This window comes from Parus major, chromosome 2 (genome assembly GCF_001522545.3).
Source record: "Parus major isolate Abel chromosome 2, Parus_major1.1, whole genome shotgun sequence".
NCBI classification, from domain to species: Eukaryota; Metazoa; Chordata; class Aves; order Passeriformes; family Paridae; genus Parus; species Parus major.
Window position 1 is genome coordinate 28,880,957 of NC_031769.1, and position 128,332 is coordinate 29,009,288.

The 128,332-nt window shown below is 38.6% G+C and overlaps 3 protein-coding genes and 1 long non-coding RNA gene across 5 annotated transcripts; 3 read left to right on the plus strand and 1 right to left on the minus strand.

Moving 5' to 3' along the window:
- The first annotated feature begins 13,909 nt into the window (after positions 1 to 13,909).
- On the plus strand, positions 13,910 to 31,959 carry LRRC72 (leucine rich repeat containing 72). Of its 2 annotated transcripts, XM_015617283.3 has the most exons (9): positions 13,910 to 13,970; positions 15,490 to 15,563; positions 18,989 to 19,058; positions 21,105 to 21,186; positions 22,433 to 22,546; positions 26,723 to 26,812; positions 28,742 to 28,906; positions 30,104 to 30,131; positions 31,579 to 31,959. In XM_015617283.3, the coding sequence occupies exons 1-9, from the start codon at positions 13,941 to 13,943 to the stop codon at positions 31,742 to 31,744; spliced, it is 819 nt and encodes a 272-aa protein (XP_015472769.1). In that variant the 5' UTR covers positions 13,910 to 13,940; the 3' UTR covers positions 31,745 to 31,959. The 2 variants fall into 2 exon arrangements, with proteins under 2 accessions (XP_015472769.1, XP_015472771.1); XM_015617285.3 differs by lacking the exon at positions 22,433 to 22,546 and having other exon boundaries at positions 13,912 to 13,970.
- A 690-nt stretch (positions 31,960 to 32,649) lies between these two features.
- Positions 32,650 to 57,205, minus strand: ANKMY2 (ankyrin repeat and MYND domain containing 2). Its single transcript, XM_015617273.1, has 10 exons — positions 56,980 to 57,205; positions 53,648 to 53,712; positions 45,359 to 45,497; positions 43,488 to 43,586; positions 41,253 to 41,413; positions 39,948 to 40,162; positions 38,768 to 38,903; positions 36,903 to 37,031; positions 36,349 to 36,490; positions 32,650 to 34,160 (listed from the first exon to the last, which is right to left on the minus strand). The coding sequence occupies exons 1-10, from the start codon at positions 57,188 to 57,190 to the stop codon at positions 33,937 to 33,939; spliced, it is 1,521 nt and encodes a 506-aa protein (XP_015472759.1). The 5' UTR covers positions 57,191 to 57,205; the 3' UTR covers positions 32,650 to 33,936.
- A 209-nt stretch (positions 57,206 to 57,414) lies between these two features.
- BZW2 (basic leucine zipper and W2 domains 2) lies at positions 57,415 to 114,375 on the plus strand. Its single transcript, XM_015617280.1, has 12 exons — positions 57,415 to 57,520; positions 77,442 to 77,506; positions 83,709 to 83,885; positions 84,987 to 85,090; positions 88,221 to 88,286; positions 94,889 to 95,024; positions 98,995 to 99,104; positions 100,876 to 101,046; positions 101,438 to 101,584; positions 105,708 to 105,846; positions 112,169 to 112,291; positions 113,919 to 114,375. Exons 2-12 carry the CDS (start codon positions 77,449 to 77,451, stop codon positions 113,945 to 113,947), a joined length of 1,260 nt encoding a protein of 419 aa, XP_015472766.1. The 5' UTR covers positions 57,415 to 57,520; positions 77,442 to 77,448; the 3' UTR covers positions 113,948 to 114,375.
- A 4,387-nt stretch (positions 114,376 to 118,762) lies between these two features.
- LOC109022373 lies at positions 118,763 to 120,560 on the plus strand. The gene is made up of 2 exons (XR_004495800.1): positions 118,763 to 119,147; positions 120,348 to 120,560. It is a non-coding gene; the product is annotated as an uncharacterized LOC109022373 (long non-coding RNA).
- Positions 120,561 to 128,332: the final 7,772 nt, after the last annotated feature.

The following is a 128,332-nucleotide window of genomic DNA, read 5'->3' on the forward strand; positions in this document are numbered from 1 at the left end:
GTTTTGTAGCCATCAATAGTCTCATGCTAATGGTAAGGAGCAGTATTCTGATGAAAATTCTGAACAAGCATGGCCTCTAAGTAACTCAGACAATCAAAGACCTTTGTGCTTAAAGTATTGAAATGCAACTAATTTTAAGTGTTGATGATACCCACAGCAGCAATGACTGACATTTTAGCCTGTGCTTCTGCAGTATTTATCATGCTTTTATTCATATCACAAAGCAATCTCAAAGCATAGAAACCAGGTAGCTTACAGATAAGATTGATCCACAAGATATGCTCCAAAAACACACCTAATATTCTCCAGCCACAGATCCAGACTGTCTGTCTGTCTGTCTGTCTATCTATCTATCTATCTATCTATCTATCTATCTATCTATCTATCTATCTATCTACCTATCCCAGAAATACCTTCCTGAAATGTGTGATGTGGCTGTTAAGTTCTCAGCACTAACTCATGCCATACGTTTCCCATTAGCCTGCACTGCTCACAAAAGCACACATCATTCATGTGACTCACCTCAACCTACCTGCAGAGCAGATATTACCCAGATGGGCTTTGTGAATCTGACTGAAAATTTCAGCCCATCCAGCAAAGTGAACTATAAAATGGAAACAGAAGTGGGACAGGCTCTTCTATGCTCAAGGATTCATTGCATGTACCTAATGTGTGTAATGTAGTAGCTAGGAATAAGCCCTGGATCAAAACTTTTCTCTTTAGCCATAGTTCAGAACAATTAATTTCTAGAATATGTGCTTTTTTTGTACCCTTGGTCATAGGATGAATGTTTTGAGAGATTTCCTTAGAAGCAGGGTATTCTACTGAACTTACCAGTAGCAAAAAAAATAAAAAATAAAAAATAAAAAATAAAAAAAAATTTGAAGAATTTTGAAGACAGCATTGTTGACAAAGTATGTTACACATTTGTCTGAAAAATGCATTTTGTCTGCTATGTTTATATTTCTCATGAAGCAAGCAAAGGGAGATAGGGTGTCTTTCTTAATATATATTAAAAAAAAAAAAAAAATTGGAGACAGGATTGCATCTGTGTATAATTATAGCTGATGTGCTGAAAATTTGCAGATCTATTGTGAGCTCATCCTCAGCAAAACCTCACACAATCACCCCTTTTTGTGCCAACAAATAAGTTAAATATCATGGACTTTTCCACATTGCAGCAGGGTTGGGAAATATTATCAACACTACTATATTTCTAAAGAGCTATAATACATTTCTGTATGCTGGTTTCTAGGTTAAGTTTGGCTGTAAATTTGTAAGCATATGCAACCATGTAGTACTTTCCCATTATATGATACAATAAAGAATCTTAACACACACAAGTTGTATAAATTTGTAAAACAAAGTAACCACAAATTCTTACTATTCAGAAAGCAGCAGTACTCCTGTAAAGGGAGGACATAATTTACTGAAATTATTTTTATTAGGCAAGCCAAATTTTGACTTTTATGAGGCCAAGATAAGTAACATGGATTTCTCAAGTTATTTTAACAGCAAGCTGAACTATTCAAGCTTTACATTCACTTTTCGGATTAATAATGCCTAACAGATTAATCCTTACATTTATCTAAAGCTCTTAATTTCATTTTAAGAATATAAGAAAGGTTTTACTGGGTCAGATCAATGGTGTATCCAGCCAACTTTTCTGTCTTCAGCAGTGTCAATAGGAAAAGCTATTCAGAGATTAACAAACTCAGTTGTTCTCAGAGATCCACCCCTCTTTCTCTTTCCGTGGCACACACTGTTGTTTTGTCAGGGCTGTCAGAGGTACATCCTCATCCTATTGTAATATTGTCCATCCATTTGTCTAATTCCTTTTGGAACCTCTTGATGTCCTGAAATCCCATGTGATAGCAAGTGCCAGAAGTCCACTGCTTTCTGTTTAAATAAATGCTTTTTGAATTTTGTTTTAGGCTGATTTCTATTATTTTCAAATTCTCATATTATAGGATAGAATGAACAGAAATTTTGCTTCTACCTTATCCAGAATTTTCATGATGTCATCACTTCTCTTCCCCACCTTCTCTTTTCACTGCTGAAGACTCCCAATCTTTTTAGTCTCTCCACAAAAGGTAGCTGCTGAATTCCATATTAAGTTCCTCTTAAAGCTATATGTTTTATACAGAATGACAAGACCTTTTTTAATTTTCTGAAAATTTCTCATCAACTTTGTAATTCAACTGCTATATTGACAAAAAGAAAACAAGCTTTTCGTATTATCAACCTGATAGTTGCTTTTCAAGCCAGACAGGTAATTTTCCTATTGTTTATTCATAGAGGTCCAAAAATTACTTCTGGAGAATACAGTTTGACTTTCCTCCTAACTAATTTCCAACAACTATTTTATATGTAATGCTTTCATTAAATTAAGATTTAGTATTTAAACAGGCTCTATTATTTATATAGCAGGATGATATATTTAGCTGTGCTTCAGTAATACATACACTTTCCTCCAGTGTGCTATTTGCTTATTCCTTTAGTTATCTTTAACTATCATTTATCTATATCTACAGCTCTTTAAATTATCTACGGCTCTCCTGGAATGTCTTTAAAGTGTTGCTCAAAGACTCTGAATAATGTATATTCGTTTCCTTCTCTGACACTCAGTATTTCTTCTGCTCTAGCAACTTCGACTGAATACTTTCCACTTTCATTTGAGGGGGGCTTTTTCCACCTCATCTGCTAGAGATTTAATTTTACATTAGTAACAGGTATTATGTACAAGCACAGAGGCTTATGGCCACAGGTAGCTATCTTTTTTTTCTCTCAGGAGAAAAATACAAGCATTGTGCTGACTGTTACAGATTTATAGAACACAAAGGCCTCATTCATTCTCATTTCAGGGTCATCGCTGTGTGATCTTCTTTGAACAAGTTGCAGATAAGCATCAAGAAGTCCTCATGAATAACAATGACTAAACTGTCAAAGCAGTAATAGCATGATTGAAGAGAGCAACCTCTAAATGCAACACATAGAAAGGAATGTGGAGAAAACTTCCATGCCTTACAGTTGTGATAAAATAGCAAGTGCCATTTTTAATATAACTGTGAACTGGAATATTGATTGGAATCAAGTCTTAAACAAATGGCTTATTTAACCAAGAAGAGAGCTGGGTTGCATTTTGGATAAAGCAGAGTGATGTGTGGGAAGCCAAAGAATATAGTATCTTTCTTTGGCTCCTTTATTCCTCTGTGGGAGGCCACTTTATAGTATTCAAGGAAATGCCCTGATGGTGCTGCTGAGTTTCATGTGAGCACATTGACAGGATGCACAGTTTGGCACAACTGCCTATTTCTAATCTGAATTACAAATAGCAGTGATGGCAAAGATCCAAACTGACCTATACTGGTGGAATAATTCAAGTAATTATTCAGGAAACTGTAATGCAAACACATTTAGTTGTTTATTTCCCTGTGGGGTTCAAAATACTGCAAAAATCTCATGGTAGGCATGTTACACAATCATGAGTTCCATGCTGCACGCATAGATTAATAATATGGTGAGGTATCTCATGAGATGGAGACAAGGAGATACATACAACAAGGTTCTAGGGGGTGATAAACTGGGTTTATTTAATTCCTGGATAAATTTCACAGAAGTAGGACACATGTGAAAATTGGATGGTAAAGATTCCCATGCCCAGATCAACTAGGAATGTCATGTATACTAATTAAGCAAACAGAAACAAGAAAATGGTTTCTATGTATTTTTGAGGTGCATACAATTCACAATAAGACAGGTTTCCAGTCTCGGTGCCAGATAAGCCTAGTCAAAAAAGATAATTGATTGGTTTTATGCACCATTGCACACTGTCTAAAGGCATTCATAATCTATGGTTGATTGCATTTTGAATATTGCTAAAATGAATACAATCCCCTCACTGTTGGACAAGATCACAATATTTATATTGAAAATGGAGAACTTTGAATAATACATGGTCTCATCATCTTTTCTATAAAATTAAGACTCTTTTATGTATGAAATCAAAACCAGTCCGAATAGTTAGGATTTTGACAGCATTTTTTAATTAAAATTGCTTATTTGTGTAATTTGTGCCTTTGTCATATAAATATGAAAATACATTCTCACAGTATGGACTTGGACTCAATTCAATTTCCAGTTTTTCTTAAATGTTCTTAGAGTAAGCTGTCTGCCCTTACAAAATGAGATATAAAGGAAGTTCTTAGTTTGTGAAACTGAGAGGAAAAAAACAATGTTCTCATTTAAAAATTCTTTCTCAAAAGTTAGTGTTAAATATGGAGACACCTTTCAAGAGTGACCACATCCACTTTGCCATAGCACAGGCTGAGGGAAGAGTATGTTCTTTCTCTGAAAAATGTCCTGCTTCTCAGTCAAAATTTGGAATAAAAAGCTATTTAAACATTTCTGAGGGAACATGGGAACTATCACTATAACCTGTGAACATCCCAGCCAAGCAAGAATGCTAAATCACTTATAACATACCCATTGTCAGGCACTTCAAAGAATTATTCTCAGGCTCAAACTTCACTGTATGCATTCAAGTATTTAAAAAGTTCTTAAAACTATTTTATTAAAATATCTTTCAAACCACTTCCTTTTTCCCCCCCCTTCTAAGTGCGGAGAGCTCTGCTATTTGGGCATCAAGATGAGAGGCAGTAGATGTTAGTTTTGTTTCCATCATTACTATTTTGTGCTTTGAATTTTACATTGATAAAATAAATTATTTAGTATAAAGCTTTAGGATTTATTGATGGAAATATCTATTCACAGAACCCAATGAGACTAATTTTGGTTGCTGGCTCCCAAGAAAAGCTCTAAGTTATCTAGATACCCTACAAGAAATTTGTGACCTAAAGCCATAAGTGGCATAGGTTCATGGTTGCAGTATATCCAGTGAACAAGCAATTACATTTTGCTCATGGAAGCCTTGAACTGAAATTCCTACCACAAATCTGCCAGAGGAGCAATTTGGAGTCCTTTATACTCATTGAACTTGGGGCATAAATGAGTCCCTCTCAGAGGAAAGTACACACAGAAGAACTGATGGAACTGGCATGTTGTGCTGATGCTGGAGAGCCTCTGAGACATGGGCAATCCCACTGGGTACTGGTGCCACTGCCCAAAAATGACCTCTGAATGTTCTCCTCATTCTTTACAGGCAGAGGAAGAGAGTGCTGGGGTGCTTTGGTCACCTAGCAGATGTCAGAGCTGCAAATTGCATCTTTCTGTTGGCTAGCTCATTGTACAATGCACTGTGAACTGATTTCAATTAATTCCCTTCTGGACAGCTAATTTTTACAGCATGGCAAGTTCATTCAAAATTATGAATTTCTGTAAGTGAGAGGGTTTTCATGAGTCAGGCATAGCAATCCTAAGTTTCATAACTCCTATGTTTCCCTTTTATAAGTCTTTGGCTTGTGAGTATTGAATAAAATTTTCACAAAATTACATTTCATAATGGGATTATTAAGCCAGGGACACTTATTTCTGGTAGGTTTGATCCTATCTTTTATCTCTGTTGCTTAATTTTTTTCCTTTCTTCTTGTCTACTGTTTCTCCAATATCCTTGTGATACAAAATTACATGGGTCATATCACATAAGGGATGATGGATTGCTGATGAAAATGTATTGCTGGTACTCAGGGTATAATGAGAAGCTGCACAATTAAGAACTTTAAAGCCTAACAGTGAAGTTCTGAAAGCCATCAGAGCCTTCAGAAGGCTGATATCTCTGAAGATAGAGGTGTCACACCCTGGTGCTATCAGAAAGGATGAAAAGGCACTTGTCCATGCTGCCTTGATGAGGGGGGTGAGGATGCTTTGAGGTTATGGAACACCCATTTGTTTTACTGTGGGAAGTCTCAGGTGCCAGTTCCAAGTACTAATTTGTATTACTTTTGAAATTCTGTGAGAATTCTGCTTTCTACCTTTGTTGACACTGTTTCCAAAATATTAATTGGAGCTCCTTTGGTTCTTTTAGGCGGTATGGGAAAAGATCACAGAAAATTGTTCAGGATGTACTGTTTAATTTTAGCACACACATTGTATGCCAGAGTTGTTTATGTATGTGGTTAGCACAGCAATAGGGAGGGGGAAAAAAAGACCAAAAACCCCAAACCAAAAAGTCAGTTGAAATGAATGGCAGTTCAGCTTGTTCTTATTTGTGGTGGATTTTTTTGCTGGTAATTATTTTGGAAAAAAACCCAGTCTTTAACTACAATTCCATCTACTGTGGTGTTAAATATTCAGCACTGCTTAGTAGTGACCTAACATTAGCACAAAAAAGCATAAGTGTTTTTAATTATTAAAAACTGGCAGTTATTAATTTTCTAACAGTATATGGTTTAGCGTGTTCTGAGAGTTAAAATGATACTGTGTAAAAAGCTTGCAGATATATATCCAACTCAAGCAAATTCCCAGCAAAGCACTGACAGACACAGGAAATCTTGTAGAAAACTGTTACAGTACAAACTAGACAGTATTTTATTCCTGCCCTTGTCATACCAAGTATTTTAAACATGTGAAATGCTTCTTTTCAAAGGAGCATTTTTGAAATCTCAAAGTTCTGCTATTATAATTCTCCTTTCCATTCTGAAGTTACATATTTCCTGGATCTGCAGGACTTTCTAAAAATGTTCCGTTTTAACAAATCAATATATTTGGGTAGCATTTTTTTAGGTAAAAATCTTAACACCTTGAATGAGCTAAAATAACAAAAGCCAATGCTGTGTGTGTGGTGTGTGTGTGTGTGTGTGTGTGTGTGTGTGTGTGTGTGTGTGTGACCACAATTCTTTTTATTTCATGAGACATATACTTTTTAATGGAAAAATACTCCTAATCCTCAATCCACACAAAACAAGAAGCTCCCTTGTATCAATAACCTTTAACTGATAGTGAATCTTCTCTTCCCTCAAGCAAACACTCAGGTTGATATGACACCTGCAGCTACTGTAAACATTCACCTAAGAAGGAATCAAACCAGCGAGAGCCCAGGGAAATATAAATACAGTAAATCCATTAAAAATACTTCAGCTGCTTAGAGATTGCACAATCATGAAGTACTACTTTTTTCCAAAAAACCAAACCCCTAGAACTCAAGGGTTCAAAAGTTAACCTATTGTGGAGCACTTATTTGATACATTTAGGAGAGGAGGTATAGTATGAATTAAAGCCATGTTCATACACCCAACTATTTGAAGGTAGAACAAATGTCTAAGATGACAATTCCTTTTAAGGTTTGCTGGCATACTTTACAGAATACATCTTGCACATTTTTTTAAAAAAACAGATTTTTCTGTAGAAGTGGAAATGGGCTCTATCCATATGTGATTTTATAACTTGTGCCAGTCTTTTTAAAAAGAAATCACAAATTCATGCTGACAGATAAAAAGTAAAATTCTCAAAGGTACTAGTGTACTTAGAATTCTAATTGTTTAAATGTTCTTTATAATTCATGTTTTTTCAGCAATTCCTCTGTTTAACAAATTTCCAAAGGGTTCATATTGTATTCAAATTGTGTTCTGCTACACAGACTGTTACTTTCTCAAGTTTGCTACCCCTTTTACAGATATACTCTCAATACTTTTCTCCCCAGTGCAGTTCTGTGTACTTGAACATGTATCTTTGTTAGTCATGGGCCCAAATAATGCCAATACATATCAATATATATAATATACCCCTACATTGCACAAATGAAAAATGAGAATATGGGCAAAAGAAAATTTTAATCTAAATTTATTAAACTGTTCTCTGTGACAGGGAAATCATCATTCCTACCAGCTGTAGAAAAACCTCTGAGAACAGTAACAAATTATGTAGTTCATGAAAATCTTGAAGTCTGTGAAGCTGCTCTTCAAGCATCTCTTCCAGCTTTTCACCATTCAATATTAACTGCTCCCTTCTTCTCCAACATGAGTGCAAGAAAGAAGACAAAATCAGAAACAGTTGTGAAACATAATTATGGTATTTTCATTCTGCTGCTAATTGACAAAAATATGACAAATTCATGGATGTGATTACATGAACCTAAGAGGAAAACAGTGGACTTGATCTAGAAGATCTGTTCCAAGTCTAGGCCCTATTTTCTGTGCAGGACAGTACTGCAATGGTGGCTTTTGCCATGTACAAAAATTTAAGAGACAACTGAGAATTAATCCATTACTTGCCTTTGAAGCACTGCTATGGTGTCCAGAAGTCATTTGACCCTGTTTTACTAGATTTAGCCTAGGTACAGTACTGAGTATATGGTTGTAGAATTAGAACAGTAGTAGTAACATAGTGTGCAAGTAATTAATCCGCAGAGTTAAGGTCAGTAGAGCTTTGATAGACTAAACAACAGTTACAGGAGATCAAAATATCAAATCAGTGAGACAGATAAGTCGGTTTCTCCCAAGACAGAACGCATGAAGAACCAATTTCAGTGCCAGGTAACCAAGAGACATAATGTATCCCATATTAGATTGCTATGTATGATCAGTACTATATAAGTAAAGAATTTTTTTTATAATTCAGATAATAATTTTAAGAGTGCTAGTATTAAGATTGCACTCCTTTTCCCTTGAATGAATGTACATGCAAGTTCTTACATGTATAAATTCAAACTCTTCTCCAGACTTTAGTTTTATTTTGTATTGCATATAATCATTTGTATCTATTTAATATTATGTATGAATTTGGCACAGGACACAGAGTGTCTTCATGGCATTAAGTGACCAATTAAATTACAACACTTGTTATTGGGAATGCTTGCTTATGCTCTCTGAGCACTTTCTTTAAACCCTCCTGGCTCCACAGAGAGTGTTTAGGGTAAGCAATGGATATGGACCCTCCAACACCCAAGGAAATTGAGTCAGAACTGCTTTTGTGCATCTCTGTGTGGTTCAGTCTTGCACCATATAAGCACAATCTCGTTGTCAACATATTAAAAAGACAGAACACCAGAAATTTACATCTGATAATTACATTGGCAGATTTCACTATTAAATATTATTTGAAAATTAAAAGTTAAGGGCTTTTATCAGTATCTGCAGGTTACAAAACAGCTCCCTGACAGAGAATTGTCTGAATTAATAGGGACACAGGATCAGTCATCAGTAAGAACAGTATTGACTTCAACTTGCAGAGAAGTCTGCAGATATTCTTCTAGAAAACTCTTACTACTTAAAGGTTAAGGTAGTCAACTTTGTTAGGAAGCAATATTAAAAATTTTAAGCATACATGACATGATATGTTTTTATGAAAAAAACCCATCAATATTAGTATATTTATATATACATATATGCATATATATATTCATATATATATTAGAATAGCTATAAATCATCATGGAAGTGCACATACAACATTTTGATGAAGATTAGGATGTACATTTCTGAACTAGTGTAGTAGGATAATTTGCCATAAGGATGTTGTTTGCAGAATGTTGTTTACATACCCATAAAAGAGCTGGAGCAGACAGTTACTTCTTTCCTGACTGTTGATGAGACTTGGAAGCCGTCCTGCAGCAACACTCCAGCATGCAGAATGGCCAGGAGACAAAGTTAAGAGTTGGTTATTTTGAAATGAAAGATATGTCCAAATTGTGATGATAGAAAAATAAGACAGAGTATTTATAAACCTGTTGGACCTCCTCTCCAGCAGGCTTGTCACATTGGTCTTTATTCTCCAGGGTAGTATTCAGTTGTCAAGTCAGAATGAAGCTGGATTCAAACAAGGTGGTTCATTCATATGATGCAGTCTGTTGGGACAATTTTGCTATAGGTTGCAGCTGGACTGTTTTATCTTCTTTCCTTACACTCACCATTGTGTATAATACATTAATTTATATTACACATACTACTAGAAAAATTAAATAATGTTTCCAAGGCAGCCGTCTAACCATTCCAGTTAATCATTACCTTCAAACTGAAAATAGTCTGAACTGTTTAGATATATGATCAACTTTATGTTATTTATTCAAAAACAAACAAGAACAAACAAACAAAAAATCCACACACACCAAAAAACCACCTCCCCAAATTCTGCTCCTGAACATGCTAAAGGGTCGCTGGGATGTTATCAGTGCCATCAGCAAGATTAATAGCATGAGTGAGAAAAGTGATTCAAATTCCTGAATGCTTTAGACAGAGCTGAGTATTTGAAACATCTGCACAGGGCTTGCAGCTACTGGACCTACGAAAGAACTGCACTCTTCTGGAGCAATAGCTGGAATGCAGGTGGGATATCCTACTCATCTTTCCTCAGGCTTCTGGCTTTCACCTGATAAACACTGATAACATATTTCCGGTTACAAGAAGAAAAAAAGGAAATACGCATTTATCTGGAATATTTTGCATTTCACTTTCCAGGTGAAATGTACTTAATAACCTCAAAAACAAGTTAATTGTACTAATTTTTATGTATCTTTAGTATAACACAGGCAATTTTAAATTTGTCCCAGATAGTGCTTTTGTTCTTTGATGGATGTTCTATAAGTAGCAGAAGTACACAAACATGTGAGATGGAAAATAATTCTGTAGTTGAATCTACTTTCTTTGGGGAGTTGGAGAAGATGGCCTCCAGAAATCCCTTCCAATGTAAATTAAGTGAGTCTATAAAATGTAGATGCAGTTTTTAAAAATACCCTTGTGGAAAAGCCATACAGCACAGTATCTTTTCTAATATCATAGACAAAAAATAGCTGAATTCTGAAGATTGTAGACTTTGGTGATTAAAAATATCACATATTAGGCATTGGTTTTAGTATGTTTCATCTTTCACAGCCATTGAACAACAGGTTAAGTTACAAAAAGCTATTGTGCTATTGGCTTTTCAGTAAAGTACTGTCAAAATCATTGGGAAGTAAAAAAAAATGGCAGAATGATTTAGCACATCAAATCATTATTGCCCAAGTCTCAGTTGCTAGACTGTGATAGGACTCTTCCACAGAAGAGTTTCCCTCAGAGATGGGGAAGAACATGGGCAGCGGAAAAGGCCTCCAACAGACATTTTATATTTTAAATCAGGTTTAATCTGAATTTTATTATCCCTAGAAAATCCATCTATAATAAGGTCTCTAAAGCAATATGATGACAATCTCCTATAACCTTGGTGTGTGGCTGAAGCATGGACATACCAGGAGGCTTCTGTAGGGAACAAAAGGTGTCACTTCCCAAGGCACCTGTACCATGATGATTTACAAAATCAGTAACCTCCTGTTCTGCCCTATCACCTTTGTCAGTAAAAGCAGATCTGTCTGTGCTTTCCTCTGTTTCTATGTTCTGTTATCATATACTATAAGGTCACGTTGTCCTGTTGCAACTGCTTATCCATGCATAAGCACATTAAGTATTTTTACTACATATGAGAATTTTTTTCAAAAAATATGTATAGCAAGTCAGTCATTATTCTTAGTAACCCAAAGGAAAAATGATCATTTGTTCACTTATGGACAGCAATTCAGGAATAGTAATAAACAAGTGATAGGCTATGTATTTTGGAAAAAAACCCAAACAATACCAAGCCAGCGTAAAATATGGTGACAGTTCAGTGTGAATAAAAAAATATTCATTTTCTGTCCAAGTTCCTTTAAACTCACAGGAGATTTTAAAAACCAGTTTGCAAAAGCAGAAAGATATAGATATTAGTTTTACTGAGTCTGAGACAGTCTCTATTTAATCATCCAGATTAAGTCTGTAGCTACTAGTTACTAATACAGACAAGCACCTCAAAACCCCAAAACATATCCAAAAAATCCCTCACCCCACGTACATCACACCTCTATGAGGAAATACAAGAAAATACCTTCCAGAGGTTCCCTCTTTCTTTCTCTCTTTTCCCATGCTTAATTATTAATTTTTCTTGTCCTATCATGTTAATTGGATTAGCTGATAAATTACTTTTATTATTAAACATGACTTTAATAACTACCTCGCCTTTCACAATTCTAAACTGGTAGCTCTATCTTGTTCATTGAAAACACTGAACTTAAATGTCAAATGAAAAAAAAATACAGGACTCTGTACCAGTTTCTTCTTCCCCATTACAATTCCTCTTTTCATGATTTTAAATACCCTAGAGGTATTTTCAGAAGCTAAAATAAGGGATTAAAGGAATTTCTCTTGTCAGTTTTATACCTTTAACATGTCTAGTTTTCTTATTTGAGGTTTCTATTTGTTTAAAGCTACCTAGCTGAAATGGAAGCCACCCACAGAATTTTTTCCTTGAAAATTAGATATTTGCAATATAATACTTGTCCTGTAGTTCCATTCTTCCATCATACACACTACATCTAGCTTCAGTGGTCTGAACAAGCAAAGGCATGCACATAATTAATTCCATGAGGGACAGCTTATTCATATATTTGCACACACAACTCTTGTTCTTTGTATATCAGTTACACATAATTTACAGTGACTATTTCTGCTAACTTGAGTACTCGGCGTAAATTAAATTCTAAATAAAGCTCCAAGTTTTCAGATATATTTTTATTGTAGCTTGATCAAACATTTTCTATTGTCCTACTTGCACATGAGTGCGTGCACACACACACACTGAAAATGGCTTTTTCTATTCTTCAGCTTGTGCTATGCAGTAAAATGGTTATAAAAATAGCAACATGGCAACAGTTGCTTGCACATGTGGATGTCATAAACATTTTGTGTTCCTTTACAGCCAAACTCAATCCAAAGCACTGTCGCAGCAGTGGGCCCACTCCAGGAGCCGGCACGGGAGAGGGGCTCTCAGGCACCAAGGTGATTTGCAAGTTGCAAGGGAGTAATACATACGGTGTGAATTAGCTGTAAATTAAATGCACAAGTGTTTTCTTTAAAAGTGACAGTATTTCGGAGGAATTTCTTTACAGAAAGGGTGATTAGACATTGGAATGGACTGCCCAGGGAGGTGGTGGAATCTCAGTCCCTGACAAGTTTTTAAGGAAAGACAGGGTGTGGCAATTAGTGCCGTGGTCTAGTGGGCATGGTGGGCTTTGGTCAAAGATTGGACTCAGTGATCTCAGAGATCTCTTCCAACCTAATTAATTTTGTGATTCTGTGATATACATACATGGACATAGGATCTGGGCTTAAAAATAAAGAAACCACACAAATATAGTTAAATTTAAAAAAAAAAAAATAATAAAAATCCCCCCCACGTTTTCTGAGTTGTGAGCGAATATGATCCAGGAGACAGCCCAGAGGTATCAGAGGCCTCTCCCAATTCCCCTTAGCTATTGCCCACCGGGGTCCTGGTTGCTGGCCCTGCCCGAGCCCTGGCTCCCGGTGTGGGTACCCCTCGCTCGCCATCCAGCTCCTTCCCCAGCACAAAGGCCTGTCTGGATCCACGCCCCGGCTGGGGCTCCTATTGCACTGTTACACCATTTCTACTGTGTCCAGCTCTGGGACCGTCAGTTCAGGAAGGACACTGAGGTGCTGGAGCGTGTCCAGAGAAGGGAAGTGAGATGGTGAAGGCTCTGGAGCACAAGTCTGATGAGAAGCGGCTGAAGGAGCTGCGGGTGTTTAGCCTGGAGGAAAGGAGGCTCAGGGCAGACCTTATTGCCCTCCACACTGCCAGCAAGGAGGCTGTACCAGTCAGCGGAGATCAGTCTTCTCCCAGGCAACCACTGACAGGACCAGAGGACATAGTGTCAAACTGTGCCAGAGGAAGAAATAATTTCTTCGCAAAAAGGGCGCTTAGACATTAGAATGGGCTGCCCGGGGAGGTGGTGGAGTCACCGGAGATGTTTAAAGAAAGACTAGATGTAGCAGGCAGTGGCATGATCTAGTTGAGGCGGTGATCAGTCATGGGTTGGATTTGATGATCTCAGAGGTACTTTCTCAAGCTGATTCCGTGATTCTAGGGGCGCGCTCGGGGTCGCGGCCCTGAAAGCAGAGTCCGGCCGGGCCCGGCCCAGCCCGCGTCTCGCGATCCCGCCCTGCGGCCGCCCACAGCGGGGCTCTAAGATGGCGGCGTCCGCCACGGCCGGCGGGCAGGTGAGCGGGGGCGGCCCCTCCTCTCCCCTCGGCCCGCCCCGGCCTGGCCCGGAGCAGCCGAGCGGCCCCAGCGGGCCGGGCTTCGTCCTCTCGCTCTGCTCGGCACCGCCACCCCACCCCGAGGCGAGGCGCGCTCCGTCCTCCCGCGGTGGCGGCAGGCGCTCGGCTCCCCTGCCCGGCCCCGGGACGGTAGCGAACGGCTCGGATCCTCCGAGGGAGCCGGAGCGGTCCTTCCTGGCCTTCCTGGGCGGCGGCTGAGCACGCCTGAGCCCTGCGGGCCCCGCCGGAGAGCCGGCGCTGACAGGGACGGGGCTCCAGGGTGGGGAGGGGATGAGATATCGCATAACGGACTATGCGAAATAGGAATATTTGAGCACAGCGCTCCTGTGGAACGCGACACGCGGGGTTGGTGCTCTCTGCCGTAGGTGTGACTTCGCCGTTGTCACTCGGCGCTCCCCAGCCGTGTGTCCCGCCGTGCCGGGGCCTGCCATCTGCACGCTTGGGGTGTCGCACGGCTGCGTTTCTCCAGGGATCACTTGGTGTTCTGTGGGCGGATTTTGCACCTGTAGAAACAAAACTGTGGCCATTTATGCCAGATCTTTCCTCTACCCTACGGCTGCAGTTGACAGCTGGCCGTGCCGAGTTCTGAAAAAAAGGCAAGATCCCACACAGTCTGTGTGGAACGAGCGGCCTGCGAGTGCCTGCCCGCCTTGGTCAGAGTGCCACGGGTCCCACACATTTGCAAGTTATTTTGTGTAGGTTTACTACACCCAGAACACGCTGGAGTGGTTTTGCAGCCAATACAGGCCACTCTAGACATGCCTGTCAGTGCTTCCAAGCCATTTTGTACTTGTATCAATTTTGTGTTTTAAACAGTAATGATCATAATGATGCTGGGCACAATAGCTGATGTATTAAACTCATTTTTCTAATACACATTTTAGTTTTTATCAGTCACTAGTAAGAGAGATCCATAATTCTTATGTTAATGGGTTTTGTTGCTTTTGCAAGTTACGACACACCAGTAATATACTCTGAAAATAAAAAATTATGTCTGCATTTTTCAGTGTTTAGTGTACAAGCAGAGTTTTCAGAGTTTTAGAAGGTCGTGCAGTTTTAAACTAAAGCTTCATAAAATGAAGTTGCAACTGTAATGCAAAGTAAGTTAACTTGTTCATCACAAGGACTGGGTTAGCTGATGTGAGTGAGAAGCCCATTCTCCAGTTAACATACATTAATTTCTAATTTCATGTCTACCAACTATGATTCTCCACAGGAAAGGAAGATTAGTGTATGTGTAGCCTAATCACCAGAGTGTTTTTATCAATTTAAAATAGAAACTGGAAATTTAATATCTCTTTATCTCTCTTAGACTGTGTTACAGTTTGCAAGGTGCTGTGATACATGAATTAATTCTAGTCTGCACATTACTTTAAACACTGAGTTCACATATGTTACAATGTAATGAATCCATAGTGATGCAACATATTATTCTGACAAACGTGCTGTATACTGTCAGGCAATAGAAAACCAGCTGAAGATCTGTGGCTATAAGAACAATGTGGATGTCGTAGCACTGTATCTGGCTAGACAGTAAGTAAAATGTTTATTGTTTTGACTTTTAGTAAAAGTAGAGCATGCAGTAAATGGTAATCTTTCATAGTGCTTTCTGTATCAGGAACTCCCTGAACATCATTTATGTGTGAAATACCAGTAAATCATATTGTTACATAGTCCATACATGTTGTGAACGAAGAAATGGTGAAGGTGCACCAACACACAGCAGCACTGTGCTCACAACTAACAGCCTCATCTCTAGATACACAATCTCTCTCCAGCAACCTAGAGTTGCTTGAGGGTCTGTGAGTTCACAGAGTTGTACATGAATTTCTGCCATGGGGAGCAGAGGAATGAGACTTGATGGGCTGATCTCTGCCTGTTCTAACAGGCTTGTAAGGCTGGGTGGAAGGAATAACAGGAAGGCAAATGAAAGAACATGGGACCTGCCCAGTCTAAGAACTGCCGAATTTCTGACCTCCCTGAAGAAATGCGTTACTGCAATGGCAAAACTCAGTGGTACCACCTTTCAAATTACCTGCATCTGTACTGTTAAGAGCTGAAGGGAGGGCAGGGCAACATGAAGTGAACACAAGCACAAGAACACTTATTTTGGTCAGGCAGTACTGATGAGAGAGCTGATCTCCTCTGGGACCTTTATGAAACAGCTTGAGATGTAGGGCAGATGAGGAGAAGACGACGTGCTAAGTAAAGGAAGGCAAGGCTTTCATGAACCTGTGGGTGATCTAGGCTGATATAAGTGTATGTTGTAGTATGAACATGCTGAGAGGCTGCCATAGAGGGATGGATACATGACAGGACATACTTCAAAGTTTTGGGAAAGCGTACTTTGAATTTCTGGCCAGGGCACAATTCCAAGTATTGCATACCTGTCTGCAGCCTCACAACTGCATCCATTGCTCACAGTGTTGATAGCATATAGGAAAACTAATGTAGTTTAATAATTGAGGGACAAGGTTTTCAAGGTCTCCTGGTCCAATGAGTGAAAAAAAATAAAAGAGGTGTTAAGGGATTAAGGGATTTCAGTGTGGTCTAGTCTGTTTTTAGTGGAAATCATATGGTCTTGAAAACCTAAATGTGCTCACTGATATGTTTAAATTCCTTATCACATCTCCTGATTTACATCGAGAAAGCATCTGATGCTTTGTGAGATAAAACATGTAGTTACTGCCAAATTTTTTTCAAACGTGCATTTTAGAAAGAAAAAAAAAAAAGGTAAAATTTAAGGGAGAAGTTTAAATAATGAGAAAATTACAAGGTGCATATATACATACTTTCTAAACAATACAATTATTATACCACACATGTAAAGAATTAAGACTGTGTATACAGTCTTAATTGGTGTATTTTCTGGTTTTAAATGCTTAAATGTGTGCCCTCACTGGCTTTCAAGTTGTTTTTTTTTTGTTTTTGTTTTTGGTATAGAATAAAAAGAAATGTTCACATGGCAGATACAGAAGTGATCTGTCTTCCCATGAAACCATTTTGGTAAAGATGGTTCAAGAAGGATTCTTTCATAATTGGGTAGAAGTGAATTCCTTTTATTCTGTATCAGGCTATATAAACTTGAACCCCAGCCAAGCTCTGTATCAGATCATGCCTCCTTTACTGTTGGTTTGACATATTTTTCTGCTAGCTGAAATAAGAAAATGGAAAAAAAAGAACCAAAGTCAATCAAATAAGAGGGAATGAGTTAATATTTTAAACCACTATTAAAGGGACATGTAACAATGTATTTTGGACACGAAAGCTGTCATCCCAGGAAAACTGATTAACTTAGCAGTAGGTAGAAAAGGAGTGCTGCAGGCTAAAAAGGATCAGTTTATAAAAGATGTACAAAGTCTGGAAGGCATCTAGAGAAGGACAGGCTCTTCTAAAATGTTAGAGGAATTAAGCTCTACCTGGGGCAAATTAAATGCCTTTATATAAAAAAAACCAAAAAAACAAAACAAACAAACAAACAAAAAAAAAAAAACAAAAAATGCAATAGACTGAGGTTTGGAGATAGTCAAGATTAGGCTGTTACTAGAGAGGGAATAAAGCAAATTAAATGTAAAACTGCAAAATAGTTATAGAGTAGCAATGACCAAGAATATAAGAAATTTTGGCTTTGCTACCTGAAATGTAGTTCAGTGATGCACAGGAGAATTGGATAGGAGCTTAGTAGGAGCTGTCCTGTCAACAGCCATCTGCTTGTCCCTGTTACTTGCAGCAATGTCTTTTTTTGTTACTTGTGACAGTAGATGCATTAAGTATGTATTTGCAGGGTTAGTTTTTATGGCTTATCTGAGGAAGCCAAATAAACAGTTTACAGTAACAACATGAGAGGATAATCTGATTTTCAGTAATACAAGGGACTAAAAGTACACCACCTCAACTTTGTAGGGTTTGCTTTTGACAGACTTTTCATTTGCAAAAGCAAGATGAGAAAAGGCATCCACCCTCCCTTTGTCTGTACCTGGAGGGTGTGTTGGAAAAAAAACAACCCAACAAATAAAAAGTCAACTTGGAAAGATAGAGACCAGACTTCACGGTTGGAAAACAAACACACCTTTAGCTTGATGATATGAGGTTATTTTTTTTCAGTCCTGTTACTTTCTGAAACACTGGCCTTCATCTTGCAACACACAAGGAAATTTTTATTAAGGCAATTCAAAATTGTCAGGTAAAAGTCATGTATAATTTTTCTAGTGGAAATTAAGAACATTTATTTATAGCAATGAAAATAAAGAAGAGCAATTAGTTAAAATCACTTGGAAGCTCACTAATATTTTCTGGTCAGTAGGTAATTTTTTATTTGTGGTACACTAGCAAGCTCAAAGCGCTAGATACACAATTACACAAATACACAATAAACATAAACCATACTAGCACATGGGAGATCATTTCAGTCTCAGTGGATGTACTAATGTCTGTGAGAATAGAGCATGAGTGGAAAAAAGACAAGATATTCACAATATACACTAATATGAAAAATAATAAAAAATGCACATTGATGTGCTTGATGTCTGTCCTCTGTTGGCTTCTCTGGCACTGTGGATGGACACCCCTGCTGCACCTTCAAAGCAGTTTTCCTTTTAGCTTCATGTCCCCAGGGTGTCAAACTTCTCCTTCTGTGTTCTGAACAGGATTTCTACAAACTGCAAAGTACATGTGACTCAGACTCATAACTCATGCTGTTATGGAAAAGCAATTAATGTATCACTTATTTTGTTCCTGTTTCTTTACCACCTGCTGCCTTGCTATGCTTGCAGGTGTGCAGAGTGCTTACACTGTCTCTGCCATCTTTTCTTTGTGTCTTTCTCTTCTATAAACTATAAGGAAGTGCGCCTTTCTAGTTTTTGTATAATATTATTTATGGAAAAATTAAATATTTATAAAATTAGTAAGCACTATTAATGTTAAGAAATTTGTTACTCTTTTTTTTTTTCATTCACCAGAGGACTAAGAAGTATCCCAAGTCTAGCACAGTTTCGCAGATTACGGTATTTGTGGATTAACAACAATAAGGTAATAAGATATTCCTCTGGAGAGCAGAACAATGCATCTGTACTCCCTGATTATTATTTTTTGGTTTTTTTCTAACATAAAGTATTATATAATTGTCAAACTAATAAATTACTTTTAATTTCCAGGCTAACTTAACTGTCAAATATAACAGATTTGGAGAAAACTTTTTTTTTCTTTTACATTACAAAGTATAAGCTAATCTATTTTCCTTTAGATTCATATCAGATTAATAAATTTTGTAAATTTAAGAAGCTGAGGTTTTGTGCTAATTCCTGAGTCCCCAGTGTAGCTAGAGTGGGCAGTTCTTGGAACAGACTGAGGGGTGATGTGGCTGTAGGACAGGAGTGGATTGCAGGAAGTGCATGGCTCTTCATTTGTATTCTTGCAGACATGCATAGTTTATTTCCTGGCAGGCTGGTGGTCGAGGTGAGGCTCGTTTTTGATGTCATGTACACAAGAGTGACATAAAACTCTGTGAAATGAGCTTCTCCCTCTGCACAGGTACAGTAGTTTACATGACTCTCATAGTGAGCCCAAGTTCTTAAGTCTCCAGAACTGCTTCCTCAGGTAAGTAAGTAGATCTGTGAGCAGCAGAAAAAATAAATTTACATTCCATGTCACTTCAGAACACATCTATATCTTCTGCCCCAGGCTAGCATAAGTAATATGGCATCTTATGTCCAATTCATCAAAAGATCTGTACTTTTCTAGCTATTTTTGAAAAAAGCAAATGTATAGATATATTAAAATGTTGAACTAAAATCACAGGTATAATAAGGCTTTTCCTTATATAGCTAAAGGACACTAAAGAAAAAGAAGAAATTGCCTGATGACTAAGCAGAACTGATCATGCTGATCAAAAATAAATAAATAAATTGGAATTTTGCACAATTCTCACTTTCCTACCTAAGCAGAAACAAAGAACATTCTGCTGTTGTTCTATATAATTTGTGTGGAGAAGTCACTCAGTGGCTTTTCATAGGAAAAGTCTCACTTAAATGCCTGAATAGGAGGAGCATATTTTTCTGTACTCAATAATTTGATCAGAAAAAAGCAAACTTTGGATGATTCTAAAAACAAAACTTGCCAAAAATATGGAAGACCACTGTACAGAGGAGTGGAAAAGTTGTCTTACGCTTTTCCATCCAGTTTTCAGATACTGTTAATGCACAGAGCAAAGCACATTTATTTCAGAGTCAGTGGCAAAATGAAAGGACTGAAATAATTCCTTTCCTAGCAAATTACTTTTTATCACAGAATTCAAAGAGTCAGGAATAAAATTCTGTTTGCTGTTCTTGCATTTAAACTGTAGGACGGAAACTTCAGCACCATTAGTACTCCCAGTTCCCAGTGATTATAAAGGTTGGCTTGCTATCCCACTGCGGATACTTTACCTTGCACTGGAGTCAAAAGTGTATTGGAATTGAGCTTCTCCAAACAAGGGGGTGTGATTCTGTAGGAACTGAAGATAACTCTTTATTGGGAATACACCCATACACTGAAGACAACTCTTTATTTGGAATACACCCATACACATACTGACTTTTTTTCTGTAACTCTAATTGATTCTCTAAATATGATTAGATGGTATTTCTGGTAAATTAGAACAAATTTGTGCTCTTTGAACCTGCTGGTGAAAAAATAACTTAAAAGGAAGATGCTGGATTTATTCCAATTATATATTTCAGGAATATTCTTAAATCAACATAGAATTATTATGCTCTACAAGGATCTTTTCACAATAAAAATGGTATCAAATATGAATAGAAGGAAGAGAAAATGTGGAGACCAGTCATTCAAGGCAATCTGTTTCCAAATACAAACATTAAATCTGTAGTTAAAAAAATTAGTTAAGGGTGTACTGTTTAATTTGTAATTAGTGTTTTTAATGAAGGTTCAGTTGTCAAGAGAATCCTTAAACCAAGAATCTTAAACAGAAATATGAGAAACTACCTGTGGTTAAACCCTTTTCAAGATGCTACATTTATAATTCTCCAACACTACATTCACAGTGACACATAACGATTTGCTTAACTCTAATTTCAGATCCAAGATTTAACCTTCTTGACCAAAAACTATTACTTGACTGAACTCTATCTCAACCATAATGAGCTGACAGATATATCAGGTACCAATCTTCCCTTTTTAGGTTGTTGAGGAGAGTGCTGTACTTTCTTTTTTCTGTATCGAAAATATAATTTGAATGTATTTGCATTCAGATTTATAAAACTGGATGACAGCAAGTAACTAATATGTTGAACACTCCTATGTCTTCATAATTAATACATGTTAATTATTAGATATTTAACTTTTTCAGAATACTTGGGTGACATTAAGGTGATGTGTTTATTCTGGTCTAAGGGATGAAATCTTATTTTCTATATGTCAGGCAAATGTGAAATATTTTTGATCTTACATGACTATATTTAATATTGAGAATTTATAACCAGAATATTTTTGCAAAGTTACTGCCAACCTTGGTTTATTTTAAAAATGCATCTGTCTTATACTTCTATTTTAGTTTTGCTTGCCCTTGTAGATTAAAATGGCTTTACCAGACTTGTGAATTTGTGAATGAACAGGCCAAAGCATAATGAATTTCTAAATATTATAGACATTTTAAATGTGGGGGTTTTTTTTCTGTCCCTGTAAAATGCTGGAATGAGAAATGGTGTTTAGTTTCTGTGAGATTTCAAACAAACTTTATCTTTGAAAGACATTAGCATGGATACAAAAGACAATACAGATGATAGCAAAATATAGGTAAGCAGAAGAGTATTATTACTAGAGAAATGTGAATAAAATACTGTATATAATTTGGAAAATGAGATGTCTAATCTTGATGTGGTGTGAACACAGTCTGGGTCAAAACAATATTTTGTAATAGCTTTTTAATACATCAATAATTACTTGAAACAGAAATATTTTCTAAGGAATTCACTATTTACTATTTGTGAGAGAAAGGTAGTATTAGGGATATACTATTGTTTGTGAGGCAAAGGTAATATTAGGTCAAGGTAAAAGGAAGTGAATTAACCAAGATTACAGGGATAGAGGAGGAATGAAGGGAGGTAGAAGAGAGGTTGCAGTTGAGGCAGATTTGTTAATGCAAGGGTGATGTGGACAAATGGAAAAAATTGGAATGTAAAAAAGATAGGCATGTGCTTAAAGGATGTGACTAGAAATTAGAAAGGTGAAAAGGATATTGAAATATCTTTAATTTATAGTTTTAATTAACATCTCATACAACATGTTACAAAAACACAGGCATAGATAGAGAACTAAAATACCAAAAGTGTACAGCAATAGCAAAATAATGTTCTAATAAAGGCAGCTATGATGAGAGCAATTAATTGTTTTTCATTTTATTTCAGGTGCTCTGAAACACTTATGTTCATTACAGATTCTGTTTCTTCACAACAATGAGTTAAGAAAACTTGGCAAAACAGTGAAGGAATTGAAAGGAATGATAAGCTTGGAAACTCTAAGTAATACCTTGTTTTTATTTTGCAGAACAGCAAGTAGTAGATTTTTAGTTTCTTATCACATTTCTTGTCTATTTCCACTTCATTTACCAATAACTTTTGAATCTAATTAGCCATTTCAGCCAAATTTGACAGAAGAAAGAGATCTCTAAGACATGCAAATTCCACAAAGAGTACCTCAACTGAGGAGAAACTACTAAGTGAGTTCAGAAGTTAACTTTTTGGCTGCTGGCTGCCGGTAGCTTGGATGAGTAGCTTGGAGAGTGTCTAAGCAGTTTACAGCTGCCTCTTTGTAATAGAACACAGGAGTATGGTGAGATTATCACAGAGGTGAAAAGAGTTGAAAAATGGGTGTTATTTCTGTTGAGAGTGTGAGTGATAGGTTACAGAACCCAACTTCCTGCCTCATTAATTCTCTTGCTTATAGAACTTCCTTGCTGCATCTTTTTGGCAGAATGTGGATTTCTAGAGTCTTAAGAATAAATGTGCTTTAGGTATTTCTTGTAACAATGTCTGTTAAGGAGCATACTTTCTGATACACTGGCTGAAAATTAAAATAGCACCATGTCTAAAATTTCAAATGAAGTTATACAAGACAGTGTTGGCACCACCAAATTATAATGTAAGAAGTAGCCTCCAGGGAAGGTAGGATTATATGCTATAAAGCTATTGAAAGTGAAAATATAAGCAGTATTTTTCCATGATTCCTTAAGGAATGTCAACATAGGTCATGCCAAATGCTTAGTACTTGGAGAAGACAGTGAACAAGTTTTGTGCCTTGGTGACATGGTTAAGGAGGTGAATATCAGAATGTCACCTCCTTAAGCATTCAGAAAATGAAATGTCTGATTGTGGGAAAGGAAAATAAGAATGAAAAATTAAACTTTTAATTGAACTTGACCCTGGACCAAAACTAAGAAGAACAAAATAAGTCATGGCAACCAGACTATTGAAATTCTTTTCATTATATGCAAGATAGAAAAGTTAGTCCGTTTAAGAATGTAGTTGTTTGAAGTGATTAGGCAGTGTCTGGAGAGACATCCTGTGTATGAATGGTGCAGTCACTTGAATTAATGTTATCTCTACAAAATAATAAGGAGCTTCAACAAGCACAGGAAGTTTGTTGTACTTGTTGCAACCATCTGTGGGAAATACATAGCAGATAGTTAAAGTGCTGCTGAGTTATTATAAATGGCAGTTACAAAGGCCAAAATTGGATGCAAATTGGACTGGCCACCACCATAGAAAAGGAAGTGTTTGAAAGAACAATCAAACAATATATAATATACTGATCTACCCTAATTAAAAAAATAGTTGTTGTTCAAAGATTTGTACATGAGTAAACAGTAATCAGTGGAAGAAGCTTAACAACCTTAATAGCCATAACTTTAAAGTCATTCCTTCTTGATCTTTGCAGTCATGAAAAAAATTGTGTTTGCTTCAAGGGGCTTTCATAACTATGAATTCTTGAATTAATAGGTCTCTATTGGTTTAATAAAATGCCCTGTCATATTTGAAGTAAATAAAATCAGTAAATGAACAAAATAAAATTTAAAAGTAATATCCTATATATTGTATTACTATATAATTTATTTGCCTTCTTGCAATATTAATAAAAATTAAATTGAAAATTAAATGGGTGCAGAATTTGCACTGTGTAGCTTTGAAAAGGGCTGCGCCCATAACTCACTTTTGTAAAAAAAAAACAGTGAGACTTCTCACTGTTATGAGGTAGATATTTTTTATTGCCAATCTGATTTAAAAAAAAAAAAAAAAAATCACTTACTAGCCTTCAATAGAGCTCCTGGATACTTAACAATGTTTTATTATTTTGTAACTCTTGGGGACAATAGAACTATTAAAACACACTATTATTGTTCGCTTCAGGAGCAGCATCCAGCTGCCAAAATGTTGCATTTTTCTTCCTGAAGGCTCTTTTGTGATTTTAGCCATTGCCCTCACTGGATGTGTAGCATAACAACCATCCTTCATCAGGTGTCTAGGGAAGACAGTCGGCTTCAAAAGATTTACTGCACATGCTGCTTACAACTGCAGCCTTTTGGGAGATTCAGAGTGTTTCTTTATGGGCTCACCTTGTGCTCACATCTCCCTTTTAGAATCCAAGATTTTTGTTTTGTACTCTGTAAATTGCCTCAACTGATTTATTGTCTGCAGCTGATAACATCCTGCTGCTAGACCTCAGAAAACTCTCTTGTTCACTATGTTTCTGCCCCATGTGGCAGAGGCACACTGTTTTCCTACACTCCAAATAGAGAAAACAGACAAAACTGTGGAGGAAGAAAGCATTATCCTAATTTGTAGAACTAAAATTGCATGACCTTGACAAGAAAGTCGATAGCTCAGCCAGGAATTGATCCCAGATGTTTTGTTAAACAAAACCATCTTGATCTGTACAATGGTTGAATTTACTGTTAAAATGAGTAGTAGAAAAATGCACATTGTCTAAAACAAACCTACAAATCAGTGTTGTTGAGTAGAGACACATTGTCCAAGAACATCCAGATTCACAAGTGTTTAAAGCAGACCTGGTTTGTGCCTTGGAAAAAATCTCTCTTGAATCTTTATTCTATTCCACTTCCAAACATACCTGCTTTTAGAGATCTTTTTTCTCTTTAGAAACGTCTTTCTCTTTGGAGTGCTATAGCATATTTTCTTGACTCAAGAACAGACTTATCAGATACATACATAATATTCTTTCTGATTAACACCTTCTAGGAAAGAAGTTAAAATAGAACTTTCTTTTGCTGCCACCTTGTGGGTGTCTTACTAATTTTAAATACAGCGATTTTTGAAAATTTGTTAAAGAGTTAAAATAAAATTTCTCCTCTGAATACATGAAAAGGTGTTTTCTATGAAGAAGAGGACAACTGCTCATTCCAGCCTTATTGCATCTTCAAAATACCTGCTAAATCCCATCGAGCATTGAACCCTCTCAGCAGTTGTATTTGTCCTGAAGAACATGAAATTGCATCTTGTGGTTTACAAATCTCTATGGAATATTTTCAGACATTTTTCATCTAACATCTCTTACTTGCTTCTGTAACACCATCTTCCTCTCCCTAGCTGCTAAAATGACATAATTTTTTTACCCTAGAGCAAGTATTAGCCACAGCCTCACCTCAGAAAAACAAATGACTGTAGACTGTAGCAGTAGTTGTAAAGATTATTAATTTACATTTTTTCCCCCTGCTCTGGTCTCAATGTGACAGCCTCCTGATTATTTTTACTTTCTTAGAAGAATTTGTATAAGGAGATACAAAGCATAATATTTTTTATTGAGAAAAGAGGCCCTACCCCACAACACTTGCTTGTTTATTAGCACATCTGTAAATGAGCCAGTTTCTATTTTAATCAGCCTCAGTTATCACTGTCACTAAACAAACTGATTTGGCATGTGAAGCTAATGTTCCACACCTGGCAAAGTAGCAGCACAGAGTTGATACCTGTCTCTGTGTTGCAAAGGTTTGGTTATACAGGTAATGTGAACCTGAACATTTTAGCCAAGTTGCTAATGGGCTTTTGGAGCTTAGTATCTCCAGTCTCAAGAAAAGCAACTGGCACCCAGGTTCTCAGGAGTTTAGGCCCTCTGAAACATTTTTCTTTTATGTTTCTTTTCAAACTCATCATCTGTCAAAACATCAGAAGGCTGTGTATTTGCATTTTATATTGTATCTGTGTGATACAGCCTTTTATCAGTTCTGATAATGTCTTAGGTCTTCTAAAGCTCATCCGATATTAGTAACTCCATCCTCCTACCAATTTTGTGTCTTACATATAAGTTGTCACACATGAAAGACCATTGCTATTTAAAACAGGCATTACCTAACAATACGTAAGAAAATCAAAGGGATCTTTTTTTCTGTAGATCTTAAAAAATAGAAAAAAAACTCTAAAGGTCTGGAATGCATGATGACACCTTTACTCAGTTCTTGTCTGTGCTATTTTGTATATTCTGCAGTAAGTCACTTCCTGCAGACGCTGTTTAGATAATTTCACGTGTGAAGAGACTACTTTGTTTACCCAGCCTAAGAAAAATTTGAATTTGGTATTTTGTACAAAGTCTTCGACTCCTAGTGACCTTTAATTTTCCTGCCTTGCAAAGTTATTGTTTTGGTGGGTTTGTTTTTTGTGACTTTTTTTTCTATATACATTTTGCAGACCTATTCCAAAACCCTCTGGCATATGATCCAGACTACCGGCTTTATGTGATATACTTCCTTCCTTCAGTTCAGCTCCTTGACAGGAAATGTAAGGATTGCTTTCCTCTCTCACAATGCATTGACAGTTGCTTTTGATACTAACCAGTTTGGACAAATAAGTCAAATTATTCTATCTGTTCTTTTACATGCATTTGTTGATAGAAAAAAAAAGAACTAATTTAACAAGATACCTGGCTTTTGTACGATTTGCCAAGCAAAAAGAGTTTGCATGGCATAAACACTTTGTCAAATGTTTTTGATTTATTTTTCTTTTTAAATTGTGTTGTTTTTTTCTTGTATCTTGGTCTATATGGGTAAAGCTAAAAGCTTGGGCTCAAAAACGTGTACCTACCTGTGTGCATTCAGACTGGTATATTCACATGGGTGAGTGTGCTTACTTAGGTTTGGATGATATCCTGAGCTATCTACACATTCCTGTACAGTTTAAGGATGTATATACATATTTTTTGATAAACACAGATCAAGCTTTCAAATATAATAAATATTCACAAATTATCAAGAGATATTTCACAGCTTATCTGCTGTAAATTCTACAGAAAAAAACCAAACCAAAACAAAAATCTGTCTTAAGAATAGCCAGATTTTAAACCAGTAAATCTATAAACATGTCACAATGTACCCAGAAAATCGCCTTTGGTGATTTTTGTCTCTGGTGTTTGGTGAACTGTGACTGACAGGACTGAAAACTACTGAGAGCACTGAGAAAGTAGCCGAGTCCTACCTCAGCTCTGTAAGAAAGTAGCAAGTTAAAACCAGCACCTTCATGAAAGGGGAACTGAGCAAGGCAGATGCAGGACATCTGCAGGTGCTCGAAGCTGTGCAGCTGTCCTGAAGGAAAGCTGGTGGACGGGTCCCAGCAGGTGCCAGGGCTTGATGAGGAGTTGCTGGATCTAACCATGTGCCCATTTGCTCACAGTCATTATGCACAGGTACTCCACTCTCCTGAGCACTTGCTCTTGTGTTACACTTGTGCTTAACGCATCTGTCAGGCTATTACTAAATATCACTTTTTGACTGGGGAGTGATGACTGAAGCTTAATGTGCTGAAAAATACGTGTTGCATTTACATGTCTAGAAACACTTCCATAAAACTTCCTGGATTTCATCTCCTAAATACAGTTCTACTGTAGTCAGTCCTGGATTAAGACTTGAGGCAGTCATTTGTATCAAGCTGTATCCTGGACTCTCTATTTAGTGAACTATTTCTCTGAAAAATTACAAAGTTTCTTCACCATCTGTAGAACATTACCAGCATAGCCCTGGCTGTCTCCACACAAGACATGTGCTCATGTTCTGTTACCTTCAGGCATGACTACTGCAGTTCCTTCCTAATTGGTCCCCTAGACACCATGACTCCAAAACTTCTCTGAACTGAAAATGCTATTGCCAGTTGCTTGTTCTAAAAGTTTAGCTGACTTCTGTTCCATAGCTGAGGTACTAGATTAGTATAAAATTCATAAAATTTAAGCTACTATCCCTGATTTATGAGCCTCGAACTATTTGTTTAAAAATTAAAGTTATTTCTTTTAAAGTGCAAAACACGAAAAATTTAAACTTTTATTTTGATTTCACTCCTAGGGTTTTCTCTGTAATTTACCAATGGGAATTAAACTGGCCTTAATCCAGGACTTGTTTTTGCAATTCATAAAGACACTTCCAGTTCGTTACTGACTTCTGCAGGAGAGCTCATTTAAGCAACACAAAAAGTCTTGCTTCCTTAGTATCTTCATTTAAAACTTCTGATCCTATGGCACTCAGAAGAAAATACTTTATTGTACAGGGATTCACCCTAAAACCTTAGAAAATATCAGTCTATGTTGCCATTTTGAATTGCCATGAAATTGTGTAATTAACATTTAACTATTAAAAAACTGCAAATATATTAATCACCTTTTGTATGCTGCCTTTTCAACTGATAGAAATGAAGTAAATTTTTTTTTATATCCCTTTTTAACAGTGGTTACACAAAGAGAAAGGGAGTCAGCGCTTCACCTCTATAACCCTAAAAGGGCTTGGGTCATGCAGTCAATAGCTTTTGGGAAGAGAGCAGATACATCCCTGGGGACAACAGTGGGATCTAGCAGATGCACTCAACCAGCCAGAAGACTGATAATCCCCTCAGGTATTCATAATACTCAAAGGAAGGCATACATTTTTAGATCATTTGAATTAGAAACAGTTTTTTTCATTCATCTGATAAAACATTATTGGTTTCAGTAATTAAATATAAATGCATCAAGAACTCAGCTGGTTTGCTACATAAAGTAAGTAGTTGAAGAAGCAGCAGACAACAAATGAATCCTTCTACTGACAGTATTGTGGCAGATAAATTCTAATCACATGCTGTAGTTACAGAATTGTCCTTAAAGATAACTGGCAAATTTTTTGTCAATATGAGTCTTCTGTTTAGTTTTACTTACATTTAAAACATTTCAAACATTTCTGACTCTCAGTGCTCAGCATCATAGAGTTTTGATGCCCTCTAGTGCTTTTACAAAATAATCTCTTGAAAATATTGTCTTCTAGTGTTCAAAATTGTACGTATCTTGCCTGGTTTTGTAAGCAGATTCCTCTTTATGCTTTCCAAGCTGAGAATATTTAATAATGTCTTGTAACACCATGTAACACAATTTTTAGAGTTCTTGAAACATTCACATCTGGAAGACAGCACGATCCTGGCACAAGAAAGCAGGTGAATACCACCTGGACTTATATCACAATCCAGAACCAACTTTGAAATCCCATATAATATCATCAGCTTCTTTGATGTTTTAAAGATAAAAAAACCACCACTGTACATAGGTAACTGAAATTGTAGCATTTTAAACAGTGTAGATGGAAGTTTGGAAAGTAATCAAGTACCAGCAAGTTTATTTAAATGTATATATCACAATATAAAAAATAGTAAAACTGAACGCAGTGCATTTAACAATGATTTTGAAAAGGTTGCGAAAAGGAGGATAGTTTAAGCACATTTAATAATTTATTTTGCTGATGATTATCAAGGCAGCCAGACAGCTGTCTTTATTCTGCAATCATATACATATACAGTGGCATCATTTTCTGTGAAAGAAAAAAAGCCTGGATATCTATTTCTATAGGAAATAGAAAACAAGAAACTTAAAACTACATACACTTAAATCCTAGGAAATACTTCCTTCCATAGTAATTTAATAAAATAATATCTTAAACATTTCAAAGCATGTGCTAATTTTTAATTAATTTGAACAAGCAATTTAGGATCACGATAGCAATCAATCCTCAGCTACTCAAATTGCTGTACAGCTATTAACGTCATAATCTGAACTTTCTGTTATAGGTCATGAATTCGGAAATAGCACAAATAAGTAAGTAATGTTTTCATTTCACTGTCTTCTTCCTTTTGCATCTCTGAAGCATTTAAGTTCCTCTTCCCACGCCTAAAAAATACCCAAACTAGAGAAAATGTCCATAAAAATGAGCTTTTGAAAGTTTCAGGTGTTTGTATTCAATATAGCTGCAACTCTACACTAGGTTTGTTGTCCAAAATTTAGTATTGAAAGGTATTCCACATTTGGAAATGGGTACATAAAAATGCCATTTATTTGTAAGATCAAACACTGATCACTAGAAAAAGCATGCTCAAAGTATTAGAGCATCAGAATAGCTGTTCCATATTATGTCCCAGAAAATGTTCTCCTGGCTGGCTGTTCAAAAATACACTCTCTGGAAAATATTATGACTTGTAGAATGAAACTTTTTTAGTGTGTACGTGATGTTATTTTTATTCTGTTCAGTTTCAAAATCACAGAAATAAATGTAAAACTTACCTCTGTATCTCGACTGAGACAGGAGAAAGGTTGCATTTTAATGTGATGACATTTTAGATGCAAACTTTTTAAGAGTAGATTTACAAACTTTAGGTATCAGGCCTGGATTTACTTTGTAGCTTTACAAATGAAAAGATTTGAAAAATGCATTAAAGAAAGTAATACGAACCTACCTCTTATAGTACTTTGAGCATAGCTCTTTAAAAATCAAGCTCATTTCTGCTGAAAAATTAATTCTTACCTGCCTTCAGTGCAGTTAATAGTCCTCATTGATGGAATGGATGTACAGCTGCCTTAAGTCTCATTTATGGAAATGCTGAGGCATTGTAAGGTGCCTTTTCATGATAAAGTGCATGACTCAGAGGAGATAGTCCTGTGGCTTTTATGAGGTGTGTTACTACAAGGACATCTTTAAGAAATAAGGTCTTTCAAGATAAAGTTTTAACACTGTATGAGTTTGAAGGTTTTGGGTCCTTGTCAGTGCTGCTTTACTCTCCCAGACTGCAGCTGTGGCAGGATACATGAACACAAGCTCACAGTGATCTGGATTCAGAGCTTGAGAATGGAGATTTGTAGAGTAGTTAAGAGATCCACAGTGAAGTAAATGTGCATTTTCATGAATGGGTACCAAATCATTTGAATCATGTCCATTGAATCAGAGCATTAAAAGTATGCAATTATAACTTTTGTGGAGGAAAAAAACTGAAAACAAAGGACCATTTTTAAGTCTACTATAAAAGTTTTTAAAATAATTCATAGTATGATCTTTTTCAAATAGAATCCCATGACTCTGCCCTTTTCTTATTTTGTTTTGCTTTCTTAAATTTGGTAGAACAAAACCTCCCAAAAATTTGATATTTTTAAATCCTCCCTCTTAGTGTCATCATGACTGCCACTTTCACTTTCCAGAGAGTGCATGTTGTAAATTAGTTCTGAAGTGGTTTGGAAATGTTCAGGTAATGGACTTGCTTTATTCTTTTTGCAGAGTACCATTTGAGGACCCTGAAGATGCAGTTTTAGTACGGGCAACAACAAGATCTCTCATGGAATTTTCCTCTGTGGACTGGAACAAAGTAGCCACTTGTCAAGAAAGGCGGCTTAAAAACAAAGCAGAGGAGCCCCTTGAGAAGCTGACAGTCCAGTTTAGATGAGAAAAAAGCCAATTTCTCTCTCTGATGTTAACCCCACAAGTAGGTTAACAGCTCAATAAAACAAGTACATAACAACATACATCTAATTAAGTGAATTTCCAGAAAAAAAAGTTAGTATAAGATTTCTTTTATCATATGTAGTATGGAGAGTGAAGAAATTAAGATAACAAATAATAAATAGTGCAATGTTATAATAAAAGTTGCTTGAAATGCAATTCTTACCATACTTTTGTTATCTGACAGTACTGAACTGCACACTAATTTTTATGAAACTAAGGATAAATACTTTTATTTCTTAAAATAGATTTCTTCACATATTTCTCCTTCCATTCTGTCAAGGCTTAAAGTCAGTGATGCTTTCTAAACATATAATAGCCTTTCTTTCAGGTTGTAGTTTGTCTTCTGAGTTCCTTGTCTCCTAAGTTAGCATAGAACCACAGGACAGTCTATGTTGGCAGGGATCTCTGGAGCTTATCTAGTCCAACCTTCCTGTTGGAAGCAGGTCAGAGATGAGGTTCTCTGGTGGCCTGTCAGGGGGAATTCAAAGATTTCCAATGAGCAGGGTACCACCACTGGGAGAATGAAAGCAGGATTGGTGCTAGGGATTTTAGCACACTTCCAAAACCCTGACTCTTTTTCCCTGAAGGGATTGCGTTTTCAGAGAATCCGTGAACAAGTTCTGTGAGCCCCCAGTGCTATGAGTGGGAGGCAACAGCACTTCTACATTCCCAAACCTCAGAGTGGAGGGTGACTACAGCATGACTACAGATCTGAGTTCCAGGCAGGCATCTCTTGCTTGCCAATTGTCATGAAGTTAAACTTGTACACTCAAGCTACAGGAGGCCCCTGCATGTCACATGAGAATGTGTTACAGACACAGGAAACAGAACTGCCACATAGACCCCTTCTTTTAAAAAATTTCCCTTTATTTTTCACAAGCTACTAATCCTTGAAATTCAAACACAGGTACATTCCCTGCACAGGTGCATTTATGTATCCTCACTCTTGCAGTTTTCAGAATATTAAACAAAAACTTTCAACATATTAAATAGTAAAAAAAATTAATAGCGTTTTCCCTCTGTTTTGAGGATGGTCCTTACTCCTCTAATTAGAAGAATACTGCCATGTTTAGACCACCAGTGATTCAGCTGACAATAAGACCGTCTCTGATTTTGCCATCCTTAGGCAGCAAGTGATATTTTCAGTTGTGGCATTCCCACTGATTTCATGAGACAGAAATAAATCTGAGTGAAAAACAAAGTTGAGGGAAGCTATTTTCTAGATCTGATATTTAGCTGAAAGCCCAAGTGAAATCCCAGTTGTATCAATGCACACATGAATTTTCTCATCTAATTCACTATGACCAGTTCAGCATGAAAAATATTAAGCATTCTTTGTTTATGAAATAATTCATAAGCAACAAACATCCCACTGTGCTCTAAGGCATCTTTACCAGAAAAATTACTTAGAATGCATTACTCTTGTCAGTCAAAATATTTTGACTCATTCAGGTCTTCCCTTCATTAGACTTCGGAATACTTTTGACCAAACCAATAGTGAAATACACATTTCACCATCAGCTTCAGACACCTGAAACAGCAGTTTCATTTACTACAATTGCCACAAAATAGACATTATTGTTGTGCTTTCACTAGTCAAATATATTTACAGTAATGTCATGAAAAGTTGAGAGTTCAGATGAGAATCTTCAGAAACTTAATTGCTATTGAATTCCTTCAGATAAAGCTTCATAAAGTGCTGAAAAAAACACCCCAATTTAACATTTGGCCTTCTGGTGCTTTGAACTACAGGTGTATGTACTTGCAAGAAAAAAAATTAGATTATTGTTAAAATAAATTTGGAAAACATGAATACAAATCAAATGCTGTTCATTTTTCACTAAGTGGTTCATTAGCCACAGAAACTCCAGTTTCACTAGTCTTATTGTTGGTATACATACAGATGGATCTATGCCACTAATTTTTAGCAGATAATAAATACCTATCTTGACAATTTACAACAAAACCTGGAGTATTTATAGACAAAGTAGCCAGTATTCTCTGTTGATGAACAGAGACATTCTGTCTTTTAAAGGAAGTCTTGCATAAACCATGCTCCAAGAACTCAGACATGGTCAGCACAAAAAATTCTTTAGTACCCTTGAGAACTCTCAGTCCCTTCCTACCCTCTTCTTACTCCTCAGAATCTTGAATTTTTTGAAGATCAATGTCATCTAAGGCAGTTTCACTTTCCAGTGGACTTTCAGGTTGTAGGGCTAATGCCTCCATCTCTTTGGTAAATTCAGGTTCTTCTGCTCCTTCAGTAGGATGATTTGGATCCATTTCTTTTGTAGGATCTGGATCAGAATCTGACTGTTGTTCACTTGTAGAACTACCCTCTACTAGTTGCATTTCATCTAAACAAAAGAGAAATCACACAATTAATAAACACTGAACTCTGCAAGCAAACATTTTTATTGTTGAAGAACAACAACACTAGGATACTATGCACCAATTACAGAAGTGATTAATTTAGAAAATCTTCACTGAAAAAACCAAAAGCACAAAAGCTTTGCTTCAGTTGGTATAAGGTTACTCTGGAACTAACTTATACGAAGCTCTCATTAACTTATCCTCCATTTTGCCAGACTTTTTCTTTTTTTTATTATAGAAAGGAGCAGAGTAGGACACTACAGTTATTTTAACTTCCAATTCAAACATGCTTTATTGACACTATTCTTATCACCAGCTTTCCAAAGAACGGCTGCATGCCAGTTAAACACCAAGTACAGGTGGGGTTTGTTTTAAATCAAAAAGGCACTGACACAACTACATAGGAAGCATTTCTGCAAGAAGCACACTGAAGAAATTATGTTCTTACAAACAATGAACTTTGGTTGAAATAAGTCATCCTAAAATTTTTAACTTGATGGCATGAAACAGAACCAGCTATTGCACCTTTCCTCTTCAAGCAATGTTTTCTGAGAAAAGAAAGGTGTTAAAGAATTTTTTCCCCCTGACTCTACTAAGTAGGGCCTGCATGCTAGGAATTCTGAAAAGGAGGAGAAAGCCTAATTGGGAGCAGTACTCCCTAATTGGGAGCAGTAGTTAAATCTTAATTTCTTGTTCTCTGTTGTGATTGATAGCCAGCCAAAATCAGTCACAGCTAGCTAGCCACAACCCTGCCAAAGCCCTGCCAAGGTCTTATGTGAGCTAACAGCCTTCAGCACAGGCTGAAGCGTGGACTTGGCTGATACTCACCCCTGTTCAGTGGAAACACTGGAACTCTTGGGTTTGCTTGTAGTTGCAGCTGTCGCATTTGTTTTTTAATTATTACTTTCCTGATGTACAGGATTTGTAGGGGTATTACTAACTTTCTGAAATAAAACTGCTGTTGATATGAAATGCTCTGATACAGCACCATTCACAGGGTGACCTGAAGCTCAGATGGTTTCAGTGTCTTGCTAACAGTGCATAATCTGATAAGGCCTACAGTGTGCTGGCTGTGTACCTGAATCAGTTAATGAAGATTAAGATGTAGATAGTGGAGTAGAAACGTAACAAAAAATGTTAGCTTTCCTTTTTAGGCAGGGTAGGAGAAGAGCCATCCACCTTGCCTCTCCCTCTGAAAACAACAGCATCTGGCCACTGACTCCTTCAGAAAATACGAACCTGCAAGGGTGTGTGTTTGGCACCAGTGTGAGGCATCACCGCTCACAGCTCATTAAGTTTTGTTGTACTGGTATGCAATATATCCAGGGATTTCTAATATCCTTGCCTCCAACTTCCACATTATCCTGATCCCATTCAAGAGCAGCTCTTGTAACAGGATCAACAGAGGAAACTGTTGAAAACTTCAATTATTGCTGATTTGTATCCTGCTATATTGAGTACAGCTGAAGTGAACATCACTATTGTAAGGCAACCATGAATTGTGCACTGCACTTCTACAATCCTTAAAACAAAGGAAGGAAAATCCAGTAAGTTGTAGAAGAGAAAAAGTGATTTAATCCCCTACTTTTCTATTATTCCACTTGAAGAAACATGGGAAGGGGCAATACAGTGTTTATTCAGTTATTATGCCTTAATTACTTGTGTCTTGAAGGGAGAAAACCACCATAAGCAGTTTAAAGACCACTGTTTGATTTCCTCACATTCTAAGCACACAACAAAATTAACTTGATCCTGTGATTATGAAGAGAAGTATTATGGGAGATTTAACATCTACGTTAACCTTTGCAACTGGAAGGAGCAGGCTGCTTGCTTATTATCCAACTTGTCCTAACACCTCCAACAAAACATAGAGCAGCATTAAAGTCCTGCATCAGCTTGATTAAAGATCGGGATTTTGAAACAGTGCAGTGTAAATCAGAACGCTTTCATTGTAGAAATCTGTGTAACTGCGTCATTAAAAACCACATTTGGAAAGTATACAGCATTTGTAAACTGAAAGGCCAGAATCCCAACAAACTCAGCTTTACTGTTACGTTTCATCAAAGATTTTTCTCCTAACCTCAGCTGTTACAGCTTTAAGACCTGTAAAATTGCTCTTTGTGATGTAGTTAACACAGCATTAGTTTCAGCAAGGCAACAACAGATCCTAACCTTTCTTTTGCTTCTTTTCTTGCTTCCTTTTCTCTTTGGCAGCTTCTAGTTCTTGTTTCTCATGAATTTCCTTCAGGATCTTGCAGACTTTTTTGTGGGTAAACCAGTGTATTTTCTGGCAGTTCTGGTCACAGTAGATCACCTGAAAGTTACCAGAGTTACCAATTCATTTTCACGTACTAAAAGAATAGACAATTTCCTTGTATTTCTTTGTGCATCAAGTTAAATGTCTAAGTATAGCATTTCATGGTACTTTTAAGCAATTTGTAAGGTCATATGGAATGAGTCTAACCTATATAAGAATCTATAAAGAGCAGTTTTTTATTAACTTTGAACATACAGAAATTTTACTCTTTCTTCATTCTTAAGCATACATACTAGAATATCCAAATACTCTTTCCTACTTGTGAATTTCAGGCATCTTTTCCAGAAATAGATGGCTTGAACATATTCAGTGCAGGCATGCATGCCATTCCTCCTAAGTCTACACAGTAAATAGGGAAGCATTCAAAATCTTCAGCATCTCAGTGGAACTATTTTTTTTTTATTCTTACCATTTTACATACTGAGCATCTTTTGTCTGCTCCCTTTCCCCCACAAGTTGTACAGAATTCAGCATCCACAAAACCCACTTGGCCAGTAATCGCTTGTGTAAGCACAGAAAAAGCTGTGGGGTCAGAGCCCTGAAAGATAAGAGGTGGTAATGAGATTAAAACCCAGCACTGTTGCAGAGAGGGACGTGCAACAGAAGACCAGAAATGATTAACACAAGTGTCGGTCTCACTGAAGCTGCTGCAGCAGCAAAAACATAAAACCAACAGAACTTCAACTAACAGAACTTCAACTAACGTGCACAACTTAAGATTTATTGTTATCTACGCTTTTGTATGTGAAGTCAACTTAAGCCCTGAGTTTCTGCAGTATTTCCTCTGAGTTATTAATAAACTCCACGTTCTTTACATCTGTAGATCCTATGCAGCAGATTTTTGCAGCTTGATCTCTGTGCTGGCACACAAAAAAAATTGTTTAATTTGTCACTGTTGTGCTCAGTGCATGCAGGTGCTACAGGCCAATTGGTCAGAACTTGAAATTTTCAATTATTTGCATACTACTATTTAGATGTTATTTGCAGCATCCTTCCTATGCAATGCAAGCAGTAAGGTTTAGCTAACCATACATTACAACTATTCTTTTGGGCAATGATGTAAATATTTGAAGGAAAAAACACCAAGTTGTTCTGGCTGTAAGTAATTCCTTAAACTGTTAGACTACCATGAAGTATGTACAATCATAACTATTATGACAACACTGACATGCTCAGACTGAATCCAAGTAATTGTGCAATGACAAAGGTCAAAGGCTTCAACATAAATAAAAATTGTAGCATCTCCTCTTTTCCAGTTCTGCATAATGGACAGAAATTCAATGGAATAAGCCATCATTGCTTTAAAGGCAGAAAAGACTGCAGGCTCTCCTAAGAAAAAAACAACAGGAAGGAAAATGTTTACTCTAAAGCAATTTGTAATGCATCACAATGGCTTATGTTTTCACACTGCGTTTATCTTCCTTTCTTAGACAAACAGAGATTCCACTAAGCCTCAGGACATTTTAGCAGACCTGGAGCCACTTAAGATGGAGGCTATTTTTAATTGGCTCTGAATAATCCAAACACGTCACAAGATTGTTCCAATTCCCCAGTGTTTGTGCCTACAACATTTCGCTCTCAGAGACCAGAGAGAACATGCTTAAAAAAGAACAGCCACTCTCGTGTAAATTTTATTATGAAGCAACAGTCCTAAAATGAAGAGTGTGTTAGCAAAGACCTAAGAGCACAACTGAAGTTAGATTTTTAACTTGTCATTTTGATTTCCTAATTTAGCTATAATGCTGCACATTGCATCATCTTGCCTCTCCCCCTCTGTCATAAAAGGAACCTCACAGAATATTTCTCCTTTTTCTACCATCATATATTACCAACTTCTTGTGTACAATAGAACAAATGAATGCATTAAATCTAGGAAATTATTCAATCTTAAACTGAATTCAGACACTGAAAACAGTGCAAATTAAGCTTCATTTTTGTCTGAATCTACCATTTCAATAAGTGAACTGGCATAGAAAAACTGAACAGACATCCCAGAGGAGGAAAAGAGAGCTCAGACACAAGAAAAAAATGGCATCAGTTTTCTTTAAAAGCTGAGGCATTTAAGCATTCATTATGGGCACATGAAAAAATACTAGCTGAAGTATCTTAGAGTATTTTCCTACAATATGTAAAATCCAGCTCCAAAGAGCTTAGGCACATCAAAACCCTTTGCTTAATATAATATGTTGCAGAAGCTGAAGACAGAAAGATGTCTCAGTCTGGATTTGCTATGCAACTTCCTGAGAAAGGATTTTCTTGACAGGAAAAACTTACTATTTCAACAGGAGCAATACTTCTCACAAGCTGCTGGAGCAGTGTAGCTTCACAGTAAGGAAACTTCCGGATACTTTCTCGAATTAGCTTCTCTTGATACACAGGGAAACCATCTTTATCTCTCCCTTTCAAGAGGCTAAATTTTTTAGAAATGCATGTAAAATAAGAAATCGCACAGTAAATATTCAAGAGCAAACACATACAGTATGCTATACTCTGTCCCCTTTCAGATTATAGAGAAGAATTCATAATAATTTGGCAACTTCATATTTAAGTTTGTATGTTAAAATGAAAGTGTTTTTATTCTAATACACAATCATTATAAAATACACAGTACGTAAGTGTATGCTCTGAAACCAGGACTTAGTAATTCAGCCACAGAGAAAAATAATGATCTATAGGTAAACTATCTACTATCTACATCAAGAATACCAAAATGCTTTGTGCTGTTTAAAAATTATCACTATAATAATGAACACTGATAAATGAACAATACCTTAAAACACAAGTTCCACTTTATTATGTTCAATTCATGTAACTTCATAATTTATTTTCAGTCTTACAGAGGATTTAAGTAAAAATCCACAGAGGTGTATAGGGAATGTGATCCTACAGCCAAAGCCAGGTCACTTACTTTGATACGTAAGATCAGGCAGCTGGTTTGTAACTCAGTAGATTTTGAAGATCTGACTAAGTGATTTAGGAGTCTAAGTCTCATCCAGAGTCTGAGGGATTTGCAGTTCTCACTTGCTTAAGTGTTTATGGAAAAAAAAAAAAATCTCAACCTGCGTGACTGCTGGAGAGCAAAACAAGAAATGTTCCCAGATGAACCACACTGAGAAATTATTTTTTCAAGCCTATCACTCCCCTTTATTTCCATCACACATTCCTGTCTGCTGCTTCATGTTGTATATGTAAATGCTAGCTTCTAACCAGTTCCAGTAGAGCTGAAATTCTAGGAATGTTTCCTTGGTACCCAGGAAAGGACAGTGCCACTTCAGATACAGAAAAATGGGAGTCAGTGCCATCCTGAAGTAAATGCAGCTGGGATTATTTAACAAGTTATTTGTTGTAGCCTTTTTCCAAGCCAACCCAATCAATTCCTTCAGCTGTCTTTTTCCTGGTATAGCTAATGCCAGGGCATGCATGTGCTTTCAGATCTCTCTGAAGAAATACTCACCTTTTGATAAACCCATCTAGTTTATCCTCTCGCTCTTTTAAAAATGTAATGCATTTCTGGAAGATGCAACTGATATAGTGCATTTTCATAGCAAGAACTTCATTCATGTCTTTCTGCTTCATGCATTTCTCACAAATGAGATCCAGAACCCTGTAACATTTCTGCAGTGCTTCTACTTCGGCCAACAGAGGGTTCTCTTTCACCAGCAACACAATCTAGGAGAAAGATTGAAGAAAATGTAATCAAGTTAAGACTTGTGCATTGGAATTAAAGCTTGTATAGCTCATTGCAGCTAAATTTCAGTGGAGTTTCTAATATCCTTCTACGTCCTTATGTAGCCTTCCCTTTCTTTTTCCAGTGATTATTTAGCATTATTATTCAGTATACTGTAATTCACAGTTCCCATACAAGAAACCATTTAAAACTAAGACTGGTATTAAAAATAGTGAGTTTGTTTGTTTGCTTTTAGAATAAGAACCTGAATAATCAAAACTACTTCTAAAGGCAGTTAAGGAAAACTACCATATACTATCTTAAAATCTCTTTCAACACTCAAATAAACATTGTATGATTTAAGCAGTTTCACAGAACACATCAGCCTCACATAATCATGGAGTACTTCTTGTAGCCTAGTAAAGCACTGAATAAAATGTTCCAAGAGGAAACTGTATGCTCTATTCACACAATTAGCTGCCACTGGTGCACTAGTGTCTCTGTGTACTGCAGATACCTGTCTGGAAACTGTTAACAAACTCTGGACTTTGACTGGCAAGCCCAAGGAATTTGTATTTGAATTAAGGTGTATTAATTTCTCTGAACTACACTGGAGGAGCAAACCATAAAAGATATTATTGTCAGCAATATCCTGACATTCTCTTGCACATACTTTCAGAAACAGCAGCAGTGGTAGATGTTACTGTGGTGAACCAGTCATGAAGGTGGGAAGCTACATGCTGAGAAAAGCATTGAGAGAACAATGAGATTTTGTTAAGATAGGAAATTGTTCTGTTTCAAATTCAAGTGGAGCTGAGAAATAAAGGCAAAAAAGACAGCTATTTATGGTAATAAGAAGAAAGAAACTCTCCACTTGAAGGTGTTGGTTGAAGATTCTGGTGCATACAAACACTGAAATAATTTTTTTATCACATCTAAATGTTGAGCCTGATTCTTCCTCATTTTCAGAAGTAGCTGAATTAGCAGATAATGCTTTGATCTCATTTGAACATGCAGAAGAGCCAAATGCTTTCTGACACAAAGAAACAGCTCCCACACCAACAAACACAAACAATTTACATATTACTCCACCTTAACAGGATGCATGTTAGTGGTAGTAATAATTTTATGCAGAGGCCCAGCTAATTTTACTGGCAGTTTTGGTTCTTTGTCTAAGCCTTGTGGTTTAGTATAGTAGTCCAGCCTTTCACGTGGAAAGAAGTTGTTGATGACAGTCACACAGTCATGTTGACCTAAAGGCACACAAGAAAAAAATTACCAGTGAAACAATAACCAAAAAAACCAACAAAAAAAACCTAAACCCAAATGTAATACAAGTAATACAAGTGAGAATTACCCACATGCAAAGGAGCTTTGCATGATATATTTTGCACTGCAAAGAGGCAACTCTTGTCATTCTCTTGTGTGTAGCTTTAATCTTCAGTAAGTGTTATTACCTTACTGACTCCCAGCAGGGAATACCCTCATGAAAATTCATTTTGAATATCCTGTCCCCTTCCTGTATCTTCTCTCCCTGGTAAGACACAACTAAGAGAATAGTTGTTTCTCCCCCAAATTATAATATACTAGTAGTCTTATACTGGTGTTATTCTCAAGATAAGAACTTTTAAAATTAATGACATTTGCATTGAGACTTTTAAGTTTTCAGACCTGAAGCAGGTATTACTGTATAAACCTAAGGTGGGAGAAGTTATAAGAACAGAACATGCTTAAAGTTTAACAAAAATTAATGGACTGTAATGAAAATAACAAGATGAGAAAAGTTACACCCTCTTCTTGTTTTCTACATCTGACAATACAATGGATTACTTGACTAAAGGGAAAGTAAAACTTATCTTTTCCAGGTCAGGACCACATTCTTTAAATTGATTGATTTGTCTTGGCACTAATCCTACAAGCAGTAGAAGACACAGCCAACCAAATTCCAGCATTTAAAATCCTCCACTGTTATAGAAGAGACAGTTCTGAGCTAATAGAGCTCAGTGTAAGACAAATGACAGGGGAAGAAGTATCCTCACTTCCCACACACAGGCAGATGAATTAATGTTCATTGGACAAAGAACAAAAAGGAACAGGAACAGATCCCAATGTGCAGACTCTTACAGAGTAGTGTATCTCAGTATGCCTGAAAATATTTATGCTACCTTGGTGATGTGATGAGATTTTAAACAAGAATTCTCAAAAATTATGTTGGAGATAATATTCTCCATTCACTCCATACAACATCACTTTGGAAAAGACTCTCCATATCCAAAGGATAATTAATAGGAATAGAAATTATCTGATACATTAGTGAATAGTTAAGGTTTTGCTGCTCAAACCTCAAGTGAGCAATGTCAACCTTCTTTGAAACAGCAGAATGAGATAAAATGGAAACTGAAACTTTAGCACTAAATTCCTATTCAAGGAAGTAAATCTAAATGGCAAGGTAGGCTTGAATTCAGAACACCAAAGGGACTTGAAAGGGAATCCTCAGTCATTTAGACACCATGAGAGGGCTGTGCTTGAAAGAAAATACAGGTCCTAATTTTTGGTTTTTGGGAAGCAATAGCTGTGCCATTGAAAAATACTCCACTTAACCTCATAATATTTTTTCTCCTTGCTAGAGAAAAAGTGGAACATTAAGCCAGGAACCTAGTATTGTCAAGGAGGGTAAAACATTTTAAAAGGGCTTATAAAAGCAAACAAACAAACACCACCCCCCCAAAAAAAAAAAAAAAAAGAAACACAACAACAGCAAAAAAGCCTGTTGCATGTTTTGCCAGGGATAATTCCACATGCTGGAATGAAAAAATCTTTCTCTTATTCTAGTGAAGTTCAGGTCAGTAAGGAGTGACTACCTCAGGAGAGGCTCCAAGACTTCTCCATCTCCCAGAAGCAGGGGAGAAGGGCAGGAGGTGGCTCACTGCCAGCACACAGCTGCAAAGCTCAGCTGAGTTCCTGACTCCTGGCACTACGGTCATCCTTTCCCACAAGAGAAGTTCCAATTAGCACTTGGTGCTGCACTTCAGACCCCTCCAATGTAACCAGCTTCCTCTTACTATTTCCAAAGTGGTGACACTGCAAAAACTTACACACTTGAACAGTAGCACCTGCTCTCACAGGTAATATCATCTCTGTTTTCAGGAAATCAAACAAGGGAATAGAACACAAATTGACTCTTACATGATGAGGTGTGGAAAACAAAGCTCAATAACATGTCAGTTCAGAATAAGTCATTAAATAATGTTTCTCCAACAAAAAACATCAGAATCTAACACTTTACTTCTTTAGGAGTTTAGGGAAGGATAATAATTTTCATCTTACCCACAAAAGCAGCCATCTGAGCTGCTGTCCTTCCCACAGAGTTGACAACATCAGTTTCTGCTCCAGCCTCTAACATCATCCAGGTGATTTCTTTATTTCCTGAATTTGCAGGAAAGATATGGGGAATGAGCAAGGACAAATAAGAACTTGTAATTCTCTGTGCTTCAGAAAAAGATGTACTGAATTTCTTAAAGGCCAGGAACAACACTGAGGAGAATGAATGTTCTTAATGCTGTTATTTTAAGCAGGGATTATGAGAAAGGCATGTGCTTATTTAGAGTTCCAGCAAGTGTAACTCTGCTCTCTAATGCACATTTAGCATCCCATGGAGCTTATGGGAGTCATACTCATGTAGCTACACTTGAGCATGGTCCCTCTGGAAAGCAGTATAGAGAGAAATTCTACTAACCTAATTTAACAGTTCAACTACATTTGCTATTCTAAGAAGAAAAACACATTCAGGACTATGATGTAGCAGGAACACAGTGAACAGAACAGATTGTTCCTTTCTCCACAGTAGGAATTGGGTGTTCAGACTGGGCTAAATACCAAGTAAAATGAAGCTAAAATTTGATGGGAAGATTAGATGACTTAATTGGTGCCCTTCAGAGACTAAAAAAGGACATTTGTCACCACTTCTGCTGGTTCTGCATCAAAGGTATTCTTAGTTTATAAGTTTTTGTGCAGATGCTAAGTACAGAAAAGTGAATATAAAAAGCAGATGGTGGATGAAAATCAATGTCTAAAAACAAAGTCACTGCGTCAGTAGTGCTCACATACCTTTTGTGCTCACAGATAACAGACCCTAAAGTCAACGTTCAGAAGCTTTCACACCCAGGATGACAGGGTAAAAGCTCAGCTGTGAGAAAATGGTAAAAATCCAGCATTTTCCATAAAGCTGCAGTCATTTAACAGCCTCCAAGAGTTTGTTCTCATCTATCTGCTGCAGCTGTGATATTGCTCAATACCACAAAATACTGCAATTTCCCAAATCTTTTTACCAAAAAGACTGTAGCTGAAAAACAATCTGATCATCTAGTTAAGGTTCATATACACACTTAAGCCTTTTTTTTTTGTACTTATGATGAAAGAAAGCAGTTTAAATGCTACCTGCTAAGAAACTTGACTCCCCTAAAATCTCATTTTTGGGAAGACATAAGTGGCCTAGTAAAAAGATACTTAAAATAACCTAATATTCCCAAATCAAATCTTTTCTCCAGAAATGCAGTGTCTTTTTCTCACCCAAGGAAATTACTGTTCCTGCCACCAGGGACAAAGACTAGCAAGAGGAAAGCTGCAAACCACCACTTGAGACAGGAGAAGATATATACAGCTATAAGCACTCTCATAAAAAAAATAATGTAAGAGGAGAGTGAAAATTATTGTTGGAAAACATGTTTTTAAAACTCACTAAATACATTTTTAAAAGCCCACATGATAGTTGGAAAAATAATGTAGGAGAAAGACATAATTTCAAAAATACTAGATTGAGAAGTCTCAAATACTACCAAAAGCTACTGGTGCAGCATCATTTTCAGTGTTACACAGTTAAAGTAAACAGAATGTATCCCACTGCACAAGAAAACTATCCCAGGAAAGTTAATACTGAGATCTCTGACAAACAGGACAAGTAGCCTGCATGCCTCAAAATGCTGAACAAAATCAATTTTTATATGAGCCTGAACGGAGGCTCTCCTGCTGCAGAATCCCACAGATTCTACTGGTCATGACGTAGTTACATGGTTCACATAAATAACAGCAAACCTGAATAATAAAAACACGTCAACACTTACTTTTAAATTATTAACTTATGGCAAAATGTACCCATTGATGTCATAAAAATCAGTGATCTGAGTTTAGTAAGAAGTTACCTGAAAGTCCAGCAAACATCAAGGCAGTGTATCCATGCTCATGTTCATTGCAGTTTACATCTGCTCCGTGTCTCAAGAGCAATCTGCACATGTCCACCTTCCCCTTGTAAGCTGCGTGCATCAGAGGGGTCATGCCATGCTGGAAAAAGAAAGAAGAAACAAGAAGCATACAAAAAAGAATGTTACATCTCTTGATCTTCATACCACTGATCATTTTTACTTGGCCATACATGTTCAATATAACTACCAAAGCCTCACATAGTATTTTATTAACAAAAAACCTCACAAAATCTTCATGAAAAAATATGGTTACTAACATGCAGCAGATTTCCCTGTCAGTTTTCTGATTATGTTGTTCTATAGATTTGAAAACAGAGCAGTATTGAACAAATGAAAACCATTTACTGTCAATCATTGTCCTTTTTATAAGACATTAGTGTTGAAGAACAACTAAGGTTTTTGCTAGCTGGAAAAGCATGACTTAGAAAATTTTTTAGCTTCCTATGTTACTCCTTTTCTCCCCAGCTGTACGTTATATGATAAACAGCAAAAAAATTAGAAATAGGCTGTTGTTGTTTTAAACATTGTGAAGATTTGCAGTCTCTGAAACCCATCTTTCTCATTTTTACCCATGATTACTGATAATTTTGCCATCCACCTCTCTCCCACTTCTCCACCCTTTTGGCATTATATACATGATCAGCCAGAGCTCTGAAAGCCCTCTTAAAGACAAATAGCTCTCATCAGACTTTAACAAACCTGGCTGGCTTGATCAACTGCCCCAGTACAAAAGGATTTCCTTCAGCATGGGAGGACTGAGGTGTGATTATAAATGTAAAGCTGGGCAAACCCCAGAGGAAATTCTCAGAACTAGGGTGAACTGCTAGTGCAGGCTCTCTCCCTCTTCAAGGACTGGAAGAAGCATGCTGCTGTTTGAGAAAATTGCATGACACTCCATTTTCAGAATATAGTATGCTTTTTCCAATATGCTGTTTATTTTCAGTTAACATCAGGTCAGGATTCACATTATCAGCCAAGACACTGTAATTGACCAAGAACATGCTCCAACATTGCATACTAGGGAGAATGCCTTAGTTTGTCCTTGAAGAAAATCAAAACGGCATTCTGTTCCTTTCTTTGCCAGTCAAGGCTGTGTGCTTGAGTACATTCATGTACACCATTACTGCAGCTCTGTAAATGTCTGGTAATGTGATACTCTGAAATAATGTAATTGTCAGTTTGAACCTTAACATATTTCTTGTTTCAATTCATGACTGAGTGAAACCCAACAAAGTTTAATTTACCAGCATAATTTTCAAAAAATTTCTAAAGGTGAGGGAAATTGGAAAAGTTAAAAGTATAATAATTTTAAGGTATTACAGTTTCATTGCTCTCCATCCTAACTGGATGTAAGCATCAACTGGATGTAAGCATCAATTTATATTGTTGTTTACCAAAATATGTGGATTACTGGAATATAATGCATCAAGTAAGTGCTTACTTGATGCATTATATTCCAGTAATCCACATATTTTGGTAAACAACAATATAAATTGCCACTGAAGAAACAAAATACCTAAAGAGATCACGTCATGAATATGAAACAGACTTCTTTTGCTAGATTTCATTTGAGGCATCACAAATGTTGAGTAAAGACTTTCTGTCCTACTATGTAGAATATATTTTATTATATTACATTTCATAATGTAATGTTGTTTACATACATAATGTTACATTAAAAGCTACTTTACAGGCCAATCCCAGTCTGGAGTCATAGTAGGGATTTGTCTCCTTTAGCAGTACAGAAAGGTATTGCAGTAAGGCAATATAAACACAGCACCCGAAGAAAGATGAGAGAAAGAATTTTTAGAAAACAATGACTTTTAAGTTTGGTTGAAAGCCAGTTGTTCCAATTAAGATCTGAAGATTATATGACAAAGTAAAGAATTTGGTTTGTTTTATCCTCTCCTCCCAGAAAACTGTTTTTAAAATCCTTTGATTAAATTTTGGAAGTGTTAGGCTGTGGTGTGGATCAAAAACGTATCAGGCAGAAAATATGTGCACAGTTGACATAAAATTTGATTTAAAGTCAAGTTAATATCAGTTTTTCACATTCACAGGAAACAAAAGAGAGTCAGGCTAGACACAAGTTTATCTGGAAATGCTTGGTATCCTCTATTATGTCGCTACACTGAAACTGGCTTGACTGCAAATACTTTTCTCAGCCTGAATGTCAAAGACAGGTCCAGCAATAGTCTGTTTTCTCACAGATGATGTTTGGACTGTCAATACAACGTACTTAAAAGACAAAACTTGCAGATGGTTTATTAAGCATACAAATGAAACAAAGTTTTGTTCCACCACAAAACATAAGATGAAGGATCCATTTCCTAGCTGTTACAATGCAACATTCTACTTACCAAAAAAAATTGAGCTTTTTAACCTTGTTCCCCAGGACAAAAATTAATTCTTCCCAGTTTTGTTTTTTTTGCAGGTATGTTACATTGTAACATCTCTTCTGCAGGGCTGTAAGTATTCCCTGTATGTCTCACTATACAAGAAGAATGGAGTTTGCAGTGCCTTTAAAAATTGCCTGCCACTTCTGGGTTCACTGGGTTCTCCAGCTCACCAAACAACAAGGTCTCACTGGCACAATAGGGCTCTTGGCACAGCCAACCCAGCCATTACAGACCATCCTTCCCACTTCCTCATGTGAAAATAACCCAAAAGCAGACTGAGGAATGGGATTCCAAGAACTGCTGCCATGGTGGGGAAGTCAAGTGATGAAAAAAAACCCCAAACAATGAACTTTGGGCTCAGTAGAGGGGCAGGCAGATGAGTACCAAAACCGGGGAGGGGCTGGACTCTACCACCAGACACAGAGGAAGAAGAAAGCAGGTCAATCTCTCCAGCACCTGGCTGAGGTGTGTTGCTAAAGGACACAAAATGATTCTCACAAATACCTTTCAGCATTAGAAAAGGAAAGAACTAACTTTTATTCTCTGACTCCAGTATTTACAGATTCTCAACAATGACCAGAGATTGGATAATTAAGTTACCACCTTCCCAATCACACTGGTCATGCGAAACATCCATCAAAAGACATTTCTTAGAAGGAATGTGATAAACAACTTATGTTTATAGAACTTTCATGGGAAAGTAACTAAAACGATGCAAATATTATCAGAAGGCTTTCGTTTTCAGGGTGACAGAGGTGTGCTTCAACGGGATGAATAAAAACAAGTTTATAAAGTAATAAACTGGAAAAGCAACCTTCTGCCTCCTAGGAACTACAAAGGAAGTTTCCAACAAAACTCCTGCTCAACCTTCATCAAGCAGAGGAATGGGGAAACACAGGACAGCAAAGGCACAAGAAGTGGGACAAACAAACAAAAAATATACAAACTACCTCCCACTCCAGTGACAGGCATATTTGTCACAAAACTTCTCCATTTTGTGAACATTTAAGCACTCATGCTGACTGTGTAGGAACACAGACATCCTGTGTGTATTGTTTTGTGGATAACATGGTAAAAATTCACCACTGAAATAGCCACATAAACCTGTGTTACTCAAGGGAAAAGCACAATCCAATTGCTCCCAACATTCCCACACTCACTTCATCCTTCTCTACCATGGAACCTTGTCAAGATGTGGCATACAGGTTGGATCACACTGGAGCAGTCCCTCAGCAGGTATTGGGGTACACTAAGACACTGCACATGTGATTACCAGCTATTTAAATAGAGCAGGGAAAGTAAAAAAAAAAAAAAAAAAAAAAAAAAGGAAAGGGCTGTCAAAACCCTAACTGAAAAACTGCTGTAGATACTTGCAGGCCAGCAATATTAACACATTCACCTCTCCCTTTCCCAGCTCATTTTCCAACGAGGAACCCAGCCCCACATTAACACAGAGTGTCTTATTTTACTCTTTAGATTCAGAAAATAGTTCAAATGATAAACAAAACACGTAACTCTAGGTTTGGCTTTTACTTGAGACAGTATTTTGTACATTACTAGAAATGACGTAAAAAGAACAGGTGCTACAAGGCAGAAATACTTGTTGATGTATATCTTCAAAATCAACCCTCTGGTACTGAATGCTGCTAATCTAGAAATACAATTTGAGACTTCACTCAAAAGCCTTTAGAAATTTCACCCTTCAAACTGCTGAATAAGATTTCCATTACACATACTCAACTTCCTAAAGGCAGGATTTGGAAGGAGGTCAATAGTTACATGCACAAATAATTTTAGCTATAGCTAAGTATGGACTAATTAGAATATGAACAATAAGTGTCGATCACAGCTATAGCTCTCCTTTATAGTCATCCTGCTCAGCTGTTGGTTTCACATATGTAACACATTAGATTCCTCCAATGATCTTTCAGTTCATCTGCAGTGATGAAAAGTTAAAGCCTACATCAATCAGCAACCTGAATTGAAACCAGATAATTCTTACTAGCAGTGGAATTCTCTTTGGCTTATGTATTTTGAAGTACTATGTAAAAAAACATTAAGAGACAAATCTCTCCTCCTCAACGAAGACCAAGGATCTGGGCCTTTTCTGCTAGCATAAGATGTTCACACTAGAATAGCAAAATAGATTACGTGAAGAACCCTCAATTGAACATACTCAGTATTAAGCTACACATCTCAGCCATGAATAATCAGGCTGCTGCTGTAATTCCCAGGAAGTGTTCAGTTCTGTGGCAAAGAGAAGGGGACCGTTCCTAAGTGATGCATTACTGAACAGCTGAATTAGAGAAAAAAGTAATGCTGACAATGCCAGATGATAGTTCTCTATGTAAGAAGATTATGAACAACTTTACAGTTATTTTAAATAGAGAAAAATTCTGAATTTTTCAGGTCAAGTCTGTTGGTTTGATCTCCAGCAAACAGAAGATATAGTACTACAGTCCTCCTTTGCAACCTTAACTGCCAACACAACCAGAAGAAACGTTCAGAGTTGGAAAGCCCATGTGCTTCCTTGAGCCTGCATTTCTATAACAATCTGAAATGTTTTAGCCACATGCTGCAGATGAAGTTCAAGTCAGCAAAGTGCTGACAAAAAGTCAAAATATTTATAAGCTCAGCACTCTCAGGGGAAGAAAAAGTCCTGAAAACTTTCTCTCATATTAAATTTCCAAATTAGCAACCACTCAATTTAAAATGGGACAAAAAATGACTAAGTAGTGTGCATTTAAGTTAAATATATTTGTGTTTATTTTACATACATTTCTACAGCCCATCAGGACACCTGAACTTAAATGTTCCTGAAGTTTTAATGTTGCCAAACTGTTAAAGACCAGTTTTGCAGAAAAGCTATTGAATTTGTTTTCAGAAAGACAGTGATTAAGCCTAAATAACCTTCATTTCTTCATCTACCCAAATCCACAAAGAAATAACAAAACAATTTATTTGGTCAGAAAGGGTGCTAAGAAAAGAACAGGACTGTATCTGCTAGACATCTCTAATCTTCTAGAAGATGGGCATCTGGAAAACTCATTTGAGTGAAGGGATCTTACTCTGTGCTGACAATCCCAGCAGAGCTTACCAGACAGCAGGAGGTGAAGGATGTGAGGGAGTCTTAGAACAAGGGCAGGAAAAGCAAGCAGACTTAGAGGAGTAATTTTTTATTTTTCAATACATGTACCAACAGCAGAAGCAATGCTGAAATACTGCATCCACCTCATATGTATGTTTTCAAAGTAAGAAGCTGAAAAAACTGGAAAGGATTTGAAAAAGAGACACTTTTCAAAGAGACACAAGTTATAGCTCACTTGCTGCAGAAACATAACTTTAGGCAAGCTACTTAAAAGATGCAGCCAGATACACTACATCTGGAAGATGCTGACTTGGTCCTTGTTTAAAGGTACATAGAGAAAAGACAGCTGACTGTTAGTTTTTAATCTACAAGAAAGCAGACCCAAGCAGTTAGAATATATGGTAAAACCAAAAATGAAAAGAAGAGATTATTTGTGGGTTTCTTTTGTAAATTAGGAAGTGTACTACATAACAGCCTGCTTCTGGATGCTGTGAAAAAGCCTGAATTTATTAAACTGTGGTTCCATGCTTGCTGTACCACAGCTAGAAGACAATTACATTAAACCTGTGCTCATTCTGTGGAGTCTCACACGTAAAAAAGTCTTTAAGGATGGAAAGGAGTTCCTAATTGAATTGAGTTCACACTTCAATACCTAAGCATTCCATCTTCAGGGCTTCCTTAGTTCTTAACATTAATTAAATAAGTAACAGTAGTAATATAAATGTGAATTTCAGGATAACAACTAAGGCAACAGAGAAAAAAAATAAGACCTGATGCACTGAGAGCAGTCACCAGTTGTGGAAACAATGAATAACATATGAAGTTGATGTTTAACTGGGATTTCACACACTCTTACTTATGTATAGATATTAGAGGAAAAATGAGTAATAAAAGAAAAATTATAAAGCTGACATGGCTGATGGATTAAAGAAATCTAAACAAACCTGAACCCTCACCTGTTTAATATGCATGACCACACACCATTCTTGGGGATAAAAACGAGTCTGCAAGAAGTCCATTGCATAAACTTTTAAAGTTTTACGTGTGCTATGTGCACTTAGTCAGACATGAGCCTTAGGCAAATACTGTTAATACTATTTCTTCTACATCAATAGCCTGAGGCGTAACTCGGATATGGTTTCTCTGAATAAGCCATATCCTCTCAACACTAATCCTGGATGATACTGCAGCAAGGCCACCATCATTGTCAGCAAGTCAGCATGACAAGTCAGCATGACTTCAGCAATTACACTTAAGGAAAACCTTTTGATGTCCATACAATAAAGCACACTTGCAAGCATACTTATACTGTGTCTTGGGTTCCTAAAGTTCACTGTAAAGCTTAGTTTGACTAGTTTTACTGAAACTTGTTGAAATTCATACAATATAAATTCAGGTTTAATATTTAACTTAAGAACAATCAGAAAATGGATCTGGTGGCAGAAAAAAAAGGCTAACAATATTCCATGAAGATATCTGATTGAAGAAGAGGCAATTTTTCTCCATTCAGCATTCATGAGACCACATCTACAATATACCTGTCCCATTTTGAGCCTTCCAGTGCAACAAAGACATGGATAAACTGCAACAAAATCAATGGAGTACCACCACTACACAGTAGGAACCTGAGCACTTGTGCAGTGAAGAGAGGCTGCAGGAGCTGGGCTTGCTCAGCCTGGAGGAGAAATGGCTTTGGTGGGACCCAACAGCAGCCTGCCAGATCATTGAGAAGACAAACTCTTCACTTCTTGTGGTAGAAGGACAAGAGACACTGAGCCTAATCTGAGGTTCAGACATAAGTTCAGACATAACTTTTTCAACAAAATCACAGTGAGAGAGTAGAACAAGTTGCCCAGAAATATTGTACAGTCTCCATCTTTAGAGATTTACAAGGCCAAACAGGTCGAAACTCAGAGCCACCTCCTCTGACCTGGGAGCTGAAGCTGCTTTGAGCTAGAGGCTAAACTAGACACATTCCCAGTATTTCCCAGTGATTCTTGTGAAATTATAAAGCTATGAAAAAAACCACAAATTAACATTTAAATCGATAAATTACACGTGGATGTAACATGAATGATAGGGAATTAGTTTTGCTTGCACATTACATTTCATATTAATGTTGCATGCTTTAGAAAAACATTGTAAAAAGAAAAAGAAGAGGAAACATGCACATCACAAAGTTCCTTTCTCCACAAACTTATTTCCATCTTCAGGTAGCACTTCAGGATTTAATCTTCTACATGTTTACCACACCCACCTGTATAAAAGGCTGTGGTTCCATTTCTGATCGAGCCACTCACCCTCCAAGTATGTTTATGGTTTGGCAAAGGCAGGGCTTTGGGCAATGAGACCCAAGCATGGGATGGGGACAGGTGCTGTGTCTGCCACAGAGTGACTAAGTACAGGGACTACTGCTTGTGAAAGTGACAAGAAGTCAGGGAGCACCCCCACATAATTTGCTGCAGTGTTTATCTCACCTTACAGACAAAGCTCATACTGGAACTTGAGACAAAATACAGTGTAGTACTTTAAGTAACATTAATCTTTGAACTTTCTTTAAAATCCACTAAGAACTCTTAAAAGGTTCATTATTCAGCTACAGGCTGGAAATATCTTGAGGCTAACTCTGATTCTCAGGGCTACAGCAATGGCTGTTAGAGAAATGTTATTTAACAGCAAGATCTTCAGACCTAGCATTTTCCTTATTAAACTCAGCATAATGCTTGCACAGTTTTGCAGTACCTCATCCAGGCAATTGACACGGACATTCTTGCTCCCCAGTAGCCTTCCAGCCTCCTCGGTGTTTCCTTTGATTAAAAATAAAAAGACACAGAGAGAAAAGGGGGTGAGAATAATAATAATAAACTGAGAATCTGGAGGAAAATGGTAATTTCCATTTCTCATTAGAATCAAAATCTTTGTATGTTAATTGCCTGGGATGTAGATTAACCACCAATAAATTAATTACACTTACTGAAGAAGCTTAGGAATGAACAGTATTATGTTCTAGAAAGTAAAAGCCAAGAACTCACAACATCAAAGAGCAGTTGGAAATCATGACCTACAAGTAAACATCCATTTTTTGTGAATAACTGACCTACACACACAAGAACGGGACACTCACATGTCTCATCATAAACACTACATGAACAGCTCCAAATGAGTATAATGATACTGAGCATTTTAACACATTTTGTACTTTCATCTCTTTTGGAGCATCATTAGTCTTAAAGAGCTGACTATACTCTCAAAAAAGGAAATTACCCCACTTCAAAGACTTTTTGGGTTGAATGAAGCATGCTTTATCATTTACTCACATCATTTTTCCTGTTTCAATTTGAAACTTGCAATATATGGCATTCACAGGGGTGGAATGAATTTGCTTTTGGAAACAGAGAATAGAGACAGAAAGGATAAAGACCCAGGTAGCTTGATCATTGACATTTCTAAAAATTGCCAAACACATAAGTAGACCGAAGTCTGAAAAACTAATGAGCCAGGAAATACAGGCTACACCTGTTTTTCAATTCTGTTGTCCTATTATTTTTCAATTCCTTATCAAAATCTTTTTGGCTAAGCCACAGGTTCAGGAACCTGATTTAAATAAGGAACCTGATTTAAAACCCACTGGAGGACTATCCATATATTGCCAATGCAGCTTCTACAGGCAGATATAGAAATAAAAGAACATTCTAAGAGTCTGAGTTTGGAGAATATTTTATTGCAAATTAACAGAAACTTTTAATTTCTGATTCAATCATAAGCAAAGCTCTTTCAGCATGTGCCTCATAAAAATAAGCACTGCATCCCTTATTTTAATGATTTCCATGTTTATCTTCACTCTTTCAGAAGGAGATGGTCATCCAGCAATTTTTCAGCAAAACAGATTTTGCACCTTCAATTTTGGCTAAAAATCTCATTAAAATACTAAAACAAATTTCTTTCCATAAGGCTTTTTGATGTGGTTTAACTAGACTACAGAGGCTTTTATAATTTTTCTTTTAATTCACTAATTTAAGGAAAATAGACCATCACCTGAGTCATCTCACACACTTGATAAAGACCCCTGACTGACAGTCAGGGAATCATCAACTAACTTATTCCCCCAGACATACATATATTCTAAACATGTTAGAAGTGTCTTAAGAACTGGATCAATTTTCAGAAGAATATCCCAGCCAAAGAAAACACATCAGTAAGAGAAAGTCTTCAAGAGGTGATCTTCAAGCAAATTTTAATACAAGCAAAACAAAGTTGCATTTACAAACTAAGAGTTCTGTATGACAAAACATTGAAGGATTTTCAAACAAGACACTAAACTATGGAAGTCAGACTTGTAGAATTGGGCAGATCTAAAAGTTGGAGCCAGGCTCCTCATAGCAGTGGCATGGTAGGAAGCCAAGAGGTAACAGGCAGAAGCTGAAATAAAAGGAAGCTTCAGACTGGATACAAGGAAAAACATCTTCACTATGAAACTGGTAAGGCAAAGAGGTTGCCCAGAGACACTGTGCAGCCTTCCTCCTCAGAAGTTTTCAAGACCTGACAGGACAAAGCCCTGAGAAATCACATCTGACCTCACAGCTAATGTGTTTGGAGCAGGAGGTTGGCTAGAGACCTCCTGAGGCCTCTTCCAACCTGAATTATCCCATGACCCTCATCAGAAGCATCAGGTAAGTTCGACAGAGGTGTCTGCAAGACCAAGGTCTGAAACTCTTATTATTTAAGTGAGTTAGTCAAACTGGTTCTGGTCCACAATAAATTCACTGCTGACTATCCTACGCTTGTGTCTCTGACACAGAGGAACATTTTAATACAACTGACAGTAAAGCACCAAAACTGTGGGTTCAAATTGCCTGGAAACTACATATAGAAATGCAAAGAACACAAAGTGGTTTTAGTTTGCCTCCAACAAATGAATGTTACTCATGATTTTCAAAATACCAGTTGGAGGGTAACTATTTAGTCTGGGTTACAAAATTCATGTTGCTGGACCAAGAAACCCAAATGACAAAAAGTTCCTCTGGCAACAAGCATGTCTGCCAGACAGTGCAATGAAAATGTGACACTCATATGAAATGCAAAATCACAGAATGGGTCAGGTTAGAAGAGACCACTACAGTAGTCTGGTTATCTGGTCCAACCTCCTTGTTCAAGCAGGCTCATCCTGGAGCACATGGCACAGAACTGTATCCAGATAGTTCTTGAGTATCTCCAGTGAGGGAGACCCCACAACTTTTCTGGTTAATCTGTTCCAGTGCATGGTCAACTGCACAGTAAACAAGTCCCTCCTCTTATTCAGGTAGAATTTTCTGTGTATCAGTTTCTGCCCACTGCCTCATGCCCTGTTGCTTGGCATCACCGGGAAGAGCCTGGCTTCATCATCTTGACACCCTTTCGTCAGACAGACATTGATCCCCTCTCCTCTCTCTTAAGAGGACAGTATGACAGTATAATGGATAGTAAAACAGAACATTATACGGGATAAAAGGTGCATAACACCCCAAAAAAGCTCAAGTTCTGGAAACGTGAGAATAACGTGTCTGCCAAGACGTCTTGGTCCGGCAATAGCACATAGGGAAAGCCTTACAGCACTCGGGGAAAGCCTTACAGCATGCTAGAAGATTGGATTAACCCCAAGAAAACTTTTTTTTCCGGCAGTGGACATGAACACCAACAATTAGGCAAATGTCAACAGGCATTGCCAATAAGATGGAAGCTTTCCTTGGCAGTTAGACCCGTCCAGTTAAGGTTCCCCAGCCCGACTGCACCACAACGCGCCCCCCACTGCACTCCCTGGGTGACGCGGGCCTGCCCGAGAGGGCAGTAAACCATGGGAACATGGCAGGGAGAAGGGTGACGGCGCCAAGGCGGGGCGGGAAGGCCGGCGGCCCTCAGCGCCGTGACCTGAGGAGCGCGGCCAGGGGCGCGGGGAGCCCGCGGCGAGCGGCCGGTAACGGCGCCTCACCCGCCGCCCCCAACGTGCGGGAACACGAAATCCCTCCCGGGGCACGGCCAGCGGGGCCCGTGGCAGCTGCGGCCCGGGGCCGGCAGCGGCGAGGGCCGGGAGGGCTCACCTGTGGCGATCACTGCCAGCAAGTCCTTCTCCTCCGCGCTCAGGTCGCCTTTCCTGGGGGGAGCCATCGCGGCCCCCGCGCACGGTAAGGCGGGATCAGCCCGGGACGGCGCCCACTGGTCCCCCTCCCGCGGCACCGCCCCCGCCCCGCTCCTCATGGAGCCTTCCGCCCGCAGCCCCGCCCTGCCGGGGCCGGCTGCGGGGCAAACCATTCCCGCCTAGGGATGGGGGTCACTGCCTGCCAGCTTCTCGCCCACCGCCAGCTTCACCACCCAGTGCCGTGGGAGAGAAGGAGCCTGTCCGCTCTTGTCTTCTGTTTTCAGGTTGAGAAATGCGTTCCGCTTTTCTTTTGTCGCTCCCTTTTGGCTTCTCCGCGGTTCCTTTGTTCCTCCCCCCCGGGGAGGTGCCAGGAGTGGTGCGGGCGGGCGGAGGCGCCCGTGTGTCAATGTGTCCGTCCTTCACTCCTCCATTGTCTCCCGCCGTCGCTGCTGCCGTCGCGCTCGCTCGCCCTCCCCGCCCCGGACCGTGCAACCACCCGACAGGTGCGGCCGGGACGGGGAGAGCAGCGGGCGGGAGCTGTGCCGGAGCCTCGCCGGAGCCCCGCCGGAGCCCCGCGGCCGCGCTGCCCAGGCGACCGCGGCTGCTGTGGGGCAGCTCCGGGCGGGCGAGCGCGCGCGGCGGCCATGGCGGGGCAGGGCGGGCGGCGGCGTCACAGTCCCGGTGTCGGTGCAGGACCCCGGGTTCGGAAGCGCCGCCGTTCGCGGGTTTGCGGAGGACCGGCGGCGCCGGGTCCGCTGCGGGAGGGCGGCGGTGCGGGCTCTTGTGCACGCCGGCCCTTCCTTCTGTGCGCCTGCTTTCCTGCCTTTTTATGGCATCGGTTGGTTGGATGGTTGGGTTTTTTGTTGTCTTATTTTTTCCAGGCAGGAAGAGCGTTTTGTTTGGCTAAAGCGGCCGAATGGAGCCGTGGTTGTGTCACGGCATCGTGTCTCCAAGAGGAAACGGGCGCTGATGGATCGGGAGGGGAAGGAACGCGCTCGGGGTGTTCAGAGCGGTGCCTTTTGTTGGCGCCTTTCTAAAATTAAACTGTTGGTGGAAAAATAATCTTTGTTACAGATCCAACTTTCCACTATTCCAGCGGAAGCTCGGTAGGCACAGGGACGATCCTGCAGATTTCCTCCAAGGGAGAGAGACTGAGGTTTAACATCACTGATTTTTGTCTGTTTTTATACCAGGAAAAAGAGCAGGACCCTGGTACTTGATGCTGCCTTTTACCCTTCTTTGCCCTACTCTTCAATGTATACTTTTTGTATCCTTCCGTTGAAGGAACCCATTTTTTCCCTGTAACTAATTTTTGAAGGCATGGCTTTATCAGCTAGCCGAATTTTTCCTTTCCTTAGTACTTGCACCTCATCTCATGTTTACTTATATATTGAAATTTCTCTTTCTAATACTAATCTTGTTCTCTATTTTGATACCTGTTGATGACTTGTTGACTGACTTTCAGAAATGGTGAGGTCTCTCTCATAGAAGAGAATGCTCTCTGAATATAGTGTATCTTTGTAACTATTTGGGTAAAAAATGTGGTACAGTTTTGTTTTAACTAAACAGCCAAATTGTGTACGTTTCCATGATTTTAAAAATAATGGAAATACAGGGGTGTACCACCATCTAGTTTTACTTGCATCAACAAGTGTAAATAAAAGAGATTGGTTTGGACTACAGGTTATAACAGATTCCCTTGACTTTTTCTGTGGGAAACCAAAAATGTCTTGAAAGAAATGCCGTTGACTCTCAAGTGCTTTTAATATTCTGATCTAGAAAACGATCCCCATGTAATGCTAACAGAAGTATGTCACTGGATCAACCATAAGGACTGAAATTAGGGTTTAAGTGGTCTTTTGTTGGTTCACTGCAGGGTGTGAATTTTACCTGCTGTGAACAAATTTTGTTATACTACAGTGCCCTGATAATCTCTGTGGCACTATTAAATAACAACAGCTTTCAAGCTTCCTTTTGCATTCAAAAAAACCCGCCCTAAACCTGTTGTGCATTCAGAACACAAAAGTATGCATGTTGCATTCATTTTCTTTAATATAAGAATGTCATTATTGCTATCCCACCCTTGTTCACAGAGTGAACAGGCACAGTTTTTCCTTGGCAGCCTCACTGGATCTCACTTGGTGACTAAGGCTACAGGAGTGCTCCATCTGCAAGGGAAATAAAATACTTTCAGTGCTAGTTAAAACATGTTTCTCACTCTTGCCTGGCTTCTGTATGACCTTTAATCCTGTAGCATGCAGACATTTCTCAATAGGTAGTGATGAAGTGGCATTGCCTCCATTTTATAAATATAAATTGAAGCATGGAGGAAACAAGCGACTTTTTTTTCAAGGCAGTGTGGGGAGTTAGCGGCAGGGCAGGAAACTGGAATATGAAAATGTAGGTTCTGTGCCTTTGTATCTTGCCCCTTAATGCATCTTCTTTTATCTGCTGCATCTGTTTGTTTCACATATTTAAGATGTGTGTATTACTGCTTGGTAATTAATAATTTATATTTTGGGTATTACAGAGGGAGAAGGAAATGTTAACCTCACTATGATTCAGAATATTTTAGATTTTAAATTATATATTTACATATTAAAAAACCCTTATTTCTTCATCAGGTGATACATCTGGTACTTGTGATTTGTGAAGCAGGAACCAGTGGTGACATTTTTCCCCAGAGGTTTGCTGGTGTTACTGCATGGAGGTGTGCTCTTGGAGATTTGTGACAGCTGTTGTTACCAATGTGTTGTACCAATCCTAAGTGCCCATGTGCAATTGTCAAGAGTAAGATTCATGCAAGAGGATAACAAGGCTTTCTTTAAGTAACATTCATTTTGGGAGAATGTACAGAGCAATAATTGTTTCTTGGGTCAATTTGGAGAGAAGAGTCTGCCCTATCCTTGGAGAGTGCACCATGACACTCTCAGTCTTTGGACATGGAAGACAGGGAAAGGAAATGCTGAACTGGTTTCAGTGTTTTCTCTCAAATGACCTACATTCATTTCTGTCTTGGAGGGTTGCCTGAATTCTGGGCATGTACTCTGCAGAGGTCAAAGGATCCCATAGTCTCTTTGAGTGCCTGGGTCTGGCTGGGTCAAAAACCTGATCCACTACATTTTGTCTAGAGGAAAATAAAATAATAGGTCAAACAAGTACATATAGTTCTGTGACTTATTTCCTAGCTCCCATCTCACTGGTTCAACTAGGGATTTCTTCAGCAAAGTATCTTTGTGTTTATCTTTATATTTGACAGCCTAAAGTAGGTGGTAGGGTTTTTAAATTTAGGTAAATTGTGTGGATGCAGCATCCCATGATTATAACTTTCTTGACTGCTTGAAAGATGACCACTTCTTTCCTGTTTTTGAGCCTCCTGCTTCATGGTTTTATTTAGTCCCCAGCCCCCAGTTCCTGTTTTGGGAGCCGATGAGGAGTTGGTTCCTGTTCAGCCTTGATCTGCAATCATGTCTTGACAGACCTGTGGTGTCCCCTGCCATTTTTGCTGAGCTGAAGTTGTAGATGCAGTGAGTCATTCCTATGTAAAATCCATTTCATATTGTTGCCAAGTGTGTTTTTGTAAACTAGCTCTGTCTCCTGCGTGCCCTGGGCAATAGGAAATCCCCTTCAAGTGGAGCTGAGCCTTGCAGACAGACCCCCACTGGGTTTTGGTCCTGCTGTCTCCAATCCTTATAATTGTATCCTGGCCAAAGTTAAGAGGATCTAATAGGATTATTCATTTAGATCAATTCAAGTTCATGCAAGTTCAAGGGGTTTTTATTGCTAGAAACATCCTCTGTTTTTTCCTCTCAGATCTCACAATAGTAATCTGTGGATAAGTTATTTCTGTGCATCCCCGCCTCCCCCAGCCCAGTTGATTGGCATTTTATAACTCTTTGGCTTCTTTAAGTGTTTTTATTTTATTGTAAGGGATGTTTTATCAACTTTCATTTATTTCTGGGTCTCAGGGCAGCCACTTGGTCTTTGTTATGTCAATGTTGCTAAGTTCTGTTTTGTACCAGAGGGTAATTATAAAACCACAGAAAAATAACTGAAACTGGTGAGCACTGATACATGTTTTTGAACACAATTGGTGTATCCACAATAGCTACACACAAGGTATTCCTGTAGCTAAAATGCTAATATGAGACCTCAATGGAGATCTCCACCTGTTAACAATTCCTTGTGAGACCTTGCACAAAGTTAGGCTTTCTCTACACTTTGAACTTTAGGAGCAAATCTCAAGAATTGACTGTAGCTGTATCCAAAGTCTGACAAGATTAGGTTTATGCTTCTTTCCATCTTCTCTTGAATCCGGTCTTGAAGGATTCTTATATATATGGGACAGAGGGACACCTAATTTTCCAAAAGATTGTCTGATCCAGACTATAGAATGAGCACAATTGAGGTGAGCAGTGTTCTCCAGCAGGAAATACAGGTCAGAGCAGTGTGAAATACCAGTTTGGGACTCGTATGTCTGTAAATCATAAGAAACTCCTGTCCGAGTTTAGTATGATTTAACTTGGCTCTTGGCTTGCTCCAAGACTTGACCTGATTGAGCAGAGCCAGCTTTGGTGGTTTTGCACCTAAAATATATCCACAATAACGGTAACCTATAGAATTTTCTTCTAAGAAAACAGTTCACAAGTTTATTTGTATATGTTGCAAAGTGCATTTTTGAGCACATGCTTTTATTTTTGTGTATCTTTAACTGCTAATCATGCCAGGGCAACCAGAATCTTCTCACAGGGAGTGAGGATTAACAGAACAAAGAATAAATTTTGAGGTGCTCAGGTATTGTGAGGATGATCATGGGCGATGAAAGAGCCTTAGATGAATCTTCATTTGTACTTCCTGGTTAAAAGCTTGCTTTAAAAAAGTCAGCATTGCTTTCACAACAAAATCAGATATGTGTACCTCTTTCTCTTTTTATATACCCAACATAGGAAAAAAAAAAATTGCTCTTTTGCAGGTTGAATTCACAGTCTCTTAATTGTTTGTTCCGGGTGGTTCTAGTATGAGCAGCTTGCTCAGACAATACATGTTTTGTGTTTCTTTTTGTGTTGTAGCTTTAAGTCACTGTGGTTTTATTGAATTAAAAGAAATCTATGCTTTAAACAAAGAGTTTCATGCATATGAATTCCACATAGGTAGGTAATTGCATTTTTTGGAAGAGATGGCATGCAAGCTGCTTTTTGCTGTTAAAAGACTGAGATGTGTTTAATGACAGCAGAGCAATATGTGTATGTCTGAGCACTTTGCAAGACTAAGTTCTTTCCCATTTAAGCTTTGCAGGTGGTAGCAATAACCCAGTAATGCATTAGCACAGCTTCTGTAAGAGCTGGTTTGCAATGGTTTTCCAGACGGCTGTTCCTAAAATAAATTCAAAATTTCAGAGATATAAAGCAAATAAAATTACATAAAGCTGCAAGGGAAATATATTTGTGTGTAGAAGGAGATTGAAAACTACAGCACATATAGAATTTGTACTGGTTTTGAGGATTCATGAGTGCAGTTCTGGGAAAAACAGTGTTAGCAGCATTTAGTCAATCAAACCTTTTGGTGAAGAATGGTGGAGGCACTTCGGTTAAAGATTTAATTAGATATAATTAGCTAGTAATTTTTTAACCTCCAGACAGGATTATTTAAACTCTGCTTGCAGTCATGTGCAGATATATGTACCTCTTAGTAGGCTTAAGGTTATTGTTTAGGACAGAGGAATTAGATAATGCATTGAATGGATGTGTACTGTTAAATTCAGATTTCTTTAAGAGACATCATCTTTTATTCTTCATTTAATTTTCTGTCCTCATTCCTCCTGTGCAAATTTGAGAATTCCTACGTCTGTGTTGCTCATAAGGCAGTAGGCTGTCACCCACATCTGTCTCTGCCTGAGCTTACAGGTGAGGTAATTCCATTTTGATATTTGATGAGCAATAAATCACCTCTGAACTGCCATGATTGTCCATTAAGCTGTAGATTTGATTTCTGAAACGGTTTCGTTTTCTGTGTGATCCAGTGTTGATTAAAAATGACTCTTCCCTTCAACTGCAACAGTACTTACATGCTAAAGTAGTAACTATCTGTTCAAAGATAAAATACTCAAGGATCACTCAAAGGTAATGCCGGTGTGTGAGAGGAAAATTGACAAATGAAAAAATAGAGAAGTCTGCGGAGTGGAATAACACTCTGCCATGCCTGAAAACCCTTTTGAACTTGCTGTACTGTAGTTCTTAAATGCAGCTGTAGATCTTGTAAGAGACTGCAAAAGTCAAAATAAAAAGCCAAAAAGTCCAGTACCCATGTTCAGTGGTGAGGTGGCCATTTTACTGCACTGATAGTGCTCTTTACCATTCTTACATGCTGTATAGATGAGAGCAGAATGAAACACTTGCATTTCAGGGTTTAACAGCTTTGGTCTTCTGTAAACTGGTTGTATAGTGCAACCACAATACAGGGCACTCATGTTCCTAACAATTAGTAAAAATTCCCAACTTGGATCACTGTTTGTGATGGGGATGGTTGAGTCCAAGTGTGGCAGCTCATGTAGATCAGATTGCAGGACTGTTCTCACTCCGTCTTAAGATACATTTTTGTTGGCTAAGCTGGTTTTAATAAAATAAAAAGTCTTCCTCACATGTGCTGTATAAAACAAATAATCAATGTTGAGTTACTTGTTTTGGTTTTTAAATTACAGCAAGTCAGGAAAATACTTCCATGAATTAAATCAGTAGTATTATTTTGTCTATGAGAGCTTTTAGTTGCTATGCACCTAAGAGCTTTTGAAATTAGAAATGTGGGGTCTTTTTCTACTACAAAAAATACAGAGTGACTTTTAAAATTCACGGAGTCCTTCATATGTACGTATGTTTTTGCAATCTGTATAAGGATTTGCTCTGCAAAATCTGAGCTATTCTTACGTTGGATGCAGAAGTTTTGTGTAGAGATCACTTACAGTTTTTGCAGACTCATAGTGACAGACAAAGGTTACTGCTTTTATTCAGTCTGTAAGATGATGGATTACCTCTAGTGAGAATTAGGACTGAGGACAGACAGGTCAGGCAAAGGAAATGCTAGACACAGTCTGGGACAGAGGTTGGCCAGGGACATTGGAAAGAAGCATCTTCTGTGATGTCTTGAATCTCAACGAGTTACACCCTTCTACAATTCCTTCAGCTCCTGCAGGCAGAAAAATTAAATATGGCTTTGGGGTTGTACTTGCTTGTAATAACTACTGTCTCATGTGTTTTCCTTAGATGTGTTTTCATGCAGAAAAGAAGTCTAAGCAGCTCCAACAGTTTATAATTTGAAAGCTAAAGTGATCCTTTCATTTTAGGTTTTGTTTCCATAAATAAAATCCTCTAGTTCTCTAGAAATGTTTTTAAGAGGGAAGATACATTCAGTGCATTCAAGTTATACATTAGCCATTTTCTTCTGGTGAAGCACAGGGGTGAAATCCTGGGAAGATACTACTGAGCAATAGGTACTGAGCTTGTAATTTATTTTCACTACCGTTGTTACCTTGATCAATAGAAAATTAGAAAAACAAAGTATGTTATTTCTTTTAAACGCTTGAGGAAAAATCAGCCCTTTAGAAGAGGGGATGTTGAGTTTCTTTTCAATCTACAACCTTCTTTGTATGCATCAATATTGATGTGAGTTTAGGTTGAGTCTGGTTGCTGGTTTTTTCCACGTCTCTGCAGCTTTATGAAGCCTGTGTTAAGTCTCTTTTGTCTTAGGTCTGCTTTGACTATATTTTCTTAATATGTGGTTTCTTGTGACTGTGACCTGAGGATCCCAAAATCATTAGCCAGTGCTGTGGAAACCCAATGTTGTGCTGTTGAATACCATATTCTGCCAAGATGTCTGTGGGTTTCTTTCTCTACATTTTGTGTGAAAAGTGGCCCCAGTCAATGTGCCCCCAGGGCCTTGTGAATCCTTGGCTCTGCCCTTCAAATCTATCATCCTGTACATCACTCTCAGTTCCCTTCCCAGCAGGAGGAAACACCTGCTTCTGTAGTCAAGCACATGCATGAGGTCTTTTGCCAGGTTTTGATTTTGGTTGTGTTGTTTTGTGGGGCCTTGTTAAAAGGCTTCTTGAATTAGAGGAAGGAGAGAATGCACATAATTATCTAGAAGAGCCAAGGGAAGGGCTTTATTTTGTCAGTTGTTTTATTTCTGTTAAATTGTTTCTTGGTGTATGCTGAAAAGTGCCTTTTTCCCAATGTACTCTGCCATCAGTATGTCAATTTGCATTGCTCTTGTGCCTCCAAGATTCTTTATGATGACAGTGGACTGGTTGGTTGGTGATTCACTAAATTTGCTTGCTAAATTGTCAAGGCATCAGACTCTCAGGTCTCTCCTGTGAAGAAGTTGTGTGATTCTTAAACTTTTATCTATGAGTGGTAGTTCCCAGCTCACTGAAGCCAAATGTGTCAAGCCAGAGCATTTCATGGGTAGCCTGTTTGATGCTGGGATTAGTTTAGCGTCTTAGTGCTCTCCCTAAGTTGTATTTTGCTGAGGTATGGGAAGGCCTCATTCTTTCCCCATTTTTCTTTGTCCTGCCAGTTTAAATTGTTGACCTTTTCAGTAGGTATCGGCACTGCAAAAGCAGTGTTATGGTATGAGGAAGCAAAATAAAGTCTTTTGAAACTGAGGGAGAGCAAGATCTTGGTGATAGGGACAAGAACTGTAGGCTATGTTCCCCATTTATTGTTTTCAGCACACTTGTTACATTTTTTTTTTTTGTAATTCCAAGATAAGTTACTTAATTTACATTGAAAACTAGGCTAATAAATTACTGAGTAAAGTACCTTAATTCATGTTCCTAACACTTGGTTAGTAAAGGTTCATGTCAACATAAAATATCAACTTTAAATATCAACTGAAATATCAACTTTATTTTTGAAGCATTGTCCAGAAAAGCAAACAATTACCAGTTCTTGCAAAGCCCCCAATTGAGAGTCATGTTGAACATCTGCTCTCTTCTGTTTTAGAATTGGAAAAAAATAATTTAGGTTGTCACTTCTACCTTTGCATTTTTATCCTCACTTAGCAAAGAATATATGCCAACTTTTCTAGTTACTCAGTTCTACAGAGCGTGTCAAACAATGCAGAACATCATTTGAGGTGTGATACCAATGTGTTGGCTTGCATGGCCTTCAGCAGTCCATTCACTGACTTGGAGAGTTTGGCTGTATTCGATGACTGAACAGCTCTGCATTCTAGGATTTAGTTAGGTTAACTGCCATATCTTTCTGAAGCCTCAGAGAGACCAGCCAAGCCTTTCATTGTGGTTTCTCGGTCCAGCAAAAAAAAAAATCCTTTAGCTGCCTCATTAGTAAACCTTTTGAATTCTTCATAGTTTGCATTTTCATAGGAAGTGAGTTGTAGAAATCTAATATTGCTTTTACTGATGTTTCTGCTCTCTTGTATGTGCATATGCATGCATACACCTACAGATACGCATTCCATGGAACCCTTATTAGGTTATGTGCAGAAGTAGGTTGCTGCTATTGGTCTTTCCAGTGCATGAACAGTGATGTTGTAAACAAGAAAATAGATTTCCCTATTAATAGTGTCAAGTATCATTGTGCCGTGCTGACGTTGATGTAGGCCAAACAACCACAAAGTGGATGCATGCTTTCTCTGAAGGAAGCAAGGCTGTCTGGCATAATGATGCTTTATGCCCTTTAAAAAAGATACTAAACATATTCTGGTTAGAAATCCGTAACTCCTGCAGTAATGCTTGGCTTCAGAAACTGGGTTGGGAGTGGGTGGATGGCTGTGGTCTGATGCTGAGACTATGCTCTCAACATATTTGTGGTGTGGTGGATTTTGAAACTTTTCAGCCAACAATGAAAGTTCTGTGAATTATTTCAGAAAGAAAGATAAACAAGCAGGTCTACTGAATTAAGTATATAACCAAATAGTATACAAATAATAATTGCCTTATAGTTAATTTTGGGTGGGCAGCTAAATTCCTAACTCTGCCTGAGATGTTTATAGGTATCACTGAGCTATAGACTTTCACACAGATGGCTAATCTGCAGGTGTGAAGTTTGATCTGATTCAGCTATCTAAAAAGTGCCTTAAATCTGAAGCTGTGAAGCTGTTCACCCATCTCACTCTAAGATGGGCAAGCAGAATATTTTAGATAAGCTATTTTCTGAAAATGTTTCTGTTTCTCCTTATGGTGAAAATAGGCAAGAATTGTGGGGTCAGACTACGTGTCATCATTCATTTTTAAAGGCAAGTCAAATGTACCCCATATTTGAGTTCTGACAGTTGGCTGTTTAGTCAGGAAAACTCAATAGGGGTTTTGGCTTAGCTGATTGCCTTCTAGAATGATTGACAGTGAAACAGGGAGTGGTCCTCCCAGCCAGTAGTGTCAATTAAATTCTGGGTTTTGCATTGAGCTGACTGACAGCTCTCTGTGCTTCCATTACCAGTGCGTGGGCACAAAGCACTGTGGTGTATTCAGTACTGCCTTCTGCCTCTGGTGGAGTGGGGTAAAAATATTATATACCTGTTCTGATCTACATCTGGGTGAAACAGATGTCTCAATAACTTCTACTAGCTTCTTGAAATGTGAATAAGCTGTTAGGAGATGATGCTAATACTGGAAAATAGATACAAATTAGTGACACTACAGGCTAGTTGCTCTATTTTTTTCTACCTCCAGTGATTTATATTGTTGCTTTATTTGACTTCCTTTTGTGGCAATGTTTCTTAGTTCTGAGATTTTGGCCACCTGTATATGTAAATGTATTTTTGAGAACCGAGTTTTCATCTGATTGCAATTATGATCAAAATTGCATGTAATTACCACTTTTTGAGAAGCAGAATTTAAGAAGCATTCATAATAGCCATTGCTTGCAGTGCTTATAGATAGACTGTGAATTCTTTGGGTTCAGTTTGATGTATTTCAAAGTCTCCTGAATACTGATTACCATCAAAGAAATATTCTTGGTTTTATGCATTTATATTTTCAGATAAGTCTTGTGTTTAATGTCACTTATGGAGAGGTACAGGATGGAAGAAGATTAAGAAAAGTTAAACTGTCAAAATTGAGAGAAGATGCAGTGCTTTGAGAATTTTCAGGACTGTGTCTGTGTATGATATTCCAAAATAAGGGAAACTTTGCCATATGTGATTGCTTGGCATTTGAGCTTTGGGTTACCAAACCAGAACTGATCTCCCAGTTCTGATATGTGAATAGTGTTGGAGGCCAGTACTCTGATCAGCATAGTTTAGATATTCCCCCTGTAGAGGGTATGATATTTAATATCTAATTTCCTCATCTGAAGATAGTTGATATTACATGGGATTTCTGATTTAGCAGACTAATACAGAATATTCTCAGGAATGTCATACAATTGTAAATGACACATAACAAAGTAAAACAGTTGCAATACACAGTTCAATCACAATGTCAATGTGATTCCCATTACCAATCTTGATACTCCCTGGGCACCCTTTTTTGGGAAGAAATATGTGGCTTGAATCACAATATGTCTTAAAAGATTTTTACTCTCTGAAGAAAACTGGTTTGAATATTTTTCCTCATCTTACAAAAAGCAACTAAAGTCCTCCTGCAAAATTAGTAATACAGCAAGGACCCAGGATAGTCCTATTGGGATTTTTTTTTTTACTTCTCCTCATCTGACCTTACTCAGGTGCATTGAGCTCTCAGGGCTGTTGTCATAATACTCTTGGGTGGAGTATGCTGTCATGGGTGAGTAATGCTTGTCTTGTGTATTTGTGGATTTAAGAGGCAGCCTTCTCATACCAAAGCTTGGCTTACTGGGAGAAATTTGCCTTGGATCTATAGTTTCATCTATATAGTTTCATCTCTGACAGTGGCCTGTAGTGTTGGTAGTTGAGAAAAGAAAAACAAAGAGAACAACAAATGAAACACCCCAGAAACCCCCAAACAACAACAATATAGATAGATGGGAGTGCTTCATTTCTCTTTCATGTCCTGTCAAGCTCACAGCAATTTTCAAACTTAGAAGGTTGTACCATTAATGTGTTTAATAGCCCATTGATATATTCTTCTTCCATTAATTAATCTAAGAGCTTTCAGGTTTCCACGTAGAAGTGAAGAAATGCCTTTCTGAAGCCTGAGAGTGCTGGTATGGGAGCTGCCAAGCGGTGGGTAGGATAGCAAGTGTCTGCTCAGTCTGTAATAGCTATTTTTCTGACTCACCTAGCATAACAGTTGATTGTGTAGGCACCCCATGGGTGGCCTTCATTTCTATGGTTTTTTCCCCAAAATGTAACTTGTATCTATTGCCATAGGATTATTTTAGCTTGTTCTGAGGGGAGTTGAATTTACCATTGCCTGGAAAACAACTGTTTGCAGGTTGAAGCAGACCGAGCATTGACTGTTTCTATTCCCCACTCCAGAAATTTATCTACCAAAACTAGTGTGTTCTGTCAAAATATTCACCTGCTCTAAGGAGGAGGAAGCAGCCACAGGGAACATGGGACTGTCTTTGAGATACGGAGTGACGCAAGACAGTTACAGACTCCTCCTTTTGTCCAAGTGAATACTGCTAACCACATCATCACTGTTAGCTGGTATGTTTGGAATATTAGATACAGTGCAAAGTGTTGTATATTTTCACTGCTGGCCCTTTGTGCCAGAAAGATCAGAATTCAGATATCTGGAGAAAAAAACATACATTATCTTGGTGAACTCCTTGCACATGCTTTGAAGAAATAATTAGGGATTTCTGAATTGAAACTTGCTTTAATGCTTAAAGCAGTTGTTCTGTTAAAATCAAGGCCTTCACCAATTGCAGGTGTGTAGGAGGTACTGGCTATTAATACATCCCTCCTCTCATTACTGTATTTAGTTCATGGAATAATGAACTGCTAGCATCTGGGGGGCATTGCTTTCTGGAGAATGCACAGATTGTATTTATTTGTTTTTATTTTTAACCTTAGCCCCTTAGTTTACCAGTTTCCAAGTGCTGCAGTACTGTGTCCTGGAGGCACTAGAGATGTCCAGTGCTTTTGCTGCTTTTCAGAGCTTTGAGGTAGCAAGAAGAATGGAAGAGGCACGTCTGATTTTATTGTTGATACTGAAATTGAATGAGTAGGGTCAACAGTGTAAAAACTTTCAGTGGGCTGATACATTAAAAAAAAAAGAAGCAGGATGGACTTGAACAGAGGAGTGGTACTCTACATGAGGAAGGTGATCTTCCTGCCTTCATTACTGAACTGTTACTGTGTTGTCTTGTGTCTTACAAGCTTTGTTCCTGAGAATTAAGCCTCTCAGGCTCTCATTTCTCGAACATATTTCTTCCAAATACCTGTATTTATTGGTTTATTAGAGACCTGATTCAAGGGAACTCTGTAAAGTAATTCCATTAATTATTTCTTGCAAATGTACTGTGAACAGTGGCTACTGCAGTTCTCCCCCAAACATTAATGAAGGATTGAGCTAAATTGCTGCAGTACTTTTACAGTCACGTTTTTGCAGAATTTCAGCTGCACCATTTTTCCTATAACAAAATCATCTCTATGGCAATTGCTAAGACAGTTGTATTTTTCAGGATGATCAGGACATCCAATGTCTCCAAATTAAAGAACCCTGTTTTAGCATTTACACAGTCCATTGAAAGTGGTGTCTTGTGTGAGGAAAAAACTTTGTTAGCTTTGGAAGAGTTCTTTCTTCCATTTGTTTTCTTAGTTCACCTGACCCTGATCTCTCTCTGATCTTTTTTATCCCCTTCTTTTTCTACAAAGTTTTCCTGTTGGCAAGGTATGCAAGCTTGGAGTTGGCATTTTACCTTAAAATGAATATTAACTTGGTATGAATTGATCTGTAGCAATACACCATTTCCATTATCGAAAACTGTTCCAGTTAAGAGTACAGCACCTAAGAGAGCTCTCAACAGTGAGAAAAGCTCCTGCTAACACCTTGTTCTTAAGGAATTACACCTAATTCCTCCTCTTTAGTTGCTGGAAGAAATCTTGTTACTGAAAGACAACATTTTTTGTGTGTCAACCTGAATGTGAGATTTAATTTTCTTAACTTGTTTTTTACCTGTCAATTATTAGGAATTTTTTACTGTTTTTTTCTCTTTTTTTTGTCTTTTCTTTCACTGACTGTGCTGTGACTCACACATTTTTTATATGGTTCTTGATGACACGACAGTGAAGTCCATTGTCTCTGTGCTCAGTTTACAGTTCTCTTGACACTGTGAAGTGCGTTGAAAGTGCTTCAGTAATGTTACTCATCTGAGCCACTTCTGTAGAAATTCCTGGTTAGTGACCTAAGAAATACCCACTCTCCTGAAATAAATGCAGTGAGGTGGCTCTCTGATGCAGTATGTGATTGTACATTCACTGGTGGCAATGGGAGGTGGGGTTTTTCTGACTTTTTCAAGAAACATCTTCCTGTGCATCCCAGTTTAGCTGTTAGGTGACGTGATTTATGGTGCAGACTTTACTGAGTCTTTCTCATTTTTTCTGGGTTTATCAAGTCCTGAAGTGCCATCTGCATGTCTACCAAGTCCATCTACGTGCATTTTAAATACTTCCAGTGACAGTGACTCTACCATTTCCCTGGGCAGCCTATTCCAATGCTCCACAATGCTTTCAGTGAAGAAAATTTTCCTGCTACCCAACCCTACCTAAACCTCTCCTGACATAACATGAGGCCATTTTCTCTTGTCTTGCTGCTCCTACTTGGAGAGACCAGCCCCACCTGGCTCCAGCCTCCTTTCAGGTGGCTGCAAAGAGCAGCAAGGTCTTCCCTTCCCCCTCCTTCTTCTCCAGGATAACTCTCCACAAGCTGCATGCCCAGTTCATTCCTGGGGAATCTTGCATGAAAACAGGTTTTTATTATTTAATGTGTGGTAAGTTTCATTCTCTTCAGGTATTTGTTTGTACTTGTTGCAGAAGTAAATCAATTCCTTTTGTTTCATCTCTCTGTTTTCTCTTTCCCACTAGGCATGCTAGTAAGGGACAAATACTTTTATTGAAGTAGATGTATTTCTTACTGAAGACCAATACTGTGATTAAAAAATAAACATTTTTTTAAAAATTTAAGTGCTTTGAGTGCTTCTGGAAGGCTCTTTAGGGAAAGACAGGGCAGCATGCCATTCAGCAATATTTGTATGTCATGTAAACATTAAAACACTGTGTTGATTGTATTTATTCTGCAGGTTCTTAAGTTACTATTTTGTCCCTGTATGCTGGCTGTCATTGAGGCTATAAAATCAGGGAGGGGATTTTAATGTGGCAAGAGTCTGGCTTTATTATTTCTAATAAGCAACTCCTTTGGATTAAAGGTTTCCTAAACATGGCAGCTGTGCTGGTGCCTTTGTGGCAACTTTGCAAGACATACCTGGTTGCCAGTGCTGCACTTCCTGGTGATTTGTGCCATGGTTGAATTTACAAACCTTCAGCTTATTAGTCACTTCTTTTAAAAAACCCTATGTGTTAGGAACAAAGGGCACAGTGTCCCAGTGGAAAGTGGAAAGCCTGATGAGGATTTGTTGAGAACCTTTGTGTGCATTGATTGCATCTGCTCTTTCTTGTCCCCTTATATTGCTCTGTTCCTCTCTACTGGTAATGATTTGTAAGTTTCCACCTACAGATTTTGTTAGTTTATAATCCAACTGCAGCTTTTCAGAGAGCACAGACAGCTGCTGGCTGCATGCTGACGTGTTTCCTCTGGCAAAAGTGCAAGGGCAGCTCTTCCTCTATACTGCTCAAATTCAGTAATTTGCATTTAATGTAACTTCTTGGCTTGCTGCTGAAAGGGGTGGAAACCCCTCTACCCCAAGCCTGGAACTGTAACTGTGAGAGAATGATGACATCCAGTAACATTGCTGGATAAAAAAGACCCAGTAAAGCCTTTTGATGTCCTGGATATTCTTTGAGGGAAAAGAGAAGATTGCCCTTGATAGGTGGGTTGGGATGTTTCCTTCATAGCAACTCTACCCATCTATGCTTCTATTTTATTTGCCTTTGTGATGAATACCCCTGTCTTACATGATATCTCAGGAAGGGGAGGAGATGGAAATAGTTCCTGCCAAGCATCTGTTCCTGTGAAAACTGGTGGTGCTGTGTTGGTGGTGTTCTGGCAGCTCTCTCCATCATCCTGTCAGTCAAATGCCATCGGTGCCAGTCCCCACAGCAGCAGCAGCATGCTGTGGAGCAGTGCTGCTTGACCCACCCACCCCCTCCATCCAAGCTCGCTGCCTGCCCTGGGGGCTGTATTTTGTGCCCTGCACAGATAGAGCCATAAAATCTTGGTAGTTTTTACCAGAACGGTTTTCTTTTTCTTATGTTGTCTGGCATTGATTCCCTTCTCTGTAACTAGGGCAGTGAAGTTTCGCTGCTGTAGAGCAACTGTTCCCAGATTCATCTGAGCATGTTAATGTTTGAAGAATCTCAGCTGATTCTGATATTTTGGTCAAAAGAAGTGTAAAATGATGCTTAGAAAAATAATGTTGCTTTGAATAAAGGTTTTCAGTATCTTTTTTTTCAATTTGAGCAAAATGTTTCCAAGAACAAATGGTAGAAACTTCAGCCTTACCAAGGCTTTAAATAATTCAGGAGTTAATCATCATAAGAATTTCCCTGTGGTGTGGATAAAAGACTGCGTTTTTCTAACTTATTAAGCAAGTTCATACTTGCTGAAGTGATGAAAAAACTTTCACTTCATCTGTTGCAGATTTTAAAAATTAATTTTATTAATTAATGCTGGATTTATTAATTGAAAATGTTACAATTTTTATTAATTGTGTGAGAAGGATTGCTTGATTAGAGTAACTGCTTTATTATATATGTCTGGTTGTCTACAACTGTAGATGTCCCTCAGTTTTATTTTAACTGTTTATGGTCTTCAGCATGAAAATGAGGAGCAACTGTAGAGAAAGCTTAGGTCCTGGACTTCAAGCAGTCTCAGGAGAATGTGCCAACTCACCAATTTATGAATTTTTAAAGTATGAATATATTTTATACAAGCCTGTTAACAAGAGTGGGAGTGGAATTTGGTAAACTTTAAAGTCATTAATTTTTTTTATTTTTCTGATGAATTTTGTAGCTGCGAGTTAGTAATTAGCAGGCTTAGACACATGGTTTGTATGGAAAATGAACCCATTGTGGAGCATAGTGCCAGGTTCTGTACTGCTCTGACATCTGCTTGAGTACTGAGCAGTAAATCGAGAGTAAAGCTTCTATTGCTGAGCCTCTCCCATGTTCTGGTGAAGAGTGGAGTCTGTGAAAGGGGTGAGCTGTCATTTCCATATCTCTTGCTTGCTTTCCTGCTGACAATTGATATGAATCCTAGAGGATGTTGGGCTGCAAGATACAAGTTTGACTGGTGATTTGGGTTTTCTTTTGGAGGCTATTCCCTTTCTACCCATATCTATCCATAAGATCCTTGCAGCACTGAAACCTCTGTGACTTCTCTAGCTGCCATTTCAAAATTGGTCATTGGCTTTGAGCTGCCCAGGTGCTGTACCTTTCAAAATGGAGAACATATATAATAATTCAAGGTGTTATGTGATTACAAAGTTTTAAAGCTGTCTGACACCTGTGAGGCAGGCTGCACTCTCTGATGCAGTCAAATGTACTGTGCAAGTTTATATGCTGCCACCCTGACTTTGCAACCTTCAGCCACCACTTTTGTGCTATTGTTGATTTCTTCTTGATTTAAAAAAATAAAAAATAAAAAAGTTTTTACATTGTATTCACTTCTGTTAATTTTAAGCTATTATCCAGACATCTGTTGTGCTAGCAACAGTGCTTTAAAATCTCATTTTCAGGAACTGATGCCATTCTGGATTGTTGTATAGATCACTGGGTTGGTTTTGCTCAGTCTCAAGATGCTGTTTCTTAATGAAGGATCCTGGGCCAGTGCTTGAGGCAGTGCCTTATAAAGCCAGACCCTCACTTGAGCAGATTAAAGCACAGTACATTTAAAGCTAAATATAGAAGGTGGCATATCCTGTGTTCCTAGTAATTAACTATTCAAGAGTCTGTTCTGTTGCACTGAACCTCTAGTCATTAAATCTGCCACAAGTTGTGAGTCCTGCTTTAACTGCATTTTTAAAAAATCTTTTTCCCAGCTGTCTTAAAGGACATATTTTATGTTCACAGGCAGTGGTTAAAATCCATAGTGAAACTTCAGGTGCATGCAAGTATTTTTGCAGCTTACAAATACTCGGCATCCAAGGAAAGAAGTCTGGTGTTAGAAATTTAGCATATGCCTTTCTTTTGTAGAAACTGGGAAACTCTACCAATATGCTGGATTGAAGGCTTTTCTGTGTTCCTTAAGGAAGTGGTCCCTGTCGACCCCAGCTTGATAGCATGTTTGTACTCTGGAAGAAGTGTGAAAAGTGAATTCTTACAGTTCTTACCTGCTGTGTGGCTCGCTTGACACTTTCTTTGCAAACCTCTTGGGCTCCTCTTGCCATCTCTTAAAATGAAAATTTTTAGAATAAGGTGGAAAGTGTCCAGGCAAAACATAAAAACATAAGTCAGAAATACCTGGGTGAATGTTACAGATCATTCTCTTTACAAATAACTGAAGGTCAGGAAGACAAAGCAGATAAGTATGTCAAATCTAGCTAGTGGCTGGCTAGAGGCTGGGCTGCTGCTTATCCCAGTGGCCTGCTAGATTATCAGCCTAATTAACTTGTAAAGCACCTCCTGTTCTTCTGACACCGAGCTGTCTCATCAGGGGAAAACCTTTTGAGCTCTGCTGTGAAGGCACTCTTGGATCCTACAGCACTTTGAAAGATCCCATGATATCCTTGTTTGCCACGTTTAGCTCTCTTTGCAGGTGAGCAGAGCGTTTTTCCAGAGGGCTGTTAAGTACTGCAGTTGTTCCAAAATGCTCCTTGGTCTGTTACAAATGGACCTTTAAATCTCAGCGATGAGTGTGAATCTCAGTTGAACTGCTTGTTGTGTATTTGTGTTTTTGTGACTTACAGGAAGAAAACCCAGTTTTGACTCTGAACTTTACTGGCTATTTCCAGTTCATGTGCCTGCATGCAGAGTTTTTGACTGTGGGTTAGTGGTAAACATAGATTGGAAGTGTTTTGCCAAGTAAAACATTTGAAAAGCTGCCAAAGTGGCCAGCTAGGGATGCTGCCACTAAAAGCCTGGTGAATGAGAATATATTGTATAGCTGGAGCATTGTAAAGAGATTTAAATGAACTTTCAGAGGTAGAGAAAACACTGCTTGGATACTGTGTGATTAATGGCTTCTTTCTCAGCCATGGAGATTTTCTTTTCATTTATGGTAGAAGCATGTTGGCAAATCTGTGTGCTTCTAAACATGACCTGCTGAGTCCACAATGAGGAAACAAAAATAATACAGATTTCTGTAAAACTGAAGTCATTAGAAGAACACGGTTAATTTTGGACAAGAAATTCATATGTAACAGTGACCTAATGGCCTGCAGGGTGTGAAGTGGGTGGCCTCTAAGTCTCAGGGATGTCATGTGCTGTGGGCAAGACAGGGTAATGACCTGTAGTGAGTCCTATGTGCTACAAAGCTTCCTTTTAATTGCTGCTGTTTGCATTCAGCTCTTGGTTTAGCTGCTCTTTGCATAAACTGTGTTTGTTGCGATGAAACTGATTATATCCAAAGCTTAAAAATAGTTCGTTTTCTTTAGATAAAATAACATTAATATATTATCACTTCCCAACTTTTTTGACATTATGTGTTAAGATTTGCTGTAAAGGTCTGAAGTAATACAAGCCCAGTATTTTTTACTTTTGTATGATGTGCCAAGTCCTTAACTCTGTGTTCATGCTCAAAGTTGACTAGGCAAGGGGTTTGTTTATCTTCTATTATTTTTATAACACCCACATGCTTTTCAGGATTAAAAGTTGCTAAGATACAGTGATGCTTGTAAGAAATGTTTGATTAGAATTTGGTGGTTCAAGGACTTCATGGTTAGACCACAGAATCTTGTCTTGAGCTGGACAGTGCATAATCCTGGGCGTCCATCTGCCTGGTACCATGCCAGAGGGTGAGACCTGTGCCATGCTGAGCCTCACCAGGATGGTTCCCAGTCCTCTGCCTTGGTGGCTTCTGTGCCGCCAGCATCCCCATGAGCTGCATTGGCAGTGGTGTTGTAACTGCACCAGGAGTAAGGGCAGCGACTCCATCACGTTCCTGTTCAGTTTTGGAGCTTCGCAGTTTTTTACAGGGATGCCAACAGCCAGGTTTTAAGAGAAACACATCTCATTGAAGCTATCCTTGGATTGTAGTGCTCTTCATCTTAAAGATAATGTGAATTACTCTTGGAATATGTGTTAGGAATTTTTTTTACCTTTCATATGTTGGGATTTTGCTACACTGAGTCTTTATTTTGCCTTTGGATTAAATTGTTGCTGTAAATGCTAGAGTATAAATATTTTTCCCTTTTTTTCTTTCTCCAGAAATTTTATGAATAAGAATCAGAAGCCGGTGCTAACAGGCCAGCGGTTCAAAACTAGGAAGAGGGGTAGGTTGCATTACATTTTTTGCTTTATTTTCTTCTCTGTTAAAATGACTAGAAACAGAGCAGGTGGAATAATTGGAAGTTCAGCTAAAGGATTTTTCTCCCCTTCTTTTCAGCCATATTAAGATTAAAGATGTTACGTTTAACTAAGCCCTATGAATTCTGTTACTTTCACTATATACCCTAGGACTTTATTTAAAATTTGAGTTTATTAGCTATGATTGAGGCTTCAGTTAAAAATGAGATGCTAAATGAATTTATAGTATATTTACATATGATAAAGAAAACTTGTTAGATGGTTGGTTTGAGTGTTTCTTAAAATGTCTTTTTCAACTAAGAAAGCAAAGTATGAGCTTTTATTTAAAGGTGGTGTAAAGAAAATTACCTGGGCTTTTTTGGTTTCATTTTTACTTCTTTGACTCCTATCAGTGCCATGTCTGTAAGTGGACCTTTCATATCTAAAAAGGAATTTTCTTACCTTTCTTCTCCATGAGATGGTCAGGTCATCTCACTGGCTCTGCTCTCAGGTCAGAAGGAGGTCAGAAACTTCCTTTTTCACTAATATTTATTTCTCCTGTGTTAATGTAGTCTTTTTTAATTGTTAAAATAAAACAATTGTGTGAGTCCCAATTTACTCATTGTGATACTGATTTTCTGTAAACATGACCAACGCTTTGTTTCATTGAGTACAGTAGAGTATCAGTTTTTAAAGAAAGCCGAGTGGTGCTGATTGTACTGACCATCCAGGTGTTTTGGCACAGCAGGTGTTATCCTAAGTCATACTACACTCAGAATTCATTTGTTGCAGTTTAGGTGGCTGGAATGAATGCCCAACAGTTTGAGGCAAAGAGAAAACATACATGTAATTAATAATTTTATTCCCTTCCTGCTCCTCCACCAAAAAACAAAACCAAAAGTCTTATTTGTGAAAAGAAGGATCACATTTTTTGGTGGTATAATAGTCGATTATTACAGCAGACACAGGCAGGGTTCCTGTCTGTCATGAAACAGACATCTTCGCTTTCCTGTTTCTGATCAAAAGCACCTTATCTAAATGTCTTGTGACAGAAAATGTAAATATGAGCATTTTCTTAGTGTGGGTGAGAGAAACAAAAAGAATTGGTAACCTTTCTCAGAAGGTTTCAAATTCTGTCACAACTCTGAAGAGCTGAATGATGAGTGTCTAGAGAGATCTAGGATGATCACGAAGCTTAGGTAAGAATTGCAGAATAGTTTGGTTTCAGTCATGTTAAAAAGCAATGCCAGCTTCCTCTCATCTTTCCTGCTTTGCACCCAACACTTTTTCAATTTGTTTCACTAGTACAGTCTCTTAAATGCAAAATGTCTTTCCTGTGGTGCATATGCAACATTTGTAAGGATAACTAATTAAAAAAGAAAGCAGTATTGTTTGTAATTAAATATCATGGTGCTCCAGTAATTAGTGGGATTAACTTTCTATCAGCACAGTTGAGAGCATTATGCAGTGGGAGCTATACACTGCATTAACTCACAACCATATAGATACAGCCAGAGGAGTGGAATTAACAATCCCTAAAGAAATCCATCTGTCTGTATCAGCCAGTAAAAGCACTCAGACATGTACACTGCTGGATTGATCCCATGTATTTTTCAGTCTAGGTTACTCCTACCACTACTCCTTACCACTAATTGTGGTAAATATATTATTTGATAAACTTGTTTTAGAAAATATTCTCTCTGTCTCTCTTAGAGACTTTCACCTTACGTTTTTCACTGAGTCTGGCATAATCCTTTCTAATACAGATTTGGTCTTTGACTCCTATTTAATGCAAGCAATAATTAGAATAAATAAAGATATTTGATTTGCAATTTTGTGCCTGTCACTTGGATTTCTACTTACAGGGATTGGAAGCAGCCCTAGGTAGCTTGGTGGCTACATGGAAGAAAGAAAAGATGGGAAGTGGTCTGAAAGATTGGTTGGGATTTTTCTTTTGAGAGAGGTTACTTATGGGACTGTGGATATTCAGTGGCTTTAATATAGAAATTTTAACATGCAAACACTTTCTGTACTCAAAGCATAAAATCTCTTCTTCAAAAGTGGTGTTATCCTGGTTGCCTTAATATTTTAATATCTTACTTAGAAATTTGTTGATACTTGGTTCTTTCTAGAGGCACAGTGTTTGAGGAAGAGAAATGGCTTCCAAGTATGTTTATTCCCTTAGGTTTCCATATACTTTTATATCACAGCAGTGTCACAGGTTGTTACGTCTTTGACTTAAAAATAAACGGTACTATTAGGGGTTTTTTATGCTGAGTTTCAGTATACCAGGGAATCCTGAAATGTCACCCAGGTAGGACAGAGTGCAGTAGATCTGGTTTGACCATGACATTTCAGTTTTTGGAGACTGTACTGTGGTGTGTAACAGGCAGGTAGGGTGTCTGAAACATGCGCTTGCTGGTGACAGCTGCTTGTTTTCACCCGTTTGTGTCCCCTGATGCTCCTTTTTCCCTTCTGCAGATCCCTGGAGCACTGCCATCTCAGCAAGGTGTGACACTGCAATCAGGCATCTAATAAAATTAATTGCATATGTGAACTCTTGCCACTGGTCAGCTAGCTGCAACTAATCTTGGGTTGTGAACAACTTCTGAGCTTTCCAAAAAAGAATAATATGATGTTTTTCAATTTAAAGTTTGAAAGTATGCTTAATGTGTAAAATATCTTTGAGTGAGAACCATGAAGGAGGAGCTTGTAAATCACACTCTTTTTAGCTACATTGTTTAACCAAATGAAAGAAATAAGCCTTGCATGCAGCATATGTAGTGGCAGACATTCAAATCACTTTTAAAAAATTTGCAGGAAGAAAAATGGTGCTGTTAAGGGAAGAACCTTCCAAGGGAAGGAGGTGCATCTCACAGTTCCCATCAATCTGGGCACATAAAATAGTTTGGTTAGTTCTTGATATAATCTCTGTACCTGTTGAATATTCCTTTTTTCAGTGAGGGTCAGCAGAAGTTGGTGTCTGGCCAGTATTTGTGTTTATGGAGCTATGTTTATGGAGATAAGAAAATTATCTAATAAAAAGTCAATATTAACACCTTTATGTTACCTTGTTTAGCCCTTTTTCTTACTTCATGTTATCTTTTTTATTCCACAGAATTACAGTTGTGGGCTTTCTGTTGAAGTGATAAAATTAGTTAAGGACAGAACTATGAATGTACTTTGAGATTTTCTTGGAAGCAAAAGATAGGAAATAAGGATCTGGGAACATGCTGAAAATGAAAAGCTGTGTATAGCACTGCTGCAGTAGATATTGTGTGCATCACATCTGCAAGCTACACCTGCTTCTGCTAGCCTATGATGGGAGCTGTGCTTGTTTAGTAATTGTGCACTTGACAGCTCAACAGACTGTCCCCCCTTATTTGGTGATGGCTTCTTACTCACCCTCTTGTACTACATCAGCATATTCCTCTTCTGTACATCAGCTTGGTAGGAAAATATTTCAATAAAATTATAAATCCTTTTTCATGCAATGAATTCACCTCCTGTTCCTGTGTAAATTTTTGGATTATGATAGACAAGAAAATAGTAGGGTATTACAGATGGGAGGAGGACTTCTGGGGCAGGGGAAGAAAGAATCTATTTAAAATAGCTAAGAAATATTAATCATGGTATTTGTGTTTGTACTGAACACTGTGTACTCATGATACCAAGCATATAATACCTTCCAGTTTAGATGGGAACATCTTACATTTTTAGGCAAAATATGTTTGAAAAAATAAAACAGGATTTTATTTTTTTTTTAACTCATAAGACAAAATCTGTCTTCTTGATGGTTGATGTGGTGTCAGCAAGCTTTTTTTTTTTTTAACTCTTCAAATAATACATATTTATTTGGCAATCCAAAAGAGAATAATTATGCTCAGATGCTTGTTTAAGGGTGGAACCATGTTTCTTGTGCACAAGTAAAACTGCCTGAAGTACACATACGGAAGTACTTCAGTAAAAGACTGGCTTGTTTGTGGGTTGGTTGGCTGGTTTGTTCTTTGTTTTGGGTTGGTTTTTGTACTTCAGGTTGGAGGAAAACTGCAGCTGAGTGTTTGGTAATAGGTCTGGTGGCTTGGATGGGATTCCAGTAGTATGCTTCTCTGTGGGCATTTCTCTGGAGCAAAGGCAAGTACTTCAATTCCCCTCTGAACCTTCTGGTTTGTCCCTGATGGCCATGCCCTGCGGCCAGGAGAGGTGGTTCCTCAAAACACAGATTTCAGGTTGTCATCACAGCCAAAGTCGAGGTAACACATGTGAGAACCTGACCATGTCCAAGGTCTGGTGTGAAGGAAAAGCCTGGGAGGAAGTCATTTGCAGTCCAGAAAAGGGGAATATCGAGTAGTGTGTTGGGTGGTGAGAGCGTGGTAGTGAAGAATCTAGGTAGGCCCTGTGTTTGCATGCATCACTTCAGGATGATCCAGAGTTGGGAGCGGATGGTTGCATGAGCATATATATGGGTGTCCATGGAGCTGTCTCAGTTTTAGTCTGAGAAGATCAGACTTGGGGGATGGGGAAGCAGTCCATGTGGGGATGGGTAGTAGACTCAATAAGTCACAAAAAGCTAGGCATAGCCGAGGATTTCTGGAAAATAAGGGGATGCTACAGTTTTCCGGTGCTTAGCTTGAGAGAAAGCCCTCGAACTGCAGCTGGCTGTGTGCTGCCAGGCTCTTTGGAAGGACAAGTGGACTAGTCCCCTGAGCTTCCCAGTGGCCTGGGACACTGAGTGGGACTGCTTCCAGCTACAATTGCTATGGAAGAAGGGGATGCATTGGAAGTAGAGGAGAATGTGCAAGTGATGTACTGAAGGTACTAGAGTGAGCGCACTGAAGGTACATGCAGCAGAGGAGAGAGAACTTTTCTGTATGAGAAATAGAAAAGCTATTAAAAGTAAGAATTGTCTGTAAAATAGTTATTTAATTGACATGAAGGTACTGTGGCAGGAGGGAAGAGATTAGGGAAAAGAGGCTATTAAAAAGCAAGATCTCTTGTTTAAGGTCTGGGATGAAAAGCAGCACTGTGAGTAGCAGGGAACAGAAGCCTGCAGCCAGAGGATGTATAAAGGCCAGAACCTCTTGTCACAAGAAGCCTGCAAGAATTGCAGCTGTCATGTTTCAGACTGCATTAGCACATATTTAGGCAGAAATTTAACCAATCCTTATTTCTCTCAGTGTTAATAATCAGTAAATATCTCTGTCTTGATCCTCTGGATATAATTTTTTCCAGTTTTTCAAGAACTTGTATCAGTGTTTGTATCAGCAGGTGGTAACAACCCTGGGTTTGACTACCCAGAACAGCTTGCAATTTTGTTTTTCAAGTTCAAAGATATTTTAACAATAGCAGGCTTTTCATTTGTGCCCTTATATAAAGGCAGGGCAAGTTTTCTTGAGAAGCTTCAAATGGCCATGGTAAGCTGTTAACTGCATGTGCAAAAAGGCAGCAGAAGATATGGGTAAATCTGCATAAGAGTTATTGGAGGTTGCAGTTGTTTCTGTTGTGACTAATGACCTTGACACAAGGACATTGTCTGGGGGTCAGGCTGTGCCTTAATTGAATTCAAAAAGGGACAGCTGTGAAAAATGCAATGTGAGTGCTGTGTTCCTAGTGCTGCCTAGGTCTGTGAATATAAAAAATAAATTCTTGGTTGTGTTGCTTTAAATGTTTATTCAAAAACTAGTTTTATTAGTAACTCAATCTCCTTTTTTTTTCCTGAACACTCTTCTTTTTGAAAACATTTTAGTTATGTTACCATAGTTATTAAAAGAAAAATAGCAAGAGATGATAAGTGAAATGTTCATACACTGAGATTATGTACTCATAGCTTGCCATTCCCTTCATTCTGCTTGCAGATTTAGCAATGCACAGTGCTACACACATGAGATAATATCCTCAGCAAGAAGAGTATGAAGTTTGAAAACAGTTTCAATAGTTGCTTTTCATCTATTTATTTATTCCCATATGTTTGTGTGTGTTTTGCTGTTGGGAGATGAGGAGAAGAGGGGAAGCGAGGGTAAACACTGCAGAATTTCCAGAAATGATACAAGCCAAACATTCTGGTGTATTGATCAGAATGAGTAGAATATGTTATAGGTGCCATGGTCCTTTCAACAGCTGACTGATACAGGATTTTAACAAGTTTAAAACTGACGTTCTCTCTCTCTCCTTCTTCTTTCTCTGTTTCAGATGAAAAGGAGAAATTTGAACCCACAGTCTTCAGGGATACAATTGTCCAAGGCCTCAATGAAGCTGGGAATGACTTGGAGGCTATAGCCAAGTTTCTGGATGCAGCAGGCTCACGACTTGATTATCGCCGCTATGCTGACACACTCTTTGATATTTTGGTAGCTGGCAGCATGTTAGGTAACCTGCAGAGTATCTGACAGAGAATTTTGATGACCACACTTGCTTACTTCTTTTAAGATGCTATCTTCCTCTACAGTGGAAATTATAACCTGTATTACAATTCCACTGCTTGCATCTCATATCATAGCACTGTTTGTTGTTTGTCATGCTGTAACACCTCGATGCTTTCTAGCTACTGCTCTGGGAAGCCTTCAGCGAGCTAAACCAGTATATAACTGCAACAGCAAAGAGAACGAGAGAGATGCAAAGTAGGGGAAACAGAAGGCTTTATTAGTATAAAAAGATGCACTCCAGGTTAAGAGCTGCTGCAAATCTTGCTTTGTAAATGTTGCAACAAAAGGTAGCTCAGGGAAGTGAAGGATAATGAAGTGTGCTCTGTGGATGTTCATGGGACATTTCTGCCAGATATCAGTGGCCTTTTCTGGCAAAAATATAGTTTTCACTTTCTTCTTTATTTTGAGTAAGTTACCTCCTTTTACTGGTCATTCTACTTTGACTCCTGCTTCCTGCGCTTTGGTATGTAAGAGGAAAAGATGTTTTTGTAAGACTTGAGGTAATGCAGGAAGCAACAGCTAGTGGAAATACGTAGGAAAAAAAACTCTCAACAAAATAAGCCAGTGTTTTGGATGTTTACATGAGGCTGTAAGCATTAGAGGGGTTAGCAGGATATTCCAAGTACTCAGATTACTAGCAGAGTGCTAATACTTTTCTCTTGGGGAAGGATTTTCATTGTTATGGTGTTTAAAGTAAGAGTTAAAATAATGTAATGTAATGTAAAATAATAAGGGTTGTGCTCCAACCCATACTTATTTGATCACTCTCAGTACTCTCAAGACCAGCTGAGATTCCTTAGGGTGACCTGAATCACCTGTGAGGACTGTGTGACCTGTGGTGCAGCATATCAGCCAGGTGTTCCTTCTGACAGGTGCCACCACCATTTTAGCAAAGTTTGGTCTGTCTCTGTTTCTCCCACTCCCCTGCTGTTACCGGGGCTTTTGCCTCAGTGATATTGGCGTAAGACTTACTAGACGTAATAAATTTTACATTTTTTAAATTTAGTAAGAAATAATTCCTTACCTTTTTTTTCCCTCTTTATAGCTCCTGGAGGCACACGCATAGATGACAATGACAAGACCAAGATGACCAACCACTGTGTATTTTTTGCAGATGAAGATCATGATGCCATCCGAAATTATGCTCAGGTCAGTAAAAGCACACCTGATTAGTGTTTTCCATTTATGTGTCAAAAGGGATTATAGTGGAACATCTGCAGACTGTCTAGGTTGCACTAGGCTAACTGCAGACCAATTGAAAATCCAGTTAATCATTAATCTGCCCTAAAATATACATTTTAGGTAAGAAAATAGGATGTCTAAGATAATCTGATCACAGTTAGCAATGCTTTCTTTACAAAAATCAGTCTTGCTTCACAGTCTACCATTGATTGAGTCTATTTATTTAGACATCACCCTTATTAATTTTGTTGACCTTTTCTGTGTGCAGACTGAAATATTTATATAACCATATTTTGAGAAACACATGAGCTGTATCAGAAATTCAGCTTTTATAAGCAATGGTATTGCCAGCAGGACCAGGCAGTGTACATCTCCCTGTTCTTGGCACTGGTGAGGCCACACCGCAAATTCTGTGTTCAGTTTTGAGGCCCTCACTGCAAGAAAGACACTGAGTGTGTCCACCAAAGGACAATGGATCTGGAGAAGGTCTGGAGCACAAGTCCTGTGAAGAGCAGTTGAGTGAGCTGGGGGTGTTTATCCTGGAGGAAGGGAGGCTCAGGGGAGACCTTATTGCTCTCTGCAATTCCCTGAAAGGAGGTTGTAGCCAGGTGGGGGTTGGTCTCTTCTCTTATGTGACAAGTGACAGGACGAGAGGAAATGGCCTCAAGTTGTGCCAGGTGAGGTGTAGATGGATATTAGGAAAAAAATATTCACTGAAAGAGTTGTCAAACATTGTAGTAGACTGCCTGTAGTCTACTATATGCAGGGAGATGGTGGAGTCACCAGTTTTAAAAGATCTGTAGATATGGTAGCCTAGGGCCGTGGTGTAGTGGCACTTGGCACTGCTGGGTTAACAGTTGGACTCTGTGGTCTTAAAGGTATTTTCCAGCCTAAACAATTCTATGAAGTACATGAAGGACAAAAAATATAAAGCTCACGCCTCCAACTTTTAGTTGCATAACTAGTTAGGAGCTGGGTATATATTCCAAGAGCTTTCATTTCTCCTACATATGTGATGTATAATTTCTTCCTGCAGGAATAAGGCTTACATAAGTAGGCCTATGTAAAATTAATACAAAAAAACCAGTGAACACTAAACCCTTGAAAAGAAGCTAACTTTACATAATTCCTTAATAGAAGATAGTAATTATATGAAAAAGTACAGTAAGAATTCTGTGGAAAGTTCAAAACCACCATGCAATTCTGGATACCAGTAGGATTGCATAAAAATGTGATACCTTTGCAACTCCCGTATGTCAGAAGTATATTGATAATAAAATATATATTTATCTTTTTAAATAGCTGGGTTATTGGAATGCTGGAGACAGAGATTAAGAGCATAAAAGCTGCTCTCCCTGCTAAGGTGTCTAGGGTGATAAGTTCCTGGAAAGGTGCATAGTTTGATTTAAAGTGTGCTGGGATCAAAATCTACATTGGTAAAAAATGTTTGCTTAATAGCAGAAAGCTTCTTTAAGAACCATTTTTAATAATCTAAATTAGTGAAATATACTTGTTTTTGGAAAGGGAGTCAATATTTCTTATGCATCAGCTTTATCATCTCTTAAAAACAGGGTATTCTGCTTCAGGAAAATTTCTGTTATCAGTAAAGGCATTGATTCTGTCTTCTTGAATTTTAATAATTTAATGATCTTTTGTACAAAAATTGGCAGTGCCAGTCCTCTAAGGAGAAATTTAAAGTAAAAAAAAATTGCATATTAAAAAATAGAAAGGAAATATTTGCTTTAGGATTTGAAGGAGTGGAATTTTCAATGGATTTTCTGCACTTCAAACCAAAAGCCACCAAAATAAATCAACATTTTGTATTTAATGCCTGAAGAGATGTGTCCTTCTATTGACCTTGCCATTTTTTCATGCACAATGAAAAAGAGCTCTTACTGTATTATGAAAATGTGAGTTAGTCTAAAATAATATTTAGATTTTTTTTTTATTTAGAAGATACCTAGAAGGTAATTTCTTACTCTGTCTCCCAGTACATGAACCAGTAGCATGGCTAGTTTTTGTGGATTTAGTTATGGAAACAATTAAAAGTAAAAAGTTTTCAAGTCAAAAGACTGAAGTTTGTATTAATATTTTAGCAGATTATTTGCATATGAAGTCATGCTTCTGTCATTTACAGAAACTTAAAAAATTATGCAGAATTTTGTTTGGAAATATTAACAAGAATCTTACATTTTCATCTTCTATCTTATTTTATTAAGATTCTGTGTGTCTCTACTTCTTAGCATGACCACATTTGATTTTCTACTTTTTCTGAGCCAAAATACTACCAGTTAGGATGTCTGGATGTATTTTATATTCTGGAAAGTGAATTGAAGCTTTCTAAAGCTAATTTTCTGTCCTCCCCCATCCAGTGTGGCAATAATGTCATTTTTTCCCCACATAAACCTTTTTACCTGTGACAGTGAGTCATATGCTTTGTGCCTTTGTACAGCAGTGCAAGCAATGATTTGTTTATTTCATTTCTTATCTCTTCCTTCTCCACTTTGAATGAACTCTGCACCTGTGCTGCTTCTGGTTTCATAATCTGTGGTCGCGTGATGGGAAACAAATGGTCAAAACTGGAGAGCAAGTGGTTCCAATAACATAACTGTTGTAGAAGCTTTGGCAAATGTTCTTCCTCTTTCTCTGACAGTAGTGTGTTTTGTTGGAAACATTTATGTTATTTGATTTGCCAAGATACTGCATCTATTGAAGATGTCCAGCATCCTGCCTGCCTCACTCCATCAGCCTACAGCTGAGAGCTTCCCCAGGGCTGCATTACTGGGGGAAGGGTGCAGTTGCCCTCTTCCTCCTCCTCTTCTTCCTTCCTTTTACCTATGGATAGGGTGAAAAGGAGAGAAGAAAAGAAAATTTGAGAAATATGAAAGATTCAATCTGCAGTAAATTCTCCGATTCAAGCATTGCTCTATGAAGCAAGAATCACAAAATTGAGAGAAGGGTGTTTTGTGCTCCCCATGTGGCAGACAACACTAGAGAAATATCATTCTGCAAGCTGCTTATTTCCCTTTACTTTTTCTTGTAAAGAAAGGTGGCTGTAATTGTTATACTTTTAAAGTTAATCTGTGTTTATCCTCAGGTCTTCAATAAACTTATCAGGAGATACAAATATCTGGAGAAAGCATTTGAAGATGAAATCAAAAAGGTAATGTTGATGGCAGTCTCTATTGGAATGCTAATATTTTTATCTATATTTCTAACATAATTGTATATGTATGAATGTGGTGCTTTTAGGTGTTTTATTTAGCTCTGCTGGAAAAGTGGATGGAATCTACAGGAGGCAGCTTTACTCTGTGAATTCAGCTCTGTGGGAATACTGACGGAAACACTTGATATAGAGTATTTCTGAATTAATGATTCCTTTGGTTGCTCTGACCAAACTCACTTTCTTTTTCCAGACTTTTTTTTGTGCAGAAGTTTGATACACTTAGGGATATACCTCTTAATGAGAAGTGTTACTGTTCTGCAAATAGAACATCTTTTTTTTCCGGAAAATAAATGCAAATCTGCTATGCAGAATGTCTCTTGATGTATGAGTATTAAACCACTCCAGCACTGTGAAATGAATCCTAACCACAAGTTTTTTTGTATTTGAGGCCACAGATGTGTGTAAGGGAAAGGCCTCACCAGTGGCAAAGTGTTCAGGATTTGCCTGTTAAGACTGTTGTGGCTCTTTGTGGATGCTGTTTTGTTTTGTGATACTGAATTCTAAGGAGACAGGAGAAGCCAGGGTAAAAACGTTTGAAAAACAACATACAGCTTTTATTTTGTCTATTTTGAGTTCCTAGTAACAGATGTAAATATCTGTTTCTAACAGCCTGTGTAAGTAATTAACACTGTACTGTCCTGTAACTTTACAGGTACACTGGTAGTGGCAAAACCTCTCATGACTAAAGTATCATGATGTTAAACATAAAAATGTGTTTCCATATTATTTAAACATTAGAAGGGTCGCTGGAAGGGTCAAATGAGGGCACATTTAGAGCTTGATACCTCACCAGCATTTCTTGTGCTTGAATTAATTTGGCTCTGATTTATACATTCTTGCTCATACAGGAAATTATTTTTACACTTGTGGCCAGCATGCCTATCAACTGATGCTGATTACTCAGTACATCATTCTAAAGACCTAAATTTACCTCTATCCCCACACAAATCTAATGTTCCTGCTGTTAATTACTGTAATCACTGACATGAGAAGCGCTGACTCACAGCATTCAAGTTTCAGAGAGTGCTCAGCATATTAAGCAAATGCCATGTCAATTCAAGCCGCCTCCGCTCATTTCTGCAACTTGCTTGGCTTTGCATCCTCTTAAGCTTCCAAAAATTCACTTTGCACTCTTAGTGACAAGATGAGACTATGGTTAATACATAATAATTCAACTCTTAGTAAAGGAACAAGTGGCTCTGATGTGAAGTTGAGCCACATGCCAGCTTGAGAGAAAGCAGTCAGTTGAGGCACCCTAGCCAATCAGACTAGGGCACAGCTACTTTTTGAAAGCCATTGGAAACATCCTAGCCATGCCAGTGTGGGATCAGAGCAGGCTTTTGTCCATCTTGCAGACCACAAATTTTAGTTTTATGTACATGCTTTTTGAATAGTTTTCAGTGTCAGACTACATCTTGTATGACAAATCCTGAGATTAGGTTTGCACAGTGGTCCTAGGCTGTGGGGAAATCTTTCCATCTGCCCTTCCATCACCACACATGGTGTGAATCTTGGTGTGGCTCCTTGGGATGCAGGGTATATCCTCTTCTTCAGTTAATCCAGTGTTTAGAGACCTAGAAACCAGGAAGGTGGTTGTGAGGGTGTTTGTGCCTGTGTACTGCACCTCCACTGCCATTGCCCTTAAAACCCTTGAGGACTACTTGTAGGTGCTGTTTGCTTACATTCTTCCCCCCCCTGCTTGTGTGAACCTACACAAAAGTTTTGGCTGTTTTCTCATTTATGAGACTTCAGGGTTTTTAATCACTTAATCTTTTGATCCCTGCATCCCGTAATTTGTACAGGAGTAGCTACACATGGAGGGCCTAGAAGATAGATACATTTGTATTTCCAAGAAGGTGTTTCTGCTAGGCCAAAGACTGCTGCAGTTAGTCAGTGGTTAGATAGGTAAAAGAGTGACTCATTTATGTTTTTTTGTGGATCATTGTCCTAGCAATGGAAGTGATGTTTCTGGCAGACTCATGAGGCAGATAGAGCACTTGGAGGAAAATTAGCTCTTCTTGTAGAAAAAGGCATGCCAAAAAAACCAACGCAATACCAGCAGTTTCGCCCTAAAGAAGCAGATGGTGTCAATGGGACTTTTCTTTCAAGAGAGATTATCTTAGATAGCAGTATTTGAACAAGTATTTGCTTTATGTCATCTAGATCACAGCTTTGTCATTAGGATATTATTTTCTATCATCTTTCTCCTTTTTCTCTGCTTCTAGCTTTCAGTTATTTTATTTCTTGACTCTTTCCTCAAAATTGCCAGATACTCATTTTTCTAATGGCATAAGCAAACCATGTATCTTAAGTTTTACATCTTAATTGTTTTATGCAAGCAGTTTCAACAGAAGACAATGATGTTTAGTTGCATTGCTCACTCATGTTTTGATGTAGGCAGCTTAAGTTCACATGAGCATGGCCCAAGGTACTGGCATAGGCCCATGACATTTTGCAATAATTTCACTAAAATTCTAAGTTCCAAGCTTGTGTTCATTTTTGTCTACATATGTATTTCTGTAGATGAAGAATGCAGTTGTTGTCTGTCTATTTATTATATTTGCATGTTTACGTAACTTTCTATATAAACTTTTTAGTATCAAAATGGGGATAAAGTACAGATAAATTTATTTATTTTTGTCTTAACAGTTGTAAATATTTCTTAGTCATGAGAGGACATCTGAAGTGTTGGGAGATGTTGTGACATCTGCTATTTGTGTTCCTATTTTCCAAATGAAAGAACCATAAATTAAGCTAGGAATTAGGAAATAACAGGAGAATAACATTCTGAGATTGAATAGGGAGTAAGCAGAAATTCTTTAAGTCAGCTAAATGAAAGGCAGAACTCAGCAGGTATCTGTTGTTATATTAGCTGCCTTCTCCATTGCTGACAATTCAGTGCTGTCTGCAGATGTGATAAACTGTCAGCAACAGACCAGTTCAGATAATGAAGACAAAAACTCACCCACCACACTCCCTGTGTGGGTTAGAGTTCCTTAATTTTCACCATTTAAGATTTCCAGATCACAAGAAGTGATCTCAAGCACTTGTTTTTCTTGTGTTCCTTTTAATATTGCATGCATGTGTTTACTTGTGCGCATCTTCTATGCTTAGAAATTGTGCTTAAAAACCTTCTTCCTTCGTAACAAAAACAACATGGAAACATCACATTAGGTCTGGTCTTGTGCTTATTAGGTGTTCTAAATCCCTGCTTAAATAATTCAGGGTTCTTACAGATATTATAGAAATACAAAATTGTGAGCCAGAGATGCCCTTTTTATGCCTGGAATCAGTTTGTATCTAGCGAAAGCAGTAATGTCTGTGCTTGGCTGACAGCAGGGAAACATCAGCTTGGAGAATGTTCTGTGGGTTATTGGGAACTATTCTGAAGTGCCTTGGATGTTTTGTGACTTCCCTGCTGAGGTTTGTAATTGTGGTGGTAAAAGAGTGCTTAAATTAATCAACTATAGAAATCTGAAGTAACAATTTTGAACTGAAATTTAGGTTTGTTTCATAGTTTTTAAAAAGGGTTTATGAAAGGTTTTGAGTTTTCCTATCACCCAGTCTCCCCCTAAACTATGTTATGCAATTGCTGGAAAGTATAGAATAGTATCCTTAAATGGCAGAAAAGGACAAGTCTAGGTTTGAGCTTCTTCTGAAAAATATTAGTAAAACAAAAATTAGTAGCACCGACAGTACTTTAAGTCATGAGGGATGCATAGAAGATGAGGGTTGTGTTTAAAACATAACTGCAGTGGGGTGCAGTTCAAGAGCACCAGAAACCACATTAATGGCGAGAGACTTGGAAGGAGCATGTTTCAGAAAAAGGGGAATAAGATGAGCCTGCAAACTTCATAGACATGTGGTTTCAGACCTTCCAAAACATTTGAACAAATACAGATTTCTCAAAATTAGAGTTGATCAATTTTTGGGTGTCCCTCTCATAGAATCTGTCTTCATCTTGGACTGCAGCTGTAACTTTTGCTTTGCAGTTGGGTTCTTGCTTTCCTGGCTCAAATTCGACATGAATGGGTCGACAGCGTGAATGGTCAAAATAACTGTTCATGATGTACGCATTACTGATACAAGGATGAAGCTCAGAAGTATATCAAAATCTAGTCTGTTACATTAAAGTTGTCAGTGTGACCACTTTCTAATCCTAATACTCACCTATTGCTTGCATAGAAGCAAAAGAAAAAAGGTTGAAGTGGGGTGCACAGAAATCTGAAGCTGTTTCCTCTTTATTAACAGTCTCAGTACTTCCAGTAAAGATGTGTAATTCTGATCTTTTTTTCTTGTGCAGATCTCATTTTAGTACAGTATTATTGATAAAGCTTGTATAAAGAAAGCTTTAAATCCACAGGCTTACAGTTTACATTAGGGTTATATTGAAGTTTTGTTAAAATGTTCTTTTTCCATTAAATGTGGCCCTGAAGTTCCTTTGCCTAAACCATTATACACACCAGTTAGCTGATGCATTTGGAAATACAGCACACCATTTTTTTTCTCATTCATATATTTAGAAACAATAACTCCATTCTTCTGCATCCTGAATTTTCATGCATTTTGTGGTTGAGTCACAGTTTGCTGAAATAAAATTACACCTTGAGATTTGGTAGTTTCATAATTGTTCTTTTAAGCTAAAAGTGTATGTTGCAGTCATTTGGCTGAAGCCCACTGAAAAAAATTGAGTGATTTGTCTGTGGCTGAGTCATTCAGTCCTGTGTAAGCTGTAATTTAAAGCTGATGTTATTATGTAAGTACTACCATATGAATGAGGCTTTTTTCAGTTCTGTTCACTGATGCAGAGCAGAACTATTCATAAAACACTGCATGAGATTTAATAACTTTGTTAGTTACCTGGATTTTTAAAACATCATTTCTTGCATTCAGAAAGCTTTACAGTTGTTGATAAACTGCTTAGATATCTTGGAGAAGATCTCTCACTGTCCATGGTAACAAACAAGGACAGGGACATGTGTAATATTCTGTCCCTTCGTATGGGTAGAATCTGGTAATTAAGAAATACCCTTAATGTGGAAGCCTGGAGAGAATTTTCTATCAAAACAAACTGGTTTACTTTAATTGCATTTGTTGCTCATGTAGAAAAGAAAAAAGGGTGTCCTGACAGCAGAAGGTCAGGACATTATTTTGGAGGGTTTCAATTTGTTCTTCCTTATGAAGAAAAAAATGAGTATTCTTTTTAACTGCAGAAAATTATATCTGCAGTACCTTTTTTCTTTTTTTCTTTTCTCCTGTGGTAAATTTGTAAGCTAGCATCTGATGGAATCAGCAGCTTTTTGCACCAAATGAAGCTGTCCCTTATTGTCTCACCGCTTTTTTCCCATCACCCATATTGTGATCACTAATGACACGTTAACATTATTGTTAACAGTAATGCCATTGACAAAATCTGATTCTGCATGACTTTTTTTTCCTGATATAATGGAAAAAGGGCATAAAGCACTTCATCAATATGCTCTCAAGTCAATAATTTTAACATATGAAATTAAGATTTTAAAAATAAACTTATTTGCCAGTTTTAGAATTAAAAAGTGTATATGTAGTTCAGATCTTCCAAGATGATGAGATTTGTATTTTTTTCTCAAGCTATTTGTTTTCCCTTGTAATTAATACTGGGAATGGCAAGGTCATAAATCAGCCTGTGTTCCTGTCTATCCTTCATCAGCTTTATCAAGAATGTCTGAACTTGAAATATATTTCTTATTTTAGCCAGTAAAAAATATGTTGTAATTGTCATGTGTTCCCTTCCCTAAAAGAAAAACAGGAAACTTTCCTATCCTTTTATTGTTTGCATGAGCAATAGTTTTTGAAAGTTAGAAAACAAACTGCAACTATGTGGTTTAGTGGGAAGTCTGAAGATGTGCATAGGCAGGCTCCTGTCTGTGATCCTGTAATTTCTGTGTGTCTCAAGCCTGTAGCAAGTACTTTCATCTTTGCTTATGCACACACACGTATATTTGGAGAAGAAAGGTGTTTTATACCTGACTAAGGCCATATCCCCAGAGAATCACAGAATCATAGAATGGTTTGGCTTGGAAGGGACCTTAAATACCATCTAGCTCCAAACCCCCTGTTTTTGGGGTGTTTTACTAAACCAGGTTGCTCAGAGCTCCATCCAACCAGGCCTTGAACACTGCCAGGGGAGGGATATCCACAACTTCTCTGGGAAACCTATCCCAAAGTGTTGCCACCCTCACAGTAAAGATTCCTTTCCAATATCTCATTTAAACCAGCTTTCTTTCTGTTTGAAGCCATTCCCCCTTTTTCTGTCAGTACCTGCTCTTGTAAATAATCACTCTACATCTTTTTTGTAGGCTCCCTTCAGGTACTGTTGTGTCTTAGAGAAAGTGAAATTACAAGGGATCAGTGAAATGACACTGTCATGCTTCTGGATAGATTCTGATGTGATTGCTATTTATATTGAGACTTCTCAAGAAATAAGAAATAAAACTGTTGATATTAATTTTTGCCTATGCCTCAAATAAATACTTCTTTTTTCCTTGTCTGGCCAACAGCTCCTGTTGTTTCTTAAAGCCTTTACTGAGACAGAGCAGACAAAACTGGCAATGCTTTCTGGCATCCTGTTAGCCAATGGGACTCTTCCTGCTACAATTTTAACAAGTCTCTTCACTGACAATATAGTCAAAGAAGGTAATTTTCCTCTTTTTTCTTATCTTGGCTTTTTTATAGGAGATGTATTTTATTACAATGTATCATATATGTTGCAATAAAATGAAAGTTGGAAACTTTTGACTGTACAACAGAAATCAGTGTTTTAAAGCAGAAGCATATACAGAAAGCATTGCTCAACATACGCTGTGATATCATGTAAGGGATAGACAGAAAAAAGCCACAAAACAAAAAACAAACCCCAAAGGATTTATGGTTTTTTGGAAGTCATACTTGTGTGTGCAAAATTGTAGAATTTACGTATTATTGTGGTATTATGAAGGTGTGAAGTATAATTTCTATTCCTAAGAAATCTGCTGGCATTTCTCCAAGTGTTGCTAATATGTAAGTGAGAAGTGGGACAGAGATCCCATGCAGGCCAATGGGATATTGCAGAAGAAAAATCAGTCCCTCATTTTGCCTTCATGCTAGTAGTGATCAGTGACTGATAAACTTTCTCATGAATTTGTGTTTATTATATGATGAGTACATGAGTTTGTTCAGTCTTAAGGTACAATATCTTTTGAGATTACTTTTTTAAAGGATTTTTGTTATTTAATTTTAATATAAATATATTTTTAGCCATCCACGGCTGAGTCCTGATTTTGCAACTGCTTTCTCAACAGTTTAATTCTCTGACAGTTCTGAGTACCTGGCATGATTGCAAATGTACTGGTAGTGTTGAGCAGTTTTCATGACCTTTTTTTGGTTTTGTTAAGGAACTTCCTATTAGCTAAAATGTATTCTAATTTTCATTTTAAAAAATATTATTCTGACTTCATGTTCTTATTTGCAGCATGCTAACCATTACATTTGTTTTCTAAATGCTGCAGAAAGAAAAGCCACAGCTGCAGCTTTGCTCTGTCATCACTCACAGCTTTCGGAATCAGAATTAAACTAACAAAAATCTCAAACAAAAGCACTAATCCATGTTTTTAGGGTGATTGTCTGCAATGTGTTTAAATTAAAGTCATCCTAGTTACAGGAAGATGAGACATTGGAAAACCCAACTTTTAAAAATAATGGAAATTTTTTTATTTTCAATTTAGCATTTTAAGAAGACAATTCTTATTTGCATTATGAAGTTATGTTTTTAGGAGCCCTAAACTTTTGTCAGAGCTTACATATGCTTTTAGTTCTTGGTTTATATGTACTAAAAATGTATTCATGACAGTGTTTGAAGAGAGATTGTTCAGTCAGTATCTTGGGGTAGATATTTTATGTAAGAATAATTGAAGATGCAAAGACAGTTTAAAAAAGGGGAACAAAGCAAGGCAAAATAAGTATCTCATACATGAATAAACTCAAAGATTTCTTTGATTTACAGAAAAATAATGCTGCAGGCAGGTGAAGTTAAAATACACGAAGAAACAATTAGGTGAGCTGAGGGAGTTGTTGTAGAGCATGGGAATTGTAACATTGGCTAAGAAATGGCTGGAAGTGAGATATGGGTAGATTGTGTGGACAGGAGATCTGTGAAGTTTGAGCGCAAATACCTAATTTATTTTTAGATTACCTTATTTTCATCATTGTCATTAATTCCACTGTTATATATAGATGGAAAACAAAATATTCTTTCGTGAATTGCTCACATACTTGTAGTAGAGAGAGAGACAGGTCTAGGTGGTGGTGGAATCTTGTCAGGGTTAAGTGTACCCTTCTTGTCTCCTGTGCTGGCTAAGTAGTGGAAATGCAAAGAACAGCTAATGGGGTTAGTCAATAAAATAAATGGCTGGAATTACTGTCTGCAAATAAGGGGGAAAAGGAATGAGGCAAACAAAAAGAGAAGAGCTATTTAAAGGAAAGGAGTGGTAGCACGTGCACAGAGTATAGGAACAAGCCAGTGATAAATTTGGGCTGTAAATGAGAAGTTTGAAAATATGTGGGTAGTGAAGCCCTAGAACAGCCTGCCTCTCTCATTATGTAATCCCAGCCAGCAGTCAAGCCTCACACAGCCTCTTGCTCACTCCCACACCAGCAGGATCAAGGAGAGAATGGGAGGGGTAAAATCTGGAGAACTCATGAGTTGAGATAAAGACAGTTTAATGGGGAAAGAAAAAGTTGCACACACAAAGCAAAACAAGGAATTAGTTCACTGCTTCCCATGGACAGGGGTTCAGCCACCTCCAGGACAGCATTTAATCCCAAAACCCATCACACATAATGGGTACTTAGGAGGACAAAAGCCATCACTTAAAATGTTTACCCCCTTCTTGCTTCTTCCCCTCCCTTCATATACAGAGCATGATGTCATATGGTCTGGAATATTCCTGTGGTCAGTTGGGGTCAACTATCCCTGCTGTGTCTCTTCCCAACTTCCTTGCCAGCGTGCCAGTTAGAAAAGTAGAAAAGGTCTTGGCTCTTTGTAAGCCAGCAATAATTAAAACATATCTGTATTATCAACCCTGTGTTCAGCAGAAATCCAAAATAAAGCTCCATACAGCCATTGTGAAAAAGTGAAAAACAGCTGAAAACAGCACACCCTCTAATACTGATACTGGCATAAAACTTAACTTTGTTTTAAGCTAAAACTAGAAAAAATGTGTACGATATGTGTACTGGGACAACGCTTGGTGGCAGAGACCATTCCATTAAATTTTGGTATTGAGCACATGGATATGCTAAAGTGTGTTTGCAGTGGAAGCTATGCCTAAGTCACCTACTGGTTGACGAGGCTTTGTGAATCTTGATTAGTCAGCTTGCAGTATTTAGGACTGCTGCATCATGTCCAATATGTAAGACAAGCCCAAAGCAGTATTTGCAGGCATCACCTGGCATGGCATTGTGCATCCCTGGTTCCACACAGTACTTCCTTAAGAATCGTGTCTTACAACTAAGCTCCTGAAATAAGCTTGCCAAAACTGCCATAACAGTCAAGATGTGTAAAGACTGTCAATAAACTTTACAGTGGTCTGGGAATAGTCTCTCCTGTTCTTGTTTGGTGACACATTTAGTCCAAGTATCCTAGAAATAAAAATAATGAAGATCTATAAAGTGGCTAGAAGTGATGAAGCTCCTTCTCACCAGTAGGTCCATTGTAGCTGTCAGAGCTTCTGGACTATCTGGAGTTGAGACAGAAAACTACAGTGGCCAGCTGTAGCCTAGGACTGTACTTTTCATTATGCATTACCATTATCACTGCCTTCAGTAGCCCTGATGTTGGTATGAGCATAGTGTGGAGAATCGCAACTGACCTACAGGTGACCTTCCTCAAGGATGAGCTTCGTCTCTGAGACTTTTCAACTTCCTTCAGCTCCCTGCACTTGCAGTGGAGAATCTGGAGCTGTCATGGTCGTGGTGCAGCTCTAGGAAACAGGAGGTGTGGGCTCAGTGGTTTAGCTCCCCTGGGAAATCCACAGCTAGTGGAGGTAGAGTTCGTTTGATTTAATACACAAAATAATAAGTTGTGCCTTGAGGAAGGAATTTTTTCACTTAAAAATAGTGTTTGTGCCTGGTACAACTGGTTACTAAATGCCTCCTAGGAGGGCATGGTACAATCAATCACCTTGAAGTTATGAAGTTATTTAACCGTATTCCAGGATTTGCTAAAAAACATTTGAAGATATGTTTTTTTAGTTCTTGTTCCTGATTATCCTTTATTGTTTCATGCCGTTGTTTCCTATCCTTTTAATGCATATTTTTTCCTTTTTCATTGTACTCAGTCTGTGAATTGGGAATGTAGGAAAAATAATTGCAAAGAAAATCTTTGAACAACTGAATGGAGATGGGCAATACTAAATGAAAATATTTTCAAACAATCTAGTATAATTCAGAAAACTAATTTTGCATTAAAGAAAAAAATAAGCATTTCAGCTCTATGTGTTTGTTTCTGTTGTCATAAATGTATTTTCATTCCACAGTCTTGTAACTTTTTTGTAACCTTGAACTTCTTATAGTCAACTCTAATTTATGTTGAAAATTGCTGAAACATGTTTGTGCTTTTCTCTAATAGGGATTGCAGCCTCTTTCGCTGTAAAGCTTTTTAAAGCATGGATGGCAGAAAAAGATGCCAATTCTGTTACCTCTGCTTTAAGAAAAGCCAACCTCGATAAGAGATTGCTAGTAAGTACAATATATTTTCAATAATCTTTATCTCTCCCAGGGAAAAAGAAGGAAATGAAATGCAGATGGTAGTTTGCTGTAAGCATGTTAACTCCCCCTCAGACTCTGTTAGCGTTTCTAAAATGTTTTGAAACACAGCAATATTGTTATGGCTGTAGCATTGATACAGGTTCAGGAATATTAAGTATCACATGTTTTTACATTCTGTCTCTATTTTTCCAGTAGTCAGATGCCTTCTGAGAGACTGTTTTTTTTCCTAACCACTGCTAACAAAACATACCAGCAAATGGGCATGAGAAGATCTATTTCTTTAAATTTGTTTTCTTTTTGTTAATGGTATATAAAGTATAAGGAGTTATGATTTGAATGTGTTTAAATAGTATAGTAAATTAATAGTAAGCTAATTTTTTTGCAGCAGTAGCCATCTAGGTAGCATAAATGGTCCTGCAGTGGTGACAGCAGACCTAGTAGGTACAGTGCAGGAGGCTTTCAGCCTTAAGGCTCAAAACCTGTATTCTGAGTTTGTAGCAATTTATTCAGAGAATATATGAATATGTAGCAATTTCATGGGCCTTTTTCTCCCAGTGTCTTTCTGAAGATCATGTGGGGTTTTTCAGTCCTCAGAAAGATTGCTGCTGCGATAATGCAGTCAAATATACATCCTGGGTAGCACTGCCTGGAGACTCAGCAGTATTTCCTGTTTCTACCTCAATAATATATAATTAAGCAAGCATCTTTCAAAAGTAAGGAGCGCCCCATGCCCCTCCATCTCTTCAATTTGTACTTGATTTTAGGTGTCCAAGTCATAAATAATTTGCCATTAAGCTGGCAAATGGGCTATTTATACTGTTCATTGGAGGGGGAGGGCAGGGAAGAAAACTGCATCTTATTTCTATTTTCAAGCTTGACTGACTTAAACTTTCAGCTGTTGGCTCTCATTACTCTGCTCCATTAAACAATTGTAAATTATCAGATGATGTTGCCTAGCATAGATGCCTTCATGAAAGTTTCTTCTGAATTTCATTAGTCAGTAAGTAAATAGATGGAGAGTCTCTAGCTTCTTTGTTAAAAAGAATGCCATACATCCCACAGATCATTGTTAAAACTCCAAGAATGGATGGGAAGCAAATGCTGTCGAATGCTTTCTAAGATGGAGCATTTGCTATAGTGATTTTTTAGAATAATTTTTACTTTTCTAAGTAGCTGGACTTTGATAAATTGACAGCGTCTTCTAATTAGAAATGCCCACAGGAGTTAATGTTAACAGTACATAGTGGATTTTGTGATTTTTGTTAAATTATGCATTAGCGGAAGGCCACGGTGCCTGGGCCACTTATCTATTCTTGAATGTATTTTTCTTAAGAGATAAGTGTGTGGATGTGCTGGGAGGGTGTGATAAATGTGCTTTGCCTATAATGGCTTTGCCACCTCTTCCTTTGTGCTTTCCTTACAAGACTCTTAGAGTCTGGAAAAAGTGTGGTTCCTCTTAGGACTGTTTTGAGCAACATGTTTGGCTCATGGGTTTTGATAAGTACATGCACTTCACATGGAGTAGGTGTTAGCTTATTTGCATAACTGGACATCATTTTTTCCCTCCACTACAGTGAAACACTGCAATTTGAATGAAGTGTTGACTTTTCCAGTGTGGATACATGCAGTGTTTTAAGTGAGGTAACAGGTTATTCTCACTGTTCATTCTTAAAAAATGTTCTTTCCATTCTGCCAAGGGTCATGGTTGGTTATTTAACAGAGAGCATTCCTGTCTTTTTAGGAACTATTTCCAGCCAACCGGCAGAATGTGGACCATTTTGCCAAGTATTTTACTGAAGCAGGTCTAAAAGAACTCTCAGATTTCCTTAGAGTTCAGCAGTCACTGGGGACTCGTAAAGAACTTCAAAAAGAACTACAAGAACGTCTCTCTCAGGAATGCCCAATTAAGGAGGTAAAAGTTGTTTTTTACAGCTTTCTGTTTATATAATCATAATCAAAGACTAAAATAAACATTAGGTAGAGAGGAACAGATTTCCTCTGCTTTTATTTAAACTATTTTACTTTATTCATCAGTTCATTCTGTGCTTAAGACTAAAGCAACCAAATATCCTGTCAATTTCCAAGTGTAGTTGTCTGTAGGATGGGGAGGTTTTCCTTCATTTATCCTTGAGGATGTATTTCCTTTAACTGCATTAACTGTTAGGTTGGAGGGGAGGGACAAAATCTTGTTCTAATTTTGTGTCTTTATACTTCTGCATCATGGTGTTGTAAATGACTACAAGTATTTGGAAAGTCAGCATCATTTCTGGTTCATTGGAAATGTCCCTTATTTCCTTCTCCAGGTAGTACTTTATGTAAAAGAGGAAATGAAAAGAAATGAGCTGCCAGAGCCAGCAGTGATTGGTCTCCTTTGGACCTGTGTCATGAATGCTGTGGAATGGAACAAGAAAGAAGAGCTGGTTGCAGAGCAGGCCCTCAAACATCTAAAGGTGAGTGCATGCGTGAAAAGGAGAAGAAAGCTGTGAATTCACAGAACACATTCTTTGGCTGTCGAGTTTTTACCTGTTTAAATCAAGGAGATTTAGATTTTTGAAGGCTGATGCTGAGCATACCAAGCATTGTGTATTGTCTGACTTCAGTCAAACAGATGCAAAACTGAGGTAGTTCAGATCACTGAGTGCCCCGAGTCTCACAGTGCCAGGGCAAGCCAAGGTGGTCACAGCCTGAGCTCCTCTTCCTTGTGCTTTCCCAGGGTGCCAGGTCCCTGAGAGGCTCCTTGCACTGGGGCAGGGCTAAGCATCTGCTGGGACTCAGCCTGCACAGAGCTGGCTAGTAAACCTGACTAGTAAGCCTGTAGGAACTGCCTTTGCAATGTCTTTGCCAGAAGCAAAGATATTTTGGGAGCATGGTGAGGCGGCTGTGCTGGCTGTGCAGAGGGCTGGATAAATCCAGGCAGGAATGCCGAGGCCAGAATCCGTGAATCAGTTGTTGCCGATGGCTGGCTGTTGTAGCTGGATACTCAGGGATTTGTCAAGTGACAAGCCAGGGGTTGGGTTATATGTGTGTGCATAGAGTGTGGTTACTCTCTCATCCAGTTACTGCCCTTGAGGATGAGGGAACTGAATACGTAGAAAGACAGGCTGCAATATTGCAGTATCATCCTTGCATGTTGGTACAAAAACTCTATAAAGACCTTGGGATAGAAAAGAAACACTAAACCAATGCAGAGGCATCAATCACTGCCATCACTGGTGTTCTTCATCTAAGTCTGAAGTAAGTGTGCAGTGCAAGACACTGAATCTGAGAGCAGAGGCTTTTCAGCAGACTTAGCTCTTTTAAGCAGGTAATCTATGACCTGATATGAGAATACTCCCTCACAGCCAGGGGTTCAAAGGTTTGCCTTTGATCAGAAGCAATCTGGGCTTTATTCTTTATGGTAAAGTAGATCTTTCTTCATATTGGATGTCACTCCATACTTGGGTGTTCCCATGTTGGTTTAGCTCCTACTGCTGCTGTCCTTTTGTCTTAATTTGGTTTCCCAATCAGTAATCTTAGAAATGCAGTCACTTGGGATATTGTGTAGTCTTTGATGGTAAGACTGAATGCCTTGGAGTTCTCTCAAGTGACTCAAATAGCAGGCAAAAGAGAAGATAGTTTCCAGAAGAAGGAGAGACATTGTTTTTCTTGCTCTTTTGATGTAAAATTTTATTATCTCTCTGAGTTGTAACAAAGTATCCATTGAGATTTATTGTCTAGTACTGCAGGGCAAATTAACAAACACTTTCTGGAATATTTGAACTCTGGGAAAAGAGAAACATAGCTGGCTTTGTACAAATCCTGTTGACCGGATGTTTAGTCCTATGCATCTCACTGACCCAATCCATCAGCTGTGTGTGTATCCCCAATGAATTAGGTAAGGCATCTTGCCTATATAAGATAGGAATCTTTCTAGGTACATCCACTTTCTAAAAACAGGAAAATTTGTATGGGGTATTTACTATTTGCACTCAGGGGTAAGATTTTAACAGAAGCAATAGCAATAGAAATTTGGACTTTGATAGCTGCTCCTTTACAGTTCAGTCTTTAAAAATGAGACGGCATTTTTCACATCCTTTCTCTTAGGATAGGTAGAGACAGAACTTGGATCCTTCTGTTAGGGCTCTCAGTTACCTCAGTGTATGAGTCAACTCCAGAAAATGGATTAACACTGTTAGGAAAAATACAGAGCTCAGTTCTGTCCTCTCCTGTGTGTCAGTGTCCCAGGAAAGAGGGAGGTGCTTTGACCTGGTGCTATGATAGGGATGTGTATAAATACATACTTGGTGTGTAATATGTCAGATGGTAGGATATATTCTTGTATGGCTCTAGCTTACAGGTAACTTTCACAAAGAATGTTGCCAGAGCTTTGACATCTGGGTACCAGTCTCTGACTTACCAGATTCTTTCAATAAGTTGTACACAAGGTACCCCTAAAAAGATGTGTCAGAACACAGAGCATTGACCTAGTTTACAGATCTTAAAAAGCCTTGCTGGATGGGTGCCTACCCAGTGGCAGGGTTGAGGTGGGCAGCCATGAACCAGCATACTCGGGCAGTGCAGTAAAAGTCATGTGTGCCATCCATATGGCAGGACCAGCAGGAGCTGACCTCAGGAGGAGACAGGGCAAGCTGTTCAACCATGGATTTCACAGAATAAGCTCTTCATTGTCCCAGTAACCTCACTATGACACTGGGGCTTAGTGCCTAGGCCTCCTCCAGTACAGAGATGTTCTCCATGGGTGAGGAGAATCTTCTAGACAACTCTCACTGAAGGCGTGGCTCTGGTGAGCTTCACAGTGGTGTGGGTGCTTACCCCATGCTCCATAATATGGTGCAAATGGAAAATAATGCCACTTGCTCAGCCAGCAATGAGAAGAAGGTTTCTTAGTCAGTGAGACATTTGTGAAACTCATAACTGTGAACCTGTACCAGTTGAGAAGTGAGGGAGGAATGTGAAGGGGATAAAGTCAGATGTGACAAAATGAAGACAATTTACTTCCAAACTGAAAACATAGGATTTTTATTAGAAGTTATTAATGTTTATAGACAGCAGCACTTCACAATGTGTGGATGGGGGCGAGTTCTACTGAGGGTTTATTTTATGAAATAAACCAACTGCTCTGTGTATTTGCCCTGCCTCCCTGCAATTTGCCTAGATACCAGCTCGATGCTACAAGGGCTAAAATGGGAAAAGAGCTACTCAGCCTGCACGAGTTTTTCAGTGCTCTTTTCAAAGCACTGACGTTGCTTCTAAATACGTGGCTATACCTGCCAGGAGCAGAAAAACTTGGCCTCTGATGTTAGATATATCTAGCCATTTTAAGGGAGTTTCTTCCAGAAGTACTAAACACCATGAGCCTGCTTAGCTGCTTGTTGCTATTGTGATGTTGTGCTCTCTTAAATAGCTGATAATTATTGCAAACCTTTCCATTTCAGTTGATTTTTGTGTGTTTTAGTAATTATTTCCATGGACCATATTGGGTAAAACCCTCATGATTTAGCCCCTTGCAGAAAGGTGCTGAAGTGTACTTTTAAACATGCCCATCAGTGCTATGGGTGATGGCTGGTTTGTCACCTGACAAAGGCCAGCAGCAACCCTGGTCACTCAGACCAGAACTCTGTGTTATCAGGCCATTACAAATCCAGCTGCAGAATACCAAACTGGGGTTACTGAAAACTTGGAAAAAGGCTGAGCTGATTAGTGCAAGGGCAGATGAAATAGTAATATGTAATGTATATTTGGCTATAGTCTCTGAGGATCAAATGTAATTTAACTTAATCTCTGAAAAATGCTCTTAATATTACCTTAAATTTAAGTCCAGTCTTAGATGAACTCATCACAGGCTAAGATGACAGGAAATTGGAGACATATGGATATAGACACTGGCTTTTAAGGAAAGATATGGTCCTTCAGTGTAATTTTTAATTTTAAGATCTGAAATAAGAGGAGGAAATTGCATAACAAATACATTCTTGCTTTATTTTTTATTATATTAATAAACTCCAGGAAAAGACAACTACTGTCTTGTTTGAGTAACATTAGCAGTTAATACTGAGCTTGGAAAATACTGCTGTTTACCGAAGGGTATCATGAATTTCTTGATTGTGGTAATGAGAAAAAAATAAGGACAGTTGATCACAGTTAACTTGGAATTATTTACTTTATTTCAGTTTTCCTGGGACTTCTAAAACCCCTGTGAAACTAGAGACTTTTTTTCATGTATTTCATCTTAGGATGTCTTATGTTATGAACATCTGTAAAACATCACTCCTGAATGAACAGAATGCTGCATTGTGAAATGTATGACAGAAGTAATGCCAGATTGTGGGCTTTATAAATTGATTTTACAGAATTCAGTAACTAAATGGTACTGAATTTTAGTTTACAGCATGCAGGACATGCTACAAAAATCATGGGTATTTGTGTATGTGCATTGTATGTGTTTTAGAAAATGCAGTGTGCAAGGTTTTAGTGAAACATTTGCTGGGATGAAATTCATGATGTTTATTCTAAAAAAGTTTATCTTTAAGTATACTGACATGTATTTTGTTTTTTACCCTCTCTTCCTTTCAGCAATATGCCCCCCTGCTTGCTGTGTTCAGCACTCAAGGCCAGTCAGAGTTGATCCTACTCCAGAAGGTACAGGAGTACTGTTATGACAACATCCACTTCATGAAAGCCTTTCAGAAGATAGTGGTACTCTTTTATAAAGGTAAAAGTGTGTAATCCACTGTTGTATTCTGTGCTTAGATTCTCACTGTCAGCCACTCTCCTATGATGTTTCATATAGTGCATATGAGAAGGCTGTGTTGGTGTTGAACTCTGGAATACTCTGTGCTTTGTGCTTACTTCAAAGGAGTGTGTGGCAGCAGGAAAAGCCAAAACAAGCTCTTCTCTCCCTCTCTTGCTTTCATCCCACATTCAAGAAGATGAGTAGGATCAAGTACTGTCCAGTCACTTCAAGTACAGTTTAGTCCTTGTATAAAACCAGTTCTAGGAAGACATTTCTATAAATTTCTGGAAGATTTCAGAAGTAGAGCAGAGCTTGGCTTTAAGAAACCTTGAAACTGCAAACCCTCCTAGCAGGAAGATTTTTCAGGGGTTTGAAATTGGAGATTTTTTTTTTCACTTGCTCCCTACCAGAAGGAGCTTTTCTTATTCTTCGTTTCCTGCCAGTTTTTTGCAGGTGCTGTAGTTTTGATGGATTTCATTTTTATTGTGAAATTGACTTTTTCACAAGTTTATTCTGATCAGGTTGTCATAGAGACTAATGGTCTTGCACCGCGTGTGATGGGTGGGTGCCAAACAGTTTGTTCTGACGTTCTTGCTATAAATAGTTGGAGGAGAAAAATCAGCAGGAGTAGAAACCTAATGTTGATCTTTGTTCACCCTGTTGAGTCCAGGTACATGTTCAAGGCAAATGAGTTCCAACTGTTAAAATAATTTCATGGTTTCAGAAGGTAAAAGGAAGTGAGTCATGTGGATTTATTTCTGTCCTTCTTTCAATACAGTGTGGCCTCAATGATAAATGAAAAAGCAGTGCACCTTGTCCTTCTGCCCTCAAATTCTACAATTTGTAAAATGCTATTAATGACTGTAGAACAACTTGAAGCTGCAAGCTGCAGCAATTACTTGATTCAGTTTTCTTTGGAAAAGAACATTTGCTTCGGACATGGTGAATGAGAGGCATAATTGCAGTGTGCTCAAAGCATAACTGATGCTCAAACCAGAAATAGTCTTGTGTAGGATTGCCTTCAGAATTTTTGTAGATTCATTACTGTGTTAGCCTGCAAGAGCAACCCTGACATTCCAAAGCATTTCAAAATTAAAAAGAAAATAAATCACTGAACTGTATATTAAACTTAACGTGCTTGAAGAACCTAGTTCCCATCTACTTGGCTAACCCCCAGGTGCTCTTGTTCTGACTCTGGAGATGACTTGGGCAGGCTTGTTCAGAGGGCTGGGAAGACTTCAGCCTCAGCACTACAGGTGCCACGATACTGTTTAGGACTCACATGATGTCTGGAGTTACTGTTTGATCTGTCCAACATACGCAATATGTGCTGTGCCTGTATTCCTGCTTGGAATATCCGGGGCGGGTGTGCTGCAGCACCTGCCTCTGCCATCTGACGCAGTCATGCAGCAGCACAGCTGCCAGCCCTTCCTGACCCTGTTTAGGCTGAAGCTGGATCTGCCCTGTTTGACAGACGTGCTGCCTGCTGGCAGCTGCTTGCCTGACCTTACAGCCACTGCCAAAGGCCCTTCCAGGTGCTCTATGCAGGGAGCATCAGCTCCATCTGCTTTTGGCAGCTTTTGAGTTAAACAGTGTCCATTAGGTGAGGACATGCTACTTTGTCAATCATGGAAGATTCTGGGAGCACCAGGCCTTCAATTCCTGTTTCTTCTACATGACTCTAATTGAGCTTTAATGGCTCATGGTGTGGCTTGTGGAGTGCTGTGCTGCCTGCCTCTTCTTTGTTTGCTGGTAGATTTCACCCTCTCCTTCTCCCCAGTTCATATCTATCCACTAAAAACAAGCCATCAAGTCTTTTTAGAGACATACACTTTATTTATATAACTTCCCAGTGACAGCATATCTTCTGCTTCCTAATAGCTGAGGAAAAAAGCCCCCTAAAGCTGTTACTGGCTGTGTCAGTGGTGAGGGAACAGCAGACACCCTTGTTCTCCTTTCTGTTCTTAAGTGTAACATGCACAAGATCTGGAGAGGTTTCAGGGTCCCTAATGAACTTCATCTAGTGACAAATAAAGGTGTCTGAATATCTGAATGGGCATATAGAAATGCAGCTTTGTGCCAGCATGAATGTGGACAGTTTGTTGCTTGTTACTCATTATGAGGGAGTGCTTCCTGGGCATAAAAATAGTCAGCAATGATGATAGGCACCTAATGCCAGTCATGCTTTGACTAATTTAGTTCTATGACTACTCTCATCATCATGTCCAACATCTTGCATCTCAATGCTTTCCGAATTTCCATCGTAAAATAGCCCTTGGATTACTTTCCTGTGAGCTACCTGGAAATGCCTAAATACATTGACAGCTGGGGCTTGTCAGCACCTAAAACATCTTAAAAGTCTGTGGTGTTGATTTTTTTACTATTCTGTCTCTAAACAGGAAGGAGCATCCACTTTTTCTCCAGTATAAACCCAAGTCTTCTTTTCCCCTAAGTAGCAGCAGCTTCTTGCCAGCTTGTAGGTATCATTTGCAAAAACAGTTCTGTAGTTGGTTAAAGCTTGTTGACATTATTATTTACTATTACTATTCTACCCTTGTGTTCCTGATGCAGTGTAGAGAAAAATAAGCTGAAAAATAAGTTCTCTGCTGATCCCCAGCTATCATGTTGCTTCTCTAGTTTTCACTTAAAGCCAGTACAATTGTTAAACTGACAGCTGCATTTTGACCAAGCTCTAAAAGCCAGTTGCAGAATAAGAATTGTTGAATTCTGGGTGGCACTCAGTAAGTTTGCTGGTTTCCTTGCATTGTAAGATGTATGTTGTTTGTTTGTTCCTTCTGTGTTGCACTGTGTCCCTTAAGTGTTGGTAAAATCAGCACTGTTGTTACTGGAATATGTGCTACATATCATATTCACCTGTTGATCCCCTTTCTTTTAATTCAGATGTATCCTTGAAATTTCAAATGTGAAATCTTGACATTGTTGAAATTAATGATCATTCCTTTCATGAGGATCAGAATTTCACCCTTTGAAAGGCAAACACAAAGCATCTGTGTACTTCTTCATTAGAATTCAAGACAACATTTACAAAATACAAGAAATAGCTGATTGCAAGTAGACATGAAGTAGGGCTCTGGTTTGAGACATAATTAGGACTCAGAGATACTCTTTTGCAGTACAGAGATACAGCAACCAAATGATGCAGACTGACAGAGATTCTCAAACTCTGCAGGGAACACTTAGAAGAATGGAATCTTCAAGTTCCACTTCATACAGGGGTTTTGTTTTTTGATGGATCACAATTATCTTTAAATATCTTCATTATTCAAGTACTTTTTGCAGTACTTGATGCAAAATTTTCCTGGGAAAAACCCAAAACAAACCAGAAAGGCCTTAACTGTACTGTGGGTGACATTCCTTGCATTGAAAGAACCCTTGTCTGAAGGCTCTGTTCTCCCAGCTGAGTTAGCTGCAATAGAGTTGAATTTTACAGAATGATTGACTGTGTTGGCAGCTGCCAGGGTGTGCTTTTCCCTTTACTGCCTGTGGCTATGTGGTTTGAGTTAAAAGCAGAAATTCATTTGAACCAAGTGATTGAGTGCAAAGCCGAGACCTGAACTTCAAGTAACTTTCCAGTTACCCCTGAAGAAAAAGAGACTGGGCTGTTCAGTCTCTGCTCTGCAGCTTCTCTCTTTCATGAGGGACGTCCCTGGAGGCTCTGGCCGTGGGTGGTTTGAGTGGCAGTTGGCTGCACCTGCAGGAAAAGCAGCTCTCTGGGGCTGACATCACCTGGGACTGCAGTGAAAACGATGTGCACACGCCCACAAACCGCAGTGCTCAGCTTCAGCCGTTAAAATATATCTATAATCAACTTTAATGAGGAATAACCATATATATACAAAATGAGTCATTCCCTTCATCCTACTTCCATTTTCCCTTCCCACTGCTTCAAAGCAACTTAGAGGTATGATTAACTACACCCTGTCCTTCATGATTGTTGAATCGAGCATCTTTGTGCTGGCAGGAGAATAGGATCCCTTATGAGCACTGGAGGCATGAATGTATTGCACATAATATTTCCTAGAAATTAAAGGAGCTTTGCAGTTGTCCTTTTTGTAGTTCAGGGCATTTTTTTCTTCTCTGTTAGGGTAGGAGGATTATTGCCATGGAGTTAAATACTGGCAAATTTTTCATCTTCCAGAATTGAGAATGTTTTAATCTTTGAGGCATACAGTAAGATTACATGTTGCTTTTATCAGATTGGGGTTTTGGGAAGGGAAGGAGAAATTGCACTTTACCCTTTGGCAACAAAACCATTGAGCTTATGGGCTTCAAATGAAAAAAACAGATTTAAGTCCTGTTGCTTTTTTTAACTATATGCCTTCCTGGAGGTGCTTCTTTGTACGGACAGTATCATAATGTGGCCTGTCATGCAGCAACAGGCTTCAGCACTTCTATGCAGCAGCTTCATACTTCTGAATGTCCACAGTGCCTCAGAATTTGCTCTGGGGACAGGGTTGCTCTACTTCAGTTTTTCTGGTTGTTGTTTATTTTCCTGAAATCTCCCCTGATTTTCTTTGCCTGTCCTTATGTGTAATAAATACCCTGAGTAATTTTGCAGGTGTAGTTGTGTGAACTTCAGGACTCTGAGGTAAATGTAAACCTTTCACATGCACTTTTATATTAAACCACAGGTTGATGAGTCCATGTGAAATATTTTCAGGTTTGCTAAATTAAAATCCAGATTCATTAAATACTGTATTATTTTTGAGCTGCTGCTAAGGACTACCAGCAAGTATTTAATGCAACGTGTTTGAAACCTCTTTCTTGTCCCCAGTGTTTCTGTAACATTGGAGAAAAAGTTCATTGTGGCAGGTTGTGATTTCAGGAAGATGGTGGATTTTTGTGCCTCTTGTAGGTTCACTAAGCACAATTTATATGTACGGAAAAAAGCCTACAGCCAGCTCAGTCCTGTTTTCCCTGCATTTTCTCAGCATTACTGTCAGCTGCAGTAAACTGTAGAAGAGGTTTTATTTTGGAAAAGTGCCTGAGAGACAAGGTAATTTCCAATCATACACACTCACTAAATTCCTAATTTTCAGGGAGATTTCATATTCAGTTACTGTTGAATCTCTTGGAATAGTTTTGATTAAGTTCAAATGTATCCCTGGTTGCTTCCATCTGTTTATTATTCAACAGCATATGTGAAACGTGTCCCCTCTGTCTCGTTTGATCAGATGCTTAGGGGTTTTAGTGTCATTTATTTCAGTTTGTCTTCTTCCCTGCCACATCTGCTCTAACTTTAGGTTGAAGCAGGAGGTGATGGTCAGGGTCAGTGCCTTGGCATACAAATACCTAGTGGGTGGGACAGCACCAAGAAGCTCAGGGAAGCAGTGAAGTACATAAATGCGTTGATTTTGAGCAGGGAGGGAGTTTGTTCAAAGACAAAAAGAATGGAAATTTTAATGAAGTGTAGAAAGCTGTCTTTAGTCTTTTTATAGAGCAAATACAGTTTTATTTTTTTGTTGTTGATGTTGTTGTTTGTTCTTGCCTCTTGTATTACATAACTGCCAAAATGCCATTGTGGATCCCAGATTTTGCCTCCACAGCCATCAATTACTGAGATACTTGGCTTGGCTGGATCACAGGAGCTTTGTCCTGCGGCTAGAGGTCTGTTGCTAGACCTAAATTTGCATATGTTGGTAACAATAAGTGTCCTTGCTATTTATTAGTATTTCTTTATTCTGAATTGTACTCAGCATCATGTGTCCTCACTGACAGCTATTTTGTTCCTGATGCTTGACATAAAAATATCCATCCAAGCCAGTCCCTTAAAATGGGTGGTCTGAATAGTGACCTTAGTAGCTAAAAACAATATAAGACCTTTAGGGGAAAATGATTGCAAAAATCCCTACTGGCTGTCTCTTAAATGTTCAGTCAGGAGGTATCTGTCCCTTCAGACTTTCAGTGCAGCAAGAAAAAGCATGGTAATTCTTACTGTGGTAACTTCCAAGATGTGCAGGCTGATTATTATATTTCCTTTACCCAGCAATCTTATGTGGTATATTTAAAACAGAAGAATAAAGAACTCTTCTTGACAGAAGCACAGTATTTGATACTTTATTTTAAGCCTAATACATTACACATTTTATTGCATCTGGAACCCATTATATGCATCAAATATTCTGCATTTGTAGTCTAATAGAGATAATGCAAAGCTTGTTCCACTGCAATCATATTAGCTTTATGCTGCCTTTAAAAAAATCTTTCTCCTCTCATGTTTGAAATCTGCTAATCTCTAAAAAAATACATTTTTTTTTACAAACACTGATCTGTATTTCAGCTGATGTTCTGAGTGAAGAAGCTATCCTCAAGTGGTATAAAGAAGCACATGTTGCTAAAGGCAAAAGTGTTTTTCTCGACCAGATGAAGAAATTTGTGGAGTGGCTGCAAAATGCTGAAGAAGGTATGGGTTCACTTGAAGAACTATGGTAGTCTCTTTGCAAAACCAGTATATTTTTTCACATTTTAGTTGTACTAGGATATGAAGTATTCAGGATTTGAAATACAAAACAGCAGGCATGACCATCTCAATTGTTTCCAGGCATGCCTAAGCCTAACAACACTTGCTGCTTTTTTAATCATTATGGTGTTCCTGTGAAGTCCTTTTTTCATGGGGTACCACTTGTCTATAGATAAAATCTTTTAGCTTCTTCAGGGAGGAACTCTGCACTGATGACAGCATCAAGTGCCTTGGTGCTAACACCTGCAGCCAAACAGTTTTCTGTCTCAGTGCCTTTCTTGCTCTTATCATGTTTAATGGCACATAGCATGAGCTTGCCTGCACCCTGGCTCTTGAAACTGGCTTTAGCTGAATGGTCAAGTTAACGTTATGTGGTTTGTATTTGCTGCTTTAAAATGGCTATTCAGAAGGGGAACTAGCTTCTTTTGTCCCTGACTTGGTTTTCCATCATGATCTTGATAGGAAAATACTTATATTGAATAAGTAAGTTATCTTTTTTTGCATGAAAAATTCCCCTCAGTTGGGAAGATAAATCCATGTGGAGTAGATAGGGATAGAATTATTAGGGTTCATTTGCATCCATTTAATATAGTTAATTTTATAAACTCGGAGGGAATATGTTCTAGTGACAAGGAACAGATAAAACTTAGCAGCAATTCACGTGTTCAGGTAGCAGTATAAAAATGGCAGCTGCTTTCACACTTGAGATTTTAGATGGGCAAGCTTGGTCTAATTAAGCTTTTTTTTTTTTCTTCCCTGTTTTAATTTTCTGCTTGTATGCCTCGACTGCTCTTTATTTTTATCCTTTCCTGCATGTCCCCTCTGCCAGATGTCCTTAATTATGAAGTCCATTACAAACAGAGACAAAATGTTTCTGTAAGAACACGTAGACCATGTTTGCTCTCAGAAATCTGATCTATGGTGTAATATTTGTTGGCAGTGAGCCCTTTCCTGTCAGGTGAACACAGAGATACAATATGATGCAAAGTAGCTTTAGGTTACAAAACCAGTGTGTGTATTCCTCCTTCTAGGTTACTTCTACTTCTGCTTCTATTACTAAGTGAACTTTATCTTATGATACAAAAATCATTAAAATTTTGGTTTGTACATATTTCATACCTCCTGTAGGGTAACACCACTTAGCCTTTCTAGATAGGCTGGATGGTGATGCTGATTGATATTTGCAAAACAAATAGTTTTAAGGGTGCTTCCTGGATGAGAGCAGTTCATAGAGATTAGAAGAGTGAGCAAATAATGGTGATCCTTTGTTAAACTCAGCTCAGGTACACATTGTATTGCTCTGTAGATGAGGACCAGAATCATTCATCGCAACATGGTGAAAATTTTAGTGAGAGATCTATAAATTAAGAACTTCACTATGGAGGAGCTCCTGAAGCTGTGTTTCTTTCTTATTTCTTCTGTTTGATCTGCCAAACTTTCCTGGGAAGTACTAGGTGTGGTGAAAATTTTCATTTTCAGTTTGGAAGGTTATCTTGTTATTTTTATAGAATTACTCACATCAGTGTCCTTGTGCAACCTACATGAAGTGTTTTACTCTCTTCTCTTCCAGAGTCGGAGTCTGAAGGGGAGGAGAACTGAGGTGGTTCCACAAAGCACAGTCTCAATCTAGGTTAATGCCAAATGCGCTTGGGAATGCCATACTGTTCAAGCAAAGAGGCTTTACTTCAGTGTCATACAGAAAACTATAGACTAGACTTTCCTTTTGTTTAGAAGAATAAAGGTTTTTAATGGAGCCCTGAGGCATTAGATGCTTTACTTGGGACTCTACCTCTGGCTCAGTGTACACTAACTTAGGCAAAGACATTCAGCAAGGAGCCATATAGAAAAGACGAAATTAAATACTTATGGACTCCTTTTTATTAACGGTCTTTTTCAGGTACTATGGTATATGAACACTCCAATTTCTGTTTATAGAACTGTTTGGTCTGTGTTTGTAGCTCAATATTGGCTTGTGTATGTGATTTGACACCACCACATTTTTTTGAATAAATGGCTTTTATATCTTAGTTTTGTGGTATTAGTGTATATGTAAAGTTCTGGCTTGCCAAAGTTTTTATGATTCTTCAAGTAAAAATTACACAAAAATGCTAACAGACCATTTTTATACTTCTTCCCCAAAAAATCAGCAGCTGTAGTTAACTGGTGTAGGGATCACTGTCAAATATTTATTCCCATCCTTACGTATAACTTTGGACAGATTAACCATATTCCATAGCAAATGTTGATTCCTTCTGCTCCTTAATTCAAAGAAAATGTACAGGAACAAATCTATGGAGTCCTAATCTTGCAGGTACAGTTTATGCAAATGATACATATAATAATACGCTGTGCTCAGTTCAGACTGCACTCAGTCATTGGTAATTACTGAATTTTGAAAGAGAAATTGTCTCATTTTAGAATAATTAGCTTTAAAGCATGCATGGCTAAAAGTCATTACATGTGAAATCTGAAATTTATTTACATCAGGTTTAGAAAAGCCGGGTTTGTATTCTTACAGGGGAAAATCATGACAGGGCATAATCAATTAATGAAGTGGTGTATTTTGTCATTAGAAACCAGAAAGCTAACAGTACAGATTTTTCTGAGGGAAAGTCATATAAACAGTTCATATAAACCACAGATCATATGAGAGTAAGTGTTGTATCTCAGTGTGTATCTAGTTTTACTGTAAACAGCAGTTAGCAAGTGGAAATCAAGTGTTGAGTGCCAGCTTTCCATCTAGTGTAGCATTTATTTTCCTAATAGGTATTGATCTTTGGAAGGGGAAATACGTCCTGGTGATGTTTCCAGTAAGTTTGAGAAGACCAGAGCCAGTCAAATTAAAAAGCAGAAGTGATGCATTAGCTTTCCATTTTTTATACTTTCCATACTTTCCATTTTAGTCCTTGTTATTACAGAAAATAAATTTGCTGGGCATGAAAACACATGCACAAAACTCTGCAACTATGACGTGCTAGTATTGAGTCATTGATACGCAGCCACTATTGCTAAAAACATCTTAAAGCCAAAATTGCTGTTTCCTGAGGTACTAATGAATATTTTATTTAATGTATGTAAACCCACTTTTCTGTGTAACCTTAGACTTTGGCTGATTTTGAAGGTGCCAGTCTCGAGTAATGTGCAGAGATCAGAGTCCCGTTTCCCTGCAGTGAGACTGCCAGGGGGAGCCAGGCACGGCTGGCTGCGGGCTGGCTGGGCCATCTGCTGGAGACAGAAATCATCGCCTGCAAGAGGCACTGTGAGGCCAAAGGCAGCAAATCTGGGGTGTCTGCCCCCAGCACACTGCAGGTACAAGAAAAGCTGAGTGGATCCACTGCACCCAAGTTCAGGTGCCTCCAAGCCAGGCACCCAAGTGGCATCCAAGTGTTTCAGGTCCCTGCCAAGTTGGGATATTCTGTGATTGCTGACACAGTTGTCCTAGCTCCATTTATAGACATTGTGTTGGAGAGAAATGGGTGTTTTTAGCACAGGGCTGCTGGCCAAGTTGAGACTTGTGATTTGGAGTAGGGTGAGGAGTTACACTCTGGGCTGACAGGAGTTGTTCACTTTTCAGTCACACAGTGCCCAAAGTCCTACATCTTCTGTGTTCATATCATGCCTGATGTGTAGCTCCTGGGAGCCCCTCTCAGCTTGTCCTCCAAGGAAAATTATTAGGCACTAAGTTTCGGAATCTAGTTTTCAGGAGTTTCTCCCACTTAATGTCTGTGATCAGTTCAGATCGGAACTTACGTGTGTTTTTTTCATTCGGCATTTCACATGTATGCTGGTAACTGAACTAGGTAGGGACACAAATACAAATAGATCTGGTTTGCAACAGACTGAATGTCAGTACAAAAGTGTGTAACGATAAGGTTTTTCAGGAAACCTGTAGATTAGAAGCTTGACAGAACTTTGATGTGACTCCCTTCAGGCAAAGTGCCCTTCCATAGAAGCCTTCAGAGAATCTACATTTCAGTTAAAGATGTTCCCAACCCAAGGCATTTCTTCAACACAGCTCTTGAATTAGTGTTTCTCTGCTAGAGAAATCAAAGCTACAGTCAGCATCAAATACATGTTTTAAATATGAAATCAGTTGTCTTGTAAAAATAAAAAGATACTTCACAGAAAATGTGCTTCACATAATATATTGCATTCAATTTTGAAACTGCAATCTTAATGTCAGAACTGTGCATCTTTTACATTACAATAAATTGTAGTAGGGTGCACTTTAAAATGGGGATGGCTGCATTTGAAGGTGATTCTTCTATTCTGGCCTCTCCCTTCTAAAATCATGCTGAGGTTTTAACGAAGAAAGCCAATTGTATTGTTTTAAAACATTCCTCTGGTGTAAAAGTGTTCTCCAGGGGAGAGACCACATCATCCTTGAAATGCAACAGTGAGATTTCACAGTGAGGTTGGTTAAAGTGCTGGTTATGAATCTGAAAGGGGCCGATGCAGTTCCTATTTCCTGCTGCTCCAACTACCTAATTGCATTGCAGGCTTGTCTAACTACATCAAGCCCTGTGCAAAGGGGGCTTCCAGCCCACTGCAGTCAGTAATCCACAGATCACGAACCACCATCGAGCTGACACTCCCTGCATTGTTTTCAACAGCAGTCCTGCTTCACCCTTACTGTGCTTTGGCTGATAGAGATATACCCCCAAGAAGATGATGACCTGCTGTGCCAGCATCGCCCCTTTTTTGCTTGGCCAGCACATCCCAAACCCAGCAGCCAGACCCGTGCCAAAAGAAGTGGTGGAAAACTCCCAACCTTAACCCTATGGTAGCTGCAGGCTGGCAGAGCAAGGAAGACATTTAACACCCAGACAAACCATCTTCTGCCAGGTGAGAACCCCTATGAGATCCCAGGGTCCACTCCATGACCACACTTGGAAGAGGGAGGGATATGTAGGTGGTCTTGTGATTGTGCACAAATTAAGATTTTTCCACAAAAGTGTCTCTTCAAGCAATATAGAGCCGTTTTCTCAAATCTTTAAAAGCCTTCTCCCTCCCCAGTCCATTTAGTGACAAGGTAGTGTTAAACAATGCCTCATAAACGGGTGTGTGTGGGAGTTGTGTTTTCCTTCAGTGCTGCCATAGTCCAGAGTTTAAGGGCAGAGCTCTGATCAGAAGAAATGCCCGTGCACTGAGCGAGCAGCACTGAGGCACTGATGGACCGGGGTGCGTTGGAGGCCCTTCCTCCCCTCTCCAGCTAACACTCGGGCTGAGGGTGCCTGGTGCAGCTCTTCATGGGGCTCTCACTCCCAGCACAGCTCCCCTGGGGTGGTGCCTAGGTCAGGGCACTGACAAGTAGCTTTGGTATTTCATTAGCAGCAAGAAACAAGCTGTGTCTATTTGAGCAGCACAGCTTAATTTCAGGGCAGCTTGTGCACTTCAGCAGTCACAGGCCAGCACTTGAAGGCAAGCAGGGGGCAAGAAAAGGTGGCCCAATCCCTTAAGTTCGCTAATGTAAGGGTGTATGGTTGCTGAATTTGTTTGAATTTGGATTTCTGCTTGAACCCCTTCGTCAAAATGTGAGCTACCAGAACCAGTGGGTTCAGCCTAAGCTTGCAGAAGGGGACACATTGTGAATCAGTTATGCCAGGTTTGTCTAAAGAGCATTTGTAAAATCTGTTGCTCCCAAGCATGCCCTTAACTGAGACACTAGTAAACTGCCTGGTAATTCTAACAGGTCCCTTCTGGCATCTCAAAGGCTTTTAAGCTCCTGTCATGTTCATGGACAAGAATAACTACCTTTAAAATCACATTTGCACTTAAAAATGGTGATTATCTAAAATAAGTCCTGTGGGCTGAGACAAACTGGTCCTTTCTCAAAAGGAGCCACAGAAAACATTACATGGGTTAATTGCAGCAACCATTCAGCTCTCACTGAGCTGTGCTGGTTATTAAGAACCAAAATTAGGACAAATTACATAAGTGTATATTTTCCAAAAAAAGCCACATCTTTTGATTTTGAAGGGAAAAAAAAAGCAAGGCTTGACTTCTTCCACTTCCAAGCTTTTGCTTTTGTTTTTGCTATGATATTTTAAGCAAAAGTTAATTCTTGCTCCTTACCAGCCACGTGGGCCTTTATAGGTTCATGTAAATGAAAACAAATCCCAGGAGGGGAAGTTAAGGCAACACCTGCAGAAGACACGATTCAGGCAGGTGAGCGCTCCCAGAAAGTGCATGTAACCTATATTTGGTCCATGTCACAGAGCCACTGTACTGGTGTCCTGGATGACTAAAATAGCTCACTTGCTATTTTTTCCTGGCCGGAATCTGATTAACACCACGGTGACAGCCTCAGGTTCCTCCCAGGGAGGCCTGGTAGCTCACATCACGCCACACACTAGCAGGGGGTTCAGGTGCTCCTTTCCAGTTTACCAACGTTTTTCTCTGATGAGAAAAGTCCTGAGCTTACAGAACCTCAGGAACTTCAGTAGGAGCAGTGCAGGTTGGAGTCTCGTCTCTCCACTGCTCCTTGGGGCCCCAGAGGCCATGCTGGGAGAGCAGTGTCCTTAGTACTCATCTGAGGAGATCCGGATTAGGAGAGTGAAGGGTACGTGCTTGTTTTCCTGCTGCCACGTGGATGCAGGAGAGAAATGCACTTGTTGGTGTCAGTGGTCAGCATCAGCACCCCACAAATGGCTCTGTTTTGCAGACATACAGGACGTGTCCCCCATCCATGGGAGAGGCGTTGCTGGGCTGTGTATGCCAAGATCCATTATCTCCAAGTCAGCACAAGGGAAGAGGCCAGTGCTGGAGCTGCTAATATGACACAGCTGCAGACTGACAGGTAACACTTTGGTACTCCTATCTGTCCCTCCCATGGCTGCCAGAAACTCAACTGCCTTGGCCCAAGTGTCTCATGTAAGAGTTCAATGTTATCAACTGCTTACTGTGTCCTACACTCACCACAGCTCTTCTACTGACGGTGTTACAAGATTTGAGTGTCTGCTTCCATGCTATTCAGCACCTGTCACCCCAGAGGACTGCAGGGAAACTGCAAACTGCTCTGGAACATCACCAGCAGGGAGGAGCACATCCTGAACACCAAATTTTGGTGATTTAGGAGCACTCAAGAATTAAAAAAATATTTGATTCAATCCACAGCAAGCAAAAGCCTGCATCATGGCAACTTCATAACAAGAAAATACATTTGTGTTGCAGTCTCTCCAAGTGCATCAGTTGCCTGAGATTTTTCTGTTTATTTTTCCCTGATGGAATGGACTAACATAGCACTCTCATTATCATTACTACTTATTGCTGGGATATTTGCATAGCACTGACAGCCATAAATTACACTAGATGAAATAACAAAACAGTATTGTTGATGCATCCCAGGATACGATCACAATAAGGTTTTTAGCCAGACCTACATTATTAAACCCGCTAGTCTAGCTGGGAAAAATCAATAAGCTTTCAACTACATTTCTTTCCCCAGGTCCAAAATAGAAGCAGCAGCCTTGAAAAAATAAAAACTGTCTGAGAAAAACTGATGTAAAATTTAGTTAGATTTGTATCAGTAGGACCACCCAAGAGAAAATAGATGGTATATGTGATACTGAAAGAGATTCTAAAGGGAAAGAGTAGGCAGATAATTTACAATTTGTGGAATAAGTAGGACAGTCACTGAATGGAAAGGTAAAAAATTGTCACAGAATCCTTCTCTTTTACTGATGACATAGACAAAGAAGGTGAATTTACCATGAGGCTTGCTGCCCATCCCCACATCAGTTCTGTTCCTTTCAGTCTCTATGATCCAGGCCTTTGGGATAACAGCAATGCAAAGACATCTTCTGAAAGAGCCTGGAAATGACACTACTTCCACAACCAGAAATTTTTCTGGTGTCAAGAAATGGAAGCAGTGGGAGACCTGGAAGATTATACTTTTCCCACTTTTTGAAAAATACCCTCAGTTTTCTGTAATTTTATCAAGATAATAGTATGCTGGGAATAATAGAAACAACCTTTTTTTTTTTTCTTGTTATCACAGACTTTGTATCTTCTGCGTTTTGCTTTGTTTAAGAAATTAGTGAATCCAGAAAACTGCGCCTGTAAAGCTGTTCCAGAAGAACCCATTAATGCTGGTTTCTAATCAAAGGGTATCTCATCCCATACCCAGCTGAGAAAGTCCTGATTTCTCTTTCTCATCACAAATCACACATAATTCAATAAATCCAACATGGAAATGTCTTCTGCTCCCAGACAGATCACCTCTCACTTACTGTGGTTTCTCAACTTCCTCAACCTCACAGGTTGGCCCAGATTTCCAGAAAGACTGGGAAAGGATTTTGTCACACTCGGCTAAACTTCTGGACCTGCAGTCAGAGCTGTCTGCTCTCCCACGCTGCTGAAGAGCCTGTGCAGGGACACATCCTGCAGCCCCTCACTTGGAGGAAGGAAAGGGGATCCCCCCTTTCCCAGGGGCTGAGGCAGGCACCAATGCCATTGTTTCAGCCCCCTCTTGGTGTCCCTCCAGCTGGCACACAGCCTCCTGCAGGGCCCAGGGGAAGCAAAACACATGAACCACATCTGGCACAGTTCCACTGCTCCTCCGGGAATTGTGCGACGAGTACTAAAATAATCACAGCAGCCAGATTTGTAGGGATGCAGTCCCTAGAGATCCCAAACAGGCCAGTAGCTTGTAGGGGAAATGCCAGTAAACACTCCAAAGACAGAGAGAGAGAGAAGCAGCAGTCCCAAGAGAAAGAAGTAAGGGACACAAAAAACAGGACAGAAGGGTAATTCAGAATACCTGCATAATTCAAGGTCATATGTTGTCCCTTCTTGCACCAAAGAGCACTTATGTAACACTCCCATGTTGCCCCTCTTACAGTCACACCATATCCCTGTTGATGAGCAGAGACTGCTTTATTTCTATTTCTTTTCTATTTCCACTTTCAACAGCATTTTGTGTATAATCACATCCACAGTTCTCTTTGCATGTTTTTTGTTTTGTGGGGGTGAGTTTTATTATTTTTATAATAACTAGTAATAATTTAGTGATTTTTGTAGTATTTGTGTCATATTTATGTTATAATTTAGTGGCTGTTACAACAACTAAGTTTCTTAAGAAACTTTTTTGAAACAGCAGCTCATGGTAATCCTTTCAGGCAAAATGCAGCTCAGATGATAAAGGCACACATCTGGATGATTTATTTAAACTGAATAAAACTATCTTCCCTTCAAGTACTAAAAAAACCCAAACTTGTTTATGCTCTGCCTGTGTGCAACTTCACCTACTTGAGGCAAGAAGAATCAGCATGGATAAATCAAAGACATGGATATATTTACTAAAGAAGTCCTAAAGCAACTGGTTCTCATGACCCTGAACTCCAAAGGGCTTCAACAGGGTGTGGGAGAGGTCTGAAAGCTGTATGGGCAACTGACTGAAGAGAGACAAATGGTGGTGCTGATGCACTAGTGAAAAAAAAGCAGAGAGGAAAAGTGTGGTCTTCTGGGGAACACTAATCCTCAGAGAGGAAACAAAAGGATAGCATCTTCCCATATCAAGGGAAGAATCCACTGGGGACAATTTTAATAGTATAGATAGGAACCTAAATGTAAACTAGAGGAAAAGCACACAAGTATGGCCTTCTACAAACATAACAGACAGCAGAGCAACAACCTGCCAGTCCTGCAACAGTGGGAGGTCTGAATCGTGCTGTAGATGACATTTAAGCTGGAGTTTTGTTTCCATGCTGAAAGTCATGTGAACTTTTCTCAGTAGAAGTCACTTAAAATATCAGGAAGCCAGAGATATTCTGAATTCCCAAGGGGTTTTAGTCCAGCCCATAAAATGGAAGAATCCAGATAGGCCCCCAAAATGAACAAGATTCTCTCATCACAGCCAGAGACACCTTCCTGTTTGGAGAAGGTATTTGGAGACAGCATCATTATAGAGCTACCTCTCACCAACCACTTTTTACTGCTGTGCTAGTCTGTAATGGACAGAAATATATTCTTCAGAGGCAAAAAACCCCAAGAAATCATCCAGCTCAGGAAACTAATATAAAACAGATAAAGTGATAAAGCACTGTGAAAAAAAAACTAACTGCTGAATAAAAATATCAAGTGTACTCTACTCCCCAAATACAGAGGTGCCTTGGTTAGTGCAGCATTTGATTAGTGAAGGGCACATCCCTTTGATACAAGAGTGTCAAATAGAACAATGAAATGAAGAACTGTCTTAGTAGTTAAGGATTTACCCAGCATTTGGAGTAAATCCTTTAAGGGATCTTCTTTGTTCTGTCGGACCTGCATCCTTACTGTCCTTTTACTCAGAAATGGAGTTGACACTTTAGGAAGACATTAAGATGCCTGTAAATGTGGGATGAGTTCTGACAGCAGAGACTTAGAAGGGTGCAGTGGTGCTGTCCCAGCCCTAACGTTGGTATAGCAATGCAAAGCAGGTAAGAGACCTGAGGTCCATTCCTTCCTTTCTCAAAGAAAATCTCTTTGTACCCATGGCCAGAATTGAGACTAGAAACAAACCCTGGCCTGCTGCTGCTGAGAAGAGTGCCATAAAATAAAGTCTGTCCCACTTTTGTCAGCCTGTTTCTATCATCACTTGTAATACCTGATGGAGAATCTTTTATCCCTCATGCCAGCAATCCCACTGAATGGGTGCAAGGCAGCACCACACTGCACCCAGAGGTGCCAGTACTCCAGATCTCTCCACTCCTAATATGACTGACTGCTTTCTGTCCCTAAACCATGGGAAGAAATACTTCCTGGGGAAAAGCAGCCTTCAAGAGCACTTTATTCAGAGTACATACTAATTTAAGGCTAGATCTTCTAAAAAAATTGGTTCATATTTAAAATGGTTTCTTACTGCTGAAGCAGCCTTGTTTCCCATCAGCACCCCAGTTATTGCTCTGTCAGCTGCTGTGCCTGTCTCACTGGCATCAAGAAGGAAGACTTGGGCTGCTCTAGAAAAACTGTGCCATCAAGTTTCAATATACCTCTAGGAGAAAAGCCACTCCTGTGGCAACAGGCTGGCAGCTTCCCAAGCTGCCACCTCTCACTCATACATAGAAGGTGGAAATAAAACACAAAATGGTGTCAAAAACACTTTCCAGCTGATACTAGGAAGTAAACTAATTATTTTAAACCTGAAAATCCACCACCATTTAAAATTGTCTGCAGAATTAGGTTTAGATTCGCTTAGATTTCAGTGTACATTCTGTAAAGCAGGGTAACTGCAAATACTCTATTTTAGGATTCTTTGCTTTCTTAAAAAAAAAATAAAAATAGAACAATATAAAACCCACTTTATTCTTCCTTCATTCCCAACTGTTTCTTTCTCTTACCCTCTTGCAGAAAGGTTCTTGACCTATGTGAAGTACACTATTAAATGGAAACTGTATTAGCACATCGCCAGAACACTTCTCTTTGTGTAAACTGCATAGGAAAAAAAACCTGCATATGAAAAAAAAAACAAAAACAAAACAACCAAAGCTAATACCAGGCAAATTAATATAAAACCTTTTTGAACTGATGGCTGTCTTGATCAGAAACCCACAGGTTCAAAGGGCAAGTCCTAAACTGGGATTGCATGCTGAGAAGCCAGATGGTAAAAAGAAACAATTCTTGTGACGCCAAGAAGAAACTTTGGTGAAAGATAAGCCGTGACCTATCAGTTTTATCTTTCTTTTACAGAAATTGTACCAAGACAATTTGACTGACAGAAAATTCCTGTGTGCTCATGGGATTAATTACTTATTGCAGATACAAGTATCTGACTGTCAGCTTGTGTAATGTCCCTAATGCAGATGTTTGGACACTGATAGCAAAAAGCACTGGCAGTAGACTCCATAAGCAGCTAACTTGTAGGATAAAATAGGAAGCTAAGTTTAAATGTGTAAGCCTATATGCTGCTTAGTTTACAGAAAGCCAGAAATGCACTCCACACCAATACAAATGGGCTGATTTTCACAGTGAAATGTCTGCTACTGTACTGGAGCTGGATTTATATAGCCCAGAGCAAAGCAGAGAATTCACAATAAGCATGAGACTTCAGTGTTCCACTGTCAAACCCTGGGTTACCATCTGACACTTAAGTAACAAACAAGGTTTGTTTCTTCTATTTCCATGTTACTAGATACCCATTCTGCTGTTAGTGTCATCTGCTTGCAAGAAGACTACTGGAAATAAAGAGCTGTTCTTATAGACAAACATACTCCTGAGCACTCTTGTTGCTTTAAATTTTTTATGTGAGGACCTGGTACGCTTTTAGTGCTGTCAAGGGAAAAGAGCAGATGATGAAATTGCTTCCCAGCTTGCGCACAGATGATGGTGGTGATGCAGCAGAGCTGGCTGGCAGCAGCAGGTTGTTTTCCTAAGTCAGAGACATTGCTTTTTCTATACCCTCCTCACGCACACTCAGAAGTGCTGAATTCACATTACTGGCAGATCACAGCTATAGGTATTCTGTTTGCAAGAAAAGAAGCTAAGCTATTCTAATGAGATATTTTAAAGAAAGATGACTTGCTAGAGGCATATAACATGATCACTGAACCAACTGCTTCAAAATGTATGCCAGGTGTCTAAATTAGTTATGACACTGGTTTAAGATTTGATATTAGGAAAGAAATTTGGTTCTTTAAATTTAACTTCTGAATTTTGAGCCATTTACTGTTCGTGATTTCAAGGTTTTGCTCATAACCCAACTATCTATTCTGAAAAGTTCTTACCAAAGGAGTACAGCAGCTAACTTTACCACAGCTAAGCCACACTAATGGAGTAAGTGTGAGAACACTTACTGTGCTTTACAGAAACCACAGAAAGAAACAACAAATACACCAAAACTTTGCATTCTGTCTTTCTTTTTGCCCTGTTAATTTGTTTCACCAGGGGTTTGCTGATTTGGATTAAACATCTCTATCTTTCTCCCTCTTCTTCTCTCTCTGCATCTTTAGCAGGATATCAAAGGAAAGTACCAGTAATGATATCACAGGGAAAAAAAAATACTGTTCTGTCTCCTGGACAAATGACATAGGAATGACAATGGAACTGTGTTTATTTAGTCTACATAGAAGAAGGCTGGGGGTAGATTTTACTGCAGTCTTCCACTCCAGAAACTGGAAGACTCTTCTAACTCCAGAAAGGAATTAGAATGAAGACAGAGCCAAACTTCTCATTTGACAAAGCAAAAGAGCAAGACAATGGCCACAAGTTGCAACAAGGTTAATTCTGATAATGGAAAGGTTTTCACAGTGAGAGTACTCAACCACTGGAACAAGTTGGTGTTGCCCTCCATCCTTAGAGACATTCAGAATTTGTCTAAAGGTCTCTCTGGGAAAACTGCTTTGGCTTTTGAGCTGAATGTTGGATGAGACAACCCCCACCAGTCCCCTCCAACCTGTGTTCTCAATGGTTCTGTGACAGGCACAACACAGCTCATCACACAGCTCACAGACACAGGAGGAACAGTGACACAGCCAACACACTCACCTGTTGATGATCACTTAGCAAATCAACTTACATCAGAACCTTGGTGCTCAAATTTCCTTTGTGATGCCCAGCTTTTCACCCAACCCTTACACTTCCACCATAGAAGGTCCTGGTCAAACCATCCTCTTGTGTTCTGCTATGTACTTATAAAGACTGAGAATTTCTGCTTCTTAGAATTCCTTAGAACTCTTCCAGGTAATCACCTGGAAGGGCATTCAGCAGATGGTATCCATTTTCTCTTGAAGAGGTGATGGTTTCCACCTGAATGTGATAAATAGGAATTCTTCAGGATGCAATGGTAATGAGATTCCCACAGCAGACATAACATAAACCTAATAAAACCTGCAATTAATCTGAAAGAGTAAATACTCTCCTACATCTTATACCCCAGTGTTAGCCCACAAGCATTCAAATATTCTGATAATCAGAGAGTTATCAACTGCTATTTGCTGTTGAAGTTTGCTGGGTTTATTTCAGACCTGAAGAAGAGATGTGGCGGTGGGTCAGGTACCAGCATGTTGCCATGATCCCCTTCCCATGGAAACAAGGTATGATACACACAGTCTAGTTATCCACCTCTCCAGAGAGACACAGGAGTGCCTTATAAATAACAGGCCAAGTAAGTTTGGATTTGTCTGAAGGAAGCCCTAGACCACTTCACTTCCAGGATCTAGAATTCTGCCTTTTTCTCTTCCAGGCTTAACTAAAAGCAGCCCAATTTCAGAACATTTCTGAATCCTGGTCCTGAATAGAAGGACTGGGCTTTTGGTCAAGCCTTTTATGTACTACTATTCAAAATACCATTATACTGCTGTTGTCAGCTTCCAGTTGTTTCTTTAATATGTTAGATGTAACAAACTCTCCTTATCCTAATCTTCTATCAGCTTAATTCAGAGTGGATTTTAAATGTGATGCAAGGAGATTCTTACAGTTAAGATCTTAAGAAATCCCAAGATATAGCTTCTGAACGTATAAGTATTTGCCTCTTTTACTATTTTTAGCAGGCTGGCCTCTGATGTACACTTTCCCTTTAAAGTCTCTGTCCTGGGGTTATTTTAGTTCTTTGTTTTGTTGTTTCTCTTTTTTTTTACCCCCTCACCTGTCTACAAACTTTAGAGGGACAAACTTCATGAAGCCTATAATCTCTTGCAAGCATTATGCATGAGGCAATTCAAAAGGCATGGGCATCAACTGAGTTATTAAGGAGACATGCTATTGTTACACTCCAATTTTATTTTCCACCACTGCATGGTATATGTGGTGGGAATCATAAAGAATGCCTCAAAAAGCAAGGCTGGGCAAACAGCTGCTCCATCCTGGACAACAGTTGTGCACTTGCCTGTAGCTGCTTCTGCTTGAGTAAGTCTCCCTTCTAGGTAGTTTCCTAATAGCAATTCAACTTCTCAATCCAAGGGCTATTATTATGCCATTTAGATTTTAGTCAGAAAGTTTGTCAAAGAATACACTCATTATTTGTCTCTCCAAGAGCAAAGATTAACAAAACGTTATTTCCTTTGTTACCACTTGTTAGATTTATTAAATTGAACGGGAGCTATGTCTTTGTGCTTTTGGAGGAGCTAATTTCTGACCTAGCTGTGGGTTGCTCTAGCCACAGTGCTTAAACGGCCTATTTTCCTGTCCTAATTTCCCTTTCTCTATCTACAGTGCTCCACTTCACTAAAAAAATAAATAAAAATTCCAAACAATTTTGTACATTTTTTTTTTCTCTGCAGAGAAGATTCACTGATCCAACGAACATAGACAAATTTATTCTGTATGCCAGGTTCGCCTCTCCACCGTGTCTGGCTCGTAATAATCATTGACAAGAAACAGCACCACAACACCTTGTGTGTCAACCTGTAAGACAGCAAAGATCCATGAAACAGCTACGCCTACTCATGCTAGTCCTCACTGTCTAGTGCCAGAAAGGGCTTCTTTGAGGTTGGTGATGGAATGGCACAAGTGCAATAGCACTGCTGGGAACTGGTTTTGCTCCAGGAAGCAAGGAGAATGTCATGACTGCAAGCAAAAACCACTGCACAGCCAACTCATTGCTAACACATCAGGAAATAACCAGGGCATGTCCACAGGACATTTGCACTGAACTTGAGAAAAAAAAAAAAAAATCTTGATTGTTACAGCAGATAATGTTTAAGTGTATGTTTAATTGATTCCATATGGTCAGTCATAGGTTACTGACATAGGTTACTAAGGTTACTGACATGACTCAATAACTGAGGCAGTTCAGGTGACTGAGATGAATCAGATTTTCCAGCCCAGTGACACAAGAAATGACTGGACATTGTAAATTCTACATCCATGGAGAAACACAACCGATGATAAACAGCATTTTACTTCACAGACAGATACTGTGGTCGTCACCAAACTCCAGGCATATTTAACTACTCAAATACTAACATGGGAACATGCTTTAATGATGAACTGCCAAGGAAGGATAAGCCCTTTATTTACTCCAAGGAAAGCCAGCTGAAACCCTGTGTTGTTGTGCATATACACTATTCA

Bases quoted from the DNA above. Each gene is read 5' to 3' on its own strand.
- LRRC72 (XM_015617283.3), top strand. From the start codon at position 13,941: ATGGCGGCGTCCGCCACGGCCGGCGGGCAG. The intron at 15,564-18,988 runs GTAAGTAAAATG...TTCATTCACCAG, and splicing joins GCACTGTATCTGGCTAGACA to AGGACTAAGAAGTATCCCAA. The intron at 26,813-28,741 runs GTAAGGATTGCT...CCTTTTTAACAG, and splicing joins TCAGCTCCTTGACAGGAAAT to TGGTTACACAAAGAGAAAGG.
- ANKMY2 (XM_015617273.1), bottom strand. From the start codon at position 57,190: ATGGTTTGCCCCGCAGCCGGCCCCGGCAGGGCGGGGCTGCGGGCGGAA. The intron at 38,904-39,947 runs GTGAGTATTTCT...TAAAAAATTTAG, and splicing joins CTAGATGGGTTTATCAAAAG to CCTCTTGAAAGGGAGAGATA. The intron at 37,032-38,767 runs GTAAGTTTTTCC...CTTATCTTTCAG, and splicing joins GTATTGCTCCTGTTGAAATA to GGCTCTGACCCCACAGCTTT.
- BZW2 (XM_015617280.1), top strand. From the start codon at position 77,449: ATGAATAAGAATCAGAAGCCGGTGCTAACAGGCCAGCGGTTCAAAACT. The intron at 83,886-84,986 runs GTAACCTGCAGA...CCCTCTTTATAG, and splicing joins GGTAGCTGGCAGCATGTTAG to CTCCTGGAGGCACACGCATA. The intron at 88,287-94,888 runs GTAATGTTGATG...TCTGGCCAACAG, and splicing joins TTGAAGATGAAATCAAAAAG to CTCCTGTTGTTTCTTAAAGC.